The sequence below is a fragment of the Melanotaenia boesemani genome, chromosome 3, assembly GCF_017639745.1.
Source record: "Melanotaenia boesemani isolate fMelBoe1 chromosome 3, fMelBoe1.pri, whole genome shotgun sequence".
In the NCBI taxonomy this organism is placed as follows: Eukaryota; Metazoa; Chordata; class Actinopteri; order Atheriniformes; family Melanotaeniidae; genus Melanotaenia; species Melanotaenia boesemani.
In genome coordinates, this window is record NC_055684.1 from 32287861 (window position 1) to 32432039 (window position 144179).

The 144179-nt window shown below is 40.0% G+C and overlaps 5 protein-coding genes across 11 annotated transcripts; 1 reads left to right on the top strand and 4 right to left on the bottom strand.

Annotated features, from left to right (window-relative positions):
• Positions 1-5094: 5094 nt before the first annotated feature.
• Positions 5095-15209, bottom strand: dyrk3 (dual specificity tyrosine phosphorylation regulated kinase 3). Of its 2 annotated transcripts, none has more exons than XM_041979776.1 (6): positions 15029-15209; positions 12002-12111; positions 8755-8960; positions 8337-8640; positions 7825-8241; positions 5095-7715 (listed from the first exon to the last, which is right to left on the bottom strand). In XM_041979776.1, the coding sequence occupies exons 2-6, from the start codon at positions 12077-12079 to the stop codon at positions 6984-6986; spliced, it is 1737 nt and encodes a 578-aa protein (XP_041835710.1). In that variant the 5' UTR covers positions 12080-12111; positions 15029-15209; the 3' UTR covers positions 5095-6983. The 2 variants fall into 2 exon arrangements, with proteins under 2 accessions (XP_041835710.1, XP_041835709.1); XM_041979775.1 differs by having other exon boundaries at positions 14323-15209.
• rassf5 (Ras association domain family member 5) lies at positions 9937-42387 on the bottom strand. Of its 4 annotated transcripts, XR_006009715.1 has the most exons (7): positions 41469-42387; positions 28310-28437; positions 20057-20170; positions 19466-19796; positions 19271-19386; positions 17534-19121; positions 9937-9949 (listed from the first exon to the last, which is right to left on the bottom strand). XR_006009715.1 is itself a non-coding variant. In XM_041979777.1 (6 exons), exons 1-6 carry the CDS (start codon positions 42283-42285, stop codon positions 18978-18980), a joined length of 1650 nt encoding a protein of 549 aa, XP_041835711.1. In that variant the 5' UTR covers positions 42286-42387; the 3' UTR covers positions 16725-18977. The 4 variants fall into 4 exon arrangements, 3 of the variants coding, with proteins under 3 accessions (XP_041835711.1, XP_041835713.1, XP_041835712.1); XM_041979777.1 differs by lacking the exon at positions 9937-9949 and having other exon boundaries at positions 16725-19121; XM_041979779.1 differs by lacking the exons at positions 9937-9949; positions 41469-42387 and adding an exon at positions 35205-35732 and having other exon boundaries at positions 16725-19121.
• A 1872-nt stretch (positions 42388-44259) lies between these two features.
• On the bottom strand, positions 44260-54780 carry ikbke (inhibitor of nuclear factor kappa B kinase subunit epsilon). Its single transcript, XM_041981288.1, has 21 exons — positions 54468-54780; positions 53991-54081; positions 53634-53771; positions 53336-53465; positions 53075-53256; positions 51337-51497; positions 51138-51248; positions 50800-50979; positions 50129-50325; positions 49788-49846; positions 49570-49661; positions 49354-49455; positions 49063-49120; positions 48662-48774; positions 48506-48582; positions 48097-48136; positions 47888-47989; positions 46460-46556; positions 46139-46227; positions 45520-45591; positions 44260-45435 (listed from the first exon to the last, which is right to left on the bottom strand). Exons 2-21 carry the CDS (start codon positions 54078-54080, stop codon positions 45378-45380), a joined length of 2148 nt encoding a protein of 715 aa, XP_041837222.1. The 5' UTR covers position 54081; positions 54468-54780; the 3' UTR covers positions 44260-45377.
• A 3227-nt stretch (positions 54781-58007) lies between these two features.
• srgap2 (SLIT-ROBO Rho GTPase activating protein 2) lies at positions 58008-110088 on the bottom strand. Of its 3 annotated transcripts, none has more exons than XM_041980127.1 (23): positions 109520-110088; positions 82336-82528; positions 74377-74539; positions 70772-70834; positions 69468-69683; positions 68969-69097; positions 67741-67962; positions 67553-67654; positions 67249-67446; positions 67069-67153; positions 66523-66550; positions 66232-66262; positions 65476-65536; positions 65205-65282; positions 64981-65115; positions 64802-64907; positions 63562-63786; positions 62241-62320; positions 61791-61989; positions 60813-60950; positions 60426-60636; positions 60202-60312; positions 58008-60107 (listed from the first exon to the last, which is right to left on the bottom strand). In XM_041980127.1, exons 1-23 carry the CDS (start codon positions 109584-109586, stop codon positions 59553-59555), a joined length of 3396 nt encoding a protein of 1131 aa, XP_041836061.1. In that variant the 5' UTR covers positions 109587-110088; the 3' UTR covers positions 58008-59552. The 3 variants fall into 3 exon arrangements, with proteins under 3 accessions (XP_041836061.1, XP_041836060.1, XP_041836059.1); XM_041980126.1 differs by lacking the exon at positions 109520-110088 and adding an exon at positions 83375-83395 and having other exon boundaries at positions 61791-61971; XM_041980125.1 differs by lacking the exon at positions 109520-110088 and adding an exon at positions 83375-83395.
• Positions 110089-110934: 846 nt separating this feature from the next.
• fam72a (family with sequence similarity 72 member A) lies at positions 110935-114168 on the top strand. The gene is made up of 4 exons (XM_041981470.1): positions 110935-111526; positions 111738-111815; positions 112384-112508; positions 112650-114168. The coding sequence occupies exons 1-4, from the start codon at positions 111375-111377 to the stop codon at positions 112742-112744; spliced, it is 450 nt and encodes a 149-aa protein (XP_041837404.1). The 5' UTR covers positions 110935-111374; the 3' UTR covers positions 112745-114168.
• The last annotated feature ends 30011 nt before the right edge of the window (positions 114169-144179 follow it).

Consider the following 144179-nt stretch of genomic DNA (forward strand, 5'->3'; position numbering starts at 1 on the left):
AAGCATTAAAAAATACAAGCTGTAATGAGAAATGAAAAGAAAAAAAACAAGTAATCTTGCCTTGTTAAAGAAATTTGCCTTTTTTCTCAGCTTGGTGCTTTTAGAAAATTATGTCATCTTTGAATTCTTTTACTTTACCCAAAGTGGTGGGGTGTTCATACTTTTGCTGTCCCTGCACAGCTTGTTTTCCTATCTTATGCAAAGGGTTTATTGTTGAAAGATACTATTCAAATAAACCTGCTTTGCCTTGCACTGTAGTGGATGGAAGGAAAAACATCGCTGAGCTGTTTCATAATAAATACATCAGTCTTCCTCCTCATTTCTACAGCAGAGCATGACCAGACTGTGGAAAACATCTTCTGAGGAGCTTTTGAGTGGGTGGGTTTACAGATATTGCAAACTGATAGCTTTGATGTGCCCTTAGAGCTTCTTTCCAGAGTGTTGCCATGCAGACCTGCTACCTTAAGGCTATAAGAGAACAGGAAAGCACTATTATAAAAACACAAACTTACACACACACATAGACAGATAAACAGACACACAGTCGGATTAAAATCTCCCAAGACAGAAGGTGAGTCATCCTCTATTCCCATCCCAGCTGTGACCCAGCCGGGTCATGTAAACAAGACAAGGAAACCAAAAATCCAAATACGGGGGCAACACTTGCTGGCAGCAAATATATTAACAGTTGCAACACATAGAGCTAAGATTTCAGCCTGTTTGAAGAAGTTAGAGACCTCAGCAAACTGCCTTCTGCATCAACATGAAAAATATGCCAAGGCTCTTCTACCCTACAGCGTGTGTGGAATGTAGTTTGGTGGGTTGGGTGGGCTAATGTACTTGGAGCTCTACCCCACCTCTACCAACGATCTGCATCTGTTCAGCCTGTATCGACATGTGCTCAGCTTTGCATGTGTGATTTGAACTGGTGTGAGCTCAGCTGTGAGTAAGAACCAGTGGGCTGCTGTCTGCTTTTGAGCATGCAAAGGCATGTGTTGTGTGTTTACAGGGAGAGAGACGAGGGGGGGGGGGGGGGGTTGAACTAATCTGACATTCTCCCTCTGTGTCCAAAGCCTGGTTCGTACCTCAGCTGTCCCAGTGGACCGAAGCCAGACGACACACATAGCTTTGTTGTGTGTCTGCACTCTGTGACCTGCGACTGTGAGTGTGTTTGTGCGTGTGTTTGGCTGCATTGTCCATTCCAACATTAAGCAAAATAAGGCTTGTGTAACTGGAGAAATGAAGTGCAGAGGACGCTGTGTATGAGCACTGCAGAGTGGTGAGTCAGTGTTCTAGTTGAGGTCTTAATCCAGACAACCCAAGTTCCTCTGCTGGATCATTACATAGACATCAAACAAGCCACATAAAGAGATGCTCTTTTCATATTTACTCTATATATAACACACAAATATGTGAACAAACAAAACATAATATAATCACTGCCAGCCCTCAAGGCAATGCTGCAAGGTTGTCCAGACTCACGAGACACATCAGTTATTTTCTCACATCCCTAAATGCAGGTTGAGCAACTCTGCTGTCACAGAAAATTTACAAGGCTGCTGAAAAAACCCCAGAAAACTTCTGGTGACTTTTCTAGATGCTGAAGCTGCAAAACAATGTTTTTATTTTGGTTCGGCTGTACAGATTAGACATTTATGTGGCTTTCTTTGATGATTTAAAGGTAAAAAAGGAGGTTTTTGTTTGAATTATCTTCTAATTTTGGAAGGTTGGAGCATAGTTGTGCTTAATCCCAAATACTAAACTTATACCCATTACTTCAATTATCTTTTTTGTTTAGCTTACCTTAATTAACCTCTGAGTGAAAAAACTGAGCTGCCTTGCACACCGGCTCATGATTCATATTAAATGGAACATTTTGTCACCTGTATTTTCGTAACACCAACCAGAAATTAAAGGGAATGAAGGCACATGTAGACAGACACTGACACATGTTCACCCCTCAAGCCAAACACGAAGCAACAGGCAGGTTAAGATTTCTTAACCTGCGTGGTAATCAGAGACCTGTCATCACTCTGCCCCACCCCACCCCTCCTTCCTGGTCCACAGTCGGGACCAGAGATCCTGCTGTGGCTCCATATGCTCTACAGACTTGGAAGTATCTTGTATAGAGGAGGAAGCATCATGTGATGTGTGCAGCTCATGGAGTTGAAGTCAGTGTGTCAAAGAGGGTGTAGAGACAGAGAAGCTTTGGACCATATGGTCAGAAGGTGACTGGGTTGATGTCTAATGGGATTGGTCTAATCTGTTCTTTACATTGACATAATAAGAAAGAAAAAGATAATTTAGATTAAAATAGCCTACAAGTTGCTTTTGAAGGGAAGTTTGTAGATAAGTCATTTAAAAGGAAGAGCAAAAGTAAAAATGTTATTGTGTAAACAAAACACCTGTTTGAAGGCAGATTAAGAGATCAGGGTAGAGTTGATCTACTTTAAGGTTCAAATCTTGAAAAGCTCGACATAACAGTTATTTTTCAACTCTCATACATTGTCTGCTTGCTTGTTTGTCTTTTTTTTTTTTTTTTTTTTTTTGCCTGACCTCTTATTTAAATAACCACGTTAACGAGAGCACACCGACTTGCTGTTTTGGTAAGACGGGAGCTGCACTCTAGTAGATAAAACAATCATTTGAAAATGATAAAATAATGTCACTCATTTTTTAAAAGACCAACTGGCCTCAAAATGTGTGGGCCAAAACTGGATGATACAAATTTCATCTTGTTTAAATCATGTTGCTCAACCGGTTTCTCCTCCACCTCTACCTGTGCCTTTTTCTTCCCTTCGGGAACCTGCCTGTTAGTGTAAACACTCATGAATCATCAGTGTGGATGATCAGCCTGCTACTATAATCACGGCATCATTTTCCCACTCTTCTTTACAAGACTAAAGAAAAGAATAGGTCATCAATTGAGAAAGCACTGCACTGGATCATTAGAAATGGGTTTCCTGGTCACCACCTGAACACCACCCAAGATCAAGTGGGATGATGAAAGCTGTTTGGAGTCTAAGCTAACTTTATCTCTAGAGTGATTCCACAGAACAGGCACACACACTGAGCCAGGAGTGTCACAAAGGTTGTCTATATTAAATTCAGATTTCCTGGAATGACAACACTGAACACCTGAACTGCTCTCTTTGACTGGAAGTGACACCACTACACACAAGGTGGACTGGTCTCACACATCAAACAGCTGCAGCTTCAGATTGAAATACTCACTTCATCCAACACCCCTGCCCCCTTGGTTCATCTTCATCGTCACCTCAAGACTCCTTTGTAACAGAGGAATAATGTTTGAAAGTTTAGTTATCATTAAAGGTCCTACATTTACAAAACATGTGTATATGTTGAGCTTAAAGAGTTTCAGTTTATTAAAAGTTGAGAACACAACCTGAATTAAACTTACAGGTAATAGTTATTATATATTTACATATTCGTTCATTTATCAGCCACGTGATAGGGATCATTTTCTGAGTTTATGATAATCTGAAGGTGATTGCAGGGAGCTGGGAGGGACCAGGAGCCTCAGTGGCTCAGCTCCAACATTATCACAACAGGGAGAGGCTTGTTCAGTTTTTCCATTAAGCAAAGCAACTTGTTACATATTTCTGGGTTTGTTACACTGCTGAGCTCAACATGATGTTGAGCTAAATGCAACACAAAAACTTGGACTGAGAACATTACAAACCAAGACAACATGTCGAAGAATGCGGTAATGGTCTGAAACTTTTAGACCACCTCTATTAAAGGAGGACTAAAAGGACTTTATGATTCATTCCTTGATGTTTCATAAAGCTGTGTACCTAAAAGGTGAGGCTCAGATCCACTCATGTTTACTCCAAACTATTCTCTAAAGCTGTTTTGTCAACTGGAACCTTGAACATGTGAGTTTATAGTATGCTAGTATGCTGGGGTGCCTTAACCCCTTACGATGCAGACGTGCCGGTCCCGGTACATGACTACTAATCAACAACATTGCAGCCATGTGTGCAAGCCCCTCCGTCATGAATGCCCACAATTTACATCAAATTAAAGCTCAAAATCTCGTCTTTCCGATGATATAAACCATTTTGACACGCAACAACCACAGCGCTAACACTAAAGCCTTTTTTACAGAAAAGCAGAAAGTTTAAATGTTGACTTTCCTTACCTTTGAGAGTTCTCTATAGGTCAAACATCAATATTTCCCATTAAGATTAGTCTCAAAATTTTAGGCGAGGACAAAAAATTTTTTTTTTATGTGTGTTCTAAAGTGTATAACTTTTTATCAGTAATACTTACAGTGATTCTGATTGATGTGGGTGAAACTAGAGAGTGTTACCTTTACAAAGAGCCCAAGCCTGTACTTACAATCCAGAGGGTTCAATAACAGCAGTAATTCTAATTTGGAGAGGTCATATTACAGGCGTTTTTGCCAAAATGACCCCGCTTGATAAGGGGTTAAAGAAGCAAATGATTGTGGAAAAATTTACAGATTTAAACAAGTATAACTAAAGCCAATTAAATTTCCTGAGAAATTATCATGTTTACCTATAAACCAACTGCATTTCAGTATATTTCCAGTAAGTACATAAAAAGCAGACTCATAATAAGAAAAGGCCTGGAAAATTTTTCTCATAATGCTATAAAACAGCTTTATGGTATGAATCAGCATGAGTGACGTGCAACAAGCATTCATTCACCTGTTCTGTTTCATACCTTTCATAGCAGGGAATAACAAGGAAGTGTCTCTGTTACGGGACACTGAGTCATCAGTGTCTCTGTGCTCAGTATGTAACCTCGTCACAGACTGAAATCCAATTCACTTGTTAGTGACTCAGCTGAAACAAAGGCCATGTCGTTTTATGACACAGGCTGCAGGTGTCAAATGGTAAAAAGAATGGTTACTGCAGGTGAGGACACAAATGTGGATAAAAAACTGCCTCACCAGGTCATTCCTTCATTCATCCACCGACAGCCTGGACTACATTTAGGTGTCATTTCTGGGTTGACAGATGGGAATTAGAGAAATATTGTCAGTAATAAAAAAAAACATGGACGTTCCCAATGAAAAATCACCCCCACAGCAGCACATTTTACTCAACAGCCATTTTTATTTAATTTTTTTAGAAAAAGAAACTATCACAACTTCATTTGGTTACTGTACAGTTTCTCTTCTCGTTGTCACTCAGTCTGATAACAGGTTGTGATTTCATGCTGAACACCAAACACCTTCCTAGCTCACACCACTAGTATAACATGACAGTATACGACTTTCTCCTCATCTGGCTTTTGCAGTTTTACATCCTCTTGATATTCTGGAGTAAAAAGCAATAGAAACCACTTCTATAAAAAGAAAGAAGAAAAAAGTTGGAGACAAAGTAGAAATCCCTGACAGTCTCACTTAGAAAATGAGGGACAAGAGAAAGAACTCTTTGTTGTGGTGTGGTCCATATCAACATGCACCTGACGTGTTTTGTGTGCGCGTGTCTGTGTGCGTGCACGCTTTGGACAGCACCATAACTCACTATTTATTTGTGTTAAAGAGGTTCCCTGTCCTACATGAGACAGTGAGAAAAAAAAAAGAGACAGTTGGAAGGGGAGGAGTGAATCTAGGTCAGACAGTGGCACATGCATGCCCCCTCCGCGGAAAATCGTAAATGCAATCTCTTGCTCTCTGGACAGAACGGCATGCGTGTTCGTTCACAGTGAGGGGGGCAGGGGGGCGCTAAATGTAAGTTTGAGGGATGTATCAAGTATGTCTCCCTGAGAAACACTTCATTCTTCAGTACCATTAGAAAAGAAAAAAAAAAATCTGTCACTGGCCTGTCCTCTACATCTCCCCCAGAGGGGAAAAACAAAAGAATCCTGACTCACATTAAACATACCGCTCTTCATGTTCCCCCAAGATACTTCACACCTTGCCATATTCTTCCATTTGGACTACCACTGCCAACAATCACAGCAGCCTATCACAGAAAGGAGCAACGTGACAATTATGCTAACTTTCAAACAACTTTCCTGGCGAACACCCTTGTGTATGTGCATTGACCTGCAACTCTTCTCTCAAATGTTTATCAGTTTATGTGAGCCAGCTTCACATTACAGTGTCTCGTAAACCAGTTGTGAAGTACTGAGTGTGACGGTGACACCTTCGTGGCAAAGTTTGAGTGGTGCTACTGTCCTCCCCAACCCTTTTGTCACTAGCATGGTGAAAACTACAGAAAGGATGAGGAGGGTGGGGAGAGCTGTAAAAAGGCTGTCTCATGCCCTTTTCATGATGTCTCCCAATGTAGCGTCTCGAAGCGATAGCATGTAGCGCCACACGCTAAGCACAGGGGATCAGAAGAGGCGGTTTCTCTAGTTTTTCGCTACACCTGTTTAAAGGCATTTATGTTGTTAGGAACAATGACATCAGTACCCACATCCTTGAACATGATTCTTTTTTTTGCATTCCTCTATTAACTTACTGAACAAATATAATCTTTCTAACTCTAACCTGATAGGAGAAATCTCTGTAGCCCTTTTCAAGTTTGAAACGTATGAAAACGGCAGCATCCTGCGATTGTGAAGTGAGGCAAATGACAGTGCAAGTGTGTTTGAGTGTGCTTTGCTCAAACACGACACTCAAGTGAGATCAAGCACAGGTTAAAAACATTTTCTCATCAACAAAGCTGTCCACTCACACAAAGGAGGTTTTTTTTAAAAAGCATAGTCTAAATCAAACCTTATCAGTAGGCTGTGTGCAGAAATTCCACAGCCACTCGAGGAAATCCTCTGTATAAAAACTTTAATGCTTCTTTTATGATCTCTCTGTGTCTTTAGCTAATATTAAAACCAGAAACTGGGGTGTCGACACCTCTCAGTGGAAAACAAATAAAAGAACAACCAAACAAGTTTTAAAACCACTTTCTCCAGTACTCTGACTCCTCCTGAGGAGTGCATAGGTGGAAAAAGGGAAGAAAGAGAGGAATGTCTCTCTCTCTCCATTATGAGACAAGTTTAGGTAGGACTGTGCGAAGAGGTATGGCCTCCACTGAATCTCCCATCATGTTGCTTCTCAGTTTGTTGCTGGCAGATGTAGTGCCTAAGCCAGGCCCTCCTTTGGCCAGGATGGAGGGAAAGGAGGTGCTGTGGTGCTCGGGAAGTCGTTTCACAGTAGGCCCTGGGCTCTTTTCTGTCCCAGGTAAGGGTTTGGGAAGCCGGCGATACAGCCAGGGGTGTCTGAGGGCCTGGCTGGGGGTGAGGCGGGACAAGGGATCCCAGTCCAAACACTTCTTTATGAAGTCAGTAAACGTGGGGTCCTCGCAGCCCTTGAGAGCAGCGCTCCACTCCTTGCTACCAGGGGGGCCCCTCATCTTGCCGCGGCGTGAACGAGACCCTGTTAGCACGGTGGCCCCGGTTGGCAGGGTGTTGGCTCCGCAGTAGCGAGGGTGGCCCTTGGAGTTGATGAAGTTCTTTGCTCTTTTAGCCTGCTCTAGAACCTTCTGTGGGGGCATGCCCAGCAGCTCCATGACACAAGCCAACTGGTCACCCTCGTCTTCACCGGGAAACAGTGGGTAACCAGTCAGCAGTTCGGCCAATATGCAGCCAAAGCTCCACATGTCGATGGGAAGGCCGTAACGTGAACCAAGAATCACCTCTGGAGCTCGGTAAAAACGAGACTGGATGTAGGTGTACACCCGCTGATGCTCAAAACAGCTGGAGCCAAAGTCAATCACCTAGGAGAGACACAGAGAAGAACAAATAGGAGAAATGAGCATCAAATTTACAAGCTCTGCATAACAGTGTACAATTTCCCACAATGTAAACGTGCCAGCTGTGCGTTACCTTGATGCCGCTGCGGCCCTGCTGTTTGAGTAGGATGTTCTCTGGCTTGAGATCACAGTGAATGATTCTGTGCCTGCTCAGGGCCTCAAGGCACTGCAGGATGGAGTGTGCAAACTTTCTGACCAGCGGCAAACTGAAGCCCTGGAACTTGTTGCGCTTTATAAGCTCATACAAGTTCATGCTCAACAGCTCAAAGGTCATACAGATGTGGTTGCGGAAGGTGAAGTTCTCAAGCATGTGCACAACATTCATAGCGCCGTTACGGTCCTGCTTGCGCAGGTGCTCCAGGATCCGGATTTCCTCCTGCGCCTGCCGGTGGAAACGCTTCTCGTTACGCACCATTTTTAAAGCCAGGTGCTGCTGCAGCTTGTGGTCATATACTTTAGCCACCTGGCCAAAGCTACCCTTACCGATTATCTGAGAAATGAAAGAAAGGAATTTGAGTTACTTAAAGAAAACATTTAGAGATGACACTGCGTCTTCAAGCTCAACAATGACAAACTGTGTCTGACCTTCAGGAACTCGTAGCGGTAAGCCAGGTGGTCATGGGGAACATTAATGTAACCACCCTGCTCGTCATCGTAGCCACAGTTGTTGCTGCCTCCAACAATGCCAGGCCTCTTCTTGGCATTAGGTCCCACAAAGTAGATATCTGGGTAGGAGTGGATCTCTGTCTGTTCCAGGGGGCTAAGCTGGGATCGGTACAGTCTCAGAGCCTGGTCAGGTGTGAGTGGGCCACACAGCTTGGCACTGTTCCCTCCATTCCCAGCTCCATGTGAGCCAGAAGATTCACTGGAGCCTTTACTGGAATCAGTGCTGTGGCAAACAGAAACACAGAGACCAACAAATGATGCAATGCTCTTCTCCATTAAAAAAATAAATAAAAATAGCAACTTAAACTGTAGCAGCTTTATCTTCCGGTTTCTTCACCTGTCAACACTGTGCTCCTTGGACAGGCTGGAGACTGGGGCAGACTTAGTAGGCGTCTGACCCACACTCCCGCCATTTTGAGTGGTTGCCGTGGTAATGGCATTGATCTTTCGGTTATTAGTTGAGTCCTCATACAGGTACTTGACTTTCAGCTGGCCGCCACGCACAGTCACCTGATCCCGCATTACAACTTTGTTAGTGACAACCTGTGATGAAAGATGACACAAAAAAATGGAGAAAATGAGGGACATAAGGAACGTCAGATGGTACTTCCTATATACAAAACATAGTTCACACCACTGCAATGCATTAACAAAGAGAGAACCTCTGTTTTCTGGGTGTATTTAACTTTAGAAGCCTTCAAAGACTATCACAGTTGCCTCAGAAAAGAATAATAAACAAAATATTTTCACTGGCTTGAACTTTTTTAACATTTTACACTGAATAAAACGGTTTATTGACATTAGGGGCCGTCTCGAACTATCACTGTCATACGCACTAATATGGGCTTCAGTAGATTTGTTTGTGGCCCACAACACAGAAACACACACAGATTCACAACTAAATAGTGATTAATCACAGAAAACCAAAGGCACTGTGTACATGAGATGCAGCTTGGGTTTTGTTTGCTACAATCTCAAATGTTTTCTCGAGTCACAAACACTGAGAAACTACTAAAGATGCAGCTTACAGCTGGTAAACTGGCACAACAGGATCTAGATCCAGTTTGGCAGTAAAAGCTAAGAGGTGGCAAACCCACCCCCAACCGAAAACAAACAACACGCTTTAAATACACACCCACTTGGTTCTGTAAAAGCTGTTAGCCATTAGGTATAAGGTAAAAGTAATGCAGTAATGCGTTATCCAGTAAATTCTGATACAGACCTACTTTAGGTGGTTGTGAATATTTTAACTGGACTGAACATATACGTCTGGCTTCCCACAATCTCGCTGTGGCTGGAAATTAACAATTAGATTCTGACAGAGACACGACCATGTTTACTCAAATATTAATGAAAATATAGTCATTATTTTATATCATATATGCCTACAAACTTAAAAATTCAGATATCCACCATTACTCAAGATGAGCTGTGGGGTTATTAGAGTTTAAAGAAAGCTCTAGAGTCTTTCCAGTAAATAGTTTTTGTTTTGGCAACCCGAGGAATTCTTTCTTCCTCGCTCTCTGTCTCTCCTCCTCTTTTCACCAACGGAAAAACCCTCCACAAGATTATGGAGCACGAGGGAAATGACAGTCATTAAAGTTAGATTACATTCTTAAACTATAGATGCAGTGTTGCTACGACATACTGCCATAAACTCATCACTGCCTTCCAAAAGAGTTACACTGAAGAGGTATATAGACTTCCTGGCTTCTTAGAGTGGACCTGTTTGGAAGTGGACATGTTTTTCTTGCAGTTCTGCAGAATTTTAGGCTTCAAAGTCAAGCAGGTCTACGGCAGACGCCACATTAGTTCATAAAGAACAAAACAAGGAACAGCTCTTAAAAAGTAGGTGTTGACACGTTCCCTTGAAAGAGAACTGAGCTGGGAGACTGTTTGTGTTGTAGGTTTGTGCCCTAAAATTAGAGGTGGAATGCAGGCTTGGTTTCTATACGTGTACCCATATAGTCTGAACTTACTACAAGCCTTTCTGCTGACCCAGGCTCCCATGCAGCTGTTGGCCAAAAGTTGCACAGGAAACACAGTGTAAGTCATTGATTCGAGCCTCTTCACTCAAACGAACATGCAAATCCTGACATAAAAATCAAAGCTTTCCAACACATGCCTCATTGTAATGGATTACTGGCTGATAGAGATGTAGGGCTAGAAAACATGTCAAAATATGGCTAAAAGAAACCATGAAAACAGGAAGTGGAAAGGGTGGATCCTCTCAAACACAGGTATTAATGAAGGTGCTGAGAGCTGCGCGTAAATCTGCGTGCTGCAACAGATGGAGAAGAGCTTATCTCTTTGCTGTTGGAGAGACACCTTAGTATGCTTTTCTTCCTCTCTGAAACATAGGTGGGGTTGCACAACACAAATTGTGTTGCAGTCACAAAGCTGGGTCAAATCTTAGTAAGACAGGTTGCAATGTTAAAACAACTAAAGCCTATTGTAGCTTTGAGCATCATTACCACCTCTCCCTCATCAATTTTTCATTGTGAGGAAGAAACTACATGTACCAGCACAATCTAAATATTTAATACAAACTGCTTACATAAAATGGGGTTTACATCACTTTAATAGAGCATGAGGCAGCGCTCTGAGTACTGAATGTGCGAAACTGGGGCGAGTTACTGTCACGTTCAGCAGAGGACAGCACCTCTGTGAGCGTGACAGCAAAATACAAAAGCAAGAAGAGCAGGACTAGAATAGAAAACTAGGACTAACCTCTGTGCAAGCCCACTGATGGAGGATTACACGAGCCAAGGGAAGAGGGGGAGGGGCAGAATGTTTATTGGTGTATTTGTTTGTGGGTCACATTTTCAAGCCCAATAAATCTTTACAATATATCCAACCAGCTCTTTTCCTCTGATGATGTGGAGGGCTGTGTGGACTGTGTGCACATTTTCTGCTGAAGGGGACGTTCAAAGAGAAAAAACCTGGTGGGAAGTTACTCCAGCTGGGCTGCTAGTTATAATTTGTACGTTTTCAATAATCCCTTTTTTTTTTTAAGTGGAACGGGTTAGAATAGAGGCATGCCCAAAGTACGTAACACCCCAATAAGATTATCACGATGGGATCCACAGATTAAGAAAGAGGGTTGATTTACTGAGATTTATCATAACAGCCTGCAGTTGGCTCACCTGTAATTAAATTTGTGGTACATTCAAACAACTTAGGTTTATAAATGTGATAAGCTCTGATGGATCTCTGCCTTTATTGCACCTGAAAATACAAAATGGCTATGTTGCTTTGGCAAACCATGGAAATCTGCCTGATACAGCAATTGTTCCCTTATGCCCCCAGGGCGTCAATCAATATTACTCACATGATTATAGTATGTAAACAGATGTATAAAAGGCGAAAAAACTGTTTCACATGCTGGAGATAAGAGATGAGGTAAAAGATAAGCATCCAAAACAGCACGGAGGAGAAGAAATGTGATGAATATGAACAAGGCTGACCAGGGGATATCTCTCTGAGGAACAGGATGTCTGGAGACAGAGAGAATCTCAGCACAGGAAACAGGGCTTAACTGGCTTTGTGCTTACGTCTGTGTGTGCGTTTGCGTGTATACTTACTGTGTGTTTGGGCATCGGGGGCAGCCCAGATGGACTGTTTGTATCTGCTTCGTCTTTAAGGATGTGGTCTGTCCTCATGTAAGAGTCGTAGAGGCCGTCACCATGGCGTACTACAGGGGGAAAAAAAGGGGGCAATAAACAAGGGCTTATCAGAATTTGCAGCACAGATACACTTGAGGATAAAAAGAGCTAATTAATGATGATGTTTCAGTCATGTCTACTGGAAGAAATGTAATCTTGTCCACAGAGACAGGCGATCTCCTGTTTGCCTAAACCAGACAAAAGCTCACTGACTGGCTCATCAGTCAGCCTCCCACTTCCAATAACTACCTGGGCAGTAAAACAAAAGATTTATAACAGCCTGACAAATCCCTTCAGCTAACCTCAGCAGGACTGCCCCATCCTACTGTCCTCTGGGGACCAGAGTGAATTTTGTCTGCCACATCCTAGCCCACATTTACTGTGAAAAGGCCATTATTACCAGATACACCATTGTATCTATTGTGTCCTATACACTGTATCCAGGGCCAGGGCTTTGACTTGACCAGCTTAGATAGGGCTTAGGGTCCCAGATCGCTAGCGCTGCAAGTGGTATTATTGGCCTAATGGGGGTAACAGATGCCTCAGTGACGACAGCATCTTTCCATCTGTCCATCTGTCCATTCAGGCCAAGTCATTTAAGGCACACACCAGGTGTGCTCGGAGTTTGAGCCAACATAGAGGGATGTATGGGAGAGCTTGTCATTCAATAGTACTGAGTTTCACCCTCACCTCCATGGCATCGAGCCAAACCTCTACAGTAACGCGAGATGATACAGACAAGAGTAGATGGAAGAGCAAAGTGTTTGGGACCTGTGGGCAGAAGCCAGCTACTAAAATGACAAACCTCCATCACCCGGTTGTTTATCCCATCAAACTTACATGCATACATTCTGCTACTTCAGTACAATAAAGGCCAGCGTATAATTTCTTATAGTATGAAACCAAGTTGAATAACTTGGCAGCATAAGCCATTTATAAAGCTATTGTGTTGGGTTAGCGTATTAGCAAAAGCCTTCAGTTTTGGCATGTTTGATGTTCTCTGACTAGTCCCAGAGAGTGCTGTAACTGTGTGCAGGGGCGTCAGAGCCCATGTCCCTTAGTGCTAGCTTGTCAACAGACTGGCTCTGGGACAGATTAGACCTGCTGCTTGGATACAGACGCATTAAACCTGCAGAGCACAGCAACCAGTGGTATTAGGGCTCCATGCACAATATTAGGCAAGCACAGACCCCATTAGCCTTCTGACAACCCCTAATTACTCAGTAGGGGCTCAGCAATTGCTTTGGAGGATCTGCCTTAGTTGCCCAATCAAACATGGTCAGGGCAAAAACACAAAAATCATTAGAGCCAAACTGTCCATGTAACTAAACATATAACTCCACAACAGCTCCACACACTGTGAAAATCCCCCACCCTTTCCACACAGTTAAGTGTGGGGAACAAGGTTCAAGCAAACAGACACACAGCAGATCATGTGTCATAAAACGTGTGAGTGGGAATGTGGTGGGGTATAGGCGCAGCTCACCCCCCCAATAACTTTTTCAGTTATTCACAGAAGCTTCTCTTCACATCCAGTATGAACTATAAGAAACATGTGAGGCTTTAAGATCTTTAACAGTATAATCATTGTGTTATCTTTGAGAGGCCTTAACATCTAATAGTTTCATATCTTCTTTTGCAATTCCTCGGAAATATAATGACAGAAGTACAACTATTTCTAAACACATCCTGGAGCCAAGTGCAATTAATGTCAGATCCAGTGCATATATAAAACAATAACAACCATGATAGATAGTCATGGTGCAAACTCCAAACTAGTTAGTATCACAGCCAATAAAAACAAGACAGTAAACGTTTACAAGGAAGAGATGTAAACAACTCGGCACTTCCTGGACTGTCTTCCCAAAACATTCGCATGCTTTGAGAAAATCACATTAATATCGATTTGTTATGAATGATCCAAGGCAAAAGAAAACGTGTTTACATCCGGCATTTTGTAAAATTATATGATACCAAAGTTAGCTCCATCTTTCTGATTACAGAAAGACACTACGTGACATTTAAACCAAGAGTTGTGGAGAATTTAGTCAATCAAATCAACTTTGAGCACAAGATATGAATATAACTAATGCTACAACATGCACGTAGCAACTCATTTACCGATTAACGTGTGTTCAAAATAAGGAAATAGTAAAAGTCCAGTTGAAATCAACTCAATTTAAACAAAAACAAAGAAAAGACGAACAGAGAAGCAGTGAAAACACTTTAGTTATGGTTACCTGTTGCTATTGGGCCCTCTGGTTTTCTGCTTATTATCATCATGATTGCAATTACTTGGTGATGCCAGCATCCAAAGTTAAAAAACAATCCAGGACTCTTTTTTTGTAATAAAAGTTCAAATCACTTAGCAAACTAAGCTAACAGCATTTAAAACTTTGTTTGAAAAATATTTGCTTTCAAGAGTCCAAATACCTTCGAGTTACTATAATGAACTGACTCGTTTTTTCTCTTCGGGGTAAACTAGCTCTCTTTGTGGCTTTAACAGGGATTCATCCTTGTTTTAATAACCCCCAGAATCGTGTATTTACACACGGTTCTGGCCAACATTAGCCTTTGTAGCAGTCTGAAAAACCTCAACAGTCGGTGGGGGGTCGTTTCCCTCGGCTAGCTAGTCAGCTAGCTCGCGCAGCCACAAAAACACTCGTCCGGACGGGAGCCGCTCCCTCTGCTGAAAGTAGTTTGAGTCCAAATGTTACAGATAGCTTGTCTGACCCGCGTGCCCCTCGCCTTTCTCTGACGGTACAATGAGTCGATCCAGAGCACCATTCCCGTCCCGGTTAGCTGACTTGGTAGTTAGCAAACAGCGATGCAACCACTCGTCGAACACCCAGGAATTGTCCTCCTTCGGGACAGCTTGGGGCTGCTGTGCTCGTCTCCGGTCACGGCTAGCCAGAAAACAGGCTAGCTCGCTAGCTGTTCACAAACCTCATGTTTCCAGCAGAAACAAGCGGAGGATCCTCCTCGCAGGAAGCTTCACCTGAAGTGAGTGCAGTAAATCTGCACTGTGTAAATCCTTCAGAGTGACGAGAGTATCTTATTCGACGGAGCTTTGTGTTGTTGCTAAGGGCGTCTTCAGTGAGCACAGTCAGCAGGCGAACGGAGGGAGGGGAGTGGAGCAGCAAGGCGGCGCTTCGGGAGCTTCCAAACGTGCAGAAGGGCGCCCTCTAGCGCTCAACTAGAGTTCTACACAGGACCAATGCAATATACAGAGAGTTTGTCAACCTAAGTTGGAAAACAAATTCATTATTACATCCTGAGCAAGTTATTAGAGAGAGATAAACTACATGCAAAAAAGTATCAGCAATTCTTTGATTCCAGCTTCTAAAATATGAGTGCTGTTTATGGGCTATAGACTGTTTTACTAAACTGACTTAACATTCTTTGGGATTTTGGTAAGCTTTTGTATGACTGTTTAACTTTTCTATTAATTTAAATAAAACATAAATAAAAGTTTTCATACTAAACAAAAAAAAAAAAAAAAAAAAAAAAGAAGCATATGCCAGTTGTAACCCTCCTCAGGTCCACACATTGCTATTGGTTATTCACTGCATACCCTATGAGGAGAACTGTGGATTGAAACTTGAGAGGGTATGGAGATCTATACAGGGCTAGAAATAGTTGGAGGCAGTGCAGAGGACAGACAGAGTAAGACCGGGTCGGCATGAGAAGGAGAACGGGCTAAATTCAGAAAGTGATACATGCTGGGCAGAGGGTGATGCTAATCTTAGCCCTTTCTCAGAGGTGAAAAGTGGGGTCTGTCTATATTTGCTGCCATAAATATGCATGCTGACACAGTTTTAGGTGGCCCCTCTGGCCAGTAGCCAGCCCTTAAGACCACTTTGGCAATGCTGAGTATTCTTAGATGGTGGCGTATAGAGAGTAGGGTCATAATACCTATGAACTGATGTACTTCTTTGCACTTTCCTCTAAACAGAGCTCAAGGTGTGAGTGTGTGATCAAGCAGCAATTTAATCGCAGCCGGTGAATTTAGACCGGGTGCAAAGCTACCTATAGGTCCTTGTGGGGATTCTGGCTGTATTTGGACCTAAGCCTTGTGACAGACACTGACACCTGTGAGTTTATTGGTCTAACACCATATTCCGAACGCCCTTTGAACACAGAGATCACCTTAAAACAGCCAGATCAGGGAAAGCATTGTGAAATTAAGTGTTGCTGCTTAACTTAAATGCTTTATTCTATCGAACAAATTTAGAACATTTAAATTCTCTCTCTTCCTTTTTCTCTCATTATATATGCATATGTATATGTCACAAACAAGCATCTGCTAGTGAGAAGCTTATATTCAATATGTAAAGATGAAACTTGCAGCTTAAACGAGGTGTCGCCTCCTGCTGGTGATTTGAAAGCATTGCAAGCTGGTTTAAGAGGAAAATGAAATGGACAGCTGCATTTTATTTATTGATTGATTTTGGACTTGGATCATTTCAAAACCAAAAATTCTGCTCACATCAGCGACCCAATAAATTTTGTATAACTCTTCCTTCTTATTGAAGCAAATCAATTAATATATATTTATATTACAAGCAAGAAAATCCTTATTGCACTTTTTTAACAATCCTGCTTTGCTGGAATAAAACAAATAAATGAGAATAATTCAATAAAGGGATTACCATTTTTATTTCATTTTAATATTCTGTACAGATCTACTCATATGTATACACACTTTTTCAAATAAAACAAAATAAACTGGAAACAAAAATTCTCAACATCCTCATCGTGTGAATGGTTGTGAACAGTGAAATAAATAACACACACACACATACATGCACACTCGCATAGATGATTTGTTGGTAACAGACGAGCTTAATGAGAGGAGGGCACACATACATACAGCACCACCCAAGAAACATAGATTTGCACACATGCAAAAGCACCCATACATGTACTCAGGCACCTGTGTGTGCTGAAACACACCGTACGTAGATACACTAGGGCACATGAAACAAAAGGCACTGCCAGCAGGAACAGCTTGGGCTTTGGGTGGTTGTGGTGATAAAAACACAGGTTTGGGTTTACAGAGAAGTGTGTACTTGTGGACAGCAGGCCTCATCTATCAGTATTTTGATTATATAAATGGAGAAACAACGTCTGCAAAGGTTTTGGTTAAATACTTTCACTTCATGATACACATGCACGCATTTTTTTTCTTTTCTCCAAATCTAACCACAACCTAATTCACACTTGAAATGTAACATAACAGTGTATCAGTGCACTAAATGCACGCATTAATACATAATAAGTGAGGCCCAATAAGAGGGAGATGGTAGACATACTCACATACACTCATTTGAACTACTCATGCTATCGTCACTGCCCTGGATGATCTCTCTCTCTCTCTCACACAAACACACACGCACACACACACACACACACACACACACACACACACACACACACACACACACACACACACACACACACACCAATCAGTAGGAATGATACAAAAAATATTAATATTCATAATAACAACAAAGTTAAACCTTGTCACTCTTTTTTCCAGTGTCTACATAATACATATGCATTGCAAACACATCATTGGTACATCATAGCCATTATCATGAATTTTATATATTTCTGTTTCTTTTCTTTTACAGGGGAGGGAGGCGGGAGGATAAAAGAAAACATAAATGCATGCTAAGCCCAAGATTGTATTTTGGGGGGTGCACACAGTGACCTGCATCTATATGTGCAAAACAGAAGCTGGTTTGATTTTTACATACACCACCTTTCATCGAACAAACTTCCAAATGCCTCTAATGTGAGTCTATTCTAATCCTTGCAGTAGAGTTACCCCTCTCAGCTTTGGTGTTAAAGGTCCTCTCACATTCAAATACAACCCAAATACAGTAACTGGTTTGAAATGTATCAGGAAAGGTATGTAGGCTGCCTTTCTCAGCTTTACTTGCAGCTGGAGTTCATGCAAACAGTCAGATTGAGATTTGAGGCAGAAAAAGAGGAATAATGTCACAGTTATCATCCATGGACATGTTAGGATTGAGTATATTAGAGAAGAAGGGAGAGGAAAAATTGCAAACTGGGTGTGAATAAAGATCTTTCTGACAGCATCTTGATCTTGTCAGGCCATTTCACTTCGCATTAAGATAGGCAAAAAATACAGATAAGCATGTGTTAGAATAGGTTGGTGGAAGGTGGAGGGGCCATCGTTCCTCCTTTGGGTTTTATCTTTGCGTAACACATGCTCCCTGAGAAGAATCAGAGAATGGATCTCTTTTTTCTTTTGCCTCCACCCCTTCTTTTTCTATGAAAGGAAACTCAGCCTTCTGCTTCTTGACCCAATATACTTCTCTTAAAAATCCTCAAAGAAAAAAAAACACACCACATGATTGTCCTTCCAGTCCACTTAGATTCAGAAAATTAATCATGCCTTCTCCTTTAATCCTAACTCTATGTGCAGGGCAGATGAGCTGAGACAGACTCATGCATAAGTAACACTTGCAGTAGCAGCAGCAGCAGCAGAAGTAGCAGAAGAGGAGGGAACCTTTAAAAACACCACTGATTCCTATCAGTCCCAAATGAGATCTCAAGTTGGAGTTGCAGTCCACAACTTCCTGTGTGTATCCTTGGCAATGAAAACACAACTGGTCCATGTCTTCTCCTCAGGGAGCAGATGTACATTAGGTACAAGGGGAGCTGTTTAAGTCCTGAGAAAAGATAAGCATCTGTGTGTGACTTGTCTGTGTCTGCATGTTTGTGTGTGTGTGGAGCTCAAAGACTCAAAGTTCAGCTTGGGCTCCACCCTCTGAATAAATCACAGGGTCTTGAGGGGGACTGGTCAGTGTTCAAAGGGTCAGTCTCTCCCTGGGTTGAACACATAAGGTAACAGGTGAGAGGGTCAGGGGTCATGTTTTTGGAGGGCCTGCTGTAGTTTCTGTCGATAAATATCGTATTTTCGTTGCACTGCTTGTACGCGTTCTGCCTCCTCTTTCCCCAGGATGGCGAGGAAGTTTTGAAGCTCGGGGACTGAGAATGCATGCCACTGTGGGATTAAGAGTGAAAAAAAGGAGTATTTTTATTAATTATCCCAGCTATTTCTCATATTTAGTCATTTGGCATTTAAACATGGAAACACAACCACACGTGTGTGTGTGTGTCTGAACATTTGTGTACGTTCTAATGTTTTCTCACCTCAACCTCTCCGGTCTCATTTTCTTTAAGAACAAAGGTGAGCTGCTCTCGGTCGGGTCCTGCAACCAACCTTAGGAGAAGAGGGCGGTCAGACAGAGGGAGCTTCTGGAACAAATCTGCACAAAGACAAAAATGAATGCTTAGACATGTTTCTTGCATTGTAAGCCTTCCAGCACCTTGGTGTCTCGTTCTCACCCTGCCCATCGCGGTGCGTCTGCCTGTACAACGCAAACTTGCGAGGGTTGTCCAACACCATGAACTTTTTCAGCAAGCCCTGAATGACTTCTTGGGTGGTGGTTAGAGAGCTGATATGCAGCTGCTTCACAGAGTCGCATGGTAAGTAGAAGGAGGTTCTCTTTTCGATACGCCCACAGTCTGCTTCGTCCTCTTCTGACGCCGTGCGGCTGCGACTGCCCGTTAGTCTGGACACCCCCTCTGAGCCTGGCTCATCCACAGCAGGGACTGTTACTGGTCGACTGAGCCGCAGATGGACCTTGATGAAACCTGTGTAAGATCCGTCTGCAGCCTGAAGCGCATCAGTGAGAGAGAAAGATAGCAAGAGAAGGGACAGAGAGGTTTGCATGAATATTTGCACAAGGAAAGAAGACCTGGGTCCATAAATGCCAGAATTAAATACCTTCACAAACTGCCAAACTTCAGCTTATTTAATAATTATTAAAAATATTAGATTTTCTTGCACGTCATTCCTTACTGCTTGTATTTGATGTGAAAATTAGGAAGGTGTTAAAGCCACTGATTGCCGATAACTGGCATTTAAAAACTCACCAGTTTCATTCCATTTTCAGAGACCTGAGCGTTGTACTCCTCAATCCTGGTCCGCACTTCTTCCTCTGACAGGTTTTTAGTTCCTCCCTCCTCTTCCTCCTTTGTCTTACTATGCTGAAAGGTGAAATAAAAAAATAGAAAACATCAGCAATGAAGTCATACAAGAGCTTCATCTTAACCAGCAGATGGTGCCACTTAACCCTGTCCTTTCAAAGCTAAACCATCCATTTTTTCTCCTCAACTTTATGAAGAAACCAGGATCAGAAAAGCAAACTTCCATCCTGCACTCCTTCTTATACACTGGACACAGCAACTTGTAGAAATGCCTGATGTCACGCTGTATTTAGTTGAAAATAAAGCTAAAAAGCTTCACACCTATGGCTGAATGTGGTCTCCATGCTCTCCATGTCCTCCATCTTTGCCTTTGCTACTCTGACTGTGACTAACTGGGATGCTCATACACACTAAACCACCTCTTCCTCCCCAGTATTGTTACACATGGAGTGAAGAAATGTTGTGAATGGAGCTAATCCACATTCAGCATCACAGCACAGGAATATTGACAGCATTGCTCTTCTCTCATTCAGTTCTCTGACACAGAGACTGAGAGAGGGGTAAAAAAAACATGAAAGGAGGAAGAGGAGGAGGGGGAGGCAGTGAAAGAAGCAAGTAAGGGGTGAGGAATGATGAAAGAGAGGCTGCTGAGCCAGCCTTAGCAACACAGAGTTTGACTGGGTTATTTTTAGTACAGTGGGATGCATCCTCTCTATCTCACAATAGTTTTGTCCCCCCCTCTCTTCTACAGTTCGTTTGCATTATTTATTTATTTATTTTTTTTTTTTTGTGGAACAGAATGGGATTGCATGAGGAAGAGCAAATTTCTAAAGGGGAGTCCTCAGCTTGTGTGATGAGGTAATTATTTCTTACAGAAGCAAGGTGAATGGGTTCATGTATGTGAACTGAGGCATCTTTCTGGTGACGATCACCACTATACAGGTTTCTGATTGGCAAAGAGAAAAACAGGTAATGACATCATAACAAATTAAATCCACGGCTGATGTTTGGAAATACAGTGTGTGTCCATGAGTGGGTAGGAACAGTGAAAATATGGATGACCAGGCCCTCGATGCAGCTATAAGCCCAACATCATAAGAAATGTTTAAAGAACTACAAAAACAAGGTGATGCTAGGGAAAAAAGAAAAACCTTTCTAGTGTCTCACCAAAATTCCAAACTTGACAAAAACAGAGTTTAATGAGCTATTCTCATGCATCTTAGTCGAATAAAGACTCTGACATTTAATGAAACTCTGCAGGACAAATGAAGCTAGTGTTGTGTAATCCAGAGCCAGGAAAAGAATCTGGAGGGTATGTAGGAGTCAACTAGTTTATCGAATTCCTCCCATTTGAAAGCAACAAAGTGAAAAGAACGTAGCAGGAATTCCTGCGTTTGTATGAGAGTTTCTAAATGTATCAGAGGCAGTGCCATGCCCTCCCTTTTTTGCAAACCAGTGAGAGTTATTTGACAACAATGGAGGGGGACAATGGTGCAGTTTTTGGCCCTGACAGCCCACAAAGTCCTGGCTGGACCAGGTCATGGTGGAACAAATGACCGAGAGGACCCAGCAGAGGGGAGAAATGAGAAGCTAAATGTACAGCACTGACAAAAAAAAACATTAAATTTAGGGGGAAGAATATTTTAAGCGCCTGCTTATGAAGGCAGGAAAATTATAATCTGTCTCATTGTGTCACATATCAGTCTGCTTGCCATGAAATGTAATCTTATCATAAAATGTGTCAAAGCATATTTCATCTTTTTTGTTTTCAAGTCAGCACTTGTTCAGTTGTTCAATAATCAGTTTTGTTGTAATTTTCCTGTTTTTATACATTTAAGACCATCCCTTGATGCATTCATGATGTTCCATCTCTTCACATTTAACAACCACTCAGTGTGAGGAGTGGAGCATCTAACAAGACACCTAATAAGACAGGTGATGCACAAATACTGCAAGTCTGCTCCAAAAGTCCATTTAAAAACTGATCCTCGTGCTTCTGGTTGTACAGTAAATGCATCCACTAGATGTTTTGTCTGGTGGAAACAATTATGTCAGGTGACAGACACACATAAGCCATATCATCCTGTTCATCAACAGATGTCAGGTAGCTTAAATGTGTTAGATGTTTTTGATTATTATGCAAGCATCACACACACATAGACACATATGGCATGCAGATGAACACACAAACACAGGGTGACATGAGTAATTGTTGATGCTCTCAGTCTGATGAGATCAGACAACAGAGGTCATATGATTGCTTGAAATGTCACTGCAAGCACTGAGTATTAAATCATGCTCCAAACATGTCTCTTTCTATAACCTAAACACCTTTTTGGGTCTATAGTGTTTGTAAAAAAAAAAGAAAAAAAGAAGTGGACTGAACTCAACTTTGAATAAAACACACAGATGGCAGTGTGAGTTCAGGCAGCATCTTTAATGGGTCAACTGCTGAAGAGGAGACGCTCAATCGAGAACACGCATGCAGATTCTGTTTCACAGCTGTGAGAAGCCTGTGTGTCATCGCTGTCAGTCCACACGAGCACAAACAAGTGTGCGAGTACACACACTCATAGGCATCTTTCTATCACTTCTGAGAACTTACTCTAACCTTAATGATGCAGATTCAGTAGGTCTCTACTTGGCTCTTGAATAGGATCCACCTTCAAGAAACTAGAACTCAAGAAGGCTGAAAAACCCTTTCAGATGAGGGTAAAATGTCTTCAAGAACCAAGAAAATCTGTCTTTCTGTTCATACACTTAGGATTAGTTGACCGCTAACTGATATCCAACCTTTCTCTAAATTGGCCTGTCTAAATTGTAGTAGATGATTTTTTGTCATAAATAATCTTGATATTTTTTGCCACTATTACAGCAAAGGCTTCATAATTTTATAATTCTCCCAACCCTTATAACAAAGAACAGCTGTGTAATGGAACAATGTCTTTAAAAGGGTGTCAGCTTTATCGAATTGTAAAAAAAAAGCATGTCTGTCGGCCTTACCCAGTTATTTTAAAATAGGTGATAACATTTAAACATCTGTTTACCTGAAACTGTCTGATTTATCTCACAATGACCTGCTTTTTGTTCACATAGGAAATTGCATCATGATTTTCACATATTCTGTAAACAGGTCTATGCAACATACATTAAGCACCCACCCACACATTTCAGCACCAGCAGCGAGCGAGTGTAGCCAACACATGCATGCAAAGATGCATGCTATAGCTGGCAGAGATGCAACTCATTCAGTTGCACTGGAGAGAAAACGGCACATAACCCCTGTTCAACAGAGCTACACGCATGCATGCATTAGCTGGCTAATCTGGAGCAAAAGGCTCAGCTCTGGAAATAATTCATAAAGAAAAGCAGATCTCTCTGCGTATTTCCATACGTGTAAATGCACATGTGCAAGGTTTAAAAACTATGTCTTTCTCTAGGACAGCATACAAGAACTTTGCATACCTCTTTTCCATATTCAAACACAGGGAAGAGCAGAGTGCTTTGCTCTATGAAAATGATGCACTGTAGGGCTACTTTTAGAGCTTCAATTCAATTCCACTTGAGGATGTGAAGCCATATAATATTTCACACAATTTCTTTCTGGCTGAATAGTGATAGAATAATAAGCCTTCATGCCAGCTTCCAGGCTGGCAGGCCAGACAAACTAACCTCAATACCCTTCAGTGTCAGCATGGCAGCCACCCTAACTCTGCATGCTGACAACACAGCTGGTCAATTATTCAGAGATTATACCTTCTCCAAGTCAGACACCAAAGAGAGTACAGGACAAGGACAACAAGAGAAGGCCTGAGCATGTTTTTCATTTGTCCAGCAGGCTATTTAGGCTTCTTAAGCTTCTACTTTTTAATTATTTGTCTTTCCTGTCTTCTGTCGTTCTCTGAGCATTAAACTCATGGAACAAATAAACACACTGCAGAGGGCCAGCAGTGCTGTGTATGCAGTGTTATTGGTTTTTCAACAAATTATGTGTGAAATGACTGAATGCTGAGCAGAGTGAAGCAAAATCATAGGAAGTGTAAAGAGTGCCAACAAAACCATGAGTTGCTATGGTAACTAAAAAAAGTACCAGTAAGTAGTTGCTATCTCCTGCACACATGCATGCGAGTGCGCACGCATGCTCTAATGCAAAAGTATGAGCTTTGTGTCTACAGAAACCTCTCCCACTCATTGTAGAGAGGAAGCCATTATGGAGTCTGTCGTTTAAGGTCATTAACATCTCTGCTGAAACGGAGCAAACAAATTATCTCTGCAGGTTGTGTTTAGGAGTCTGAGATGAGGCCACACAGCAGCAGGCCTTCATTTTCCACAAACTGTCATCCTAAATCTACACTATCACTAAATGAACGGGTTCCCTGAGGCATCAAGCCGGCAGATCTGTGTTACACAACACAGATGTGTGACAGTAACCTCGTCACACACTTATAAGTTCACACGCACACACCTAGAGGCCTGCTACAAAAACAGCACCACTTCCTCTACTGACTTCTGCTTACAAAGTACATTTCTTTCTTATAAATGGCTATTTGTTTTCCACCACTACTGAAACACCTAAAATCTTATAAATTTAAACTTTTTCTAATTTTCTAACGTTCATATCCAGATTCTGTACCTTCGCTGCATGCTTGGGCTTCCGGAAGAACGAGGTCTTGGCAGTGAAGAAAGTGAAATCCTCGCTCTCGTCATCCAGGCTGCAGTACCCGCTGCTCATGCTGTTACTGCTGGTCATGGAGGGGGTCAGTACTGTACTGACAGTCATGGAGAGCTTCAGCAGGAACAGCTTCTTGCACCAGGGCAGCACCGCTTGAGGAAGTGATGAATATTGTCGAAATGAAGCGGCTGAAGTGACACCCAGCCGCAGTCAGAATCCTCACACATCTAACTGGCTCTTACTCATCTAGAAAAAGTCAGCACTCCTCTGCTGTTGTATCCAGGCAGTTCCAAGTCCCACCTGCGAGGGTGAAACAGGTGAACTCAGCTTCAATTCGGCACTTTGGGTGCCACCGGAGAGGGGACCAGGAAATAAGAGAGCGAGCACAGACGTGTCACTTCCTCCTGATGGGTGTGTGTGCGTGAGAATGCTCTGATGCTTGAGTCTCAAACAGGCTGTGAAGTACCTGGTCCTCTTTACAGTGAAACATATAGACTGGCACCTATTCACACACAGTTTGGGACTCCACACGCGCACAGGCTTGCATGGCGGTGTCACAGAGTCAGTTTACAAGTTGGTTTCAAGTTTACTCTGCTCACCTGAGAGCACCTGTTATACCTGCACACAAATAAAGGCATGCATGAAATACCACATCCTGCTTGGATCCTGCTGTGTGTTGCCACGAAGGGACGAATGACAGTTCAGTTCATGTCCTGGTTGCAGAGGCAGCTCAGTTATGCCGGCGTTTATTTGTGTAAGCATCCATCCGAGGCTGGAGTCAAGAGTACGCAGCAGCAGAAGATATCTTGGTTGCAGCAACAACACGCTCTCCTCTTCTGTCCGTTGCTTTGGCAATACCACCGGAGACTGATTCCTCCCACTCACGCTCCTCTCTTTCCCACTCTCCTCCCTGACTGTCTTTCCACTCGTTTTACTCCCTCAGTCTCTTGCAGCCTCTCTTACCCATCTGTGGTTGAGTGTGCTATCAGGCTGAAAGCACCCTCCCCCTTCTACTTTCTCTCTCTCTTTTTCTCTCTCTCCCTTCCTGCAAGCAACTGCACCCTGCAGAGCGCGGCCACTTCCTCTCACACAAGACAAATACAAGAGAGAGGCATGGGTAAACAGAAAGAGAAACACTGATAAGGCAGAGAGCAGAAGCATCAATGCTCTTGAGTTGCATACGTTAAAGCAGCAGAGACAGGAAGTGGCAGAGTGGCTGGGAAAGATGGCTGCTCTGCTCGTATTTGGCTGCAGCACACGACAGTTAATTACGAACCCCACAGCCACCATAAATGCTGCTTTTATGTAGGATCAATCCACAACAGAGGCAAAACTGTCAGCAACAAAACCAGTTAGGGTCAGATAGAGTAATATCCATCTGCAACATAAGAGGTGGGCTTATGTTGCTTAAAATGAGATTAAGAAAATCATGACTGGCTGCCCCCACAGAAGAGGTTACATTGACCTTTAACCTTACACTGACTGCACACTGTAGCAGTGACCCACCTTGTCAAAAAACAGCTAGAGCCCCATAAGTCCTGATATTGATTGCACATATGTGCATCTCTGTCCGCATTCAGTAATATGACTTTACTGTGCTCAGACAGAGTATAGGCTGTTCTATTTGTGAAGGAAGGGCTGTGGTGTGCAGCAACACTGTGTCACCCTTTTATAGGATGTCTGTCAGGTTTGAGTCAGTTCAGGAGTGATTGCTTTCAGCTCTACTTCTCTACTCCTCTATTAGAGTAACCACTATGGGGGGAAGACAGCAAGAAGGGGGTGGGATGCTACAAACACACACACATGCACACATATGAACAGTGAACGGACATTCCTTATGGCTTCAGGTCGATAAGCCCCGTGTGCTGGATGCAAACATGGCTATGGCAGTCTGTATGCTAGGCCGAAGGGGGATCAATTTTTGCTGAGGCATACAATAAGTAACAACAGGAGCGCAAAAACACAACCACACACAGCCACAGCTATAAAGCAGAGCAAAGGGAGAAAGGGGACTGCAGGAAATAAACTGTCATCTTTCCTCTAGTCTGCAGTACAGCTATAGAGCTTTCTATGAACCAAACCACAGTCTGCACAGAGACCAGATTTATTCACTACGTGATATATTGTCTCAAAGACAATATATCCCTTAGATACATATCATAAAGATATCTATCACTTATCTCAAAGACATATTATCAGCACTCACTTAATTCTGACTTAGCAAGTGTTTCAGCTACAGATTTTTCCTTATTAATGTTTTTCCAATCACAGTATTTTGACAACCGCAGTCCATTTGTATATTTGTTTGAATCATTTAGATTAATCTGGTAAAAAAATTAAGCTGAAAGAAATGTTGCTTTACAAAAATCACCACATTGTAGTTGTTCCAATATTCAGTACAAGAATTTGGATCTTCTTCAATAGATTAATGAGCATTATAAACCTTGACTTACATCTTGTAACAGCCTGGTTTGTGCTTGAATACACAACAGGATCTACTGTATGAGTAGAAAAGAGTTTTGATAAAATTGACTTCACTTGCTCTGATTCTTAAATATTTAAGAGCAGCATGAGTGTATGATTGTAACTGTACTTGCTCATGGTCTCTGTGAGCATAGTAATGGCACACTACCAGGGCTCTAATTTAGTTTAATCTGGCTCGGGGCACAGAGAAGCTGCCAACATTTGGCTGCAGGCTTATGTGGTTATCCAGCTTTCTCTTGTATATGATATGTGTATCTTTGTGTGAATGTGTGGACAACATTGCAGTGGTGGTTGCAGCTGGGAAGCCGTTTAAAGTATGAAGACTCACACTTACTAGGTTCTTATGCACAACCATGTAAAGAATGACTGAGGTATTATTTTGTAACTACTGTATCTGTACTGTGCGACCCCATGATTTGAACACAGAAAGATGACTTAAAGCTATGGCTGAAGCCATGAATCGGAAGTTAAACTTAATATTGGAAAATATTCTGTCTTTATTTGTGTTTTTAAGTCTTGACCTTGTTGTGAGAAACCAGAATAAGAGAACAGATTAGGCTAACAGCTTTGCCATGACGGATGTCCCTGTAGAAAACAGTGATTAACCTAATTGGTTTGCCTCCATTTGACAAGACATGAGGAAGTGAGGACATCATGATCCAGCACTGACTGAATAAAACAAACCCATAATGCAGGAGAGAGATGATGGGGAGGCAAAGCAGGATAGTGATGGAGGCTAGAGAGTAGGCATGGAAGTAGGAGGAGAAGAATGCAGGTGGATGTTAATGTGACGTATTTTCTGTCCTGAGAATACTATGAGACCAAAAGCGCGTAAATAAATTAAAAATAAAGATCCAAAAAAGATAGTGTGAGAGTTGATGTTGGTTATGTAAAAGCGTAGGCAATCCAATCCAGTCCTGAGTCATGTACACTTCAGCAGCACACATACTCATTCTCTCACAAAACTGTTTCCTAAAAAAAGCCAGTTCAACACAGTCTTTTCTGAGTTTTACTTCCTCTAAATTAACGTTGTTTATACTTACTTTGTGCAGAGGAGCTGTGGGGGAGCAGTGACTTCTGGGAGATGGGGTTTCTTCTGACTGTCTATCTCTCTGGTTGCAGTCAAGCTGGACACGACTCTCACACTCCAGGTGACAGGTGTAGTTGCAGTCTGATGAGCACAAAGGTCAACAAATAAGTAAGCAGCAGTCATGCAATAATGTCACCAATACTTAATATTGTCTTTTTTGTTGTTTCTTTAAAAAAAAAAAAGTTTTTTGATAATATTGCTTTTGATGAATCACCTGTAACAAAGAAATATAGAAATAAAAGTGGCCAATTTTGATTTTTTTCCTCAGAAAACAAAAAAAGGGCTCCATCTAGTGGCTACAGCCAGACTCACACATACAACTTATGCAAATTATGGAGTATCAGTATACACATCAGTATGTATAAAGTGATTTAACCTAGACACACACAGAAACAAACATAAATAATTTGAGAATATGGGGCAAATATCTCAGAATTTAAAAACCTGTTTTGATTAAGCACCTTAATTTAATGCTTGTTGATCTGAAATTTGACAATTTAACATGTCAAACGGATATTTAAGCTGAAGTATTTTCCATTACAAATACAACAGACTTATGTAATGAACTGATACTATGTTTTAAATAAATATATAAAGTTTTTAAGTACTGTAACAATGCATAAAAAGATTCAAGACCAGTAAGAAGTTTAAAGAGTAGCTGCTCAGCTCTCATTGGCAGTTGAGCCAGAAATAAACAGTACTTCCCCCAAAACTTCCCAAAATAATCCTCAGTTTTTTTTTTTTGCTTTTTTTTTTAACTTTTCCAGCTAGTTCCACATATGTGAGCTGCTGCCTTTTGTGCCTCTCAGATTTTGTTGTGGTCACTGGCTTTTCCACTGAGATACACAGCCTCGGGTATCACTTCTCAGATGGTGACATGATGCACGCTAAAGAAAGGAGATTTCTTCAAAATACATAAACAGAGATGCTGTTTGGTTGAACTTTGAATTAACACAGACAGCTTCTGTATGGTGTATAAAATACACACGATTGACTTTTTTTTTCTTTTTTTTTTAAAGAAAATGTCCTGGTAGGAACATGATGCACCTCTGCTGTACCTAGTGCTGAGTAAATTTTTTCCTGTCCACTGATATTAGTCTTCTAAGAGAGGAGCACCATTGTGCCTCTTATGCTCACATCAGAACTGTCACCATAGTAACAAGCAACTTGATGACCACTGATGAAACAAAAGAGCTTTGCTTATGTAATGTCAGTAGTTGAATGCAATATGTAGAAAGTCTTCTATTAAATTCATACCTCACATTCAAATATATTTGTTTTCAATTTGCTTGTTTTGGGAATTTAATACACTTCAAAAATGTAATTTTTTTTAAGAATAGAGAGTAAAGAAGAAAGGCAGAGCCATGTGAAAGAACGCATGCATCAAGCAAAGAGGGCAGATCATATAAAGAATACTTTACTCAGTGGAGGACAAAATGGTTGGCAGAGAGGGTGAGAAGGAAAGGCAGCACTGCCTCGCTGCCAGGAGGGATGTATCGAGGAAAGGGAAAAGTTCAGATAAGGGATAAGGGCTCATGACAGTTTAGAGGTCAATATAGAGAGACAGAAGAAAGGAAGCACACATGGGAAGGGAAAAGAAACTCCTTTCCTGTCCTACACTTTCGTTGATTTACTCCATCCATCCTCAAAGTGGACCTCAGACTGTCTTTGCCTCTTTGTTTGGTCACATTTACATTTCTCCAAGGTGTGAAATTTGCTGCTTCAAACTTCAGTATCATTGATGTGAGGGCTCAGACTGAAAACAGAGCATCTTTCAAGCGTAGAAACCTTTCTGAGGCTCACACCTACATAAGACAGGACTATTAGCAGGTTGTTTTTTTCCCCATACATTCCAAAGACCAAATATTCACACAAGTGTTGATGTGATTATTCAGCATAGATTCTGCTCTTAGTCGCTACAGTTCAGCTGTTTGATGTGAAATCACACGACTCAAGCTTTTCATTATAGGTCACTTTAGGCGTGTGTGTGTGTGCATGTGTGTGTGTGTGCTTACTGTAGGTGTGGATATGTTTATTAGGTTACTTTCTTGAGATGCAGTACCATGCATGAGTGATTGTAAATGAGCAAGTGGGCAAGTTGATCAAGAGACCGGTGGGGTGGGTCTAAAGGTTACGTGGGCATGCTGACACAGGCAGCATTCAGAGAAAATAAACAGGAATGAAAGAGAAAGTATATCAAGATGGTGTCTGTGATATGGATGGTTTTTTGCACAACTTCTTCTTTCTTTTTTTAGGGGGTTACTGACGGTGGTTAACTGCAAATTCAGACCTCCCCTTCTACAGTTTGTTGGAATCTGCTGGGTTTTCCCTTGTCTGTTCTCTGGAAAGTACATTGTTACAGGCTGTTGAATAGAGATGTCCCTTAGATTAAAATACTCTGAGGCTGATTTCCCCCTGCTGGAGTTTTAGGTAGGGTTGAGTTTAGGCCCACTTACAAGAACTACCTACCACCCTATATCCATATTTTTACAACAGCATTAACTAAAACCTAACTTTAACTCCACATATTTCTGAAAAAAATCGGCACTTATGCAGGGAAATGATCCTTCATGTGGTTCTCCCACTTAAACTGGAAAGTCTGTCAATTACACTTAAAACCACAGCAATTATCCACACTAGGACCTTTTAAAATAAAATTACATGTTAAAGTGATTCTGTATGATAAGACTTGCTCAATACTTTACCCACACAGATTTTGCCCCCCCCCCCTGAAAAAAAGACAAAAAAAAAAAGTAATTTCTTTGGTTATTTCTAGTATTTATCCAATTAAAAAATTTCTAGTTTCTTTTCATGTCTCTGCTCTGAGAGCTGATGGGACATGGCAGGTTGTGCATGGACAAAATGACAAGTCTCAACACATTAGGATTTTTAGAACAAGAGGGACTTCCCTGGTTTCTGCTTTTACAGGAAATACGGAGAAACACGTATTTTAAAGATATTTATTAAATGAGAGCACTTTTAAACTTATCAAGCAAGACTTGTCATTATTTCTCTGTATGAAAGTCCATTTGTTATAAATGTAGGCACTTTCATGTGTCCAAATTAGGTACAGGACACCAAGAGACTGATGAAGTTGTGCCATAACAATCATCACCCTCCTCCTGCACATAAACGTCATGTCTGGAGTCTGTGTGTGTTGTCTCAGCATGAAGGAATACTGGTGTTATGTGACGGTAAACCGGTTCTGGTTGCTTCTCTATTGCAGGAAATGTCTGAACAGACTTCCATCTTTGCATTTTACTTTCCAGTTTAGCTGCTTTCTAAATGACACTGCATAGATTTAGGAGGCAGAGAGAGGGAGAAAGTCACAGCCTTGGGAAACAACGTCAGTGCAGTAAAAGAGAAGGGTGGGGTGGGGGGCATGCAAAGATCTATTTGTGGTGGCTGTGTTAACTTCCACTTCTGTAGAAATCGATGGCATAAGCTACATGGGGAACATGGCAAAGATGGAGCTCTCTGTTCCCCAAACAGGACATTGTTTGTCATTTTATCATTGAAAATCTTCCAAAAATAAAACAAGAAAATTCCAGCTCTTCAGCTTCTTTTACTGTAACCTGATATGTTCCTGTGTGTAACTGGACTTAGATGGGAATTGCAAGATAGGGCATGTGGGTGGTTGTTTTTTCTGTGAGACAGTGGGGGCGTGTGACAGACAGCGGAGGGTAAAGACACAGATTAGCAGTGTCTCTCAGGTCATAGAGGATGTCTGTATGGCAGGAGATAGAGACAGGGATGGAAAGAGGGGGGGTGTATTGTATTTACTCCTTGTCTGGTTGAGGATGGAGGGGATATGGAGTTAGTATTAACACAGTCTCTAATGAACCTAAAGCGAGCGCTGCAGGTCTAAAACGGAGTTAAAAGCAGCTTAGGGGGTCTTTGGGGTCTTTAGCTAGTCTGATCCCATCACAGCTGATTTGGAGCAATTATTCATGTTCTCCTGTGAGTGGATTATATACAAAAACACACCATGCCACGGTTTTCCATCACTCAGCATACATAGGAATTAAAATAATTATGCTGTTTCATTTTCATACATATTGCATCACATCTATCTCTACCCCATCCACAGACACACACATATAGTGTTGGGATAATCACCTCTTGCACTAACTCACCAGACATGACTGAACACATTTAATCCTACAGCTACAAAAAATCTGACCCTCTTAATCTGTGTATATTTGCACAAATAATAATTTTCATAGTCAACGCTGACATCATTCGTCTTACTCATCAGAATCTGTCTTCCTCTCTCTTTCAGCATCTCCATCTGTGCAGCTTATAGATGCTTCCGAAATGAAGCAAGCAAACAAGAACAACTGTGCTGATTCTTTTTAAAATACATACTGCAAAATAGCTGCAAATATATACAGTTGGATGCTCAGATGTTCATCATTACAGAAAAATTTGGTTTTAATTAGACAAAAAAAAAAAGAATAAAAAAGATTTTTGAAAGTTGAAGAGTCAGTTTAATTACCATTATACAACCCATATTGCATGGAAATAAGGATATGTTTTAGCCCCTTTATGCCTCTCAATAATTATTATGTCTGAATATATAAATAATCAAAACATAAAAATAACCATATTTCTCTTAAGTGTAAATTGATCTGATGGTTACAGATTGTGGCTGGGGCAGACTTTGTTTTTAGTATCCCTTAGACCAAGGCTACTCCCTGTTCCCAACACAAGTGACTCAAATGAAATGGATTATTAATTTGAGTGAAGTATGTTGGAGAAGGGAAACATTACAAACCTGCAGGACTGCAGCCCTCATAGAACCAATGTGAGTAGCTTTGCTTTAGATCCTTTCTAGAATATATGATTTGTCATATTCTGAAACTAATTCACTCATAAAGCAAATGTAGTCTAAATTAAATAAAACAATCTAGGGGGTCTTACAGCCTTTATCTGTAATGGGGTATTCTTTGTCCAGCTGTGGTGTCCACTGAAAAGTCTCCATGGCAACTGAGCAAACTCCATCAGGCCATGAGATGTGGCTGAAAGCAGCTAATGAAATCAAGAAAGAAAAGTTTGAGTTATGGTTTTTGTTAAAAAATGAGCCTATAAACAACAGTAAGAAATCAGTCATGGTAAAATGAGCCACACTAAGCTTCACTCATGCAAAACCTTTGAAATGCTCACAGCAGAAGATCATCTTAATGCCCCAAATGGTTTTTAATATGCGTTTGCTTAAGTAAAAAGGGTTACAGTTGTGATTTAGAGCAGCGTTTTCCGGAAAGTTAAAATGACTACATGTAAAATACAGAGACAGCAATAACTGACAAAACTTCATGACAGGTGTCTTTTGACACTGAGAGGAACCTAGCATCTCTAGCATCACCAACACACTATCATTTAGTTTAAACAGTATCACCCCTCCAGTTTGGGAAAATCTTTCAAACAACATGTCCCTCGTGCGTTAATTTAATAGCTAAATCGTCTCTAAGCCCAACGCTGATGAGATCATTGGGATTACTTTCTCACGCTTAAGAGCCTCTGACTTTCCTTACATGCTGAGAAGTGCAAGACGATACCAATGTGTAAAGATAGTGAAGTTCCTCTTTGGTAGGTTTTGTAAACACTCAATTGTCTAGATTTGATGACAAGACCTGTCAAAATGATCCCTTATAGAAATGGAAACACCCTGAACACCCAACCTGTTAACAGTCCTCTACTGTTGCACATTATTCTCCCCAACACCACTCTTTGTATCACTGTCAGCAACAGTATTATCTTTGTAGATGCTACTGCAACATCTGAGGAGAACACCCCTGCAGCTGCTTTCATCCACAGTTGGCAGAAGATAAATATAGTTTAGAGCTCAAGAAATCCAGTTTGGGCCACTTTAATCTTAAAAGGATTAATTAGGTTTCCTTACGGGGAACACCATCTAAAAATAGCTATTATCAGTCCACAGCAGCCTCCACTGGTGAGGCTGTTTCTCCAGTGGCTGCAGAATGACGTCAGTCAGGTGGACCAGGGATCTTTTTGATGAAGTGCTCTCTGAGTCATGTTTGGTCAGGGTCTTATCAAGTTTACACAGGAGAGATCACACGCATACACAGAAAAGGACTGAAGCAGCATTTTTTTTTAAACTCAGCTGTCAGTCTCTCTTTAGGAACAAATGAATCTGCAGCACCAAGCCATTTCTGCTGCCTGCCTCTTTTCAGCCCAGCCACACTTTGTGCTAATGTCACATTATATATTCATCATCCCTGAAAAAAAACCAAAAAAAAAAAAAACCACATTAGCTGGTTATTTGGAGAAACATGGGAAAATCGATGCCATGCAGCCTCCAGCAGGCTCATTCTTAGCTCATATTTCTGCTACATATAAGAAAGTCGATATCTTAATTCACTTGTGTAGAATTTTCTGAACAGATTGTATTTGTGTGAAAGACAACTTTATGAGGCAAGGAAAAACTGCAGCTTCTGCTTCCATCTGACCGGTTTGCCGGACTATTCTCCAATTTACAATCAATCTGCAGCCTCTGTCCTCTCAGCTAATTCACAGTCTTACACACTCCAACAATATGTGCTCTAAAACAAAGGCCAGAGGGATGGATCAGCCAACAGGATAGAGAGAAAAAGACTAACAGGGTTTGAGCGCATTGCTGCTCACAGATAGGCAGACTGATGCACACAATACACAAATATTTTGGCCTCCAGCCGGCCGTTGGGGCCAGCCCAGCTCAACCTGTCTACTCATCATCTTTCTGTTAATCCCCAAAGCACAGAGCTCTCTGTCCACCACCCAAAAACTTACCATTAAAAGCTCATATAAAGTGTTTAAATCAGTTTTCTACTTGTGCACATTCTCCATACCTGAGTTGTTAAGCAGAGATCCGTTAGAGGATGATCGCCGGATGATTCTCAAGCTGTCGCTCCAGGAGCGGGACTTGGGTAGCCTCTTCAGCAGCCGCCCCAATCGCCGAGACACCTGCCCGAAGCAAGCGCTGCCGACTTCACCATCAGACTCACCCCTGACCTCTTCCAGACACAATGACACCTGGCCAAGAAACGTTCTGCCCATCCCTTCAACTGCCCCCGACCCTGCTCCCGTCCCTGTCCCCCCCTTCGCCTCCGCCTGCCCTGGATGGAGAGGTGTTATCTGTGCCATGGAAGGAGCATGGCGGCACCATCCAGCGGGCACCGTGTAGCCTTCGCTGGACCTCCTGTCCTGCCGCCGGCCCCCTCTGTCCCTCTGTGGGCTGCCCCAACGCCAGCCCCCCCACTGCCCCCCTCTGCCATCCCAGCGCAGCCACTCTGCCACCGGTGCCACGCTCCGAATAAACAGCCCCCTCTCCACTCGCTCTGCCACCCCTCCACCTGTTCTCCTCACACACTCCCCAATGCTCCCACCTTTCTACTTTCCTTACACTTTTTGTCCTCTGGTCTGCACCTAAGCTGTCCTCCTCACACCTTGGCGTGGAGACATGAGACCTGAATCCCTGCCGAACGACTTGCTTCTCTCTGGTCCTGCTGTTTCTCTGCTATTGCTGCTCCCTCATCCTCTCTCTGTGTCTACTGCAGCACCCACACGCTCTGCAGCATCAACCAGCCAGCTTAAAGAGACAGACACCCCCAAAAGCAATCAGAGTCTCCGTTTCTCTGGTTCTACCTCTCCTCTTTTTCTAGCAACAGGATTCTTCCTCTTTTCTTCTCTCCTAGTGGTTGACTTTCACTCAGCAGCTGAGGGCATCTTTTCTCACAAGAGCAAACACTCACAGAGCACTGCAGATATGGTTACTGACGCTGCCTCGTTTCTCCCCCTTTTTTGCATCCTTGCTGTAAATCTCCACAGCTTGGTTGAGGGGAAATGAGTCAGCCATTCTCTATTACCCCTCAACAGTGACATTGTGTCAGTGTGAAGTGCACGCATCACCTCAAGACTGTGTATGGGTGTTTGCGTGTGTGGGCTGGGATGACGCGTAGTACCACGGTTATGAATATGCACCGTGAAATGGAGATGAAGGTCTACTGGGAGTTCTTCTCCTGCCCTACTTCCAAAACGGAAGAGTTTGGGGGAACAGGATGTGCTCACCAGTTTCACTCACAGGCGTATGACATAATCACAAGCAATGTCATCTGAAGTAAGTTTTCACTTTGATGTTGTTTTTCTCTTGTCACATTTTTACCAATTGGATGTGATGTAATGTGGCTTTTTTCTCCTTTGAAAACTCCAGACAAGCCTTTTCTTTGCTAACGTGCCCTTAAGAGTGTCTTTCTGCTGTGACCATCTCTGGCTCTGCAGTCCTGCGATCAGTATCCACCAAGGGCAACCTAAATATAGCCTGGCTGCTGTGTTGTGCAGACAGCAGAGCAGAGATGCACAGCAAGGAGCTAAAACATGCAGCCTGTTTTTTCTTAAAAAACAAACAAAAAAACCTTATCCACATGCCCTACATCTCCATATAGCTTCATTGTGGCCACATAGTGGTAAGAGACAGTATAATAGAGCTTTTATGTAAGTGATTTTAACTTAAGACATGAACTTGGAAGGAAAGCTTTGCCTGAAGTCTGTTTCATTCTAGTTTTGTTGCATGTCTGGCTGTGTGGCAGCAGCAATATGCCGGGACATGAAGATTATAAGCCATTTAACACAACCCTCCTCCCACATTTCCTTATTTCATTGTGGACGGCACTTTGATAGGAGAAATGTGAACTGGCTAAGATGTTTTATAAGACAAGACTGGCATTGTGAAAGACAAAGAGAGGAGGTATGATCAGGAGGTGATGGAGTTTAAGAAAATTATAATCATGTTCTCCAAGGAGACATGAAGAGCGTCACAGCGTGTAAAGAAAAGTGGGCAACCATGATGTTTCTGAGATACATGCAGTAGTTCAGGAGAGCTTAATCTTGTTGTCCGACTGTGTTTTGAGGGGCTTTGACCTCCCACACAGAACCTGATGGACACACAGCAAACCAGAGAATAAAGCAATGCAGGAAGGAAAAAACCCACGCATACATGGACACTTTGAACAAACTCTACAAAACATCATTTACAGTTTTAGATATGCATATCTGTTCCACTGCTTGCAAATAGCTAATCAGCCAATCACATGGCAGCAACTCAGTCATGTGTACAACTTGATGAAGTTCAAACTGAGCATCAGAATGAGGAAGAAATGGGATTTAAGTGGCTTTGAACATGGCATAGTTGCTGGGAATGGGCTAGACTGAATACATAAAGGGATTTTCACCCACAACCATCTCTAGGGTTTATAGAGAACAGTCAGAAAAAGAGAAAATATCCAGTGAGCAGGCAGCTGCTGTCTGGACCAAAATGCCTCATTGATGTCAGAGGTCAGAGGAGAATGGGCACACACCAAAACCTTCAATCAGTTGGGCTATAGCAGCAGAAGACAACACTGGGTGCCACTTCTGTCAGCTTTGAACAGGAAACTGAGGCTACAATCCACATGGACTCCCCAGAACTGGACAATAGAAGATGGAAAAGTGTTGCCTGGTCTGAGGAGTCTCCATTTCAGCTCTAAGAATTAGGTGGAAGGCTCAGAATTTGGAGGAAACAACATAAAAGCATGGATCCGTCCTGCCTTGTATTAATGGTTCAGGCTGCTGGGGTAATGGTGTGAGGGACATTTTCTTAGCACACTTTGGGCTCCTTAGTACCAGTTGGCCTAAATGTCACAGCCTGCCTTCTGGGTATTACTGCTGACCATGTCCACCCCTTTATGACCACAGTGTAGCATCTTCTGATGGCTACTTCCAGCAAGATAATGCACCATGTCACAAAGCTCAGATCATCTCAAACTGGTTTCTTGAACATGACAGTGAGTTCACTGTAACTTTGTAAACCAGATCTCAAACTGAACAAATGGGGGTGATTAAAATCTGTTTTACAATATTTTAACACATGTATTCTTAGTAAAAAAAGAAAGAAAAGGGAAAAAAAGCCTCTTATAAAGCTATTACTTGTACAGCCAATCAATTTTCGACCATTTACTGGGGTTTCGTGAGGTCAGTGAGCTACAGTGAGCTACAGTGAGGTGGAGCTACAGTAGAGCCCTTTATGTTTATCCTGGTAACCTTGATTTTTCTTGCAACATTTAATTAATTAAACATGTCTGTGAAACAGCACAGAGCAGATCATTTGTTCCTTTTTTATTTTTTTTAGTGAGGCTTTGTGTTGCTAATTTAACTTTGGCTTCATTGAAGGACATGACTCAGCAAGATTACAGTATTTATGGTGGTACAATCTTGTTTATGAATGCATAAAACTGAGCATAGTTTCAGCATGGGGTGGGGAAGGGGGTCCACAGCTTTTTAGTACTTGCATGAAGTGGGTCCTCAAGGAAAATAGGTTGGAAACCACTGCAATAGAGCACCTTTGGTATGTGGTGGAATGGGAGATTCTCATCATGGATATGCAGCAATTGTGTGATGCTATCATGGTAAAATGGAGCAAAATCTCTGAGGAACACCTTGTTAAGTCTATGCCATGAAAAATTCAGCATTCAGAAAGGTAAGTAATTGTATGGTAACTATGCAAAACTGACATATGAACAAATCCTTCCAGTGCCTTGTTTAAAGCACTGACACTTTAAATACATTAAATCTTCATCTGCTCAGATGTTAAACCCAGGGTTAATGCTGCTCACGTGAGATTAAAATGGCAACCATTTAATAGGGGCACATGTCTCGTTGTTTAGCAGAGATTGAGGAGACAAAACCACCAAATCCAGTCACTTAGAGCTGTGGTGCCACAACAGCATGAGTCCCTGAAAGCATTTAATTAAATATTAATCTGACATCTGACTTTGTCTGTAATCTCAACAACACCGCTCCTGGTATACTGTATAATCCTGGACTGGAGACACTCAGAGCTGGGATTAAGGAGACTGCCAATCTCCTTGTTGACTCCCTACCTTCCTGGACCATTTCTTTTTATTTCTCCAAATTAAAAAAAAAGCTTAACATAGTACAGATTTCTACATCTGCTGCACATTTTACTGTACAGTTTTTATGCTGGTTTTCATTCATATATTATACAGTATATGTCCTGCAAATTCGAAGAGCAGAACACAATATGTTTGGACTTTTTCACATAAAAACATCTGTACAGTAGACTTAAAGCTTATAGATGTAAAACTGCTAGATCTGTTAGACAAGATAAATATATCTTATTATATTATGCTCAGTTACAACCAGGTAGCCCCATATTCCATAAACAGCTGTAAGTCTGTATGCATGTGGAGTGGGAAAGCTGCACTATATACAAGGCTCTAATGTACTCCCAAGATGAGTAATAAATACAAAACATGAGTGGAAAAAAAGCACCAACACAGATGAAAGCAAACAGTGGAGTCAGAGGACTGTGCAACAACAGAGCAGCAGACAAGGAGGCTGGGAGCTGAGGTTAAGACTGACAGATTCCTCAGCAGGGCAAGGCCACAATTGTCCCAAGAGACGCGCTGTATGGCTGTTTCTATAGACTTCGTATGCAACAAATCCAACACAGATTGAGGCAGGGTGATAAATTAAAGAAACGCAGACAGAGCAAAGCAAAGAAACAAAGACGCAGAGTGATGGTTGTTTATGGCTGCAAGTCCTCCTTCTCTCATTCCCTATCATTTGCTGGGTGTATAGCTGAAAGATGAGTATGCATGCACATCTGCTGTTTCTATTTTGGCAGTATTTGGTTGCATTTCTTATTTCCCAAAAATACCTTGAAATGACTAACTTTGCATTGCCTGGTGACCCTCGTGACTGCACCACACTCACCTCTGGAGCTTTGTGGGAGGAGAGCTGAAAGGAGTGCTGATGGCAGCAATGCACAACTAATTAGTTTGATTCATAAAGGGGTGACAGAAGGAAAAACAAAGAAAAGAAAAAGGAAACCTTTTCGTGAACTTCTTGTTGGAAAGCAACTGCATGTGCATGTCTCTCTGGGTATGTGTGTGAATGGTGCTCCAGTAATCTCTGTTCACGCTACACTGAGCTCTTGCTGATAGCACACTAAATCAGACAGCTCTGCAGTGCTGGACAAACTTGTGCGCTTTCCCTCCATTCCTCACCCATGCAGGCTTTTTCCTTGCAAACTGCTCTCTGAGCTTTGTCTCTCCTCATTCCTAACGCCCTATGTCCACTTCACCTACTCCTCGTGCTTTGCTCTCCTCACTCCATTTCCTCTTGTTTTTTGATCCACTGTTTCAGCTTCTTTATCTCTTCTTTACTCACCTTCATTCCTCTCTTCATTTGCTTTATCCCATGCTGCCCTACAGCCGCAGCCTCCCCATCACAGTGTTGCTGACACAATGCCAACTCAGCAGCCTAAGGCGCTCACGAACACACACATTCACACACACAAACACTTACAGCATGTATGCTGCATACTAAGAAGCTAACAGAGGTTCTTCAGGTTGAGCTGAGTGTTTCCTCCAGAAATGTCCCTGTGTGTTATGTGTCAACATGGCTGGTTTAAAGTAACACATGTAAATTCTGCCAGGTCAAACTGGGTTGGCTAAAACTTTCTTGGTCTTGAAACTGAGTGGTTAGCAACATCATTACAATGAACAAATCTCAGTAACCCAGAAAAATATTTAAGCAAACGAAAGCAGATTTTTTCCTCACAGTGGGCCTTGTGGTGAATTTTCTAACTTCATATTCCACTCCATCAAACATATTTCTTAAGCTTCATATTTTCACACTGATAACTGCTGCTCTTTACACATGCCCTCACTATTCCAGCTCTGTGATCTTTCTCTTTCTTTGGTTGCATTTTACAGAAACTTTGGGAGGCAAAGAAGAACAAAACAATGAGCTTTCTGTGGACGGATTTTGTCTGTGTCTGGAGAAAGATGATTGAAAATGTCCTCTTCTATATCATGTTGGCTTACTCACACAGGCTCATGCACCAGTTGTAATGTGGAAGAGTTTGGCACCCTGCTGTGGGTGCCCTTCACACCAATAATCCAATTGTGTACCAGAAACGAGACAAGAGACCTTAAGTGATTGTTTATACCAATTAACGGGGAAAATCTCATTTAAGCTTGTATGAAGCTGAATTTGATGGCTGAACGTAATATTATTGTACATCACAGCTGATTTGCAGTAACTTTACTTACTTTTACATTTGAGGACCTGCGCGGTGATCTGTCGGCTACACGCATCACACCAGTCCTGCTTCATAGGCCTGGTCTCAAAACAGTGTCCTTCGCCCCTCTCGGTCCTCACCCGGGGGTCCATCTCCTGGGTAAAGATGGACCAGGCCTCCCTGCGGTGAGGTTCGGTGCGGGCCAGCTTCACGACTCCAGTCCTGCCCTGCGTAAGCCGCTCCAGCGGCAGACCACCGGTCTCTCCTGGAAGTGAAATCGCGGGGGAGATGCTCTGATGGACGCTGTCTCCATTACGAGAGTTTCGTCTTTGCGTGTCCCGGTGCCGGTACGATCTTTTATGTTTGTTCACAGCCGGTCCGCTTGTATCGACCCGAGACTCCTTTAGCGAGCCCCCCCTCCGACCGCCTGTGTTACGGTTTGAGTCAGAGCTGATGATGCTGCCGGTTGTGATGCGCCCGATTTGGCTTTCTCGTGTCCCGGTGGTGACCCCGTCGCTGCTCTCCTTTCCGTCCTGGTTCGGGCTACGTGGCGCATCAAAGGCGGCCGGGGCCCCGCATCCTTCACAGGGCATCATCCCCCCTCCGACTGCCGTTCCTCCAGTTGGTCCGCGCGCCGAGAGATGACTTCGCGACTCCTCAGTTGTGATAAACACGCACTCTCCGCCGCGTGTCACTGGGCTTCTCACGGGCATCTTGTCATCCCAGGAAGACTTCTTCGGCAGGGTTATTTTATTCTTGCTGCTGGACAATTTGAGGAGCAGGATTTGCTGTTCCGAGTCCAGTCTGTGCGGACCCGGCTGCCGCCCCACCACACTCACAGACGCCATTATCCTGTCCCCTCTAATGCTTGCGTATTTGGTAGTTTAGCGTGTCTACACTAATAGTGTTGTTTTCACTCCGTGCCCTGAATGTAAACTCAGCTCCCGCCTATGACAAATGTGTAGTAGTGACGCAAGGGATCAACAGCTTTAAATGCCGCGAGCGCGCTCCCTTCAGAGCGATGGGAGCGCGCGCTAATCCTCTGCCTTTAAACTACTACAATTTAGAATTAAATGAATAATAAGAACTCTCTTCACGTGACAGCACGAAACTTTCTGATGAGTCAGTTCTGCTTCGACCGGGGACTCACCGTAACTATAGTGATAACTGGGTGAAAACACTACTTGTACAGAAAGTGAAATACAGCCTAAAACAGAAAGCACGACCATAGCTTCTGTCAGAGCTACCTGGATTAAAAAGTGTTACACGCAAATTAAAATAAGTCAATAAATGAATATTGTGGCAATTCGTATGATAACCAGTGTAATCAAAGTTGACTAAAACAGTTTAAAAATGAAATAATGTCACAAAATTTCCACTTAACCAAAAGCCCGTCATATGATTACCAAAACAAAAAAAAAAAACCCACCCACACTGCTCCTACACTGAGGGGAAAGATTTTGGTTTCATTTGCCTCCGAGGAGTCACAACTTGTTTTATGATGTTTTTAAGGTATTTTCAAGAATGTTTTAGTGTTGTATATTTATTTATTTATTTTTACTTAACTGGTTGTCAAAAGGGTGAAAAGTCATGTTGACAAATGTACATAGGCTGCCACATTAAGCAGAAAAGGGCAGTCTGGAAGTTGAGTTTAGTCAGTTCATGTCACTGAACTTAAATAAAATGAAGATAAAAATGGAATGATAGAGCAGTTTATTTGTAGAAGCATACACTTATATTAAAAACGAGAGACCTGTTTACATGCATTATGAAAGGAATTACCCATTTATTAACAACAAACAACGCTTGGGATTTCCCTACAGTGGTTACAGGGTAGATCACACTGGTTAATGTCACTTTGAAATGTCATTTTGTGGTGCTGTCACCAAAGTGCCATCCCCTGCTGTTATGTGACAAAAGAGACACTGATGAGTGCACTTTCCACGATTGTTCCTTTTTTCTCTTTAAATATGAATTCCATTATATTAAAAAACCAGAACAGGAAATCATCACACCTATATACAACTCCAGATCCAAAAGACTTGGGATACTGTGTAAAGTGTAAATAAAAGCAGAATGAAATGATTTGCAAATCTCATAAAACCGTATTTTATTCCCAACAGAACAAAAACATGTCAAATGTTAAAACTTTTATGATTTAATGGAAAATATCAGCTTATTATTTTTTTTAATCAAAATTTTAATCTTAAAAAAAGCTGGAACATGGTGATGTTTACTATTGTGTAGCATCCTTGCTTCTTTTAACAGCTGTCTGCAAACATCTGTAAAATGCTGAAGTTTGAAGAGAGGACTGTTGTTCCATTCTGGTCTGATGTAGTATCATAGGGATCCTTGATGCATTTTGCATTTCATTGCACCAGTTCAGCACCTGGACGGTTCTCTTGTGAAGCCGTGCTGTTGTGATGGATGCAGTATGTGGTTTAGCATTGCCTTGCAAGGCCTTCCTTGAAAGATTTGTTTTCTGGATGGAATCAGATGCTGCTCTGAAACCTTTAGGGACTTTTCAACATTGATGGAGCCTTCATTGGTGTGGAAGCTGCCCACACCATAAGCACTAATGCAAGCCCTAAGTCCAGTAACATGCTGGCTTTTCAACTGTTCACTGATAAGATGGCTGATCCCTCTATTCTTCTGTTCATAGATCCTGAATTTGTGAACTGCATGGTGAACTCTTCACAAACAGCTCCAGTTTAATCAAATGATAGCTTATTTTTTCCCAGTTTTAAGATCCAGGATATGCTCCATGGAGCACACTGGTAGAATAGTAAAGATGAATCTGGTTTTAATGTAAGATGTCAGAATGCAGACCTAGAGATCCATTTATTTGCCCCAAAATTATTACAGCACCCAGTACCTGACTCATTCCTAAAGATTTCTGACCTTAAAAAATGTGTCCCAGAGTTAAAGTATACAGCAAAGTAAAAAAAAACAAAACATTCAAACATAACAAATAAAATGCATTATTTCTTGTGTCATGAAATACATCAAATACATGCAGTTATAAAATACATGTGTTAAGCCAGCAAATCAAAACCTTACTTATAGGAACGGCTCATTTTAATTTGGAATTAAACATGTGCATTTACATTAAATGTTCAGAACTGCATCAAATTTGATCAAATTAAATCAAATTGTTTTGTGTAAAAATTGTACCGTCCCTGATTCAATCATTACCTGTGTATTCAGATATATAGTTACTAGACACTGGTCTGACTCTGCATTAACACGTCATTCTCTTAACTGTAGCAGCATCACTCTGTCAGGATATATCATCTTTTATCTTGGCTTGAACATTGTTGGTACAGATCAGAGAAACTGAGATGGCAGGAAAATCTGCTGCACACTTATGATAACAAACAGGGACCTTGAATGATCAAGATTGTAGGAATGTGACATAACAGACTTCTCATGTTCTACGTACATATCGTATCCAAACAAAACAAAAACAGGCTAAAAACTGGGATACTATTACAGATTTAAATGCACTCTCTGAGGTGGTTTGGTTAAATATGGATTCCTCTGCAGGACAAACAGGAAACAACCAAAGAAAGGAGAGCAGCTGATTGTGCATTCAACGTGCTTCATCTTCTATGGCAGCCTATTAAAAATACAATAACACTAAAGGCATTAATGAGATTTGTATTGAACTGCTGTACTCAGCTAACAAACGCACACACACACACACACAAACACTGACTAAAAATCCATCCGTGGCCTATCCCACATGTTAATGTGCATCATATCTTTCAATTGAGCTTCACATTTTATTGATTGTCTGCTTCCTCTTTTCATAACACACTGGAAGCATTTCTTGAAAGGTTTAACACATTTCTCATCAGTGGCTCTAAAAACGAGATAAATGTCAGAGAAAGACTGTGTGTGAATTTCTGGGGTAAGTTCCAAAGATGGTGTGTTTTTGTCAGAGTGTGGAGGGTCTGGCTGGACCCAGGTCTGCTGCAGAGTTCACTGCTCCCAAACTGTAGGACCAGAGACACACAGTTAACATTGTGCTGCAGAAGAGTATACACAAAAAAGATTTATGTGCAGGAAGATCAGCTAACCTCTCAATGATGCTGTTGTTACACTGCAGTTCTCTCACCAAAAGCTCCATTTCATCCCTCAAGTGGTGCATCCTACAGCAAAGCAAAATTTATTATCAGGGCAACTGTTAAAATGTTAGACATATATAGAAGTTTGAACATGTATACTTATAGAATTGCACTGACGTCCATTTGTCACTTATTTTCTTTGGTTTTTAATACTAACTGAGGTGATGCTTTGATGTCTTTTAAGGTTTTTATAATTTTATAATTTCTTGAGTGTTGATGTTTTGTCGCCAATGTTTTTGTGTATTTAGTATTTCTAGATATTTGTTTTTAAATGATTTGTTCTTGTTTTATTGTTCCGCACTTTGGTCATCGTTGTGTTAAATTGCTCTATAAATAAAATGGATTGGACTGGATTTATTGTGGAGAACCCTAACTTTAGACATATCCAGCTTTAGCCCAACCTCAGATCACACTTTACTCCAACCCTAACAGCATCAGTATAACAGGACTTTTTAGAACAGAGGTCCTTAGGACCAACAATCTGTCTCTAAAAGTAAAAAAAAAAAAAAAAAAGACACATGATGACACAATGAGGTAAGAAAAAAAAAAAAGAAATAGTATAAACACACACCTGGAAACCATCTGGTCCTTGTCCCTGGGTGCGAGTCCTGGCTGCACTGTTCTATTGGTTTGCAGACTATAAAGCATTCTGTCCATAGCCTGAGGGGGGACAGATGAGACATTACATCTTCACTGAGGTGGCTGACGTCATTATAATGACTCAGAAATCTATCATGCAAGATAAAAAAATCCAAAAACAGGCACAGCACACATAAAAAGTCAGACTGCTTGTTTACTAATATGGTACACAGATTAAGGCTTGACCTTCCCACAGACCTTTCCACGCCTGAGGATCAAATGTGAAAAAAACACATTGAAAAATGATGTTTACCTTCATCTGGTGCTGCTCGTTCATTTCCAGGTCTGCCAACAAGCCTGTGGAGGAAGAACTGAAGTCCAGTAGGCGGGTATGCATCTCCAGCATAACACTGCAAATAAAAGTAGAAGCACAGTTAAGTCAGTCACAACCTGCCATCCCCTAAAACAAGAGAACATAAATGGGTTTGGCAAAAATTAAAATGAGATTCTTTTATTTTCAGTGTGTTGTGTGACAATACAAAGACACACATTGGGACTTGGTGGACTTTGACAACAAACAGCTATTGATTAAAAATGTTAATTCCACTGACTGGATGATGATGTTCTACCATTCGTTAACCTGTAAAACGTGTAGGAGTTTTATGATTCGCTGTGTCCTTTTTTTGTTATGAACCAACCAGATCCCTCAGGTCATCAGGGTAAAATCTACTTTCTGTTCCTACAGTCAGAACTAAACATGGAGAGGCGGTATTTAGCTTTTACGCTCCTCACGTGGAACAAATTCCCAGAAAACTGCAGTTCTGCTGAAACTCTCAGCAGTTTTAAATTAGGGTTAAAAACTTTATTTGCTTTTTCTTTTTTACATTACTGGCCTATTTTACTTTAGTTTTTTGTCTTTAGGTTCTTTTATTTCTTCTTAATGCTTCCTCTGCACCTGCTGTAAAGCCTTGAAATGTGCTATACAAATAAACTTGCCTTGCCTAATGTTTGAGCAGAAATATACGAGTACATCTACATAAACAGTAACATCCAAAAATTGTCCTGATTGTCTGACCGATACAAAATACAATAAACCAAATTTTATGTTTATGTGCTGTATTTTACACGTTCATTTTGACTTGTGCGATCAACATGCAACAGTAAACTGACAGCACTGAATGTATTTAAAGCTTTAAATTAATTAAAATAATATAGGAATATCAGGAAGAAAATATATTTACACTTTTCCCTTCTTTTATGCACCTTATTCATCCTTTCTTCCTTCCTCTTTTTACTCACTTAGCACTTCTTTTTATAAAGGATTTTCTTTGAATTCTAATTGTAATTTCTTTTATGGCCAGCTGTGGTTTTCTAGACCAGGGGTCCTCAACTGCGATCTTCAAGGCCCACTGTCCTGCAGACTTTCGATGTTCCCCTGCTTCAACCCACTGGACTCAAATTAATGGCTCAATAGCAGACTTGTGCAGAGAAACATCTAATTCCTGCAGGATAATGGGCTTTGAGGACCAGGGTTGGGGATCTATAAGATCCACACCGTGTTTTTGTACTATTTTAATAAATAAATATTAAGGTGTGGAGGATTAATAATGCATTGATAAATTATCAACCATGACCTACTTGCCTATCCTAGTCTGTTGTCTTACCTTTAGCATGGTTGGGAAAATTGTGATGGTGTAAAGTTTACAAAGTTTTAAAGTAAAATTCAAGCGCCTGCTCTGACCTGCTCCACGTCCTCGTTGAGGCCACGAGCTCTTTATATCTCTGCATGCTTTCCTCCCTGAAGAGGGATTTCACTCTCTTAATGTGGGATGACAGGTGGATTCTAGGAAGGGAGAGTGACACGCAGATTACACAAGAGCTCTGATGCTTCACATGCTGGAACACCTGCTGTGTGGACAAATTAATCCATAAACAAAGGTGGCAACTCACTTCTCAAATTTGTGGATCTGCTCATCATTATATGCCAATTCTGTGATTAAAAATAGGAAAGGAACTGAATAAATAAAGCTTTACAAAACAAAAGTTAACACAGTAAATATACAGTTAAGCACAGATCTGTTTGGTGACACAAGTTTTGTTATTTTAGCTATTTAACAAAACATATTTGTAGTTAAATAATGAACATTTGCTCAAAGTGAAAACAACACTAATTTGAGGGTATTTACTCCAAAGTTATTAAAGTAGTTCAGGACTAACAGCTCTGGAATGGAAATAGCCTCAAATTAAAGCTGAGAGTCTGCACTTAAACTGGATCTGCAACATTAAGCTAAAATAACAAAAGCTGCATGAAAATCCAAACTGTTTGGGTTCGATTGCTTAGTAAGAGAGGTTTACTTACTGCCAGTCAGTCGGTCTTTTCGATAATGTTGATGAATGGCCATTATCTTCTGCAGCAGCATTTCCATCTTCTGACAGCTGTGGGGGGAAAATAGAGGTCAATGTGTAAAAAAGCAAAAACCTTTTGTTGATTTAAAGACCTGTCCTCCCAGCGTACCTCTTGTCACTGGCCAGAGTCTCTGCTAGCTTGGATTGCTCTATCTGCAGGTGATCCAGCCGGTTCAGAAACTCCTGGATTCCAGCAGTGTAAACAGGCAGGATCTCATGGAGCTGGAAGGACAGCAGCCACAGTTTCTCACACATGATATATCAACAAATTACAAGTCTCCAGTAGGACTTCTAATTCACACTTCTGCATTCTGGATTAGTTAACATTCACAGTATTCAAAACTGAGCACATTTAAATAAACCAAAAACCAATACGCCCAAACATTAGCTGTTTCTCATGATATTACAATGTTCCCTTCAAAACAATTACTTCTGCTTTTAACACATTTTTAAAAAGAAGTATTGAGAAACTCCAGCGAGAGATTAGTCTGGCCTCTTGATGGCACTCACCTGTTGCAGCTTCTGACTGTTATCAAATGAGCCTTGGTTTTCAGAGGCGTAAGAGGCTCTGAGAAGCATATAAAAAGGAGAGAGAGGAAAAAGAAAGGGATGAAGGCTAAAAAAAACAGCAATATTAATAGTGTTAAGGCTCGATGAATGATTAAGGTGGAAACTCAACGAGTAAATACAGATCAAATGTGACTCATTATGCTCATTAAACAAATTTTGGCATAATGTAATTTCTACACATCAAATATGTATAATTAAAAAAAAAAAGAAAAAATGTCCACATAAACTTACAGTTTATGAATCTTATGTTGTGCATTGAAGCAGGACCGTAGTCTAATGGTGATCACCGTAATACTGTGCATGGCTTCTCTACAATCACTACGCAACTTCATCCTGAAGAACAAGAAGGGCATAAATGAAGGAGGCATAGAAGAGGGGCCGTCACAAAATTCACAGCGTAATGTGAGAAGTATGTAAGTTTTTTGTTTAAGTATGCATTTGTCTCACATGTATCCGTAGTATCCCTGCAGTAGCAACTCTCGGTGTGTGTGAAGCAACTGCACAATCCTCAGATACTGGTGAACCACTCCTACTATTGTCTACAGGTAAAAGAGGCTCGTTAAAGATCCCACAGGATAAGTGAAGTTTCTGATACTTCCAGATCACATAAAAATTTGCCTAACTTTCAGCATTGGTGGGACAGAAAAGAAGCGGAGCAGCATTACCTTGGAGAAACTGTAATCAGCCACAACTTCAAATTTGGATGGAATGACGGGAGTCTCGGCTAGGCAGAAAAAATAAAGTCCCAAACTAATCAGACACATTAAAGCAATAATAATTAAACATTAAAGCATCATTTCAAATACGGCTGCTTGAATGCCTAACCAACCTCCATCACACATTCATTTTCTGAGTATCATCAATCTATATCTTGGATGGACATGCTAATAAAAAAATTTAAAAATCTACTAGAAATGGTTCACATTCAAACTTTCATATATCCAAAAAGAAATGGGGGGGAAAAAAAATCTAATTTTAAAATTCACCAGTTTATTTGTTTTCTTACGTTCTCTGACAGGCAGACTGGTGTTGGGTTCTGGTGCGTAGCTGAGCAGAATTAAAGGTTGAGAGACTGAAGTACTTGGCAGGTTGACCACCTTCATGCTGCCCTCGAGAGGCAGTTCATGACCCAGATACATCAGGTGTTGGTGCTGTAGCCCAATGCCAGTCTGAGATGCCACCTCCTCAAAGAACATTGTAACTCTGTAAGAGATGAGCAATGATTTCAGCTTTTTGTGGACATTTGAAGCATGGTTTTTTTCCATTCTGATAAAATTTTAAGATTTTCTGCCATTCTGTAACTGTAGTAAAAACTGTAAAGATTACTTCAAGTCTTTGTCAGACATGGTAACTTTGGAGATTTTATCAATATATACACACAATAAATGTTGGCATTTTTTACTTTATTTGACAGAAATACAAGGAGAAAACGAGGGAAATTAAAGGCAAAGGCCAAAATACCACCAGGGCTACAGACAACTCCAACTATTGGGATCCTTCTCAAATTAGAAAAGAGCAGGTTTTTATCTATGGTCAGAAATCTAATCTGTAACGAATATAAGCATCACTACTCTAAAATCTTGCAGGTAGATGGAATAAGCCACACTGTTGTTGCAGTCTGTCTCATCTGCAAGATGTACTGTATACACAGTAGATGATAGGCCAGTGCAGACGTACGTGTTGTAGTGATGCACGTAAACGCAGTGAGCCATCGCCTGTTGCAGAGAAAAGAGGTGAACTGGCTGCCGCTGCAATAAATCTGTGGTGGCTTTGAAGAACTGGTCAAAGGCCCAACACCTGTCCTGGTCGGCCTCCATTATACCTGCAAGTACAGGAACCAGCAGCACTCTCAGACCCCTGCAACCAGAGAGACAGAGCCACAAAGAGGAAGAAAGAAAGCAACAGCAGGGGACAGAAAAGACAAGAAATAGATGGATAGAAGGAAAGTTTATGACTTGCTTTTATTTAATAATTACAGGGATACACGCTTAGATGTGTTTTATTAGATGACACACTGAGAGAGTTGGCAGCTGTGAGGTAGGTGGTAACTCCACTCTATAGGTCCACTTTCCACCCGCTGTATGCCTGCTATTGCTCCCATTGGTTTCTCTGTGGTTATCTTGTACCTGCACAGAAAAACAGATTAAAAGGAGGCCTCGTTTTAGACCTTGAAAGAGAAAAATACTGTAAGAAGTGTATAAAATGTTTTCTTACATGGTGGGTTTGTTCTTGCGAGGCCCTTCGTACGGTGTGAAGGGAAGACTCCCAGTGGCAGCGTGGTATAAGGTCACACCGATACTCCACAAATCAACGCTCACGCCGTAGGATTTCTGATGAGGCTTACGCAGCACTGCACGTTCATACATGTCTGGATGCTACACACAAACACACTCACAGTAAGAGGAGAATAAAACAAGCAGGTCTATGGGGATCAAACAACTATAATGATTTATTATGGAAGTGGCATTTATTGTTTTAAATGCTGCAACATTCATATGCAGTCACATAAGTTAAAGGTTCTTTGTATTTACTCATTTGACCAGTAGAGGACCATTCAGTCTTTGATCATTTTCTGGGTTGTGTTGCTTTGAATTGCTGTGAAAGCTGACCTTGACAAGCCAGTTTTTATTATATCAGACAGGACAGCCATACAGTGGTGGGACTCTTAACAAAACATCACTTACAATAAAGAGATTTAGATCAGAGTAAAGCGTGTACGGTATTATCAGAGGAAGGAAAAGTCAAATGATTTGGTAGGGGAAAAGGGTGCACATACACAACTCAATCAGAAGAAGTATGAGTGAAATTGTGATTTTCTCATTAAACATTCATCGTAATGACAGTGAAGGCAATGCTGTGAAGCTTTTCTTAAAGACTAAAACAAAGAGTTATCAGTGGGAGTTAGTTTAATGTAAATGTGACAGGATGTCTTAAGACTGGCAGTAACGACAGCAAAATAGAGTCAAATCTTTCAAACACAGCTACAAAAATATGGAAGAGTGCCCAAAAAATGAAAATGGAAAGCAGTGATTTGGAAAAAAAAAATAATAATAATAATTCAAACTTGGACACAAAATTCTGACAGATTTGTTATAAAAAAACAACAAAAATGTGAGATGAGTTTTGAGTTTTAAAGTTTGAAGCCAGCAACATGGTGGTACTGGGACAAAAAAAGATTTGAAAATATGCTTTAAGCTCCCAAAAAGGCAGATTCATATTTTAGGAATAAAGATGGAGAAGGGTTCACCACTCTGTGGAGAGACTGAAAGGGTTTAACTTTTTACTTATTTAGTTATTTTCCTTAAACTCTGAGTGAAAATTAGCCCTGGACTGTAATTCGGTGTGTTTACAATAATATTTTATTAAATGTTCAATAACTCACATTGTCCCATTTAAATAAATACATTGAACTGAACTGACGTAATAATGCCTTTTTGACTTTGGAAATGTCACTATCTTCAGGAGGTATTTACGAGGTTTAAAGAACCCGGATAAATCTCTCTTTTAATGGCATCAACATTTTGGGGGTGAGGGTTGTAGCTCTTGCTGGCACCTCTTATGTTGTTTACTATTTTCATTTAATTATCTGTTAGCTCAAATCTGTTTTCTGATGATGCATCAAAACTTTGGGTTTCAGCAAACTAATAGAAGATCCAGGGAATTCTATCAGGGCATCAGGGGAATTCTATTATTTAATTTCTTATCTGAAACATTTTACATTTAAAGATTGTGACACTTTTTAACAGTTTAGTAAAAAAAAACACCTTTTTGCATTTATTGTAATAAACTGTAGTACATTTTTACTACATACTATAAGTATTACATTGCTTAAAAAATTTTAAAGCTCTGGTATTACGTTTAATTCAGTAAGACAAGTAATTTAACTTGTATTCTCAGACAGGGCGAATACTGTACAGTTTATTTAACTTGATTTAAAATAAGGTTCTCTTACCAGATACTCTTCAGTTCCATAAATAGACACAAACTTCTCATCGTCATCCAGCTCTCTCGCTGCTCCAAAGTCTGTGAGCTTGTAAACTGATTTACCGTCCTCTCCAACCTGCCGTATGATGTTACCTGGCTTAATGTCTCGATGCACCACCCCATATTCTCGCAGGTGATTCATACCCTGCACTGCATAGAGCATAAGGTCATGGCAAACGGTATACAGGGAGGCGCACAAACTATAGAATAATTAACATTATACACCAACCTATACACTGCAATACAGTGAGGAACTCCGTTTCAGGCAGGCCATAAGCATTTTCTGGGTCCTCAAGCAGGTTGAGCAGACTCCCCCCCGAACAAAACTCCATCACAAGAACTTTCTGCCTAGAGGGCAGCTGTGAGGAAAGAGACAAGGCAGTAAGCTACACTTCTTTTCCAAAATAATGAGATCCTAGAATCGATGTGTAAAGTGACTGTGAATGTAAATACATCACTAATATCTATTTTCATGTCTTTCACAAGTGTCTTTGTATGAGTGTTTGTTCCTTTGATGGCTGCTTTACCTCCTCCACAGCAAAAAGCCTGACAATATTGCTGTGGTTGAGCTTCCTGAGCATCTCGAACTCTCTCATTTGGACATCATGGGGACGGCTGTAGCTCAAAATGTTAAACACTTTGACAGCTACCAGTTCACCTGACCTCTGTAAAACAAAAAAACCCATGCCATATATGTTTAATGCGTCAAAGCATCATGTAAGAACGTCAGCAACATCCCACATCACAGCAAACCACAGGCTCCTTTTATCTAAGCTTTCACATCTGAGCCAAAAAAGTAGGCCAAAAGAAATGATGACAGAAATGATGTGGGTGAGTTTTTCTGATTGTTAGTTGAGATGACAAACCATCCTCAGTGAGGCTACCTTGTTGCGTGCTTTGTAGACACTGGCAGTAGCACCTTGACCAAGGACATCATGTAAAGACCACAGGTAGCTTGCTGTACTGGCTGTCATGCTGGATGGAAGAAGCAGGAGGAAGAATACAGAGAAAAACTAATGTCAAACACCTAATTAATTAAAATGAATCGCATACTAAAATATAAAAAGTACAACCAATTGTAAAAAAATTAATTAAATAATTAAAATAAAAATAAAATAACAATAAATTGTGATAGAAGTGATCGCATTGGGTTCCTTTCTTGTTATTGGACTATTAACTAGCTGGCTAATATTGGTCTTCAATAAAACACACAAAAAAAAGTATGTTAAAACTACCAAGTTAGCTAAGTATGTGAACAAGCACAATTTAATTACTTAGTTTATACTTAGCTAGAAAGTCAGTAAAAAATTAACAGGTTTGTTCAACTAAATTAAACACAGTTTGCTGTAATGTTAGCTTACCTGAAGATGGCTAGGCAGATAACAGTGATGTTTATTTAAGGCTTCTGTCGTTATACCCCGGTTTAACTCGTTTCAGTCAAACCTTAAACTGGTGTGTTTATGGCTACTCAAAGTTGTCTGGAAAGAAAAATGCGCCTACGTTTAACAATTTCTTTGTAGTTAAAAATAAATCCATGTCTGATATATGGCTGCTTTCCGAACAGGCGACATATAGAGCTGGCCTGTTGTTTAATTAATCTCGGTTTTTCGAGCGTCGTTTCGTGGACCTAAACATTTTAATAGCTTCCTGAAAACCAGCAGCCTCTGCTAGTGGTGTGAAGTGTTGGCTTACAATGGGCGGAGTTATCTCTTTACGGAAATACTCAGGAAGTTCCGACCATAAACTCATCACGGGATTTTCTGCATTCACACGGCCACGGTAAATGTTAACATGCATTTTGCATGTTTGTGTGTGTGTGTCAGTCATTTTTCTGTGTTCGTCCATGATTGACTTGCAACCTGTCCAGGGTCTATCCTGCCTCATGCCACAAGACAGCTAGAAAAGGTTCCACCTCCTTTGTTATATTAAACAGGATGAGGCAGGTACAGAAAATTGATTATGCAACTACAAATCAGAAAAAGCTGAGTTGGATGATGTGAATACACCCAAAATATGAAACTTAATGTTGCATTAAAAAATGCAGTAATTCTTAGATTTACTTTGACATTTGTTTATTTGCAGATTGTAAGAACCCCAAACCCAATAATCTTTTTCTGACATACTGCCTTTCATTTGATATTATGCATATATTTTTACTTTTCATACTTTTAACTCATTCCAGAGGCAGGACAGGGCAACTCTTACCACTCTAAAATTGCCATTCCTTCTCACTACACTTCTATAGCATTCTAGCTTTTAGGACATCTGAGAATTTCAAGTGCTATTTTCTCTCATTCTTCCTGCAAACACATGTTCAGGTGTGCATCAGTACAGGGTCATCATTGTCACATTTTGCATTTTTAAAATTTTGGACAGGACCAATGGCAGGCCAGTTCAGTTCCAGCACTCTCTGCTTTCTCAGTCATACCTTGAAGTGTACAGAATGTAGTTTTCTATTGTATTGCTGAAACATGCATGGATGGCCCACATAAAATGTTGTCTTGAAGACAACATGTTACTTTCACATTTCAAAGAACGTTTCTGCACGACTTATACCATCACAAAAGTGTAAAAGAGTTTTGCCAAAGACCCCATTTCATCGTCAAAGCATGGCTTCTGGACTTGGTGCCGAAAAGAGTGTGGAGGATCTTTCTGCTTTTCATTTGCTCCAAACATGATCCTAAAAACTGATTGGCCTAATCACAAAACACCTTTTCACAATGTGATGATCCGTCCTAGATACCTCTGACCTCTGACACCACCTCTGGACAAGGTCGACATAAGGCTTCTTTTTGTAAGTAGACATTTTACTTTTACGTGAATGTAACTGTATTGCAGCGTTTTGTATAACTGTTTCCCGTTGTTAATGTTAATTAACAATTAATATTAGTTTTTCATGCAGTGCTGTCTGAGGCTTCAAAGATCACAAATGTCCAGCTCAGACTTGTGCCTTTTAGGCATGCACATTCATCCAGATTGCTTGATTGTGTCATTGATATTATACACTTTAGAGGAAGAAACATGTAAATGCCTTCAAATCTTTCTTTGAGGAACACTATGTGTGTTGTTCCTGTGTTTTTATATTTTATTGGTTTGTGTAAAGCACTTTAGAGGCTTTGGCTGTATAAATGAGTTACATAAATACAATTGACGTTATTTTTTATCTTGATTTTCAATTGTGCTCATTCTAAGCCGTCTGCTGGTAGTTTCTGCCACTCCACCCTATTTGTCCTTCATTCAAAGGTACAAACTTCATTAAAACTTCATGCTCAAACTTCAAGTGGAAACTCTGGCTCAGTTTTAATTTCCTTGTGAATTACTGCTAACTGAAACCACGTCCCTCATGTGGCAGTTTAATGATTAACTTGCTGTAAATTTGGCCAGACAGGAACACTTAAGGCTGATGCATATGCATAAATTGGCATTACACACAAGAATGCAGGAACTTGTAGAATAGTCATTTTTTGGTGGGTTTTTACATTTTTTAGGCAAAGATGATCAGATCCATTTTTCTCAGGCTCATTTCCTGTAAATTATCTCAGTTTATCTGCTGACCTACATACTGTGAATCAACATGAGAAACTTACTTCCTAGGTCTCCTGTGATACAGTGGATAAAACAAATACTTAATCTTCATACTGTATGCGTAAAAGCAAACAGAAACCCCTAACATTTTAATAACATTAGTCTGGTCTAAAGTATTGTCAGCATCAGACTGAAGACACTATATTTTGTGTCATGGTAGTAAACTGAAGCACACACACATACACACAACAAAAAAATACACTATATAAAGTCTATCTAAAGTTCTAAACTTTTTTTTTTCTTTTTTTAATGCAGCAGAACTCTGTTTGGTTTGAGGTTTTAATTTAGTCCACACACTCTAAGGCAGTTTCAACATTTGAAATAAGCCTTTGATTTGCACTTTACCTTCATCTTTGTCATGTTCAATATGGCCATTTAAAATGTAATAAGGTGACTTAATTAAATTATGTATAGTATAATAAAGGACAAAGGTCTTTATAGCAAGCCATGTTTATTAAAAAACAGATCTACTACAAGAACTACACATAGAATTATATAAGGCCTATTTGATTAAACTACTATTGCTATTACTGTACAATACTGTACCAAAAAAGTGTACCTCTGTAATGTACAACATTGTATATACAAAGTACATCTGAACACAGGATTCTCCAGTAATACAGAGACAACTATAAATAGATTTGACATTACAGTCTTTTTTTTTAAGTTCTGCTGTTCGCAAATTGACACTAAAATGCATATTTAACAATATTTAACTCCAACATATCATCCCCACACAGTTAGTCCACATGCAAGCCAAGTTGTTCAAGTGCACAATGATTGACTTGAGATTAAAAAAAGGTCACAGCTCTTTATGACACTACAGCTGGGACATACACACACCAACCACCCACATGCACACCTGTATGTGTGAGCTAATGTTTCTGCATCACAAACGTACACGAGCACACACGGTCCCCCTCCAGTTGTCACGATGAGGTAAGAGCAACACAAATACACCAGGTATCCACAAAGAGAGATAAAAGAACAACTTTACAATTCATTACAGGAATGCAGAATGTACTGTATATTTTTGAAAAAGGTAGAGAAGAGAAAATGTGATCAGACATGGCTGTATAGTGAATTCATTACTTTTTCAAGAAGATAAAAAAAAAAAAGTTTACTCTGACCAGGATGTGTCCATTTATTGAAATAGTTTGCATAATTCCTCACATATTCTGTAATTCTAGATATATTTTATGATCTTTCTCCTCAAACAGATGATCTGTTACTGGTGTTGCCACAGCAACAAATGAAGACAACATTTCAGGTGTCCCTGCTGGCATTTAATTCTATGTGTACAGTGCATGTCTTTCTTTTTCCTTTTTTCTTTCCTGGACATGAGAGAATAGTTTTTTTGTGTGTCTCCAGACAGTCGCGGTGAAGTGGCATCCATTTACGAGGCACAGGCAGGTTAGGTGATGCGCATACATACTCTATCCATGCATGTGCTCAAACATGCAAAGAGACAGATGCACATTTTAAACTGATTTAAACAGATTCTGGGCATTAACTGTAAAATAACTGAACATAAAAACAAAAGTTTGCTTAAGAACGCAGTAGATGAGGTGGTTGGTTGTGCTTTTATCTACACACACAGGAGGAGCCTCAGCTGCATGCTTCCAGTTATCATGATTACTAGATATACACATATAGTATTAGAATAATCAAACCCTTTTTACTGTTAATTATAAAGCAAATAGTTTAAAAGGAGCTAACTGTAACTGTGTTTGAAGTTATTTTATAGCTGGTATTACAGACACAAGCTGATGAAATCAGCCAGCTTGCCATTGCAGTTGCTGTGCATGGCCCCAGCATGCAAGGAAAACCTGAAAGGCGTTTTAGCTGCCACAAAACACCACCACAGACACATTTGGAGAAAATGTGCATGTGTGTGTACAGTCCAACATGACATATAAAAATGCTGGGTTTCAGTGGTCCCCTACACACATTGCCGAGCTTCAGGAGAGAAGCAGCATAATGCTACAAACTACCAGCGTTCACTGTTTTTATTGCTATATATGGAATTAGAAATAATGTTGGCCATGTTGGGTATATGATATGCTCCTCCTGTGCCACTACTAATAAACAGCAATAAAAAAGGAAAATAAATTCACAAACATATCAAACACTGAAGGAAGAAATAAAGCTCTTGATCACACAACTTACACTGATATTTGGCCCAGTTTTCCTTCCTTTCATCATCACAGAAATCCACCCATAACTGCAATCTACCACATCTGAAGCAGCAAATCAGTGTTTCATTTCTACAAAGCAAGATCACAGCTGTTCACAGTCTATTCTCAGAAATCAAATGCTCCTATCCATTTTGCAAGTTGTAGGGTTATTGAAAAAAAGAAAAACCCTGTCATGTCTGCTATACATAAACCAACCATTGCTTATTGTTCCTCACGGTGATCTGTGCGTGAAAGCAAGTAACACTCTTGCACACCCACTCACACGCAATTTCATACATCACAAGCTAATAATTGTAAGTTCCATTTGCTGCAGATCTGTGCCCACCCTGAGTCTTGCTCCCTTCTCAAAGATGTTAAAATCCAGCCACTTTTGTAATCTCTGTGATGGCAAGAACAAGATGTGCTTCTACAAGGTCTTTGCCCAGTGGTGGCCAACCTGTAGTAAAGCAGAGCAGCCAGGAGAGGGCAGACTCTTGACACTAGAAAGAGAATGATGGCATCTTAAGAACTTGTCTGGACACCAAGGCATGAATGCTACATGTGAGTAGTGGGTTAGGAATCCTATGTGAAACTAATTAAGTGCTTTTGGCACCTTTTAGAAGAGCTGTAAGAACCTATGAGTTTATTAGAATAAATTTCATGGTTCAGATTCAGGGAATCAGATTAAGCTGGGCAGGATTTGTCATTAGACTGAGGCGGCGGTGGGGGAGGAGGGGTGTGACTGAGCGAGTGTGTGTGGCTTGCAGGTGGAGGGGGAGGAGGCGTAGGAGGAACAGTGGAGGTTGGGGAGCCCATTGCTGGGCTGCCACTCCCTCCACTCTTTGGGAACACCACTGGCTTGGGTCTTGTTGCTGGGGGGCGCAGCTCTCTGAAGGAAGGTACAGACGAGGAGAGAGAAGATGAGGACATAGAGGGGGACGTGGCAGAGGGCAGTGGGCTCCGGGGTTGGCTCCTGGCGGGGCGGAAAGAGGAGGGTACATCACTGGCTGAGGAGGAGCTGCGTTGAAGGGGATGGCCGTGTGATGAGCTCCCCTCGTTGTCCCGCAATAGACGGGAGTGGAGCGGACTGGAAGGCTCTGAAGCTCCCCCACCACCGCCGCCACCCATGCTTTTCAGCTGCTCCAGTGTGTCCAGGACCACATCGGGGGTGTGTGTATGTTTGGAAGTGCTCTGTCTTTCCAACTTACTGAGCTCACTCAGAGTAGAGTCTTGCATGTCCTGCAACATGCATAAGGTAAATATAAATACATCCACACAGACACATGAAAATACAGTTGTACTGAGTGCTGTAATAGTGAAATGAGAGCAATACCTGTGAGCTGTGCTCCACCTGGGCTATAACCTCTGGGTCCAGAGGTCTGTGGTTGCTGAAGCTCTTGGAGCGCCCTGCGGGAGTTGCCTTCCGTAACTGTGGACTCTCCACCTAAATGTTAAAAATGACCTCAGTTAATGCTTCTAAATGCAAAAACAAGCCATTCAGTTATATGAGCCTGCTGCTGATAAAAAAAAAAAGAAAAAATGCCACTGTTGCAGTACCTTTGTCTTGAGCGAGGAGTGGCGAGTGACTGAGTTGAGGATGCTGTGCGCACTGACTGGCCGTTTTTCTCCATTGTCTTTTATCAAAGCCCCACCAACAGGAAGAGAAGCTGTTCTCACCCCTCCTCCACCACTGGCTCCTGGGCTTGAACTGTCACTCTCTGAGCGGAACGTTCTCCGGATGTTTCCAGGCTCAGGCCGTTTCCTCAACCTAAACGAGACAAAATGATTCAGTTACATTTTCCCATCATTCAACATGTTGCTTTGCTTCATTTTAGAGCCTCAGTCGGTTAAACAGCTAAAATCAAACTGAAAAGTGCAGAGATCAATGTTGTAAACTGGATATTAAAATTTCAGCTGAAACACATTGATATGATATATACAGACTTGTTCAGGTTTGCCAGATAGATGTCAGCCACGTGAGCTCCAGTGGGAGAGGCGGCACTGCCTCTAGTGGACACCCGCTCTTCCAGCAGGTCCCTGCTGTCAACATCAGGCTTTGGACTTCCTCGTCCCACATCAGTCCTGAAACATGCCAGAATTATATATATATATATATATATATGGATATAGTATTTTTAATTCATTATTGTTTTAATTGTCCATTTTTTATTTTGGAAGTCTAACCAGGGACAGGGGTTGCAACTTAGCCTTGGCTAGAAATCTGGATACATGGCATTTACTTTACATGATTTTATGAAGCATATGAAGCAATGTTTTTATGCTTTTTTCCCTGTTTTAATAAACATGTAAATAAATACAAAAAAGTATAATACAGTTAAAATAATAAAAAAGGAAAAAAATCTTACTTACTTTTGCATCACTTTAATTTCTTAGTAATTACTGGTCAGACTGTAAATTTCTGTCCAAACAGGGTAATCAGATTTTTTTAACCTAATTTTTACATCTATCCATCCATTTTTTATACTGCTTAGTCCAATTCGGGGTCACAGGAAATTTTTACATCTATGATGGCTGTTATAGAGTTTTAGTTAATCATGGATAATGATGTGTATGTCTTTCATATACAGACAATACCTTTCTAACAATCCCAGAAGCAAGGTGCAAATATTCTCATATATTCAAACAAACCACACTGATAGCTCAGGTTAAGCTGAGAAGGAAAATAATATGGCTTAACATGCAGATCTGCTTCCTTAGCAACGGGGATTTCCAGATCTCTGTTAACTTTTGGTCAGACTTGTCATACTGTGTTTGACATCTTTCCTGTTTCTGTTTTGACAAAGCACTTCTGTCCTGTGAGTAAAATAATAAGTAAATAAATAAAACCTAAGTAAACAAACACTATCTGTTCTTCCAGTAAAAAAAGGATTTTTACTCCATTGAAACTGGAATAAATCTTACGTGTCTTGAACAACAATGTACTGGTGCGGCACCAGTCCATCCACTCCGTTGTGTCTTCCCTCCCACCAGTCGTCAGAGGCTCGCTGGTACAAAAGGAGAGAGGCGCCCTTTTTGAATGACAGCTCCCGACTGGTCCGGCCAGTGTAGTCAAACCGAGCGATGGCTTCAATTGGTTCAGATTCTGAAACAGCCAATGAGCCTGAGGTTCAGAGATCAGCAAATGGAGAAGGGAAGTGACACAAGCGGGGTGCGGTGGCAAATGGCAGAAAAGAGAGGTAGAAGAGAGAGGAAGTCAGATTAGTGCATAGCAGATTAGTGCTGTTGCATCTGGTTAAAAATAACTCCAATAAGAAAAAAAGGTTCATTAAAAGGTTACTAAGAGCAGGATGTGAGCTGTAATCAGGTTGAGATTTCATGAACTAGGAACAGAGGAAACTGTGTATTACGCACCGTCTTCACTATTGTGGCTGCCAGGGACAGTGTCAGGCCCCACCTCCTCCACAGGGGGCGGCTCACAGAGCGGACTGTCCCTGCAGTGCAGTCAGACACAGGACATTTAGAGGATATGAAAGTCTCAGACTGGATCAAATGTTAATGACTAACAGCCTGAGCTCATAGTCTTCTTCCCAGAGAGTATTCACCACATATGTTCATTACTGCTTTGCAAACACTCTATGAAATAACATTTTTAATCAAAAGTCATTCTCTAAAGGAACAGCCTTAATTGACCACTCTTTTCTGGCATTTCTTTTGCTGGAGAAAATGGCAGTACAGATAAAACAAATAAATAAAATAAAAAAAGTTTGTTCTCTTTTCCACTCCCATTTTTCTGCTAACATTATTACATTCATTATTAGATTTCTTTCAAGACACCACCCATTCTGGAAACACCAAATCCTCATTGTTTAATTAGTTTATCTGCTGGTGTAAATTAAGGTAGATTTTAATTTTTAAATGAGATTTTTCTTTTATTTTATGCATCTGTAGAAACCAGACGCATGAAACAAAATATGAGATGTTGATCCTTTAGCTTTTAATGTGAACTGTTGACCTTGCGGTGGAAAAACATTGGAGCAAAGGTATTCATTTACAACAAAAAGGATTAAACCTATTAAATTGTTTTATTTTCTGCTCGTATATTCATCTTGAAACTGAGAAACAAGATTCTAGTTATTTTTTTTCCCAAAGAACCTTTAAGTTCTTAAACAATTCTTGGGTTTTAAAAAGGCTTTTTCAATAGGCGCTTTAGTTTCAGATGGGTTAAATATCTATTGTGTGCAGTTTTGTGAATTTCCAAAGTCCATGAAAAAACTCCTCAGTTTAACAAAGCCAAAGTATTGCTTACTAGTGGAATAATATCTTGTGTCTAAATTTTCTACAGCACAGAATTAAAGCTGCAGCTTCAGTCTAAACAGCTGCACTGAATGGCAGTAATCGTAATTAGTGCCATGGCTTGCCATTACAATAAAATTGAAAGTTAGCCATTATGTGTGTTATGGTGTGTGCATGCTGTGCCCTTGTGGGCTGATGTGGTCAGGCGGTGCTTTAATCTCCTGTGTGATTGAGAGTAAGCTGATCTGCATGGCCCTCTGGCCCTGAGTGGAGCAAACAAACTGAGTACCCTCCCAACATTGTTCCCTGACTGTCACTGAAACCTGGCCTCCGTATAGTTAATGCCTCCTATCGCTTAACCCCCTGTACCATGAATAAGAACATTCCTTGCCCTCTTCACTCTTAATGACTTGTCACTTTTTGGTCTTTATTCCCTCACCCAAAGTCATCTTCTGCTCCAGGGATGGTGTATATGGGGCCCTGCAGGTCCTGCTGCCCAGGAAAGATGGTGTCATGGTGGATGATGATAGTTTTAATGAGTTCGTTGACATGAGCCTGGCAGGAGACCTGGTCATGGCCCTCAGGGACAGACATCAGGGTGGGGCCGAAACAGATGGCCAAATTATAGGGGTCCATCATGTTTTCCTCGCTGTACTGAGACAGGCTGAGTGGAAGGCAAAGCAGAGTCATTTAAGGACATTATCTCATCCCTCTCACTTAAACATAAAATACACAAAGACGATTGTACATACAAACAATCACGACATGTCATTTATAGCCTGAATCATCCTGGTAATTATGAGAAAGGTGCGGATGTATCCAGTATCTGCATAGGAAGCTGCAATAACAGTAAACACCACCCAGGCCTGTGGTAATAGAGATACTCTGATGGTGTGTGTGTGTTTCAGGGAGTAAAAAGCAGCAGAAGCACTGGGCTGATTGTAAATCCCTCAAGTAAATGTGGGAGCTCCATTGTCTCCACATGAGCTGTCTAGGACCACTTGGTTTACCCAGAAGTCTCAAATGTCAACTTTCCCCCTCTACTCCTCTTTGCAGGAGGGTTTTGTCTTGGTTTCAATGACTGATCAGACAACATGGAATGCTTGACTCAGTATGCATGTATGTATGTATGTATGTGTGTGTGTGTGTGTGCATGCATCTGTCTAAACATTATAATGTGCATGCAAACAAAATAATTTTCTAACTACTTTGTTATTTGTATTATTATAAGATTAGCGTTACTTTTTTTGTAGAGTTTGTCTTTAGTTAAGAGCTGGGTTTGTTGCTGATGTGAAGCTACTGAGTTTACTGAGAAACTGTAAACAATATCGGACTATAAAAACAAACTTGGAAGGGGAAATTAAATAATTTCTCCAACAGGAAAGATTCCAGTTTTTTTTAAGTATTTCAATAATTTGCTATTTGAACTTTGCTTGTACATTCAACCTCTCACAAAGGTTAAAGGATGTTTAGAAGTGGTGTGAGAAGGTCGCATCTAGTGTTTGTGTTCAGATGGAAAACTGGACTTCAAGAGTGGATCCTTAGCTACTTTAATTTGAAACACCAGATCCGACCGCTGTACACACAGATCAGATCAATGATTTAAAGGCTTTATCATAGAGCATAAATGTAGATCTTCTGTCTGAAGTTGTTGATGTTCTTGATAACCTGCTACTTACTGGTTGAGGAAGGCAAACAGGTATCTCATGATGATGAGTGTTTTACTAGGAAGGGTTTGCAGAACTTTCTTAATGTGGACTGCCCGCTCCTGGAGGCTTTCCATAGCTGGAAAACAACACAGCTGTGAAGCCATAGATATTACTCAGACAATCAAGTGCAGGCAGACATGAGGACTTACAGACACAGGATATGAGGTCATGAAAGACTTCTTTAGGAAAAAGACCATGCTCCAGTCCTCTGAAGTACAGCTTCAGTACACCAGCAATAGAGTCCATGTCATGGTCATTCTGGTCCCCTGCCAGAGGGTCCTCGCCTATTGAAGAAGGGTGAGAATAGATCATAAAGCATCAGATACACACATTATTTAAAAAAAAAAAGTTTTCTGCTGGATCAGAGTTTTACCTCTCTCAAAGGCATTCTTGATATCATTGACCTCCACCTGAGAGCCTGACACTCTGAAGATGCCCTCATGCTGCAGTCCTATACAGAAACAAACGTGTTAAAACCATGAGTCTTTAAACACTGTCGGTCTGGATGGTTTTAGTTTAAAAGTTCTGGTAAAATTTCCTGTTCAAAACAACCCACAACCAATTGCACTTGACTAAAAACCCTACCAATCAGCGCAGTGAAAAGCCAATGCTAAACCTATCACTTCGCTGGAGAATTTACTCACCATGGCGACTGATGAAGCGGATGCAGCTCTCAACCATCAGAGGAATGGCTTCACCTGAGTCCTGTTGGGGGGAGAAATGACTCCTGTTTAGTTGAAGCATTAAAATTAAATTGGGGGGGGGGGGAATGGTGGGAGCAATTGAGCACTTCTCTTTTCTCATACATGCCTGCACATGCACTTGCATCGGTGCACACATTTAAGAGAAACGGTATCAGGCATGAAGAAGGGAAGGTGGGTGCAGTACCCAGTTGTTGCTAGGAGACGACACCTTTTCCTTTTTCCTTTGTTTGTTTGGGGTTTTCATAAATCTCTTAGGTTAGGATATTCAACATGTGTTAAAAATATAATATATATATGTACCCCATATTCATATCTACATAACCATGGTTTTATATGCTAAATCTAGAATTTGAAATTTAGGAAAATAAATTAATTTCTTTTCAAGTGAGAGTTGATGAGATATCCACAAGGGGGAGCTACAAATATGATATTCCCCAATGAAGAATTTAGCTTTAGATCATTAAATGCTGATTCAACTGCAGAAAAAAAAAAACATATTCTTGGCTCAGATTTATCCGAGTTACAGGATAACAAACTACATATTTTCAGCATCTAGATGCAAATACATGATATGGGGGGAAAATATTTTGACATGTGGTCTGAGTTAAAACCAAAGCTGCAGTGGATTCGAATGAGAAGCAAGAAGCCACTCAGAAACACACACACACACAAACACACACACGCTCAGCTAATTACCTGCTTCCGTACTGTTGAGTTTCTCCTTCCACTACACAGAGAAAAAAAAGGGTAAAGAAAGAACAGCACTCTGTCATTATGTCTCCAGAGAAAGTCTATTTATATTCGCAACTCTGGTAATGCTCTATTTGTACACACAGACACATATACACATGTGTTATGTGAGTATCTATAAACATTGAAGAGGAAAATAATACCCCCTGCTGCCAAGTAATCAAGTTTTAACACTGTGATGGTATATGTAGGCATATGAGTGTGTGTGAGCATATTTCCTTCCCTCACCACACCTACCTGGCAAGGCAACAGTCAGTTTTCTGACCTAAAGGAGGGAGAGACAGGAAGAAGAGGAGGAGCGTGAGAGGGAAGAAGTTTATGACAGAAGAGAGACACAGGAATAGGCTGTTAGAGGAGCAACAGGACACATGAGGAAGCAGCTTCAGATGGAACAGGGAAACAAACTTCCCACTTATGCTGTACACAAGTAATATAAATATGCTTTTCCTGCAAGGTTGTGGAAACACTGACACATCTGACCAACAGGAACACACAACCCATATGCACATGCTTAAGGCTACAGCTGCATGCACATATGGTCAGTGTCACTCTGACCTACCACTTGACTTGCACACAGCTTGTGATTATTAGATAAACTAAACTCATTGTGCTTCACTGAAAGGACTCTTAATGTGTCCCTCTGCACTACTCATATCTCTGATTTGCTCCAGGCATCATATTTTTTCCTGAATCTGTCTTCCTGGGGGGTAGGGATGGGGGATCCTACTGCACTAACACAGATGGAAACAAAGACAATATCCAAAAGGTATGAAGGACACTCACTCTCTCCCAGGGCCTTCTCGATGAGGTCATGCTCAGCCTCCAGCTTGGTGATCAGGCTCCTGCCTTCCAGAAACTCCTTCAGCTTCTACGAAATATCCAGACATATGAGCTAGAGTCAGAATTTAACATTCTGAGGTTTGATCCCACTAATGTTCCTGAAAAATTCTAGCTGGTACTGACTGTGAAGTAAAACTGCTCCGTCTCCTGCTGATTGGCCCGTCGCTTGGCCAGGCTGGGTTTGCTCAGATATGACTCACTAAAAGTGGACTTGACTGACTCCATGCTGTTGCTGTGATGGAAGCACTCGGAGACATCGTAGTCCTCCACCGTCACCATGTCTTGAATGGTAGAAAGAGTGGCCTCCATAGTTTTCTTCACCTAATGATGACAGGCAAGGAGAAAATAAGATATGAAATAAAAAAAAATGATGTAATAAGGTGCAAGATGAAACCATTAATTGCACAATCAAAGCAGAAAAATGCACCTCATCATTCTCAATCTTAAGAGTGGAGAGGCGCGACTGCAGCGTCTGACACCTCTGGAGCAGCTCAACTTCCAGCGGCTGCTGTGCACACATTACTCCCATCTACAATGCAGATAATAGCAATCAACTATAACATAGCTTTTTAGAAATTGACTATTTTTTAACGCAAACACAGAAGTAAAATTTACCATATCACCCATGTGGGACTGAAAGTCAAAGCGAGCTGGTGGACAGAAGACATTGTTGTAAGTCTCCATCAGTTTCTGTTTGTCCCCATTGGGCTCCAGACTCTCTGCTGCTCCATCCAGTGTCTCCAGGCCAGTGTGTTTGGATGTTTCTACATTCTGCTCTGCAGATAAGTAGGTCCTCAGGGCGCGGTGCAGGCTGGCATGGTAGCCCAGGTCACAGCACTGTCACGCAAGCATGGACATATGGAAGTAAACACAGTTTGAAATTAACAGCAAGAATTACCATTGAGTGGAGCTGAAACTAACTAACTTATAGCTTTATGATGTGTAACTTTGGCTTAAATGACAGGGGCTGACAAGAAACAAAATTCTGAGTAGAAACCAAGTAGGATCCAAATCCCAGACATGCTCTACTGGATTCAGTTCTACTGACTGTTGATGCCGTTGATTTCTACCAATGTGTTCATCAACCCGTAGAAAAGCAGTTTACATGTTCAAATATCCTTTGGCAAAAAACTTAATACCACATTTACCTCCAATGTGTTCCTCACTCATCAGTCTCTCTGTGACTGAAAATGATCCATGTTTCATTAGGCTTGTTTAAAAATCTGTAAAATTGTAATTGTTAGGTCTGCAATTTTGAACATGCAGCATAAATGAACAAAAAGCCAAAATCACTAGGTTAGCTCTCCCGGCATGGAGGAAACACTATGTGATTACTGCTTTCTTTTATTGGTTATATCCTTTACAAGCTACATGGTAGAATTGTGTCCAGTAGCTGCAAGAGTGATCACCAGCCAAATGGTTAAAAAATAACTTATTCTGTTGAAAAAAATATTTCAAAGTGCTAAAAATCTGATCTCTATACACTACTACCTAATTAAATATAATTGTGTCAAGACTTGTTCAGCAGTACAGCAGGCAGTGAAGTGTTTCCATCAAAGAGAAAACTGACTCCTCTCTTGCTACAAAGATGTCTAGCCGAAGGCTGTATATATGTACAGCTACAACAAACTGTGTGAAGGCTTGGTCAGGAAAAGGACAGAAGGATAGAGGATGACCACTTTCCTGTCTTCATTAGAAACACTGAAGCTAATTTGAAGAGACTGGCCCAGAGGCAACTACAGACTTTACTATAAGGACACTGGATACACACAGAGCTCCCAGAGTCCACAAATACACAAATACTAGCTTGTATCACAGAATAACACAGCAAGCTTATACTCACATCAATGATGTCGGAGAGGTCATGGATGTAATATTTGAAAACGCAGCTGTTGGTGGCTTCAAGCGCTAGCAGGTACTCGTTCCTGGCCTTGATGGCCTTCAGCTTGTTCTCTGTGTACTTAGCTTGTCTCTGATAGGAGGGGGAGAGAGATAGCAGAAAGAGAAAGAAGTACAGATGAAAAAAAGAGAAAAGTAAAGAAATCAGGCAAAGAGGAAAACAGAATGGTGATGACAGAGAGGGGGAGGGATGAGAGAAGGATAATAGGTGTTAAAGTGAAATGCCTCAGTATTGATTTGGGGTGATAAGAGGTGGGAAACCGTGTTGCTGTGACAGGCTCCAGCTGCAGCCGACAAGGTTAGCAATAAGCCAGTCTTGCTCTCATAAATCATTCATGAAACACACACACACACAAGTCTGTGTGACAACAGGTGAAGCACTCAGAAGCAGCCTTCTTCTCTCTGCTTGATGCCTGCAGTCTCCCCTCCCCCACCCGACTCACCTTCTCCTTCATCTTCTCTATTTTTTTGACACTGGAGCGTCGAGCTGGCTTCTCATCGATTTTGATGCTGGCCAGTGTGTCAGGGGAGCGCGGTGTCTGGCGGTCTTCCTGTCGACCGGAGCGTCCCATCTGCTTCTCCTCCTGCTTCTCCGCCTCCTTCAGCTTGGACTCTGCATTGATGCTGTCAGTGTTGTACATGTGGTACGTCTTCATCACCTGTGAACAAGGTTTGAGATTTTGTCGATGAACATGACTGTGTGTTTTCCCCGAGTGCCTCCTCTTTCACTTTTGGCTCTTGATATCAAACAGCACCATATACGGAGGAAAGAGTCATATGAGCAGCCTCTGCTATCCAACACTACAGTGCTCAGAGAGTAGAACATCAAGAGTTAAATGAAGGAAATTTGCATGTTTGTGCAGTGTCAGCTTTATTCCAGTGCCCATCACCACCAGAGCAGTCATTACACTCCTCTGCTCAGACCCTCCAATAACACTGCATACACACTGCTCCGTCTAGCGAGCATCACTCAAACCAGATCTATTTCTATATCTTACTATAGACTATAATTATACATGAGACTTGCTTTTATGGGTCTAGCTGACCTGAAGCAATTATAAAAGCTTGCTCTAGTTATAAAAAAAAAAAAAAAAAAAAGCCACAAATGCAAACAGTGTAACGCAGTCTGATTGACTCAGTCCTTTTGGCAGCACCATGGGCATATGGAACCAGACGCTATGATGCCTGTGACAATGTAAAAAGGATCAAAACAAGGGTGGGGTTTTTATTGGTTATGTTTAACATGATCACCATTTAGCCTTAAAGAATTAGCTAATCAGACCTGCAGAACTGAGGCTGACATCATTCATTTTGTAGGCATTTTGGTCGTAAACCAAAGTTTCAGACAATTTAAAATTTTTATCTGATGATGGTGCAAATTAAAAACTTGAGGATCCCTGAAAGAGTCCTAAGGTTTCAAGAAATGAGCAAGTAAATGCAAACCATTTTTCTAAAAAAAATCTGTTTTCTGCTTGCGCTAAAATTCATTGTAACCATGTTGCTGATTTGTCATGTTTTAATGTTGTTGAAAAACTTTTATCTGGTCAGCTGACATCAAGTCTTGACTTGAACCTTTTATTCTCAAATGAAGGTTAAATAAAGCAGTTTTCAGTCCAATAACACCTATGAGGAACATTTTGCTAGCCCGAAAAAAAGCTCCCAACTTGTTCTCCACAGAACATAAACACACAATTATGATCTCACATGCTGTATTATTAGTGTAATGGCAGGTGGGGGTTTTGCTTACCGTGTAAAGCTCATTAAGAACTTTCATCATGTCCTCCTGCAGCTGTACTCCAACCTCTTTGCTCTGACAAGAGAGAGAAAATAAGTCTAATGTTAATAAACAGCCCTAACCATTAAATTTAACACCATAACTTACAGTTCCAGAGTCCACCTACCTGGTCACCTCAGTGTTAGCTTATCAAATCTATATCCACTCAGACATGTAATCAACCATTCCCCCGTCAGGAATCTAGACAAGATTACCTCCTTGAGCAGAAGTGGAGAACTGTCTAATCCAGATAAACGAGCAAAGCAGTAATGGGCCTGATGGATGTGCAGGGAGGCTACAGATACTAATCTCTGCTTGATAGCAGAAATGACAAGAAAACAATAAAGCCAAAGGAAAAAAGATCAAGATAATGAAACTAAAAAAGATTTTAAAAAGAGACAAGCTACTGAAGAGGGAGAGCAACACAGGCACAACCATTCTCCAGACATCACTGCCAGAAGCCACTAGTGACTATGACAGCAGGCCAGTGATCAGTAGATTCCACACATACAAATATACACTCACAAACAAACACATGCATTCATAGCCCTTATCAAACTTTTGCATAAATATGTCGGGACTGTCCCAAACTAGTAAAAGGACACCATTCAAAGTTGGTTGTAATACTTATGCAAAGACAGCAACTAAAGAGAGGTCAGGTCATTTTTATTTATATAGTTCAAACATCACATACTTGCTTCAAGGGTTTTACAGAATAAATACCATATGACAGCATCTATACTAAGGCCATCAGATAAGGAAAATACCAATCAAGCCTCTTTCAGTAACAGACAGATATGCAATAGATATGATGCAAACAGAGAAGAAGAACACAGACAATGTATAGCTTGAACTATCGGAATAGTAAACTGAGGTACGCTGTAGTTAAGACTCAGATGTCTGTGAAAACTCAGATATTTCGCATTACACCTGGAGACTATCCCACTTTGAACTTTGTATGGAAACAATAAGCACATTCAAATCTGATGAACGGAAAGGCCAGTGATAAAAAAATGAAGAAAAACAAATGGGGTTTAAATTTTCAGCTTTTAGATGAAATTAAAACAGAATTGTTAGAAAATCTCTGAAGAGTTTAGTGGCAACACAATAAATCTGTAAAAACCAAACCTTACAATAATCAATTCAGAGTTAATCAAATGTGGATATGTTAAGTGCAGGAAAAAAGGCAGAAAGACTTAGTTGAATGAGCAGAAGTTCTTAAAAAAAAGCAGGGGGCCAACAACAGAGCCTCGAGGTCCTCCAAATTGTTTAAGAGGCAGTGTTTGTTATATTCTTAAATAGAGAACCACCTCAACAAGTAGACTTCAAATTCAGCGTTGTAGCCCCGAGAAGGATCCACATATCCATATTTTGACCAAAGTCATACCGGATCAAGCTACAGTTCATGAGACACAATCTGTAAATCTGTCAATACAGGAAATGTTTCTGTGTATGTTGGGTTGCAGAACATAGATAAATAAGAAGCTCACTTTTTAAAATCTTAGTTTTCCAAAAAAAAATGTTGATGATGGGAGAAATGATATAAGCTGCTTGTGAAGTAGGCAGAACAGTCCATGCCACAAGACATAAAGCTCTCAGTTACTTGTGTTAATGAGCATGCACGAACAACCATTTGGCACCAAAAACGAAGAGCTTAAGAGCTATGAGGCTCTGGCCCTCAAAAAAGCTGTGTAAGATCATCAATACGCTGCTAAATCTTCACATAGAATATAATAAAAATTTGAGCACAATAATAGACCAAAAACTGGCAGGTAAATAGGGATGAAGACAGAAAAAAGCAAAGAAAGTGGCAAAAATTTGAAAAGGAAGGCAGAATGTGAGCAAAAGCAGATTTTGGAAGTCCATTTTGAGCATCGGTTGTCAAGAGGAGGGTACAAAAGGAAGGGGACATACTGAACAATTGCAGATGAAGTGGTAAGACAAAATAGAAGCATCAGAGAACAGAAAGGTCAATAACAAAGTGAGAGGGACTGCAGGGACTGCAGGGATACTTGGGAGATTTAAGGAAGCACATCAGACAAGATATGTAACAGGATAACTAAGGCTGTCTGCACACACTGTTTAAAGTGCTCATATTAGGTAACAGCGACCAGACCACAGCCAATCAAAAAACAATCAGGCTTGGCTGAGCCCTACCATTTATCAAAGGTGGTTGGTAACCTTTGGGCCTCTCATTTTGCATGTGGTTGCGTTGTCCAGCTCAACAAGACCGCAACATAAACTAGCAACCTGCATGCTTCATTAGCCCTGATAAGTGAGGTCTAGGTTGAGATAATGTGTTCATTAATACAGTTTGATTCAGCAGTACTGCCAAACTGACAGACATATTTTTTAAACAAACCCCAAATGCACGAGCAGTATCATTCTGCAACACTTCCATCCATGCTGGATGAAAGTGTTTGAGATAAATGTGCTGACTTTTTCTAAAACCGGCTGTGCTGTATGACATAGCCCCTGGCTTTACTGGTATTCATGCTGCTGACTGAAAATGTTATAAATGGACTAATTATACACTTAATTAGCCATCAGAGCATCCTCTGAGTGTATGTGCACAGCCGGTTTACAAGATAAAAGCAAACCTTCTGCTAAACAGTGTTAAAACCTAAAAATGGAAAGTCATGTTTTGTAGTGGTGTGTCAGACAGACAGTAGGATGGGGGTGGAGATTTGTGTGCACTCTCTCTGCCAGGGATCAGACTGAAAATGTAGTTCAAAGACAACAAGGTTGGAAATCAGCCGCCTTTGCTATGACATTCTATTCACACAAGGCTTCACTTGAACATCTACACAGATACACGGTTATCTTACACCTGTGAGGGCACTGATGACATTCCTTTCTTACAGTACACCCAAACCCTCTTTGCTTTGATCTTTACATTCATCTGAACTCTTAATATTCTAACTTAAAATAAATTCCAATTTTAAATATACACCAAAAGTCTATGTGTCCATCCTTTGCAATGATCATCAAAAATGACCACATCCTGCAGCACTGTTCAGACTGTGAGAATCATACAAAATAAATACTCCATCTATGAGATAAACAACTATCTCAGAGGGGAGGAGTGTGCCTTGGTATTTGATACATTATTACTAACCCCCTACATGATCTCTATCCAGTCTTTTTTTTGTTCTTCCTCCACATTTCCTCCTTCTCATCTCTTTCATCTCTCAAATTGGGAATGCAAAGCTCAGCTGAGACAATAATGAGGCGTCTGTATGAACAACAGACGGCGTAAACTGATCAGGATAAAGGTTCAGCTGACGAGCCATCAGTCAATAAATCAGCTGCGACAGAAAACAGATGCTGGGGAGATGGATGGACATGGCAAAAATATGACACAGATGCAACATCTCTGGCTCCTTCCTTCTGTTTTTTGTTTGAAGCAGAGGAGGAGCCTCAACCTACCAGCTATAACCTTTTAAAAACACCCCTTCACACATGAAACGGGGTCCAACACTTAGACAACGGTAAACTCCACAAAAGGATGGAATCCACTTCAATTAGGAAAACCAACCAGAGTGAAGCTCTGGTGTGTCTGTGTGTGTGTGTGTTACCTTTTTGAAAAGACGTCCCGAGTCCTCGCTGATCTGTGCAAACCGGGGTATGATGTTGTTGAGGTAGAGGTCGGACAGGGTGGCGTGGTCGCGGCTCTCCCGCTTCACCTGAAGTAGCAACAAGTTCCAGCAGTTCACTGGAGATAAAAGGCTCTGCTCCTTCCTGCACACACACACAGACAGACAGACAGATGGCCTTACAATGTATTTTGGGATTTTGGATGATTTGCCTTAAACCTTATATCCTGCCAAATTACAAACACACATACACACACACCGACAGATATAAAAACACTCCCTCAATACTGTTATTTGCAAAAAAAATTAAATGTATGAAGAACTCCTAGACAAATTTCAGCACAAACCAGACAACCTCTTTTTCTCTCTCTCTCTCTCTCACACACACACACACACACGCCCCCCCCCCCCCCACACACACCAACAGAGGGACTGTAAGCCAGCCCAAACAAGGGATTCAGCCAGGGTACAAAACCCAGCGGGAAGATGTAAGGCTCCCTAAAAGCACAGCTGTTGTTGAAAGAAATGAGAAAGAGGATAAAAAGACAAAAAAACAAACCAAAAAAAAAAGTAAGATATGATCTAAAAACAGCAGTAATTTAATTAACAGTGTCATACTTAAATACAATTGAAAGTGGTTTTGTTTCAAGTGGTCATAAATCCAGTGCAAAAATGTCAGGCTGTTAAATGCCACGCTGATACAACACACTCCGCTCTTACAGGGTGTAAACACAGTGTGTTTGACTGTGGTGTGCGAGTGTGTGTGTGTGTTTGAGTACAGTATGAGTTATGGATGATCCATGGATGATCTAGTGGGTAAAATGGATTATAAGTGAGTGTAAGTGGATGAAAGAAGACCTTTGTGTTGTTAAGAGCAGCTTTAGCTGGATAGAGAGAGCAAAGAGCTGCAGGGCATTTACATCACACACACGCAAACACACACAGATGGGGGTCAGGGAAAGTAGAGCAGTGACCCAAGCATACACAATGTCAAACAGACAGAGAAAGTCTTTGATTTGTCTGAGGGGTATAGAGTAGGGGGTGGGCCCTGTGGAGGGGAATGTGTGTGTTTGAGGGAGGAATGGATAGTGATGTGATAGGCTGGTACTGGCTGTCACAGGTCAAATGACTAATTACTAATAACAAAGCTTAAATAAAGAAGAAAAATAAATCCACCTACTCACATTATTACAAATCCAAGATACTGAAACTCTCCATGTGATGTGCAGTAAAAGCACTGGTCATGTGGATATGTGTGTGTGTCTCACTTTCTCTTCCAACTTCCTTCAGCTGTCTCTTTTTCTGACATGCATGTGTTTAGTGGTTGCTCAATACAAAGAAGAAGCTCCAGTTCCTCTCTTTCAAGCAGTTTTTCCATACAGCATGTCACCCCCACCCCACAACTGATGATCGGGGTCATGCCACTGGGTAAAATATCACCTAAAACTTTCTCTGACCTTCAGCTATCGCATGGTAAACAGTGAAATATCACTGAGTGTCCAAAGGTCACATTACGGAAATGCAGCTTCATGTCACTACACAGACCATTTCCTAGGGCAGTGGTTCCCAACCTATTTTCCATGAGGACCCCCTTTATGCAACTACCAGAAAGCTGTGGACTTCATTTAAATCACACTGGCTCTGAACAGTCAAAGTCTCAGGGACACCCTGTTCTCTTTGGGGGACCCAAAGGGAGTCCAAGTGAAAAAAAATCTCCTTCAATGTTGTCTCCTAAACACTTTTCCTTATGTCATCATATGGAAGGATCATAGGGGCAATTTATAAAGACTTAAAGGCAAATGCACAGTTAAGATAACTGAACACATTAGCTATATGTGATGCCGTGAGTTTATATTGTTTTTATAAATGTAAAACCTTGGCAATGAAGTAGTTTCATAGTATATCACCTCATTCCCAAGGTAGGTTTGAAAAGTTAAACGGTTCCCAGTCCAAACCTCAGCTGGGACCTTTCTATGTAGAGTTTACGTATTCTCCTCATGGGTTCTCTCCATGTATTCTTACAGCCAAAAACAAAATAAAAAACATGCATGTTAGGTTAATTGTTGTTTCTGAATTCTCCCCATTAGTGAGTGTGAATGGGTGTTTGTGTCTGTTGGACTGGTTACCTGTCCAGGGTGTACCCTGCCTCTTGCCTGGTAGACAAACAAACAAATGAAAAAAAAAAAACCCCGAATTGCATCCTTGGTTTAAAATTATTTTAATTATTTTTCACCCCATTATAATTTTTGTTGTAATAATGTGTATAAGCTGTTTACTTAGGTTCTTGTCTCGGTCTGAAATGGTAAACAAAGCAGGTGTGTTCATGTATTTGAATCCATGAGTCGACTGGAAAGAGGTTGATTTTAAAATAGTTTTCACAAATCAGAAGCTGGATCCTACAGAACATGTCTCACTAAAGTTTCCATCTTCTGGCCAACAAGGGAACGATGTTGGTCAGAAGAAAGTTTTACGAGCCCCTGTATCCCTGATTGAAGTTCACAAATATTGCTAATATTCCAATTAAAACAAGAACATAAAAAAATCCAAACGGAAAACGTGTGGCAACGACTTTAACTTACTAAATCTGACACCAACCTAATATTAACATAAGGTGGGCTTTGAATGTGTTTTCAACTTGTGAGGGCTTCTTCATGTGACCAATCTGTCATCCACAAAGCACACACACACACACACACACACACACACACACACACACACACACACACACAATATGGTTTAACCATATAACCCCATGAACCACTGCTGTGTACAGTCTGCCAAATAGCTTACATACCAGGGGTCTCCATGGAATCAACATACTCACAATCCTCACACCCCACATTGCTTGGAGCACCATCAACGCCTGCTCATGCAGAGAATCAACCACAGCCACTCCTCTCTCTCTCTCTCACACACACACACACACACGTACACACCTAAATAAAAAACACACACAAACATACACAAGCATAACCGGAAAATAGCTGAAATTCCAGCGTGGCACCCGGACTGAGCAGCAGCAGATGCAAGAAGTGTGTTTAACACACAGATGTTGGAGGAAGACAGAAGCAAAAAGAATAGAAGAGCTAAAAAACAGACAAAAAGCAAAGTTTAAACATTTCTCAGCTACAGATATTTATTTAGTTTCTTTTGCCCTTCCCTTTTCTGCACTTTTAGTTCCCTCCTCCAAAATACATCACAGTGAAACACAACATGCTCCGCAACTGTCTCAATATTGATTTGAGCTGGAGGGTGTGTGCATGTGGGTGCGTTTGTTGAGGGTATGTCCGCATAGCCCTTGGTTGGGATTGAGTTTCATTTAGAAGACCTATTGATCCCTTCTAGTCTGCGCCTGTGTGTGCGAGGGAGTGTGAATGTGGGTTTAACCCCAGTAGAGAGATAAATGTTTCTGGATGGGTGTGTGATACTTCAGAAAATAACAGTGCTAGGAAAAACAGGAAGGTGGATGCGGAGTAGGTCATGGTTAATGGGAAGTAAAATGAAAAGAAACAGAACAGGGAAAAGCCACGTTAAAAGTTTGGGTAATTTTGGAAGTACCAGTCTTTTAAAAAGTTTCTTCTGTTGTAATGAGCACCCAAAACACTAATAATACCTCTAAAAGGGAAATTAAATTGCACTTATTGAGGCATAAAATACTGTTTCGTGAAAGGAACTAAGCCTTAGTTCAGAGAAGCTAATGTGGTTCTACAGAGTTCAGAGGCTATGCTGAGAAAAACGGTGCATGAAGTTATGCTGCTTTGGTTTCTACAGCTGAAGCTGCTACATTCAAATTTGTGGAGGACCGTAAATGCCTAAATAGAAAATGATTACAGAAATATATTTTAAAAAATGTCTCCTGCATTATTTTAATGCCGGTATTTACCTCTGTATTATTTTCCTTACATTTTCTTTTCCACAAAATAAGAAAATGATAAAAGAAAGAAAATGTAAAAGAATATTAATACAGAAATAAATATAGGCAAAATAAATGAAAAAATAAAACATTTAAAAAAACCAAATAAAAAAATAAAACAGAAAATTACATAGAAATTAAATAAATAGGAGTATAAATACTAAATTAAATCACTTGAAAATGACAACAGAAATATACATTATGTAATATTTTATAGATTTCTTAATGGAAAAGAATTATCTTTAATTTTTTTGTTTAATGTATTGGCATATCAATTTGTTTATTGAGCCATTTTCATATATCTGTATTTATTTTTGATTTTGACAGTTTTAGTCCTCCATACAAACCACACAATGATTTTGAAAACTTAGCATTTACTGATGATGCACAGCTGTCCCATAATCATGACACACACAATGCAGCTATTTGTGTCTCTAGGGATTGTTCAATGATGGATTTATGACACTATGGTAATGATTACAGGGTTGTAACCCCTTTAAATCAGCATCCTTGATTAATAGCTATATACACATTTCCATCCAAGGGGTTTTGCCAATTGCCTCAAGCTCACACTGTAGGCAACTAGAGAAATATATCAGTTTGCTTAAATGCATTTTTGAGTTCCTTGTATTTGAGTATTTTGAGCTTTTGCAACTCCAATAGGTTGCAAATATTGTACGTTTTCCATCACTACACTCATTTACCAGTTACTTGTAAGGATTATAGAACAATATATTACAATGTCAAAGATTGAACCAGCAGTTTCCATATTTCCTGGCTTCCATCATCCTACAGAAAGGATTCTGTTATTTGGGTCGTATTTCATTTGTCTGTCAGTTGTTAACAGCTCCAACAAATAGTAACTTTTTTTTTCTCTATCTAAAGATGTTTTCATTTAAATAAGGTTTTCATGATCCAACAGCTCTAAAAATAAATAAATAAAATTAAAGATCAGAGACAAAAAAAGAAAAAAGAAAGAAACTTTCCCTTTTCTTCACCTCCCATTTATCAGCTCACAGCCTGTTATATTTATCTGGCATTGCTCTAAATAAGATTTTATATAAAAGTAGTTTAAACTAGTTCCATCTCCAGCAGATACACTTAGGGCTGGTATATACTTGCTGTGAATGCAAGTGTACACGTCAACATTCTGCTACGTTTATGTATATACGTGCTGCAAAGAACGAAAGCATGGCATGGCCAAAACACTCAATACTGGAGGATACGGCAAGGTGGAGTACACAGCACTTGGACTTTGAAAAAGTGAAAAGGTCAATCTACCAGTCACATTGTATGTCCAGGGCATCAACCCCCAAAACGCACGAGTGTTTGTCACTGTGCAACGGGGACGAAAAATCATACAGATGCCAGTAGTTGTGGACAAAGTCAGAGGGATGGTCTTCAAAATTGTCTGCCATTGTGTTTACTTCGGACCCTCTGTATTCATGCTCTTGTTCACGACTGCCTCCAGGGTTCAAGTCAATATTGCAACTCACGCATGCAACATGTTACCTTGCTTGCGTCAACGCAAGCGACTCACGTGCCAAACGAACGCTAGGAAAGCGTGGCAGCCACGTGGACGTGTCATGAACAGCATGTATATCCCAGCCCTTAAACACTGCTGACACACTTACGCTTGAAAGATAAAGCTCTAATGATGACTTATATTACTCTTGTAGGCCTTTTAAGTGCTGTACTCATTCTAAAATGGACGCATGGAAAAATAATTTTTTTCTGTACTCAAAAGTATACTGCATATTTCCACACTAGAGATCATATCTGAAAAGACTGTTACACCAACTTAAAGGAGAAAAAGTATGTTGTCATTTGGATGACCCAAACTGCAGTGTGTGGGTGACATGGGTCCTTATGTATGCTAAATGTTTATTTGCATTTTATTTTCAGAAATGCAATAGCCAATAAAATTGCAAGTCCATGTTTACGTGTGGTAGCGTTACCTCAGTCTGTTGTGTATGCCAGTATGAGCCCTCATACTAGGTACTTCTGCTAGAAGATGCTTCAACAGATATTATTATCCAACACAGTTTTAATTAGGCTTGCAGTTGCAAAAATACATGCTATCAGTCAAAATCTCCACCTACCTAAATCCAACTCCTCTATGCAGGGCTTTGAATAAAAGGGTTGAATTCTTTGGTGTTTTATCTCTGTGGTACTGTGACCAAAGCATTGCACCAGCATTGAAACACTTTTATAAAAAGAGCATAATATGTCTCCCTAAAATTGGATTTTTGATGAGGCTCTTTCAATAAGGATCTTTAATAATAATAATGTATTTACACATAAATGTATTAAAGGATCTAAATTCTTCTATTACTGCTCTGAAATATATGAAGGTATTTATCCTCTGCAAGGGTGGATTTCAGTAAATATTTAAGCACAAAATAAAAAAAAGGAAAAGTGAGCTGCACAGAAGCACAATTATTTGACTAAAAAGTGACCTCTGCCTCCGTTAATCTGCAGCAGCTCTGCTGAATTTGTGTCTGTGTGTGGTTTATGATTAGCTAGCATTTCAGTGAATCCTTCCCAACAGAGAAACAAACCGCTCTCACTCGAGAAAAACAGCCAAATATATCAAACTGCTAAAGTCACAGAGTTCCAGACTGTATCAATCCTTTATCAGTGATGGAGTATAAGAGGAACACAGACAAGTAGGGCAGGGAAAGAGAGAAAGACCATCTTTGGGGGAGAGTATTCCCGTTTGGTTAAGGACACACTCACAGCAAGACACTACGAAATAGTCAGAGCACAAAATCACCACCTGGCCATTTCTGGCATAACTTACAGATCCTCGCTCTCACACACACCCAAAAGCTCACAGGGGTTCATAGAAAATGGAAAGGAGGCTAATAATGAAACGTACAGTCTATTAGTGGAACGATTTTGCAATGGACCAAACTGGGAAGAGGTTGGTGATTTATGTTAGTATTTTCCAGACTAATTATTACATCTGTCACTTCTTTCTCCGCCATCTTTTTGTTTCATTTCCTTGCCTTTGGCCTATACTTCTCTTTTTATTCAGGAAGGAAGTCACCAGTCTGACACACTGCTAAATTCAGAAACTAGCTACTTTTCATTGTGATTAGTTTAAAATGGAGGGACATCAACTTTTTCTGACTAAAGAACTATATGCACTAGGCCTGTCAAATGATTAAAATTTTTAATCAGATTAATCACAGCTTTAAATTAATGAATCATGATTAATCACAGCTTACCTGAAATTTGCCCATTTTTACTGTATTGTATCAACAGAAAGAGACAATGCTACAAATATTTAATGATAACTGACCTTCTCTTGGGTAAACATTAAATGTCCATTGGTCAGTAAATGCAGCATGTAATGCACTTCTATGTTGTTCTAAATCATCTCTGCCATGTTCTAGATCATAATTCAGAATTCATATATCATCATCTAATCAACTGTCTCCATGGTGATAATTTCTGTCATAAAACCACCAGATGTGATGACTGAAGTTAAACAGCCAACATTGAAGAAGAAACTCTGATAAAACGGATGACCTGGCTAAAAACATGTTTTTCTTTTTATCACTGAAGTGTGAGTGTTTGTGCAGCAGTGATAAAAGCCCGACGGCAGCATCACGCAAAGTAAACACATGTTTTACAAGCTTTTCTGTCTTTTTTACATTAGATCAGCCCTTTAGTAATAATCACTTCAATATTTCATAAAATCTAGACCTAAAAAAAGGTCTAATTTGTGCCCCCCTTTTCCTGGCCTATGCTGCTGCTTGGCCCCCGATCAGAACTTTTCTAGACCCGCCCCTGCTTAGTTGAAGCATAAATCCTTTCCACAGCTACATCCTGTCGTCAGCTACTGTGTTAGAAAAGATCCTGCCAAAAACAATACTTTTGGGGTAAATACATGCCGGTGTGAACCACAAACTGCTAGTTACCTCCTTCCTTAACGTTTTATTTTGACAGCCCTAATATGCACATATTATTCCAAGTTGTAACCTGCTGCTCAGTTACAACTTGAGAAATCTATTACATACTTCAATAGATGGTCCTTGGTGCTGCGTGTCTTTGTGAGGAACCTCTCGGCCAGCTTCTCCAGGTTACGGCTGTAGTCCATCTCAATTTCTGACTTCTTTCTGAAGAAGTCCTGCAGGTCCTGAAGCAGCTGCACCCTCAGCTCACACTGCTGATCCAGACACTTGAGCTGCTCCACCAGCTGGGCACGGATCTCTGCCAGGATTTCAAGAAGAAGTGTACAGAGTTCACATTTTTGTCATCCTTTTTACAATCCAGGTGAAGTTATAACATAGCAACAACTGATAGCCTAATAATAATGTTTGTTTCTGCCATTTCTAACATCAAAAGCCTCTTTTCTCTATAACTATGTTAAATTATTTCTACCACCATAGATTAACAGGCATTTATTACTGCTCGCAATACAGAGCTGTTATTAAGACAAGGGCATCAGACATGAAAGTGTTCAGCCTTTTGTTCTTTGTAGCTGATGCACAAGACAGAATACACTGCTGAAACACCTGGAGCCTGGAGTCTTGTGTGAAATCCATTCCCCTCCCACCAGTTCGTAAAGTGCAGACTGTTGAGCATGTGTGTGTCATCATATTTACAGGCAAGTGTGCATTTGTGTGTGTGTGAGATCAGATTTCATCTTTCACACACAGACATCTCCAGAGGCAGCCATTTATCCTGGCTTATCACTTTTCATTTTCCTCCTGCATCTTTCCCTCGCCCTCCTCCTTGCTGCTCTCCAGTCTGGCCTCAAATTAATAGAGTGCACTCAGTGCAGGCACACTCTGTAACCACATTCAATCACTGGTTACAAAAACATCCTCTGGAGAGCCAGAAGCCCAGCAACACATGAATATACATGTACACGTTTATGGACATACACACAAAAATGGTGATAAGCTGAATCAGTGCTGACAGCTGACAGATTAATGTCATGCTCTCATAGCTGCATGTCAATGCTGAGTAGCATGCATCCTTTCATGAGTAAGGAAAGAATTCACACTGAAAACTTTGAGCCGTATGATGGCTCGTCTATCATAGCGCTCCTACCTTTGCAACGCTGGCTGTACAGAAATCGGACGGCTTTGCCCTCCATCCTGGCTACAGTGCAGTATGGATTCCCTTTACTCACACTCATATGTAGACACACAAACAAGCACAGCCGGGCAGAGAGTCAGCCACCCGTCAGACTGACAGTGATGCTGCCTTTGTGTTTAACAGCTGAGAGTGCAGTTTCTCATTACCACAAAGAGAAGTAGGATATCTAAATGTGTCTGTGACCACTCTGCTCCTCCCACTTCTCTCTCTCGCTCCCTCATAGACTCATACCTAAACATTGTGCCACTTGCCAGCGGCTGTCATTCTTTGTTGATTACAAGGCCAGAATGGCGGCGCTTTGTGGCATTGTGGCACCAAAGCACAACAAATCCGTGCTCACAGTCTGCGTCTGTGCTAATGACCTGGTGTGAATATTTGCTTTGACAACATGTGTTATTGTCTCATAGTCTGTTTATGTGCGTGTTTGAGTGTAATTTGCTCATTGCACTGTGTTGTCAATGATGGAGAGTGAGTCAGAGTCCTGCCTCCTCAAGCTTTGACACAGAACCTTGAGATGGTGGCCTTGTAATTAGCCCATTCAAGACAACAACAACACAATGCATGCACAACACCACTAATGAACACAGGCTCTCCCAGCCATGAGGAGTGCAAGTTGGTAACAGAAAGCATACAGCCATCGTGGTGGAGACAGCTGCAAGGGTGGAGGATATATAAAAGAAAAAAAAAGCTTGAGTAGCCACATGTGATCCTAATGTTTAGAAAGCAGGCGTAATGGAGGAAACATTAATTTAATAGGGAGGGCATGCCCTGAGCTCCAGATCCCATCTTGAGACCCTCACATTCACATTAAGACAAAGAGTGGGTTTGATGACAAGCTCCATTTAAAAAAAAAAAAAAAAATGGATGGTTAACCCCGAGCTCTCCACAATAGACCTTATTAGTATTGGCTGTTAAACTAAAGGACCTTTGGGAATGTTAAACAGAAAAAATACTGTTTCCATCTTTATTCGTAAATATGCTCTTGTTATCAAGAAAGGAAACTATATAAAAATCAGTTTGGTTGTGTCTTTCTATAATGGTTATCATCTTAATCAGGCACACAGTGGGATGTGAAGTGGAATGTGATGCATCCACCCCCTCCAGACAGCTCAGTCACATTTTCCAGGCAGATGAGAGCAGGTCTTGTAATCTGGCTCTGGGATTCTACTTACCGATGCTCTCCTTTCCATTTCTCCTTCCTCCCTCCAAATCTCTCTGTGAGAAGTGCTATAGGCTGTCTGGCTCTGCATGAGTCTTGTCCTTAAGACTTTTCAACCGGGAGCAATGTAGCAAAGGAAGATGTTTGTTAACTTAAAAAGCAGCTAAATTTCCCATTATAAATACAAACACCTATAAATTACAGATATAATTTCTTTAAAGAATTACAGCTATATGTTGGTGTGCTTTTTTTTTTTTTTTTTTGTCTGTAATCTGCAAGAAGGGGCTAAGGGACATCAACACATTAATATAACAGTAAGCATGCAAACTAGCATGACATAAACTTGCCCCTTCAAATCATCCATTATTGATTTGTTTTCTAACCCTGACAAGAAGATGAAAGCAGCGTTATGACTGATGGGGACAGAATGGCGTCACTGCCAAGGATGACGCCGGCTGTTCATTTTGGAATGGGCTCAGACTGACGGAAGACTTAGCTATGCTGCTGCATATAAAGATGCGAATGGAGGGCTCAGAAGGAAATGACACCAGAAAAAGGAAATAAATATGCAAGGAAAGTCAACACTCACAAGACAATCATCTCTTACTGGCAAGCAAAACGTGAGAACTAAAAATAGATTTCCTGCAGCATAACCTTTTGTTGCTTAGTTCAGTTTAGCAGCAAACTCACCCTCAGATTCAGGCTTTTCCTTTTTTTTCTAGAGCTGACAGGAGTGATTGTTGTCTGGATGCTGCTCTTTTCTGGCCTACATACACTGCTCTGAGGACTACTCATACCTGAAGATATTTATCCATACACACAGATGCAGCAATGTGACAGAGTTCAAAATGTCACTCTGAGCTGTTTTGACAGCAACTATCCAGCCAGCCCCTGGAAGCCCCACCCCAGGTACATCCTCCTTTATTATTGTATTTTTATTGCACAGACACGCAAGCAAACACACACCTACATAGGAAACAAGTGTTTGCAAGTAGATGCAATAAGTGTTCGAGACAAGGCTTGAACTGGGAATGCAGCACACCCCCAACATCCCTGTTGGTTTAAATAACAGTTCAGAATACATTCAGTCATTCCATATTACAGCCATCTCTGTATGTTTGGGTATATAAAATCCCCACTTTTTTCCCCCCATGGACAACATTACATGACTCATAGCTTAAGTATAATAATGTAATAGTAATAGTATAGCAATAATGCTAATCCCAGGATTGGTTTCTTTGGAAAACATCCAGGAACTTTACTCCAACTATGTTGTTTGATGTTGGATAAAACTGACAGAAAAATTTTCCTCCTTGAGGAACTCACTTTTAGAATTGAGGTAGACTTTATAATCCAGCAAATAAAGGGCTGTGTTCTCCTAAAACTACCACTATAATTAATTCTGTGTCAACTACAGCTAAAGTTTAATTCTGCTACTGAAGAAAAAATGCTTTTGTTTGTTTTCCTTGTTGCAGAGTGCAAGTGTTTTATAACCTGTGCTAACATAGCAGCGATGCTGCAGGTACCAAGATCTTAACACGTGCATATAATCAACAAAAAACAATTTTTTTACACTGAGATTTTTCTCTTTGCCAACACTTGGTGCAAGTGTCCACGAAATGTGCCAGATTATCACAACACATCACACAAGTAATCTACGATAACCAATCAGGAGATGAAGCTACTGCAGGTCTAATATCACCCATTGTTTTCGCTCTTTCTTGTGGTTTTGTGTGTGAGCACGCGCACACGCCATGTTTCTGCAGTAAGGCCTGGTCTTTGTTGCTCCGGGGGCTGATACTGCAGTACAGACTATGGAGGGGTGGAAAAGAGGAGGGGTGGGAATGGTTTTGAGTTGTACCACTGTGAGCTCATACTATTGTCCTCAGAAGAATGAAAGAAGCAGAAAAGAAAAGGAGAAAGAAGCACAAAGTAGTAGAAAGGGTGAGTAAGAGTACGGGCAATGCGTCAATGTGAATAATATGTCCATTCATCCCTGTACACACAGGAAGAGAGGACAGAGAGACAGGAAGTCAGTCGGACCAGTTCATTGCCAGCAGGGAGCACATGGAAGGCTTGTGGGATTGGGGGTCCATATTAAAACAACTACAGGAAACATACGTATGTGTGTGTGAGTAATACAGAATGAAGCAGGATGGGGGGTTGGACTGAGGTGTGCATTTCTCCATATGAAAGGCTCAGAAGAAAAACAGGCAGCAGTGGAGTTCACCATTTTAACCCTCTGAATCTGAAATCAGGCAAGAAAGGAAGAGAAAAGACTAAAAGGAGAGAACCTGGGCCAAGGGTCTACAGGTTGAAGGCTGGCAAAGGCACGTGTGGGATGGGGTAGAAACATCAGGTTGCAGGTAGTGTTTCCTAATAAGATTATTCAGCAGGGTGGAATCTATTAGTTCCATATATATACATTCTCACACACACACACGCGCACACACACACATGCACACTCAAAGTAAGCAAGTGAAGGAGGGGAGTGGAGGAAAAGCTAGAATTACAGTACAGTAAGTGTTGGAGGGAAAACTATTGCAGGAATGGAAAGATTCCAACCAAAGTCTTTTCCTTGGATCTGGACGTTTCCTCTAAAAACAAACACACACACACACACACACACACACACATTAAAACTTATACTGGCATTTCCTTTCTCACCCAGAGCCTTAGGAAAAGCAGTGTCGTCTCATGGATGCAAGTTAACAAGTTTAGTGACTTGTAGACATGGAAAACCTTGCTGAAGCCAAACCACTGCAAATGTGCTGTGCAACAGAGAGGAGACAAAGACATGCAGCGAGACACAGAGAAAGCTACTCTTTAGCTAGGACTGGCTATGATTAAGTGACAGAAAGGAGATTTCAGAAGATAAAAGCTATTGATGTTTTTCATGTACTTCAGAAATTTCCCTTTCAACCCAACTTCTTAATGGAGAGTTTAATGGAGAGTTAAAGGGTGCTTTTAGGACAGAAATGAAGCAACAATTACACAAGCAAACATTCAGCATGAAGCAATTAAAGTGCTGAAAAAAATGGATCATGAAATAAGCAAGGCAATGATATTGGCTTCAGTTAATATGCCCTTTCATCGTTAGTAAACTCATTGAAAATTAACAAAGATTGAATAAAAAAGAAAATAAGACACTTTTAAAGAATAATTTGAAGCAGAGCTTTTGCAATATACAGTGATTGGCAATGATCCTAACATAAATAAATGAAATGCTGATATCTGTACCTGTTACGTAGTTGTCGATACCCTAAAATGTGCTGCCATTTATCATGCAATGTGGGGAAGAAAGAAAAAAGGTAGCAGCAAATGGCTAACTAGCTACCTATATAGCCACTGCTATGTGTTTACCACCATAGAAAATGTTGAAAAACAGAAAAAACAAACACAAAATAAAATAGAGACTGTTCTCGATTTGGAAAATCTTCAAAAAAATATTGCAGTCCAAGTGAGGACTATACTATTTATTTTTGCACCATGACACTTACTTCTGCATCAGACAGTTGCTTTTTGGCACGTCTGTGTGGAAGCACAGCCCACGGTCTGTTCCACAATAGTCTGGGTTGCAACATGGACCATGTTACTCATGTTACTCAACCATAGATATACATATATATATATATATATATATGTGTGTGTGTGTGTGTGTGTATGTGCATTCTTAGTAAATGTGCTTACTTTTAAGAGTCATAATACTTATTAGAGAAGCATTAATTTTATTGTATTAGGCAACCCTCAGGGAAAAAGGAAATGACCCCGCTCTCAAGGCCCAGATAAACTAAAGTATGAGGATTAACCATTAAATTTGGGTATTTCAGCTATCACAAGTGACAAAGCTAAAATAAAAGAATAGATTTTGCCATGCAAGAGTACACACACCCAGTATATCCCCAGAGTGGGAACCTTCAGTAGCTTATCGAGAAGAAGGCTGGGTTGGCAGAATGTGAAAAGGAGGTGACAAGTAGAGAGAGGGGGACTTGATGTGGGGGTTAATACTCAGTGGGGGTAAATTCCTCTGCACAACTTTACACCTCTCTGATTAGTTTGGGAATTCTTTAACCCTTTACTAAACTGCAAGATGCTTCAAGCTTAACAACACAGCAAGTGAAGAGGTAGATCAATATCAGAAGTTTGTCTTGACAGTTTTTTGATAATCGATCTGTTGGCCAGTGTCTGAACCACGTGGGTTCTAGTCAGGCTTCCCTGCACATCATGAGCAGAGAGCAGAGGTCAGGGGTTAGGAGTCTTAAAGGAACCAATTGGGGGTCAATCTTCTATGTCAACCAATGGGTACAAAACATAAAAAAAAAAAAAGTCACAGCTTTGAAAAAAATCAACTTGTTTTTAAGTGCTCCCGCAGCCAATTTTCAAACATCATTACTCCTTATTAAACTTCTATGACAAACCTTTTTCCCTTTCCTGACACCAGCAGCCCTTATCAGTTATTGCGTGCTTTAATTCCTCTCGAGTGGTGGCAGAGGGGTTGCAGGGTTAGAGACTGGGGGCTGGGGTTTCCATGCATAATGAAAAACACTGCTTATCAAAAGTTAACAAGCTCGGAGTCCTCACCCATTTTTACAGCCCCTGCCTGCTCTACTAACCCAGTCTAGCAAAGACATTGGGGGAGGGGTTTCTCACTGTTGTGGAAACTGGAAGTAGGTGGTTTTCAATATATGAAACTGGAGTTGTAACTAATGCTTGTTGTTAGCTTTATTTTAATTTATTTCTTGGCAGTGATTATTTAGCTGCCTGTAAAATGTCTCCTTACTATGAAGAAATGACAATATGCACAAGTTAAATTCTCCAAACTGCTTGTTTTATTTGCTGTAATAGCAAATTACATTTAGGATGTGGGAACAAACATATTTCACCAGTTACATGTATAAATTGTATGATCATTTTCATTCCCATTTAGACCATCCCCTAATTTGACAAACTGACAGCTAATTTGTTGACCATTTCAACATTAAATTAATGACACGTTACCTAAAATTTTATAACACCACAGGAATTGTGATCACTCATTGTGAACAGGATGGATTAATAGTCTCCAGGCTAACTTGTGTGTGCATGTGTGTGGTTCATCCTCGAGGGTACTATCCACCTGGCGTCACCTCCATTTCCCGTCTCTGCTGGACTCAGCCATCTGGGCTTCAGTCTGTTCCAACAGGCTTCATCTTCATCTTTTTCTCTGTATCATTTGCTCTGCAGCTCTGTTATACACACACAAATACACTCACACAGGGTTTGCTGCAAGGATTCAAACTATGACTGTAGAGTGATCCGTGCCATCTGTCTGAGGAGGTATGGATAGGTATCAGACAACCCCCCCCACATTATGCCATCCTGGGCCATCAGGAGAGGCAATATTAAGCTGAGCTGTCCTGCTCTGTGACTGTGTGTCTGCACTGTGTCCAGTATTTCAGAATGGCCAGTCCATAACAACCCCCTTAATCAGCTTAACAGCCAGTCAGGGGATTTGACTAATCCACAACACAAGCATGCGAAGAAGCCCACTGAGTATGTGTGTATGTCTGTCTCTCTGACAGTGTGTGTGTAGTTACATTAAATCAACCTCTACAGTCTCGGACAGCGCTCTTTCTAAGGACTGAGCATCAGAAGAATTATCCAGGACTACACTCAAATAGTTGGATGGGGTGGGCGTATTTCATGCACAGACTCATCACTGGGTGGGTAAAGTTTCTTTCCCATCTTCTATTAGCAGATTAACACTTGACTTTCTGAGAAATAATTTGTACTTTTAGATAAAGCAGTCATCAATCATGCAGTCATCCTGTGTTTTTTTTTCTTTCAGTCCTCTGGGAGCATGGGGGATGCGTTGGCATGTGCACATGTGAATAAAGGAAGTCCAGAGGGATGTTTTTGGTCATTTCAAACCCAACACAGAACCAAAATCAGAGGGGGTTAAAAACAGATGAACAATAAACGTGTACGTGACAGGTATATACATCTTTGCAAACCAAAACTCTTATCACAACATTCCAAGAAACATCAGTGGTATGCTGAAAATGGCTGTAGGAAAATGGTAGATATGGAAAAAAAAAGATAGAGTGAGAGGAGAGGATGAGCAGCGACACAAGTAAAAAGCCGGTATCTGCTGATGGCTGCTGATCTTTATCTGGGTGCCAGTGGAAGGCAGTGAGGCCAGGGGATGAGAGCAAAGGGACATGTTCCATCAAACAAAGAGTAAGGGCCAGAACAGCAGTCAATAGCACGAGATGCTATCAGTAGATCCACCTTGAAGTCACATGGTCGCCATCCTCAGCTGCAACTTTCTCAGACCAAGGGGGAGGGGGATCTAGAGGGGATGTGTACAAGATATATAGACGCAGTGGAAGGAGCCCAAAGTCCACAATGATGAAACTCACTTTAATGCAATCTTTGTGAGTCTGTAAAAATTTGCAGCTATGAGTTTAGCTCCTGACAACAGATACTTCAAATATCTTGTGCTTCCATTTTCAACCCCCCAATTTCACCTTTTTTTCCAACCAACTGATCCAAAAGGTATAACTCATTCTTGTGCTGACTGTGTGGAAGTGTGCATGTGGATGTGTTTGTACACTACAGAAAAGTGGCCTTGCACCGCATGACTGCTGCAGAAGCACCAGCTGAGCCTGAGGTTTCCTGCAATGACAGGTTGGCCCATGAAATATGGTGACCATTTCAACCAGGCAGCAGTCTGTCACAATAACCCTTGCAGAATAGCCAGACCTATCTCCACAGCCCAGTGTCAGCAGTGAAGAATGGTGTGCCTGCATCCTTTGTCATTTATGGTATAGGAGAGAGAGAGGGGGGGGGGGGGAGACACTAACCCTACACTTGTGTATATATCTTTAAAACAATCACAATTCTCTGAGGGCTCAATAAGCCCAGGATGCATCTCTGTTGTTGTTTGGTAGAAAGTAGACTGCAAGCATTGTAGACACATGTATAGAGTTTATTTACAACAATTCATCATCAAATTTTTTTTTTAATTCTCAGTAGCAAGAAGAGATTTTGAAGATGCTAGCAAACAGTAAAAGCAGAGACAGCAGAATGCAGGTCACCATGACAATCTTATACCAATAGTTGATTTCTGTGGAGTCCAACTGTAGCTGCAGACACTTCGGCTTCTGCACATGAGGAGAGATTACAATATATTCATAATAACATCAGAGCCTCACCCTATCTGCCTCTCATTTCCTGGGGAATGCACACTTGCTCTATAAACAGTTCTTAAAAAAAAACATGAGCATGACTTAAGTGCCTTCTTTAGTTTCTTCAGTTTTCTATCCTATAGCTAGCTGAATTTCCTTCTCACTTGCATTCTCACCTGCTCACACATCCACTAGGACATTTGTCTGAGAGTGCTGCAGGGACAATGAGGTAGAACAGAAAGAGAAACTGGGCCAAGCTGCATGACGAGGCTCCCACCTCAACAGAGCAAACTGCTGCAACAGAGATTTCAACTGAGAAGAAGCCTCCTTGTGCTCCACACTTTCTGTAGTTCTCTCTGTGGTATTCTTCTGTCTTTAACTGGTTTTACATTTAGCTGCTTTCATCCTAACAAAGTAACTGCTCTCATGAGGCCAACCACGAAGAGCAGCAAGTAGGGAAACTTCTTTTTTAAATATTTCTTATTAAACAATTAATAGATAACAGTTGTCATTTTTCCATATTAAGATCACAATCAGTTAGCTAGAATTGTATTTCTTCAAGAACTCCTTATCAAACTTAGAAGCAATAAAAAAGCATAAATATAACAAACTGTTCATTTTTAGATGACTGCTGGCATGTGAAGGCATAATGAGATGTGTGCAGCATCAAGTGGTTTGCATTACCCAATCATCAGCAGCTTACAACACAGACTTTTATAGACAGCCAATAAATTCACTTGTTCTGCTGGTTTAGTTTGTGGATAATTTTATACTGTAGGCTACTCTCTCACCGTTACTTCATTTTAAAAATACCAAAACATCGCTGATGACGAAAACCAGTGCATGTTGTAGAAGGGAAATGAGAAGTCGGGTCACAGTTCAGCTCACCACACTCTTAGGGTAAAGTCCATTTCTATTCTGACTTCTCCATTAACGCTTAGCTCTTTCATGTATATTTTTGTGCTTCTGGAAATAATAAGAAAGGCAGGAAATGAGATTATCGAAAAATAATTCATTTACAACAGGCTCAATGTGAGAGTGAAATGGATTACCCTAATTACTGTAAGCTAGTTGGACAAACTCAGGGCATGTTCATTTTGTTTTAATACGTTTTGTATTAGATAACATCCCAGCACAACACATGTATCTCAACATATGGTTTGATAATAAAGTAATTACTTATCTGAATTTCTGAGCATTAAAAGATGTTCAGAGAGGCTAATCCTTTATGTTGATACAGCAGATGGGTGTGTGGAGAAGAGTTTAGATTTAGAGCACTACAGTGGTTTCTAACAAGGATAAATTGGAGCACAGCAACGATGAGTAGAAAGTGCTTATAAAACTGAAAGAAAGAGGAAAAAAATGTTCAAGAACAGGAACTTAGAGACTTAGCAGTCAGTACTATAAAAAGGTACTTTTCACACCTCCTTACAGGCTGGTATTCTGTGGCAGACCATCTAGTAAAATGACAGGACAAGGTACAACAGGCAGACGAGAGGCTGTTTCTCTGTCTAATAACACAGGTAGAGGTGTTTAAACTTGACAAATTCTCACACAAATCTACGCAGCTTATTTAAACAAGATGTGTGAGGTTTTGTTTAGATTCAGAGGGAGGCTGCAAGCTTCCACAGAACACTGATGTAAGCCCGAGGCAAATCTTCACGGTAAAGAAAAGAAGAAAAAAAAAAAGCGATCAACATGACTGTCACCTCCCAGAACTCTTAGAGATAAAATATAAGAGAGGGATGTCTTTATAAACCACTTCAGGGTAAGAAAGGCTTACCTGAGGTCAGCCTGAGAACGCCCTGATGCACCATGAACACACACTCAAACACATACACACTGTTGTTTTGCTTTTACACACCTACTTGTCTACTTAAAAAACATGACGTATCTCCGATATGATAGTCCGTCTCAGCTCAAACATTACCATCTAATGGGACATAACAAGCATCTTTGCAGTCTTATGGTCACCACAGTGAGCTGACGACAGACGCGCAGCGATCTTCCTGTCGCAGCCTGATTCACACCAGGACAGACCGCATGCTTCAGGCTGGGCCAGCTGGACAAACTCTGCTCTGGTGCGATCCCTGTGTGGACTGTTTTAAAGACATATACTGCTTTGGGGCATTGTCTTAACTTTGACAAATATCTACTTTGCGTAACTCCAACAAGAAAGAAGAGAAACATGTTTAATTTGTGATTCATTCCTAGAGCTATATATTCCCACCTAAAGAAGTCTAACCTGCTGAGCTGTGTTTGACATCTGATAAGCTTTCTAACTCATGGAAGCATAATTCAAACTGGATTCTGTGATTCATATTTCATCTGTTAACCAGCACCTGTAATAACATGTTCACACCCACACAGACTTAACACAAAATGCTGCAGTTAGTTTGAACACAAACTTATTGGTTAAGAGTGAACTTCCAACTCAGAAAGCCTACATTTGGATCTCAGTGAAAGAGAAAGCTTCTGTTGGAATGTGTGAGAGAGCCACTGAATGAAAAGCTGATGAGCCTCAGCTTTGATATCCTTGAGGAGGACAGACAAAGATGACTATTAATCTTTGGAAATGCCAGATTATTAGGATGATTTCATCAGAACATCGAAGACCTGAAATTTTCTAAACATTAATCTAAGGAGTTGTATGTGAGAAAACAAATACACTGGCTAAATATTTGCTATTGTGCCAGTTCCCTCAGATGGCCTTCCTCCACAGAACGGTGGCTGGATGTACCTATTCACATATGTAATTGGAGCATAAATGGGCCTTTATCTAACATCCTCAAGCTACAAAGAAAGATACTTTTTTCAATACATCCTGTCTCCCGTAAACTTTATCCAGGTGTCGTTACAGAGTATTTCCTGTTGGAAGAGCGATTCCCATTCCTTTTGTTCTCTGCCTATGAGAAAGAGTCCAGTAGTCTATGTTCTGTGTCTAAGTTCTAGTCGTTATCTCAGGTTTTCTGACCTTTGACACAACAAGAGCCTACTGTTTGGTCAGTGAGCTTCAAATACATGCTAGAAAACAAAGCTATCTGTATTGGGGAATGGACAGCCCTGATACCAAGAGAATACGCCTCTCCAAGGGCTAGACTAGGACAAGGGGTTGAGGACTCTGCATAAAGTGTTTACTCAATTTAGTGTGTGATGTTACGTGTGTTTCTTAGGCAGAGGACATGCTGGAATCAGGGCAACACAATAGAGCACTGCAGTGTGGGTGGCCACACCCTTTCCTCCTTACTCCCCTCCATAGCCTCCTCTGCGGCCCCTCAAAAACCAAAGATTTAAAAAGAAAGGGGAGGAGTTGGGAAAAAAAACGGGAATTTACACACCAGAAATGGAAAAAAAAGAAAACCACATGGGAGGGAGAAGAAAAAATAGATACTGATACTAATAAAGGAAAGGAAAAGTATGAGGCTTGCTGGAAACTTGAGTAGGAGAGGAGAGATAGAAGTCAGCAGTCTTAATGAAGGGGTAAAGGAAACATAATGGGGGTACAGCAATGATCTCCGAGAATAAAAAGAAAGGAAAACAGAGTAAAAGAGAGAAGAGGCGGTGCTGTGTGTAGCATTGTACTCTGCTATGTGTAGCTAAATTATTGATGCTGCCTTTGAGTTTAAGGGTGAGAAGAGGGAGTACTTTCACACACTGTAATCTCTGGATGATAACACGAGTGCTCACATACACTGAGCTGTCAGGAAAATATACAGTGACAGTCCCTTGTGACAGCAGACTTGAGAGTTGTGAGCAAATCCCCAGAGTGGCTGGCAGGGAAAAGTTAAGAATCACAGCAGACCAGGTACCCTCACACAGACTGATGATCCGAAGTCAGGTACAAGGTACACAAACAAATAAGATGGTCATTCGTCATAATTGTTACCCAATTATTCTCTTAAGTCTGAAAGGCTAGAAAGAAATGTCTTCTTGCTATCCCTTATCCTTTCTCAGCTTGTGTTGTTTCATTCTCCCTGCCTGGTTATCTGTCTTATCCGCAGAGGAAGCCTGTTTGATCTAGAAGAGTCCTGCTGTTCTGACTCTCTCGCTCCCAGACATCAAGCGTGCACTCTTCTCTCACTCACTAAAGAGGAGTACTCCCTTTCTCACTACTTCACAGAAAAAGAGTCACAGATTCTCCCTCCCGTGCTTGTTAGGAATCAGAGACATTCTGCTTCTTGCACCAGAAACAACAAAATTATTCATGAATTCAAAATGGCCTCGATGCAGCAGAAGCTGTGCTGAGGACAGCTGTGCTGTGTGCATATGGACCATGTAGAATGTAAGCTATGTCAGCGATGTATTTCATTCAGAGCACAGTGGCCATCATTGTCATCTCCAGCAAAGCAGGACACAATGGAGAGGGATACAGCCAGGGACCTGACTCACACATACTGTAAGCCTTCCTGGCTGTTTTCAGTGACAAAAGGAGCTGAAAACAATGGGCGGTAAGTGTCAACGTGCTGTGTGGTGATACAACTGCTGTTTTTCTGCTCAAAACATCATCGTCAGTTTACTTTACTAGATTTCAGTTTGAGTGTTTTCTTCTTCATTTTTAAAAAAAAGTCCAAAATGCACAGTTTAAAAAACATCTGTCCACAGAAAGTGAAGCACTGGAAAAAAAAAAAACAGGCCCAACAGGCACCTTCCTCTTTTTCTTCTTTGTGTTTTATGGCAGATTGCAATACTAGCTCTATAAATACTGCCACTTACAGTCCTGTAATGTGTAAACAGAACAAATCCTAAGCTTTTCAAAGATTTGTTTTCAGTGATGTAAAACTGCTGCAACATGTGGATGAAAGACCCTGAAAGAGCCAAGTTTTTTAAAAAGTATTTGTTTACACATAAAAAAAAGGCCATAAGCCATTAGCTTTAGAAATCTTTCAGTTACAGCTAATGGCTTATGGCCTTTTTTTACTTTTACTTACTGAACTGTCTGGAGAACAGTTACTTTCAGTATTCAGCTTAGTTTCCAAACAGAAGAGGAGTGGGCGTAAAAAAAAAGAAAAAAAGAAAAAGAACTAAAATTCATATGTAAGAATTATCTTTCATATAAAAACAAAATTGGCCTTAAAAAAGGGCATCGTTTTTTAAAAACTTTATCAGCTTGTTAATTAGCATATCTTGCATTTACCAGCATTATTCCCTGCAAGTTCCATCTTCTCTCTCCTTAGTCCATCTTATTCAAGTAGATTTGTCTGTTTTCAGCCAAGCAAAACAGAATATAATAATGAGGCAAATATGGCAGAAGGCTGAGGTGACAGAAGACAATCAGTGTAGTCGGTTTGTGTTTACATACAAACAGACTGTATTGGTCAAAAACAGATTCCAGTTAAGTACTGAAGATTCACAGAAAACCACAGGTGCACATACTGGACTTGATGCATAAAACCAAGAGAAATGTGCTTTCACAAAATGGATGAGGACATAAAATTATAAGCTGAGTAACATGATATCAGAAAATATTATTAATTGTCTTCATTAGTCTCTTTCATTAAAACTAAATTATGCTATCATCTAACATGCTAAAGATGTGTTTGATGCCCCATGGACTGAAATAACCATCAGTTCTACATGAACTCCAGAATCTACTTCATTAAAATACACTTTACCATATGGTGTTAACTTCACCAGTACTCAGGCGTGTTATCTTTAAAATGGTGCTATTCAATAATGTCTGCTATTTTTCATCAGGACATAAAATAAACGCACAAAGCAAATGGGACCACAATAATTCCTAATGATTTATAATCGTGCTGGAGCGCTTTGGAATCCGCCATTCCAGACTGGGAAACTCTCCACCACATTCCTCAGAGGGAACACCATCAGCACATGACAAGAGCCCCACTCACACTCAGTCACTTAGCCTTCTGCCTCCCACTGCAACCTTTTACACACAGACAAAGCCTGTGTGTATGTGCATATGTGTCATAGGCAGCAACCTTTAACACGCAATGCTGCCCTCACACTGAAAGAAATGACAGCAAAAAGGAGAAAGAGAGAGAAGGTTCAGTGAAAAACAGATGAAAAAAAAGGGTGACGGGGTCAGGAGAACATGTCCATGTCAAATAGCTATGCCACAAATGTGATGAAGTGATTGATGGGAGGGATCTTTGTGCTAAAGCACATCCCCCTCTTGATGCTTTATTCCTCTCTTTGTTAAACTCTCCATTAGCCTGACACTTGGGACATGTCTTTGCTCATTTGAAAGAGGAACCTCTTGGTTTCAACTTTCATCCCAGCACAGTTCCAGGCAGAAGCCTACTTCCTTCTTCCTTCCCTTAGATATAAAGTAGCATACAGTGTACCACCACCAGCTACTTTCAAACCCCTGTCCTGCATGGGCCACTGAACAACAGGAATTAGTATGTGTGTGTGCATGTACGAGGGTTGGGATGTTCACATTTCCACCCTGTTTGAAGCACATGGACTGAGTCGGAATGTTTAGGGGGAGGAGGACAACGGAGGGAGAGTCAGGGGATGGGCGACGGCAGTAATCTGAGAGGGGTATCCCACAGTGCAGGCAGGCACATGGTCTTTACACACTACTGTGGGCTCAGTGCACAAGGAGAGGAAACTGACAGAAAAGATTTCCCTATCAATCACAGGCCTGAACAGAGGAATACAATAGCCCCTAGTAGGGGTTGCCATACCAAAATTTAACTACTAACAAAGCACCACCGATGACCATAATTACATTTGACATTGCTATAACAATATGTCCAATATTCCCAATAGAGCATATACCCATTTTTAAACTTCAGCTCAACCAACTGAAGATTTGTTTAAGTATAAAAATGTCACGGTACACAACTTTTTAAAGAAATTTGCATTAGTAATGAATTAATGCTGATGGATTGTGATTCATTAAAGGATTTTCTATACTTTCTTCAGCCATTTTGCTCACTTTAGATACTATTGTCTTGGGAGACACGAACACCATTTCATACTGCCATTGTTTTCCACTGTTAATCATTTGTGGCTGAATAATTGCAGCTTTAATGCCTGAGTGTGTGCAGCTGATTGTCTGGGACAGGGTTAGAGCATATGATGGAATATTTGTGCCTCCTTCAAACCTACATGCTTAAACCACCACCAGAAGAAAAAGCAGCATTCCATTGCACATTATCACACAAACCTGACATTACAAAAAAAATATGCGTTAAAATAAAAGAATAAATTCAACTGCTAAACTTCAGTTAAACTGAACACAAATTCTTTAAAAATATCAGAATTTTTTTACATGAATTTCATCTTTCTAATTTACACATCTTGTATTTATAACAAACCAAAAAACCTGGAAATAGTTTAAATTAGCAAATTGTGACTTCAACAGTAGGTGATCTGAATCAAATGCCGGTAATGGGAGTAAAATGTGGTGTGGTTAAAGTCAACTTTTACGCCTACCTTTGCAGAGCAGCTACTGACTGATGCTCAATCGTCTTTGAGAAACAAATGAATGACTGATATTTGTATGAAGGCTCAGAAACAGCTAACCCACTTTTCAAAACTTTAAAATGTTTTGCTTTTGTAATTAATGGAAATACCTTTCAGTATATAACTTTATTTAGCATTATATATTTATGATTACAATGAAATATTGAAGGGGACTATTTTGTTCTTCAGGAATTGACGAGTGGGACAGCTAATTCCTGGAAATATATATTTTACAGATAGCTCTATATAAAAAAAGCACCTTTCATGCATTAAAACACTTATTATACAAGTGCTTCCACAAAAAAGTCTGAATTTTCATGGGCATGACCACTCAGATCCACAGAATAAACATGCCACACAGATGTCAAACCTCAGTTCTTGGAGGCTGCTGTCCTGCAGGTTTTTGATGTTTCCTTGCTTGAACACACCTGATTCAAATTAATGGGTCATTAACAGGCTTGTGCAGAAGTTAATAATCTTTTGAAGAGGTCCTTTTAATCGGAAACAGGTGTGTCGAGGCAGGGGTCTATGTAAATCCTGCAGGATAGCGGCCTTTGAGGACCAGAAATTGACATCTCTGCAACTCCAGTACAATGTCAACACAAACGGAACATCTGCAGCCAGACAGTTATGATTTACTGTACAGCTTTTGTACAAGTGTATCTCCAGTATCTAAGCTTTGAAGACATCATAAATACCACCAAAGTTGGATGAGTGATTGCGTAATCTGTATTACCACAACAAAGATTTACTCCATGTTCCCTGTGTTTGTACACAAGTTCAGTACATGTCGCACAGCCCGAGGACACACTTTAAAATGCAAAAGTGAAGAGCATATATAAACATGCTCATATCACCGCTCCACCATCAACCCCCCTGGCCATGCTCAGGGAGAGCCACATGGAAACAGTCATGAGACAGGTTCCTGCAGTGAGTTAAATGTCAGACCTCAGGTAGGAGAGGATGTCTCAAGTTTCTGACAGCTCAAGCACATAGTGTGCTGCAGGTAACGCACAATTTCATGGTGGGTTCATCCACACCAGGTATTGGACCATGCAACAATGGTATGTTGGTTCAACATAATACATAAATGCATTTAGGAATTTAAAGAAAAATTAACTATAATGCATGCTACCACACTTTCCAATATGGAGTGCTATGAGGTCCTCTGAACCTGCACATTATGTGGACCATCTGTTTTACACTTGGATACTTTCACTTTCTGAATGTTAAAAAAACTGAAAAAAATTTAAATTAAAATAACACTTCAAGGCCCAGTTCAATGCTATCCCTGATCCTTACCATTTTCATAAAAAAAAGTTCCAACCAGTGTTATCAACATATAGTTCAGTAAATATGTTCAAGTGAACATATTACACATTTATAACAAAATAGTTTAAGCCAACACAGACTTCACCAACAACTAAATGTGTTTGCAGTTGATCATAAATACCAAAACTGATCCAGCAGCATTCCTAAGATTAAAGATGTCTTTGTTTTCTCAGATTTGCTGCAGATCTCAAGAGATGTCTGCAGTCCACACAAGAAGGATGGCAATAACCTGTTTATGTAAAAGGAGCCAACTAATGACATATGTGGCTCTAGGGTGTCTTATTTAGTAGAGGGAATATGTGTGTTGAAAAATGCCAAATAATCAAAATGTAAGTAACAAAGAAATTGCGCTGAATCAAGGACAAACAAATCCAAACGGCACCCAGTCACTTTTCCAACCTAGGTTCAGTGTATGCTTTTAAAGGAGTTTAAAAACAGTAATCGTGGCTGTAGATTAAGCTCATATCACTTTCTGAGAATAATACAGTATGTTTTCCTTTCTTTTTTCATCTAGCCAGTTATTTTTCTTTGTGTCTACACAGCAACGCCTCCTCTAATTAGCTGTTCCAAACAGATAAGCAAAACATCTGAGGTGATATTTGATCTTCACATCTACTTCCTGATCCTGCATAACTGGCTAGCTCAGACAATGTAACCGTCAGCTACAGTCAGATGTTAGCAATGCACACACCCAAACACCTGTTGCACCATGCCACTATGCTGTTCACACTGGTGTGTGAAGATTTTGCATCTGATTCAAGTGTGGAGTGATGAGATATTAAGGATTAAAGGTGTGAAGATGGGCTGACACTCTGTTTTTATTCAGAGTGGAAGGGAGTGATATTTTTCCCAATAATTACACTGTGGCTATGGGATACACGTGTGTTGACCGTGGTAAAGAAAACTGCAGTGCTTCCACATAAATGAGGATTTAAAGTATAGGTAGTACTTAGCACTTTAAATCAGCCTTGATAATCCTTCAAGAAATTCTGGAGGAAACTGGGAGAAGTCTAAACTAGAGCAGCTCAGATGTTGGGAAAAACTAAAATAGAACTGGTACATACACATAGCAACAAGGGGGAAGAACACTGTGTTCTTACACTGGTTTGTATAAAAGAAAAGAGAAAGCAGGAGGCTGTGAGTGTGTGTCTAAGTGATGCAGATTTAGCTCAGAAGAGTTGATGAATGGCTTAATTAAAACAGCATTAGGAGAGGTGTGAACCTGAATAGACTCCCAGTCTGCTGTGACCACTGTGTTTCAACGCAGAAAAACTTGTCACAAAACAGTAATTCTCTCCTCGGTGTTGGCACATCCTGTCTACCCTCTGCTGACCTATTTACAGAGCTTAAAATGCAGCCCTTGGCCTTAATAAATGTCTATCATTAAATAATAATGATAGGCCATATTATTTTCAGGAAACAATGACAGCAATTCAGATTTTCCTTTCCTCATATAGCATTTTGTCTCGTTTCACACACTTACCAGCCAGGGGGAGATGAGGAAAGAAGAGCAGTGACCCCACAGAGAAAGAAAGCAATGAAAGAAAGAATGAACTGAGGATGTGGATGAGACCAAATAAGAAAAAATAGAATCCAATGTAAGAAAGAGCAGGAAAAAATTAAAAGAACAAGGACTGAAGGTTCAAAATGCAACCAAAGGGTGTGATTGTGTATAGTGCTAACCTGATTAGTCAGAACCCTACAGGGGGAGGCAAATCTACATGATTCTTTCTCATTTCCCTCCACTCCTCACAAACCCAGAAAAAATGGGGGCAATTCAGTAACCCTAGCAACCAATTGGGCCTACGTGCTGAGAGAAGCTGCTGATGAAGGGGGAAAGAGATGGGAAGAGACGGAGATAAGACAAAACGTACAGTCTACACATATGCGTACTGAAATCAGCTGATGGTATGTAGAGTCTGAGTTGGGTTTCTTCTCACCTTTGTACGTCTATTTAGACCTCCTCTAGCATGTTTCCCCAGATCCCTCCTCCTCTTTCCACTCTTTTTCCACTCCTTGGTTAGAGTCCTTGCTATTTCTCTTCTAGCACTCTGGCTAGTATGAGGGCTGTTCAAACACAACCTGTTTCCTTTAACACCCCTTGGGAGTATTATCCAACCTTTCTGCTGTTGTGTTTTCTCTCCCTTCTTTCTCTCTGCTCCTCTCATATTTATTTACAGCTGGGCATATGTTCTATTGATTGTTTTACAGAAGATATGACCATGTTTTGTCTCAGTCCTGCTTGGCTTTAGATTGAGTTCTGTGTTTTTAAAGATGCTCTTACCAACATATACACACGAGCACACACACACACACACACATCCTCTCCCTAAAGATGTTGTAAATAAGTGTCCGGTAGAGAGATTTCTACATATAAGCATGAAATGTGTCACATTGTCCTTAATCAAAAAGTGATAATTAGAGATGGATAGGTGGCAGCTTTGGGTGGGGGTAGTGTGATAGTGTGGAGCAGCAGCTTCTGCATGGAATGGCCTGCCTGCAGTACTCCTAAACACTTGTGGGATCAGCTTCGGCATTTTGTTCATGCTAGAGTGACCAAGATAACCACACTGGCTGACTTACAACAAACGTTGGATGAAGAATGGGATGACATCCCACAGCAGTGTGTGACCATGCTAGTGACCAGGAAGGAGAGAAGGTCCCAGGCTGTTGTAACTATGTATGGTTCTTCTGCATGCTACGGAGACTCCTGTTTCTTAAATAGTTAAATTGCCAACATGTCTTGTTTCTTCAGACCTCAAAAATCCAGTCCAATAAAAAACATTAAATAAGAGTCAATTAGTAGAATAAAGTGTGAAAAGTTGTGGAAAGTTTTCCATGGGTGCAACCTACATACTGTTATGGCCAATAACTGTTATTTTATTAACCAATAATCTTTTTTTTTAAAGTTTAAATTAACTATTTGATGTTTGATTTTGTACAACTTCTGTACAAAATAAATGTTAACGTTAGCTGCGTTAGCTTGCTGCCAAGTGAACCTCTGGATGGGGATTTTTCAGATGACATATCAAATTGGTGGTGGCGCAGCATCCTTCTCGTATTACTTCAACTATGCAAGTATATTGCATTCTGCTTTTCAAGGATCTACTATCAACACCGTGAAAAACAACCACACCGCTGACATTGCTTCTCCACTTCAGCTAAACGCCCCACAATGTTGTGCTGCATCACTATCACTGTCACATGCCCAAATAAATATCACATGGCCAAACCCCCCTCCTCCTCCTAACACACATACACAAACAGCTGGAAAACAGCCAGGAATAAATATTGGTTGTTAATATTGGCCCAGTTTTACTTACCAAACTGATGCCAATATGTTAAAAAATAACTAACATAACACGCTGATATTGATATTGACGCCAATATATGGTTTAAGATTCATTGCCAAGCAGCATAGTTCCAACAAACAAATAATTGATTTATAATCAATATAATCTATCAAAAATATTATATAAATATATATACTCAAATAAAATGAGGGACGTGATTTTAGCCATATTGATCACAGCACCACAAATACAAACAAAGGCATGCAGAAACGTCTCCACTACAACACTGTTCATCTTCATCATCTCACAAAGATCAACTGTCTTCATGGAATGTGACAAATGACATTATGCAAAAACCCAACAGCAGGTAAAACAAAGTCTGCCAGGCTGCAGGGGTGCGTGTTTGTGTGCGACTTTCGTGTCATGAGTTTCAAAATGCTACTGCAAGTGGCGACTCATTAACTGTTTCTACAAAGCGGGCTCCCGTGGGTGCACCTAAACACACTTGTTCTACATCAAAGTCTGAGCACCTGAAAAGAAAAAAAAAAAAAGGAGGGGAGATTTCAACCAATCCCAACTGTCTACAGTGCAGTAGGCTTGAGGGTGGCAGCCAAAGTGTAAGGATAAGCCAACCAGGGCAGACAAAACATCTGTTGCCCAATAGTAGCATCTGAAACATCTGGCACCCATGTACAGCAGTTATCCAGCTGATGAACTTTGACCTTACCCACTTGGCTTTTCTTCTTTGCATGTTTATTTTTTTCTTCACTTGTGACAGAAATAAGCTGTTAGCTTTTCAATTTGATAGCAGCTGTATGTCTGCACTAGTTCATCTACATAACATGAAGATAGATGTATAGATGGATTAGATATCTCAATCAAACTGCTATAATGCTGTTTTCAGTCGCTGACCTGAAAAGCCCAGCTCTGTTTATGTGTGTTTGTGGTGGCTAACTCAGCACTTATAGACTGAGTACATTTAGAATTGCATGTTTTCTCTCAGGTGCTGCAGTAAATTGGGATACTGAACAGTGACGAATAAGAAGCAAGCAGGCAAAAGGAACAGAAAATCAATGAGTGTTTTCAGCTAAGTTGTGTCTGATGCTGACACAGCACAAAGCGACTCTAACTGAGCGCACACAAGCAAAACTCAAAGGATGGTGAGACACCTGGTTTGGAACACACTCAAACATAGTTACCTTGTGTGGATGTGTGTTATGTGGGAAGCAGTTGATTCCTTTGACCAAACAACGCTGTAGACCTAAACAGGAAGCTTCACACACTCCTGTATGATCCATGTGTGTTCCAGTTTCACACAAACATCCTTCCTAAGTGATTATTTTGAGCTCCGTCAGCATTTTCATTCAGCACATAGCACAGCTCTATCATCCAGGACCCTGCTGGCTTACTGCACCAATATTCACACACACACACACACACACACACTTGTACAATGAGTTGTGTGATTGGCTTGTGGATGACAATTGTACTACTAAATAGCCTACACTGGTTCCTTAATTGATAAGCATCTCACAAACACAGCTGATGAAGTCAGTGTTTAAGTAACAACAATGTGTACAGTTTCACTTCCTTGTTATTTCTTTCTGCCTTTTGCCATTTAATGTACTACAGTTAATAACTAAACAGAATATTTCACATTATCTCTGCTCCATGTGTTCAAAAAAACAAAATAAACAAAAATAAATAAAATCAGTGGACTCTGCACTTACAATTAAAAAAGACTGGCCAAGCCCTGAGCCTCACTGAAAACAAAGACTCAGATCCACAATCCTGTGCAGTGTCACCACTTTTCCTATTGTGCATGAGTGAAAGCAACCATTTAACCTAAATCATATGTTTCTCTGGCTGCCTTGTAAACATGGAGCTTAGTAATGTACACGTAGGCAGGCACATTTTCACTTTACAAAGGCACTCATCTCTCATCAGGAATACAGATCAACATCATATCTGTGCAGCCGAATGAATCTGGAAAGTCCTAGCAGTCTACAGCCTTTTTGGAAAATCTGTCTGTGCACACTACTTGTTGGTGTCTGACATAGAAGTCAATGGTTAATCAGCACATTGCCAGACAGAATGGCCATTCACAGACTTTCTGCATTTCCCAAAGTTACTTAATCAGTGCACATTGTCAGAGGCAACACAGGCAACCACTTTTGAACAATTGCAGACAAGTAAAACTTAAGCAGATGCTGAAGTGCTGAACCAGAAAAATAAAACATCCATTGGACATTTTTAAATACTCACCGCTTCCTAGTTTTCTACTAAAAAGGTTCCCAAGGCTTGAATTAAAGCACTAAAATAATGTGGGAAGTTTGCTGAGTGGAAAAAGTGATAGCCATTAGACCAGAGAGCTTTTAGAAAGACTCCATATTACTTTGTAGCATTTGCCCAAATGTATATCTGATGACTTTAACCATCCTTTCTCTACCTGTCAGCAGGGCCTGGTTGAGGGTTATTTTTTCACTATCAGTATCAATAAGTACATCTAAACTCCAATGTGTGCCGTCAGTCACTAGTAAGGCTGCTCTAAAAAGTTGCTGCAGGACCAATGTGTCTACTGGATAAAGAAATTTTAAAATGGAAAACAAGAGCAGTCCACTAGCCACTTATGTCTATAATTTGAGTATTTAACATGGCATTAGGGACATAGCTTCATTCTGTACAACCAATTTGACTAAAGTTGAAACACTCAACTTAATTCTGCAAGTTCACGCAGCTAACTCAGGCTAAGGCACCAAAACTCACTAATAAGAGAAGAGAGAAGATTCTGGGACAGTGAAAAGATGACGAGTATTACAGAAAGCGTGAGTGTATTTATCGATCTTTTGGCGTCATGGTGTGCCCTCTGCTCTGAACTCTCTCTGAACACATCCAACGCAGTGCTGTACAAAATGTTAGCCACCAGCTAGGTACTTTATTTAATGTTATTGTTATTGGTTATATCTACTATTGACTATAGGGACAAAAAAATTAAATCTTGATATCCTTCCACAGAATGCCTTTAATTAAGATCATACCACTTTACTTGTAAAGCACTTTAAAAACAACAATAAATGCTGATCAAAGTGATGCTCAGTAAAAAAAAAAAAAAAAAAAAAAAAAAAAAAAGATAATGACAGCAATAAAAGTAATAAAAGAGTCCAAGAAAAAATAAGACACTGGGATAAATAGTAAAATAATCATTTTAAGGATGTGAAATGAAGTATTGCATCAGCAATGCAATCAGAATACCAGATCAGCATTTTGCCTGTGTGAACAGACCGAGAAAAGATGTGCATACTTAAACATGAGTGTGCATCAAAAAAGCAAAGCACTGCTCCTCAGCAGGTGAGACCACAATCTCCATTGATATCCCAATAATATTTGCAGTTTATTTTTCTTCATAAAACACAAAGATGAGAATCAAACGAACACAGAGGCATCATGGAACATAACTGTTCATATTAAGTTAAATTTAATGGGTTTTCACATCTTTGTATTGGTATAAATGTTGTTTAGATGGCACAGTCAAGTTCCATCAACTTTTTTAGTATTTTGATGTTTTAGGAGAGGATGATGGGACTTCAGAGAAGTGTTGAATCTGACAGATAAATTACAATAAGACTTTTATAGAAGTCTTTTAAATACTCTGAACAAATACATCCATCGGGTGCTTGATTTACACCATGAGGCCTTTCAGTGTGAATATGTATGTGTTTGTGCATCTACCTATACTGCTGCAGAGTTCTATGAATGTTATTCATGGAGGATTTACATTTTTTTCTCCCGTGATGCTGCAGTGTATGACTGCAACATGCAGTCTATTCTTGCTAATTATAGCAAAGAGATGCAGGTATGTACGAGCCCTCCTTAGCTAGCTGGAATGAAAATCAAGAGTAGATTTTTTAACTTGAAAAAGAAAAATGATGTTCATCTTCCTTTTGCATTGCTGTTTCATGCCCTCCATTATAGAACCTCAAACAGCAGTGGACAGGATTATGGGAATTTTTTTCTCCTGGAGAAGCAGCCTGTTGGGAATGTTACTCCAGACATGCATCATCTGCAGGAACCTCTATATGGAACAAACACACCTAAAACAACAATGTGGATACACAGGTTTACACTTCTAGCAATGAACCAGAAAATGAAGATGGTATGTGGAAAAATGCACGGAGAGAAGAGGCAGCAGCACAATATAGCTGTTCACTGGGGAGCAGTGGAGTAACTGACAGAAGAAATCAATGCAGAGGGTCGATGGACAAACATTAAGTCCACAGTTTGACAAACATGGCAGACAGCCCTCACAATGCAGTACCGATAGAGAGCCTTCACACAGGCTGCCAAGCATAAATGGTAGTCTAAAAGGAGACAGAGACAACAACACTAATGTCACTGTGGTGAAAACCATAGGAGTTTTCAAATAGGCATGTAAACAAGCAGAGGAGCTTAATAGGAGGTGGGATGACAGTGAAATAAGTTTAGTTACCTTGGTTTACCTGAAACTGACAGGAATTCTAAGAAAAAAACTGGGCGAATTAGGGGAACATATCAAATTCTAATGCTTCCCTAAAGAGGAAGAAAGGTTTGATGTGTAAAAAATATAGACCTTAGATCCCAAAGAAACTAAAAGACATGCAATTTTGAAAATATTATAACAGGGAAGCGGGTCCAGATATTTGTTGAGGCTAGTCTACTAAACAGTAGAAAAATAGAAAAATACATGAATATCTCCTAAATGAAAGTGTGAAGAGGTAGTGATGAGGCAAGAAGTGGCCCATCTTATCAAGTAATCTGGCTCTGCAGTAGCACTGCAAACATGCAGTTCACTTGGAGGATAATATTCTCAACCTTCCTCCTCTTCATCCCTCTCCCCTTTCATGGTCTCTGCTTTTTAGCCCTCTTCTGTAGCTAAATGTATGAACCAGATTACCACACAGATCTGATAAGCATTCAGGTCACTAACAAATAATGAATCCACTATACCTGCCTGGAGACAGAAAAATCCACTCACACCAATCAGTCAGCAAACAGTTAACATCTGAACGCCCCTATCTAACAATTACAATCTGCTCCCCCCACTCGGGTTGGTCTCCTTTGCCCTTGCGGCCCCCTATGAAGTCAGATCAATGAGCAAGCCTTTATACAAATTGATCATTTAATTGCAATCTGCGTTTCACACTTGAACGAGCGACAGCGCAAACGAGCAGCATAGACAGGAGACTGAAAGGGAAAGAAAACGCCCTGCCTTGCTCAGTGTCGAAACCCCAGCCTCCCGGGTAGTCTACACATCACCTTCAACCGAAGCTTTCGTTTCTTTCTTTTTTAAAGACTACTGAGACCACATTTGGACAACACTGCTAATTTATTTTGCGCGGTTTTTTTTTCTCCTGCTTTTGTTAGCCATCTATGCGCTGCGCGCTTCAAGACATGATGGTGTCTTTATCCATGATTGTCATTATTTAAATATAAGTGACCACATTAATGACAATTAACCTCCATAAATGGTTGGTGTAATACAAAGGCAAACCTAAGCCTTACTACTGAGAGGAGAGGTGAGGTGAGGCTGAAGGAAAGAAGGAAGGGGGAAAATGCAATCACCTACATCTAGGAAAACACACACTACACAGTATGGAAGCGCAGATTTAAGGCTCTATCGCCTCCACGGGCGCTGTATTTTAACATCTGAATGCCATTTTAAAAGTTTTACCTTTAACTTGAGTTTCATATTCGGCCACGATTTCCTTGTCTTTTCGGAATTTCGCTGGAGACGTCATGGCTAAGTTTGGAGATCCAACCAGTCGTCCTCGTTGTGAAGTCAGTTTTCTCTCAGCTGTTTAATAAATCAGTCGTGGATTTAAAAAAAAAAGGAGGAATGCCACCCTGGAACTGGCTTTGAAGATAAAATGAGAGCCCAGATGAGAGATTGCAGCTCCTCGGCGAGCCCGTGGATCTGTATTGTCTCCCTGGCTCAGCTCACTCAGGGCGCATTGTGAGTTTGGCGCTGCTGCTGCTGTATCCGCCTCACACACTCCTCATAACCGGTTACGGAGCAAACAACTTCAGTTGAAAGGAGAGTCATTCCCTTAAAAAAATTAAAAGAAAAAAAAAAACAAAACAAAACAAATAAACAAAACCCCAGCACAACTTGTGAGTCAGCCCTTCCTAAAAGTTATTTTGTGTTACGGAAAAAAGAAAGCCTCCGAGAGTCTACTTCTCTTTGCTGCCCGACCGTCAGTCTAAACTAATCTGCTCTCTTCTTCCCCCTCCTGAAGTGAGATAGAGGAAACCAAGTGGTGATGGAGTGGATGGAGGCAGCCCCCAGTGCGCAGGACAGGCATTGATGCATGCATAGTGTTCATTTGATTAACCTGGAAACACCAAGTATATGTTATCAAAATGTCGTGTGTATTATATGACCACGTCATTTAATTTAAAAAAGAAATAAAACGACAAGGAATGTATCACCAAAGGAAAAAATGTTATAAATATTCATTCCACACTTTGTACGTTACGTTTTGTACGGCAGCCTCATAGAATTGTGGTAGTAATCAAAACTGGTTAAAATAAGGCAACTTTACATGGAGTAAAGTTATAACCGACGACTGGACAAACAAAAGTTTATACTAAACTCAACTCAAATGAAATAGCTAGCTTAACAAATTAGCACCAAAAAAATCGAGCTTGAACTGCTATCTAATGTTAGTTTGCCGTTTTTATCCGTTTATGAATTAATAAACGAACAAAATACTTTATTATAGGACTTAAAAGGTTAATTCCAAAGGGAAATTGTAGTGTCGTAGTTTTTATATTTGGGCGGATAAACCGTTTTTCGACAATCGAAAGGGTAAACAGATATAAGGAAAGAAAATAGCTTATTTTAATGTACATTTAAAATACAAAATTTTCTAAATACCATAATAGAAACTTTTTTACCAATAGCCCCGCCTTGGGAAACAACTTCCTACAATACGATTGGTGAAAATTGATTTAAATGACGTCCAACTGCACCAATAGCTCTTTTGGACGATGGCGTCTCGCTCAAATTTCTAACCAATAAAATGCAGCATTTGCCAGAAAGTGTCCAATGGCTTCAATTACTACAGAGCACTGTATCCAATCAGAAACAGGTGTAGGGTCTTTTAAAGATAGTGTCAGGAAGTGCCTTTTAATACCAGGAAGTTGTAAACAAAGCTGACAGCTATTTAGTTAGCTGTTAACCGCACACATATAGATGCTCTGTAAAACGGGCTAGTTATTAATCGATGTCGTGTATTTTACATTAATATAGCCCGCCAGGTTTCATGTAGACATTACATCGCGGATTATCGGAGTGTCTGTTCCACGAGCTAACCTTAACTACCTTCCGTTTTACCGCTAGGAGAAAGCTAACGTTTGCACAAGGACGTTAGAGCTGTTGCTTGTAAAGTTAACTTAAATCCATAGTAATTTAACCGAACTGAACGGATAGAGCGCAACATAAATATCTGTTTATTGTTTTGAGGTTCATTTCCTGCCTGTGGGCAGAAAAACCGAGAGAGTTCGTCCATTTGAGCTACACCGACATGTCTACATCCAACGCCAATTTTAAGAACAAGTGCGTTACCCAGGTGAACTGCATCTTTTGCGAGAGTCTGCTATGCACGAGAGGCATGAAAGCAGTGCTGCTTGCAGACACCGAAGTTGAGCTGTTTTCGACTGATATACCTCCAAATAGGTAGGTGCTAATTATGTTTGCGGTGCTGGCCTTTCTTTATGTTTGTTGTTTCCATGCAGAACAGACTGAACTTGACAAAAACTATTGACTTTGTTGGAAAAAAGTGAAGAAATAGCTATGATTAGTCTGTTTGTTGAATAAAGTTGTGATTAAAGTAAGTTGCATCCTTTTATGCCTGTGTTTGTTTCTCTTTGAACGCACCCTTCCCAAGAACTGTTGACTTTGTGGCCAGCTGCTACTCTACTGAAAGCTGCAAATGCAAACTGAGAGACATCGCATGTTTGAAGTGGTAGGTAAACCTCAGTACCTTGCAGGGTTTACTTAAACAAGGCCACATCAGTATGTGAAATGTTAGTGAAATGGTAAGCTGCTGTCAGCAATTCAAACACATCCACTACTTTACTTTTTGATAACAGTTGCAGATTACAATTATTTTCTCTGTACAGTTGCATGACACTTGTTTTATTCAGTACAAATTATTTAATGTTATTTAAGCTAATTCTCCTGTTAAGACTAAACTGGTAAGTATTTGATGTTCCACCTGAAAATAGAGGAAAATGTTATTAAAAAATGTTGCTGAGCAATTTTCCCTCAGAATCACTCAGCTAATTGCTTCAGTGCTTCTGTCATTTGGCATTTATTTCAGCTTATTACTTGGAGCAGACCCTGGTGCTACAGTAGGGAATTTTAGAGCCTCTTTTGTATTCCCAGGCCTTTGTTGTTGTTTTACACAGGGTAAAAACAAACATCTGTTAGATAATAGATAACCACTAGTTGAGTTAGCACTTTTCCAAAGTACCCCCACTGAAATGCTGACTCGGTTTTTCTTCTTTATTCTCTCCCCCTCCCACCTCCAGCGGCAATGTTGTGGGTTATCACGTGGTAGCCCCCTGTAAACCCTGCTTGCTCTCCTGTAACAACGGCCATTTCTGGATGTTCAATAGTGACGCTGTATCTACTCTCAATAGACTTGATGCGACAGGTCAGTGTACTTAAAGATTTTTTTTTGTTTGGTCTTTCTTTATTTCTTTCTTTCTTTCTCTCTCTCTCTAATAAAAACACACCTGTGCAGTTCTAACCTGGTGTGTTTTTGCTCATAAGTCTTCTTCAAATATGTCCACAGGTCTGAATCTGCTCCTCTGGGGAGATCTTCCTGAACTGGATGACAGCGATAATGAAGAATCAGAAAGCCCATCAGAGGAGGAGTGTATTAGGTAGAGAGGGAAACGGACAGTGTAAGAGCACCTGGAGGCTGATTTTCAAGTGGTGGAGCTAAAAAAAAAGTATACAAACCATGGTGGGATGTGACAGAAAAGAGAAGCATTGAAGAGTAATTTAGCACTGCAACTCATAAGACAGATAAGCTTTGTTTTACTCCTTTGGGTGGGCTGAAACGTGGCTAGAGGAAACTGCACGTCTGGCTATACCCCAACAGTGACATCACAGCAGGTGTTTTACCTTTAACAAATGATGCACAACACCTGCTGTGACATCGGTGATGGGGTGTGGCCATGAACCAGATATGCCCCAAAGTTTTTGTTTTGCAGTCAAGTGTTGAATTACCCTTTAATTTGTGGTCAAGCCTTTGCCCCCTTACTGCTCACTGTTAAAGCACAGACACACACACATTCACAAATACTTTTTTCACTCCTTTTCGCTCTTCTGTGAATTTCCATGGACTAATATACAACATGTAGCTTGAACTAACTGAGAATGACAACTAGGTTGTTTAATCTAGTGCAGTTTGCTTTCCTGAGCTTATATTTTTGATCAGCCTCATGACAACTGAGGGTGTAATATGATGAGTCAGTGGAACTGACTTGTGAAAGCTATGCTTGTTTATGTTAAATCAGATTTTTTTTCTTTGAGGAGATGAACACAGTATGCCATCTTTTGTTAATGGCAGTTACTGTATAATCTATACATAGAAAATAAGAAAAACTCCTGTCATCTATTATGTCTTAAAGGCTTATAATCTCGCTGTGTGGCTGGGTGATGAATGAAACCTTGAGTGCATTTTAAATCTCATTAGAGAAATGGCACAATTATTGAATGACGTACAAGAACCTCGCTTTTTAAAAAGCATATTTAAGGTACCTTACAATTTTGGCATTCTATCAGTGCTAAATGTTGATGCTAATACACTGTTTGTTACACTTCTAATTGCAGCATTACTCCCACCAGAATCAGACCATAGCAGTTTCTCATACTAACATACTAATATAGGAAAGGGATTTTGCTTTTGCACAAGACTAAAAAAAACCTCTGAGTTGTAAGAGGAGTTATCGTCCAGACGTGATAACATTTTTATTTTTATTTTTTAAGGGAAAATACAAAAATCCCCAGAGTGATATAGGATAGCTAGAATCGGAGCTAACAGAGGCCAACTTTTGTCACAACCTTTCAATCTTTCCATGAGGATTATTAAGATAAATAATGAAAACATGGCCTTAAATAGATGTCATGGTCTATGCGGTTTTTCTGTTGCACCACTGTTCTATGTAGCAGCATACCTGTAGCACATGAGAAGAAAAAGATAACCCCAAAGAATTGTGGAACATATCAGTATTTAGCTTATAGGCTGACTTAAAAGGATAGTTCTTGAATTTGTCGTCACCTTATAGAATAACATTTCATACTTTGAAAGAATCCATTTTGATGTCTAAGACGGTACAAACACCAGACTGTAAAGCTCATAACCCAAAATATTTTAGCTTTACAGATGTGTTTGCTGACAGTGAGCTACCAATAAACTGTAAACTCTGCTGTATGTAACTAACCAGGTTAAAAATCCTCCAGATGCAACTCAAATATGTACTTTTTTTTGGAAGTGTGATTTTTGAGCTCTTGCCGTTTCACTTCTGTGGCCCACTTATACTATTATCCTGTATAGTAACGCTCTTTCTGTGAGTAAATGAAATTTACCTGTATTGTTGAGAGAGCAAATATTGAATGTCAAACTTCTTTCCCTGAAGGCAGAGGATAAAAGGAGGAGCTTTTTGCCATGTTAATCGGTCTCCATGTTTATCTGTGCCGCAGTGCTCAGTTATGGAAAACCGTTAACAAAGGAGGAAGCCTTTTATTATTTTTACAAAGTTATAACTGACAGTGTGTTCACTTTCACACCAAACACTGTGTGTGTGGATTGGAAATGGTTCACCAACAAGGTATTTATTAAATTCAACAACCAAATTGTATAACCACAGTTTTTTTTTTGTTTGTTTTTTTAACAAACTGGTTTACAAATGCTTTAGCCTGTATTGTGCTGTAGTAAGTATGGTTTTGTTAATATATTTAATTTTTTGTGTATTGCTTTATTTTGTACCTTTTTAAAAATTGGATGTGTACAATTTTACCTCAAAAAGGTATCACGCGTGATCTTCCTCTGGCTAGGACAATGATAATGATATGAAAATTGATAAGACTATTTAAATGGCTGTTTCTGATGTGAATGACTTTGATTAACACGCCCTGCTGAAAATATATATTTTGGAATTGCACTGAAACTGCATTGGTAGTTTAAAATAATGTTTTGTTGTTTTGTATGCCTGTTAAATTAATAAACTTTTTCTTTTTTCAAAATATCTTAAAAGCTCTGAACTTTATTTATGTATTATTGTTACCTAATTTGGATCCTAAAATTAGGAAGAATTATTCTGGAAGTTTTAATCTATCAATTCCTCATATTTTTGGCTTTTTTATTTATTTTTTTTTTTTTTACAACTCTACTAAATAAGCTGGGGTACACAAGACCATGTTCTGTGTAAAAATGGCAGCTTAAAATGATTTCTTTCTACTTGTTTCGGCTCATCCAGCTGAAAGATTTGCAGAAGATTATTGATGAATTTGTCAAATGCAGTTTTCTTTTGAGGCATGAAACACCAGTTTATTTAGGAAGCTTTCTTAATTTGTGCAGCACATCACACTCAATCGTTTTGCTTTTATTTGGAAAGGAAAACAAGTAATCCTAACACGTGGAAAAAGTGAAGAAGAATTTGTTCTTAGAATGGCATGCAATAGATGTTATTCAGTGGTGAAATATAAAAAATCAAACATTAAAAGTGAAACTCAATATGTAAATCATTATGTTAAGCTGAGGATAAAAAATAAATAAAGGGAATACATAATAAAAACCAAGTAACTCAAAGTATTTCCAAAGTCTGGGATATCAGTCTGTCCAGTTAGGAAGTAATACTGGTTGTGAATCAGTTTCACCTGCTGTTGTACAAAAACAACAGGTGGAAATTGGAGGCAATTAGCAAGCAACCTTCATGAAGTATTGGTTCTGCAGGTGGTGGCCACAGACCGTTTCCCCATCTTCATCCTTTCCGGCTGATTTTTGGTCATGTTTACATTTTGCCAGTGTCCTCACTGGAGGCAACCGAGATCGTGTTTGCAACCCACAGAAGCTGCTCGGGTACTTCAGCTCATCCAGGATGGCACATCAATGTGCGCTGTGGCAAGAAGGTTTGCTGTGTCTCCCAGCACATTGTCAAGAGCATGGAGGAGATACTAGGAGACAGGCCAGTATACCAGGAGAAGTGGAGGGAGCCAAAGGAGCACAACAACCCAAGCAGCAAGACCCCTATTTGCTCCTTTGTGGAAGGAGGTACAGGAAGAATATTAGCGGAGCCCTACACAATTACCTCCAACAGGCCATTAATATGCATGTTTCTGCATAGGAAATAGAGTCCATGAGGGTGGTGTGAGGTCCTGGGCCTATGCTCACAGTCCAACACTGTGTTGCCTGATTAGCATTTCCTAGTTAACACCAAGATTGGCAGACTGGCCATTGGCGCGCTGTGCTTTTCACAGATGAGAGCAGGTTCACATTGAGCACATGTGACAGACAAGAGTCTGGAGATGCAGTGGAGAACATTCAGCTGCCTGCAACATTCTCCAGCATGGCTGTTTTGGTAGCGAGTCAGTGATGGTCTGGGGAGACATATCCTTGGATCCTCCATGTGCTAGCCAGAGATGCCCTGACTGCCATTAGGTACCAGGATAAGATCCTCAGATCTACTGTCAGACCACATGCAGCTGCAGTTGGACCTGGGTTCCTTCTGATGCAGGACAATGCTCTGCCTCGTGGCTGGAGCATGTCAGCAGTTTCTGCATGACGAAAACACTGATGCTACGGACTGGTCTGCCCGTTCACCAGACACGAATCCAACCGAGCGTCTCCGGCACATCATGTTTTGTTCCACCCACCGTGAGCCACGTCACACCATAGAGTGTCCAGGGGTTAACTGATGCCCTGATCCAGGTTTGGGAGGAGATCCCTCTGGACAACATCCATTGTCTCATCAGGAGCACCCCCAGACATTGCAGGGAGTGCAAACAAGCACATAGAGGCCACACACACCACTGAACCTTATTTTGAATTGTCTTGATAAATTTCCATGGAAGTTGGGCAGCCTGTGATCTGATCTTTCCACTTTTATTTCGAGTATGATTCTGAAGCCAGACCTTTATGGGTTAACAATTTTGATTCCCATTGACCATCCTTGTTATTTTATTCTCACCATATTCTAATATGTAATGAAGAAAGGTTTTTAAGTGGAATATTTAATTTATTAAGATCTAAGATGTATTTAGGTGTTCCCTTTTATTGTTTTAATGTATATGTTGCCATTCAATAAATCATAACATTTACTGGCAAGATTACTCTGAAGAGACTGGCCCTGTCAGTAAATATCCACAAGCTCTCTTACAGTTTACACTATTTAGAGTACTTTTGTTCAGGATATTCACATAATCTTTTGTAGATGTACTGAGTAAGATTAAAGAGAGGCGGAGCTGGATGGTCAAACCAGAGAGGATGTGCCTTATTTACAAAAAGAATATTTAAAACTAAAAGAAGTAGAGAGCCATTTTTGAGAGGAAAAAAAAAGTAATTTATCCTCTGTGTTCAGTACTATATGATCCTAAGTTATCTACATTATGTTCCTATCTCTTCAGACTGATTGTAAACCAGCATGCAGCATGAAAGCTTGCTCTTCTTTTGAACTGATCCATTTGCAGTTTTGGAATTTGTTCTTGCATGCCTCCATGTGAAACATTCCCTGCTGCTGTTGGGACATGACAAGGGTAACTAAGGGAGTGCAAAAAAAAAAAAAAAGAAAGAAAAAAACAAACAACCAAACAAAAAAAAAAAAAAAAAAAACAGACTCATGTGGGTTATACGGTTTTTGTTGCATTTCCACTCATTTCAAATGATGCACACATAACAATGGTTTTTAATTTATTTAGCATAATTTTGCTTTCAGCCCATCCATCTGCTTGTTTTATGTTTTAGTTGACATAATTATAACATACAGTTAATAACAATATCAAAGTATTTTGTCTGCTTCTTCAACAGCAGACCTGAAAATCTCTACTGATGAATCGAGTTTGGCTTTTTGAGTTGTGGCTTTGCCAGCATTGCAGCTTACACATTGTTCCAATTTCATGTCCTTGTAGGCCAGTGTGGAGCCAGCCTGGAGATGGAGCCGTGATTGATGTTGTTCATTATACCTGCTTCTCCTGCAATAACATGACTGTTGTGATGAAACGTCTTCCTTTCAAATACTTAGTGCCTCGGGGAAAAGCAAAACAAAGAAAGCATGTTTAACAAAAAACACCTGGAATTATTGTATCATTTAAAGACAAAAACATAATTTTACCTTTAAAAAGTAATTATTTTGAAAGACTTCATAAGTAAAAATAAAATCAGCCTTACATAACAATAAATTTACACCAAAACATCTGTGATAAATGCCTTTTTTGTGCCACACAAGTGTTTCAATACTATCTGATTAGATTTCTTGTCAGATTGATGTTGAGTTAACCTTTTTCTATGATAGACCTGGAAAAGTGAGACAAGTGCTGTTGTATGAATGAGGACTGCATTCAGCATAAAGCAAGTTCGGCTATGGTGGATGCTCTATAACTAACCAACATGCACAGATGCAGAGGTGGAATGCAGTCCTAGTTCAAGTCAAAATGCCTGCAGTGAAAAAGCCCATAGTGTTATGACTGAATTACATTACCTGACGAAAACTTAATGTACATAGAATAAAGATAAATGTGTGTATATATACAGATGAAACAGAACTAACGGGGTTATGAAGAAGGTATCCATCAACCACTGTCAGACATAAGAGAAATATTCTGTGTAGCTGTAATTTTGATGTGCAGAGCTTGTAGCTACACTACCTGGGGCCAGTTGTTGATTACAATTTCATACCTGCAGAGTTCAGTTGTAATAAAGCAGCCATCCCCAATGTCTGTCCTCCAGGACCAGGGTAATGCAGGTTTTAGAAGTTTTCCTGCTGCAACACACCTGATTCTGACTCAGATTTGTACAAAGCTTGATCTGCACAAATCTGCTAGTTACCCATCAGTATGAGTCAGGTGTGTTCCAGCAGGGAAACTTCTAAAACCTGCAGGACATCAGCCCTGGAGGACCAGGATTGGGGATCCCTGCAGGAAAGGCTAGTAAAGCAGATACAACACGCTTTGGTAGAAGACCTCAGGTAAAGCACTGTGGCGCACTCTGCTGGATCACAGCTGGAATGACAAGTGGGAAAAATCTGCAGTACCGATCCAGTCGGAGGTGTTTTTTTCTGAGTAAATGAAAATGTAAGAAAAAACAAAAAACACAAATAAAGTTTGTATAAAAAATAAAAAAAAGCAAAACTAGATATGTTAATGTATTTTTGTGAATTTCACAGCCATGTTTACACTCAATACGTTACATTAATTTTTTTCAGATTTAGAAAATTATCAGTGCAAATACACTTAATATGCAGTCAAGCCCGTTCATTAAAAGAAAATAAATAGAAGATAGAATAATAAAACACACCCAAACCATAATTATACCACTGACACAATGTGCAAATGGTGTGCACATTAGAGCACCACCCACTTGTCATACCTAAAACACCATCAAACAATAACAATAAAAATGAAAGTCATTTTTAAAAATTGCTCTCAGCATTCAGTGGCTTGATAGCTGAATGAATAAAGGAGTCTGCGTATCTATTTGTTACTGAGAGGGCCCATAATATCGTCAACCAGAGGGCACGAGGGAGAATTTTCTCTCTAGTACACGGTCAGGCTGGCTACTAATGATCTTTTCTCCCAAAGAGAACTCAGGTCTTTCTGTTTGGCTCCAATAATCTTAGAGCAGACCTTACCAACACCATGTAATTTATCTTTTTTTCTTTAACAGACAACCTCTTGAAGTAGCATAAAAGGAGAAAATTAACAAACTCTTAATGAAGCAGTGATATAAGTTACAAAAAATGTTCTTGCAGACACCAAATGTATTGAAACTACGTAGCAGATGGACTCTTTGGTGACCCCCCCCGCTTAACAATACAGTTTTGTTCTACTCAAAATTTAGCTGTGAATCAAAAACTGTCCTCAAGCTCTTGTAGTTCTGTTCTATTTGAATGTCCTCACCATGAATCCTGCTAGCTTTGTTTTCCTCATATTTCAATGTCTTTTTAGTCTTCACAAAAACTACTCACAAATAGTTTAAAGTGACTACTTTTTCTGCAAAAGACTACTTTTCAGTTTATTATTTCTTTTTCATTCATTTATTTATTTTGACATCATTTTAAGTTATGCCCTGACCTAAACGTATCAGCAAGTTCAAAAGACGTACACCTCAGTAAAATCCTACGTTATTAAAATTTAAATGAATCATAATAGTCTTTATTGAACAGTATCTGTGTTTTCATGTGAAGAATATACTTAGCAAATTTGACCTTTGTGATGCCAGTAAAATACAGAAACACAATCTAACATGCAAAGCTTAGGTTCAAAAATGACAAATGCACGTTCTGCATGTTTATCAAGTGATCTAAACTGGGATTTCATTTAATTTTTGTTTGCTGCTAGAATGAAAAGACCTTTGCTTACTATTGAAATATGGTTTACACTTTTAAAAGTTTATGTGACTGAGTGGCTTCTAAACTACCTACCACAAACACTTTACTATCCTGAAAACAATTCTGAAAACGTTTTTCCTCTTTTTTTTTAAAGATCAGTGTCTCTTTATCAAAACAAAACAAAACAAAACAAAACAAAACAAAACAAAACAAAACAAAACAAAACAAAACAAAACAAAACAAAAAAACAAACAAGAAAACCAACTGCTCTGTTTTTATTGGACACTAGATGGTGCTGCTGCACCACAAATTTAATCTGTTTCAATACAGCTTGACCAGAGTTGCAGTGTTCACAACCAAATAAACATAGTAGAATAAAGATGGCTAAATATCACTTTGATTTAAAAGGTTATTATTTCTACTTCTTGCATTATCTGTATTTTATTTCTAGAACTCCAAAGGAGAAAAATTTTCCCCCAAATTTACCATCTTTGGAGACAAATTACAAGTGACTTAAATGAAAAGTCATCAGCCTTTGAATGCTAATAATGATGAGTTGAAGGGTATGCACTAAAATACTTGGGTCAATATAAAAATCCACATCCCAGCCGATTTTATATAAGGACACTTACCAATTTTAAAGACTGAACTATTATCCATTTAACATAAACCAAATATTTTCCCATTTAGATTTCTCCCAACAAAATGTCATCATCGTGCTTTCTACGACGGATGAGGAGGTTGCCATCAAATTAGCGGTCACCTTGAGCATCAGAGAGAGCAGAATATTTTAAAAGAAATATAAGGAGGATCATAAAAGCTCTGCAGTCTGTCATGGTCATCTCCTGATAATAGACCTAAAGGCTACAATAAGGCCAGGCTTTGCTTGATTATGCATATTAATGACACCTCAAGAATTCTCCACAAAAATCTCCTTTCAGTGGGTGAAGAGGGCAAATGGCAATAAATGCCTGAATTTATTCACTTTAGAAATAATTCCTTTAATCAGTGGAGGAAACTTTCATGAGACTGGTAGGCCAGGCTGCTTGAATTCTTAAATAATTTAACTAAATCAATTTTATATGTAATATGATCACTTACCCACTAAAATAACTTCTCCTTTAGGAATGGTTGAGGCCATAAGCTTGAGAACACTTGTGTTATAATTAAGGAATAAGAAAAAACAATTGCTTTTCCATGTTTAGTCTGGGGAAAAGTAACTGCAGGTGGCATACACAACAGTGCAGGTTTTCGACAACTGGGCTGCCTACTGGCCCAGCGTTATACTCCGAGGCTAACTGATCTGGGATTTTGTTGAAGAGCTCGAGATAACACAAAGAAAACTTCAAACAGCCTTCTTATTGTGCTCTATTCTTCTGGGCAAGCTGATTACAGTTAAGGATAAAAGTTGTTCCTATACAGTAAACTAATGCGGAAAATCAGAGAGCGCTAATTAAGTCATGGGGGATCTGAGGCGGTCGGCTTGGTTGTGTTCCCCAACACCCAGACCATGGGGGTTTAGTGGAAACTTCACAGCCCAACAGCAGTCAGCATCAAAGGTGTTTATTGTCAGCTGAATGTCCGGTAGAGGCATGAACCACCAGATCTTCAGAGCCACCTGGGAAAAAAGAGCTGAAACTATACAGCCTCTTCGCTTGTTTTCTTCGTGCCTTCTCTCCATCTCACTGCTTCTGGCAGATATTGCAAATTTGCATCAAATACCATTAAAAAAAAAAAAAAAAAAAATCAATAAAATTACCAATTTTTTTTATTCTTTTATTTCCTTCGTTGCAAAGAAAATGTGGCAGTTTAGATTAATTCTCCATGCAAAATGTAACAAATTGTGTGCAGGTGACCCTGACTTTCAGGTCAGTGTCAGCATTCTTTGTCTGATCTTCACATTTATTTTCGATAGATTGGATTTTACGCTGTTTAAGCAGAGACGCTGCATGCTCTGAAGCTGCCCACGACTTCAGTAGACACTGCATAAACTAGACAGTTGGATTTGTGTTTGTCTACATTTCAATGAGCCGAAGATTCTATATAATGTGTGTGTTAGTAATATATATTTTTATTCTTTTTGTCTTTGCATGAAATAAAGAAAAGCCTACATAAGTAACAGTTGATGTGTGATTCCTTTTTATGCTGCTGGATTTGTAATTTGTCCTTGTGGTAGCTGTACTTCTTTGTGTTTTCACATTTTTTACATGCATCATTCTTATTTTTTTTTTTGTATTTTCCATACATGCTTTTTATTTTTATTTTTATCTTTATTTTAGTTTGTATATATTTTTAATTAACAAGAAACTGAAAAAAATCACCTCACACCCCATTGAACTTAGTTTTTATATGACCAGTACTGTTTATATTTATGAACATACGTTTAATTGAGTTATCTATGTATTCAGGCCTTTGTTTTGCATCTTAAAACATAATACAAATGAAAAAAGCTGTTTCTGGAGGAATTTAAAAAATCCCATGGGAAATTTAAGCAAAATGTTATGTTATTGTTTGTTTAATTATTGTAGCAATGTATATAGATTTAGTTACTGTGCTGTAGTTTATGCACACACACGAACACATGATCCACACACAGATGCATGTATCCTTTACCTGTTTTCTGATCATTACGAGCGCCTGTCCCACTGCCTGTTGCCAACTGCAAATCACAAGTTAGTAGCCCAAGAGTTAAAACGGTGCTCAGCTCATTCAGTCCACTGTGCGTGTGTTTTTGTGTTTGTGTGTGTGTTGGGGGGAGGGGTGGAGAGTCTGGTAGAAAACCTTTAATCCGGGTGCTGTCAGGCCCAAACCCGGCTTGACGTCCCATTGATGTGGAACAGAACAAAACACAGGGCCCCTTCCTAAGCTCCCACTGGTTTGCACACACAAACATATGCACACACACACACACACACACACACACACACACACACACACACACACACACACACACACACACACACGCTGGTCCTCCTCTAAAGCCCCCAGCTTGGGCCCCCACTCTGAAACTGGGAAGGGCATTCCATAGCCTAAGCACATGCGCGTGTATACCCAAACTCACACACTCACACACACACATGCATGCATGAAAGAACACAATATTAACACCTTGAGTGCTGTGGTGCAGTTTGCAAGTGGATACATATTCATTTCCAGATGTAAATGTGTGTGTGTGTGTGTGGAAGGAGGGGTTGTTAGATTGTCTTAGCACCATTCTATTTCTTATAGAGACCATAGTGCACACAAATGCACACAGACATATCAAATGTTTGTGAGATGCTGGGATACAGTTAACAGACTCCAGATGCTCCTGTGCGTCTTGGCAGTGATGAAAGTGTGTATCCGTGGTGACAACAAACAGTTATTATTGTCCTGCTGTTTGGACAGCTCCCATCTCGGAGCATCTCTGTTTACTATTATCTTAAAGTAAAAGGAACAGACAGAAGGAGACAGAGAACAGAGACAGAGAAAGTGAGAGGCAGATGCATCGCTGAGCGGATGCAAAAGGAGATTTATATTAGAAGAAACCTATCATAGGTAATGGTCTGGAACTACAGAGGACATTAATGTGTACTTGGCTGTTTTTCCTCTAAGTGGCCAGTAGGTGGGGATGTGCACAGCAGACAATCATGATGTGTCCTACAACTTTGGCCCATTGTTGGTCAGTGTTGACCATTACGGTTCATCAGTTCACTTTCAGTCTAGACCTGAGGTGGTCCTGAAGGGTTAGATTTTTCTTACCTATGCGGACATAAGTGAGTCTCAACCTACTGTGTGTAAAAGACAAATTCCCACCTGTTATGCATACCCCAACACACCTACATGGTCAGTTCATTCCCACCCCTTCCCTCCTCCAGGACTAAACTTGCCTTTGGTTTCAGCTGTTAAAATTACTCACCTCGGTGCTAAAATTCTGCCGCTTCCATTTTGGAATGTCAAAACTCCAAGTGAGACGTTTGTTTGGGCTGGGCTACAGTCCAGAGAGGCATGAGCAGCCCCAACCAAAATGTTTTTATTGACGGGTGAAAGCAGTCAGACCGACAGCAACGATTGGCTGTAATTGGTCGGCAAGTCAGTGGTGTGTTTGAAATACCCTATGTAAAGTAGAAGCCTTTAAGAGCACAGACACACACATGGACACACACACACACACACACATGCCCACCCCTGTTTTCCCCCTCCAGTCGCCTTAAGAGAAGCCAGATGGGCCACGGGGAAGCAATCACCTCTCTATTTGTCTTGGTGCTGATCAGGTTAGTGAAGTGTTCTCAGGCCTGGCCAGGAATTGACACACTGCTGCTTGTTGTCCCTGCTGCTCTCTGCACTGCACTGCATGATTCGAGCCAACTGGTCTGGTCAGGCTGCTGTTGGGAAGCCAAAACAGCAGCATTGTGGGAAATGCTTTGTCATCAGCAAAGGAGCACCAAAGGTAACTGGACATGTGGGATAAGACTGGTTGCAAGTGAACACCACATTTCCACATAGTGCAGCACAAAGAGTTAAGTAGCTGATGGTTAATGTATAAATATGAAGGTCAACGAGGAAGCTGGTAGCTAACATCTTTCATCTGTTGATATGGACACCACCAGTTAGCACTGGGTCAGTGGATGGGAGGTGTTTAGGCAGCAGCATGTGTGGAAAACATTCCACCCATTGAATACACAGATGGTTTGATTTAGAGCAATGAAATGAGCACCAGACACATAGCAGTGACAGTGAATGAAAGCCTCAGTGATGCACATACATACACACATATGCATACATGTAGCGCTGACTGCCCGGGTTAATAGAGTGACGGAATCCAGAAGGAATTTAGTCAAGGTCTTAGGGAGTGAACTATTAGGTAGACCCTCAATCGCCCTGAAGAAAGTCCAAGATCCTTATGTTTTTTTTTCACACTGTAATGCATCTGCAGCCTCTTAACAAGGGCACTGTGTATACAAGGATGAAAGAACTTGGCAAAGAGGAATTGAAGGAGAGACAGTAAAATTAAAAAGATAAAGACCTAAAAGCAGAAATATGGCAGGGTGAGTCACACTGGGTCTGGACAAAGCCATCAGGGAGACTTCTTGGCAGTGAAATCTGATCCCACCAAGACTTGCACACCTTCTGATTGGCTGGCCCACCCATGAACCCTGACCCTTGACTTTGTCTGGAGCTTGTGACCTTGAATGAAGTCCACACAGAATGTTGCATCTCTTCTCAGACTCTCCACTATTCTGTCTTCCCCTCTGGCTTTTCCTCTCTGGTCATTTGTCTCAAGCAACAGCGGGCTGGTGGGGAGGAGATGGAGAGCAGAAATGTCAGCGAGACATTAAACAGAGTGCGTCTGTGTGTGCTCTCAAAGTCCAACCAGTCTGATTTCCCTCTCCTTTGTCCCTACCCCCTCTTCCTCCCCCTCACATCTCCTCCGTGTACATGTCTCCACAGAGCAATAAATTCATCCTTTTCTCTCCAAATCTCCAAATCTCTTTGTCTTTGTTGCTTCATCAACACCCTTATCACTTCTTCTGCTGATCCATTCGGCCTCCCTTTGCCCACCTGTGGTTCAGGTGTCGGGATTGGCATAGCCAGTAATTCAAACACTTCTATTTCATTATTGTTCTGCAAAATGCCGTGACTTTAAAAAAATATGCAAACAAGATATGGTACTACCATATCTTGTTTGCATTTGGTAGAAGTTACATGTTATTTCTGTAGCTTTGAATACAACAAGCAAATTAACATGCATGAATAAAGCTTTGTACAATCAAGCCAAGTCTTTGTTTGACCACTTTTTATTTAATGTCAAAACAGTGCATAATTAGCAGTGAATTAAAGCAACTTCCTTTCATTTTATTGCATAAGATTCCATTGAGAATCGCTGTAAAGGAATAGTACATGCATTTTCTTTGGCTTTGTAAGGGCAGATGGCTGATCATAACTTAACATGAACTCCTGGACTACATTGTCTTTTGGCTGCAACTGGTTTTGTTCCATCAAGTTCCAAAATAATGAAAATAATCTGTGGTGTGACCCCTTATGTGTTGTTTTTTTCTTTTAACTGCTAACCCTCTCATTCATGATAAAAAATCCTCTCATCTGTTGTTTTCTGCCAGTGATATGTCACATGATCAAAGTGTGTTAAATTTTGTTTTTATAAGTGTTAGGATTTTATGTGCCATGTTCCTGTTGCATTTTCTGTTTGGCTAATTTGCTTGACGCTACCCAATGCAGCCTCCATCAAAGAACATGCAAGCTTAAAACTTGCACTGGAAGATGCAGCATAGAGCCAAACTGCTTCTTGGGTGCTTCTGAATTCACCTCAGCATATCTGATGGAATCACAAGCATTGGTCATGGTGGGTGAAATCAAGCCAGGTGACTGTGTTGCTGGAATGCAACACAGCCAAGTTTGGTGGAATTAAGAGTCAAGACCGAAGCCAAGTCTAAGTTAATGGTGATTGGTTCCTGATTAGTCGTCGGGTTAATTACCAATTTCGTAGTTTTCCCAAAAATTACATACATGTAACTGTGAAAGTTGGCTTCATTGTATAGCTGGTTTACATTCTTTGTATGTACTTGTGACAAGGGGACAGATCTAGAGGTGTCCTAGACTAGAGGTGTCCAAAGTCGGTCCACAAAGGCCTTTGTCCTGCAGGTTTTAGATGTTTCCTGCTGCAGCACAGCTGAATCAGACTGATGGGTCAACATGCTTGGGCAGAACTTGATAACAAGGTGTTGAGGAGAGCCCTTTAATTTGAATCAGGTGTGCTAGATCAGGGAGACGTCGACAACCTGCAGGATTCCAGCACTCGAGGACCGGAGCTCGACATGCTTGTCCTAGACTTCTGCCATACTCCCATTTCATATTACTTTTTCTTTCTTTTTGTTTTGTAATTTGTTCACTTTTTTGAATAAAGATGCTTCAGCGTTTTAGCAACGTACATTTAATGGTAGCTTCATGACAAATGTTGGACCTGTCATTGAACACTTATGTCATCTGGATCAATCAAATAACTAATATCTCCTTTCATGACTGGAGAGTATCTTTCCTTATGCTGGTGCTACAAGAGGCCTTTAAAACTATTATTAGGACTATGGTCATCCTCTTCTCCTTTGCGTTGCAGACCAATTAAAGGACAGATGCTGCATCCTATACTTGTATGATAAGGAAGTTCTTCAAGTGTACAAAAATCAAAAGCCCCATTTCCACCAAGAGGCCTGGCTCAGGATGGGACAGTTTGGTAAGGTATGGTATGGTAAACCCTGATTTCACAGCCATCTGTACCCTTACCTGGTAGGCAGGGTATAAGCCAAACAGCCATATATAAATCGGCTATGTAATAGTGTCAAATCATAGCGACATGACACCGTCCTTGAATTATAATGAACGTGACACAGAAACAGAGGAAGAAAATTGTGGACAGCCAACAGTTTGTGGTGTGTGGCTTTGGAGATTAGTTTTCTACTCTTAAAGTTCAACAATTAAGTTTGAGATAGATTTTATATCCTAATAACATACACTTTTCCCTAGATACACAGATCCACACTACCAATTGTGCAAAAATTGCAAACGCTCATGGGAAATTCATATTCAGCAGGAATTCAACCTTTTGTCATTGCAACCCTATAAATTCAAGTTATGTACTTTACTGCCTGTGTTGTTTACATGTAAACAATGTTGTTGGGATGTTCAGTTCTGTTTAAATGTTGAAATTAGCACAATGAGTGTGGTGGACAGGACAGGGAAAGACACCCACCACCACTAACACTAACATATATGTTTCACTGGGGGTAGAAATAATGATAAGTATGAACTAATAAAGTGATATTGGAAAAAACTCAAGCATGTCTTTAATTTGGTTAACTATCCTCTTATTTTTCAGCGTGGTATCGTTCCATGAATATAACAAGGCATGTCCTTGGAAGTATAGAATTAATAATTTCGGATCAACAACAATGTCAATGGATCAATGTACCGGTAATATGCTGGACATTTTACTTAGAGTGTAGAAATCGGATTTTCTCTGTTGGTTTGGATCTTCAGCTTGCTAGGAACTTGTCATCCATACAATTAACAAACTGATTCTTTTAAGATTTGTTACATGTATTTGTGTTAAGAAAGGTCGACAACATCATCATGGTCACAAGAGTAATATAATTTGTCATCTGCAAGAAAAATAATCAGATTTCTCAGAATTGGTTTGGTATGAATTAATCTTAAAACATATAAAAAAAAATCTAGACTAACTTATTTTTTCACTGTTAAAAAACCAAAATCTTTCTTTTGTTCTGTCTAAACCAATTCAAGTTTATTTCTGTTTTATTTTTGCATGTTTACATACTGTACTGTTTACATGTACATGTACAGTCTCTCCTCTCCTCACACCTGTGGACACACACCTACATGAAGGTCGGGTGCACACAGAAGGTTTTCTGTGCCGTCCCAGTCCAGATCATGGCAGCAGAGTGCAGCGCAGCACAGCTGAGGGGTGTTTATTTTATTGAATGTTTATTTCGCTCTGTAAAACATGCCACTCAGGGACCTCGTGGAGCGATGCACTCAAACCCCTTTCTCGCTCTCTCTTCTCTGCCGCTGCCAGTGTAAACAGTGTGTATGTTGAGAGTGTTTCCTTCACTAGTCTGTGTAGATGTGTAATCCATCCAGTCAGACATTGTAAACAACATCTCTACATGTTTATAAATACTGCCCAACCACTCTAATGAATTTATGGTAATGCCTTGTTCTACTGCTTCTGCTGAGTGTTTGAGTGTGTGTCTGTGCAGATGAATATGTGTGTAAGGTGTGAGTGTAGGTGGATTACTGTGCTGCCACAGACTTCTGCACAGATTTTACTGGTTTCTGATGTTTCTGGAGGGGCTTTTATTTCCTGTTGCACGGCCTGGTTAAAAGCTTAAAACCTGTGACAGGATCAAGCGATGTGTGGCTGTTATGAACCAGTGTGCCACAGTACAAAGTCCATTAGCAACCAGCTCTGTTTTATTCCATTTATCGCACTTCAACACACCACAGCAAGAACTGATCTTTTAATAATGAAGTAGACAACTTAAGAGTTTTGCAGAAGTTCCACTTATTTTGACTTTGATGACTTTTTAAACACATATGGACTGCTTACATCATCAGAAATGTGTGTGAATTATTAAATTTGCCATTAATTTGTTGGAGTCTTATTTCGCTGCATTTCCATGTTTGTTTAAAAAGAAAGAGAGGGGAAAAAGCAAATGGGAACATACACAGGGAACAAACTGAAGTGTTAGTGAGCAAGAAAGCTACACGTAGGACAAATGACAATTTAAATAAAAATATTCCTGATCAGTTCAGCGATAAGTGTAATCAAACTTAACCAAAATACCATCCTTGTGGCTTGTCTTTCACTGTATGATGCATTCTGCTACCTCGTATTTTTAACTGCAAAGTCACTTTGCAGGTGTAATACCAACAGAGTTGTCCCAGACTAATCAAAATCTTGGCTTATCAATATAAAAAAAGCAACCTTAGGACACATTTATGAGTCTGGGAGACTGATTGGCTGGAAATGCTTAGAAATGTCACATATTTATTTTGTTTGTTTTCAAACTGTGCTTTACTTTACTCAAGCCTGCCAGAACTGCCTGGATAACGTCACGCAGTTACAAAAACCACTCATTTGAGGGCAGTATTGCCTGAAGTTACCACTGAGCAACAAGACAAAAACAGGAGGAAGAGGAAAACCCGACTCATCGATTGGCTAGGGCCCATAATGGAACTTCCTTTCCAGCTGGCTTATTCACCGCAAGTAAACATTAGAGTTATATACATACATACATTTTTACTTTGGTGTTCAAACCTAATATGGTTTTCACAAACAACTGTCCAGTACGAACAGTATCAGCATGTTGCTCTGTACATAAGACGAATGCGATCTACGTCACCACCTCTCTTTGATTGTCATACAAATGAAATGAGACAGCAAAGTGAGCGTTCACACTATTCCGAATAAACTGCACTTTCTGTGGAAGCAGTGGACCAAATCGTTCAAAGACAATTTTATTGCCGTATCTTCCGGGCTATAAGTCACATTATTTTTCATAGTTTGGCTGGTCCTGCGACTTATAGTCAGGTAAGAGAGGGCACTCTTGGCTTGTGTTAACCATAGTGTATGCTGCTTCTGTAACACTAAAAAAAAGAACTAAAACATCAACTTAAAGACAAATGAGAAAGTCTGAATACAAACAAAGAAGAAAATTCTATTCTTCAGATTAAAAACTGCAGGTAGTAAAATACGCAGCCGAAAACAGTATTCAAGCATCAGTTGATGGAGTTGTTCAGAAACCACACAGAAGATAAAGAATTCAATGAATTCAGTGATGTGGAATGAGATCGGGAGCTTGGTGAACTTTCTTACCAGTAACTTCCTTTTTGGAGTCGCTGGCTTGTTATGTTAACTTAGCCTATCTAGCCTCCCAGGTATGTTCTTTATGCTATTATGAAGCTGAATGTGTTCATGGTTTCTGCTACATAAATGATTGTCACGTACCGTCATGGTGAAATAAAACCACCATGCTTTCAGAATTATGATTTTGTTTTCAGATGTTAGAAATGTAAATTATATTGTATGAATGGATCCATATGTACATAAAGTCTCTATTTGCACACATTTACAGACCATAATAAGAGTGTAAAATTGTACTCAGGAAATGTGACACTGCTCCGCAAATAACTGAATTTTGAAAAAATTTGACAGTGATGGTGAAGAGATGACAGAATGGAATAAAGCTTGTCACATACTCCAAGAGAAGCAAGAGCTTTGTTCTTCTCTGTGCCTTTTTGAACAACTGACCTGGTAATTGTATATTTAACGTGAAACTTCATCAGGGGCAGAGCAGGGTTGTGTATGTGGCAGTGCCTGTCTTTAAATGCCAAATGTGATGTAAACATTTTCGTACTTTCTCAACACTTCAATCAGCTGTTATAGAACTGTAATAAGAAGACTAGTTCTCCCTTTCAGTTTAAAAAATTCCTGGATGAAATTCCTGGTGTTATATTAACATACTGGACACATTCAGCCTGTTGTTCCATGTGCTATTGTGTACTTGAATAACTTTTCTTTCCAGATGAAATGTTTTTTCTTGGTCTTGGATTTTGTAAAATAAATTTAAAACGAAATGTGACTTTTAGTCCATTGCAACTTATATATGTTTTTTCCTCTTCATAACACATTTTATGACTGATGTGACTTAAATTCCGGATCAACTTAGTCTGGAAAATATGGTAAATGGAAAGCTTTGCCAGCCCTTTTTGTTTTCTAAATTCAGAGGAAAGGTAAAAAAATAAATAAATAAAAATATATATAAATAGTCTCCTGCATACATCCCCAACTTCTCATTCTTCTTTACAACTGATTTTGTTCATTTCAGCACACAGGGTGCTCCATTAGTGTTATGTAAGTTATATGTTATGCATGGGTAACTGCTGCATAATGCCAGTTATTCCTCTGTGGTGGCAAGTGACACATCAGTGTTACCGGTAGGTGCAGGAAAATGTCATTCTAGTGTCGTGGTGGTATCAACAGTTAACGGATGGGTGTGAATTGACCTACTGCACTTGGTGCTGTGGACCAGTGTTTTCCATATTCTGTCACGAGATTCAGTTGGACATATATTGACACAATATAAGTCAATCAGTCACAATACACAAAAATCAAGTTAAAAAGCACATTTACAAACCAACTAGATAGAGTGCAGCGATGCCAAATGCACCTGGTTTTATTTGTGCTGAAATAGTTCTATGATACAGTCTTTATTTGTACTCAAATATAATGCAATTTTTTTATGGTTAGAAGTGGGTTACTATTCTTTCTTTCTTTCTTTCTTTCTTTCTTTCTTCTTTCTTTCTTTCTTTCTTTCTTTCTTTCTTTCTTTCTTTCTTTCTTTCTTTCTTTCTTTCTTTCTTTCTTTCAAGTATTTCGCTTTGACAGTCACCTGCAGACACAGACTGCTAACTTTATTAGGTCTGTCTCTCAGATAAATTAATTTCAAGTAATCACATCTTTTACTGATCCTGTGGGTACAGTTTGAACATTTTAATCTTGATGACACATTTCCCAATTTTCACAAAGACTGACCCATATTTTAAATAAGCCAGAAAGGAGATCAACTTCAAAGCTAACCTAGCTTAAGTCACACACTATGAAAATTCATGTTTTAGTAAAAGTATCAAATCAAACGCATATACAACCCCAATCTCTTTTCCATGCTGCAGGTTACACCCTGGACATGTTGCCAGTCAACTGCAGATTTAAAAAGCATTTAGTGTTTTTCCCCTCTAAATTCAGAATGCAAATGAGTATATACAGTTAATTTTTCTGTCTTACACATTTTTTAACACTTAGCCTTACAAAATTACAAGTGAAAGACCTTTCCACAGAGCTCATCTTAATAATAGACGGAAATGCACTTTAATTTTTAAAGTGTAAATAAATAAATAAATAAATAAAACACACTGTTAAATCCATCTTTATTATTAATGCTATTATTATTATCATTATTATTATTATGTGTCAACAAGAACATGGCCACTGCTTTTCTTTCTCAAGGCCAGGAAGCAGAGATGCCAGTACTGCAGCTAAAAGAGACAAGGTATAAACAAAACTTTGGACAGTGGGTAATTTCTGCCCTGTAAAATACAATATTGCTTTTAACAGAATACAGTTAGTGAATATATATTTACCTTGATGTTTTTTAAAGCATGTGTTGTTTGTTTTTCTCTTTTCTATTTGATTGTCAAAATGAATGAAAAGCTATTAAGAACGAATAAAATGGAAAAACCACATCTCGTGTCATTTCGGTCATCTCTACCTCCAAAGCACCTCGGAAGGCTACATTCGCTGCCTCCAAGGCAAGTTCTTATTAAAATAGACAAGATAACATTTTCTTGGCCACCATATTAACATCACACTGGCAATAGAATATTAATAAAAACATGTTACATGAAAAGAATACAATTTACCTGGTAAAATATTGATTATAAATGCAGCTGCACGTGCCTGTTCTCAAGTTAAGGCTGGGGAACTTTCATGACTTCACTTTTCAAGTCATATCAACAATTTGTTATTTAAAATTGTGTATGTACGTGTGACATTATTTTAGCAAAGGCCATTCGCTCCCCACCTTTCTGCTGCAGCACAGGTGAAAGAACTTGAGTTAATCAGTTAATCTAAATAAGATGATCATTGTTTGTCCTGAAGGTGAACACAAAATTTTACAAAGCGTTACTTTAAATTTAAACAGATTTCTTTCTTGTACAACCTCATGTACTTAAAAATACTCAGGTTTATCAAGTAAATTTAAATTTTACAAACTCAAGTTTCAAAAACTAATTTTTTAGAGGCAAGTTTGACTTTATTTTATTTTAGCAAAGCCAACTTGTAAGATTTTACAGTGTAGATAAAGGTAGAATATATAATCTCCAAATCCTTAAAATACCACAGTAGATCTATAGTTAATTTGATTTAATGCAAGGATAACAAATATTTTTAAAAAGTGAAGTTTTAATTTTGATTTGATTTGAAGCAGCATGTTTCCAAATTTCAGGAGAGAGGATTATTTATCACTGTGATGCGTGAACTGCTCTTTTAAAAAGCTTTTTAAGTGACTAAAGGAATATAATAGGGAGGTCATCATGTTGAGTTGATGTAATCAGCCAACATACAATCATTTTGGTTCTCCAGTGGTTGTCATTGGTTAAAAATGGCTTTTGGGCTATCCTAATGCAGAAGAAGCATCACATAGTAGATATATTCATTATCACAGACAGAAGAATCATAATAAAGATGAACAACGGTCATTCTTTAAAGCTAATCCAACGTGCGTCTGCAGTGTTATGAACAGAAAGATACTCAGAAAAACAGGTGTTTGCTCTTCTGTGGCACCTGCAGTGTGTTGCATGTGTTTTGTTGATTTGATTACTTTGCATACATGTTATGCACACATGTGTCAGAATGTAGAAGTGAGTGTGTGTGTATCCGTTCCTCTCAGACTAAGCCATCATGACTCCCCCCTCATCAGACCTGACAGGTGTTATTACATTGAAATGAGAGCAGTGATGTATGCATCTGTAATGTGGACCTGTCCTCTTCTGCTTGATGGAACCTGACGCTTCTCATTATTGTGACATGTTTGAGGAAAGAACAAAGTACCAACACCTCGCCTGAAGTGTGGCTCATGAAGCATCGTGAAGCCTTATCTCATGAGGACATTGATGGAAAGTGGGACATCATATTTTGATATTCTTTCAAAATGCTAACAAATCTAATGTCAGTTTCACTTAGTGCAGATGAAAAAAGTTTTGTGGCACTTTTGGCCCAGGATGTTATACTTAAGTGTGTATAATGTGTAGTATTTAGAAAAATAATTATCAGCGTTGTGTCAAAAACATAAATTATTTATATTATTAAATAGCTTTTAAATTTGTGATATGAAAATGAAAATAAATCACTGTCCTTATTTTTCATTAATTCCAAACAGATTTCTAAGAGTACATATAACATATTTAACAAGGATCTGAGTTGATTTTTTGCCATTTAAACTTGTATGTTAGAATTGTGAGGTACTTAATATAACAGGATAGTTAGCACAACTTTTTATAGTAGTACAGTTACATTATTTAATTGTGTTGAACCATCAAAATAAAGTTAAGTGTATTCAACAGAAGTGCAATGTAATCATATTGTTACCCCCAGCTGGGGTTAAATTTAGAAAGGAAAAAGACAAAGCAAACTAGATTCGTTAGAATAAAACTTTACATTGTAAAACAACAGGAAATGCTCTATTCAAATATCTATACCTTCTGTCGCTCAATGTATTTAGAAATTTGGCATAAAATACATTATTTTTCACAATAACATCTCATGTGAAAGTAATTTTGGGAAGTTCCTTTCAAGGAATTCCTCATCTTTTCTTTTTCCTTGCAGTTTCCTTTCTAAAGGTAATTTTTATTATTGTTGTTTTTTTGTCATTACATATTGTACACACTTGCAGTTAGAGAATTGGTACGCTGTATTATATCGTGAACCTCTGTTAACAGTGAAAGATAGTTAATTCACATCTAATAAGGTCCCCCCTCTTTCATAAATCTCACCCAGTTCTCTGTTGAAACAGGTGAGACAGCCGTGAACAGCACATTGAAACAGTGCTGATTAAACACTGGCATTTCATTGACCAAAACTGAACCATAATACAATGTTGATTTAATGACATATTTTCAACATTTATCCTTTTTAAAACCAGGAACCAGATCTCTGGAGCCAGAGATGTATTGGAGCAAACCTCTAGTGGTAGTGAGGCAAGGCAAGTGCCTTTGTATCACATATTTAATGTACAACACAACTCAAAGTCCTTTACATAAAACATTAAAAGCATTATAGCAAGGTGCAAAAAAAACATTAAAATAGACTAAAAAAAGATCTCAGACAGACTTCAGGGTACCTGGTGATTTGTTTCAGATATTAGGAGCATAAAAACTTAAAGCTGATTTTCCTTTTTAAGTTTTAAGGCTCAGGATGGACAGCAAACAGCAAAGATGCTATAACCACTGTTTTAACTTAGCATGCTACCACTGTAACAAACACATCTTCATTGTTTTTCCCTGCACCTTAAAAGACAGCTTTTAAGTCAGTCCACGTGTTAGTTCACACAGTCACTGAATTCTAACCTCCAATCCTCTCTTGTATTATTTGTTTGTCTGTGATAAAGCTTTGATTACGCTATGGTGCTCTTCCATCCAGTGGAGTGACTGCTGTACCGCAGAGACACAAGAACTGGCTTTGCTTGCTATGGCACAGTGATCACACACAAAGCGCAGTGATAAAATGAAGACAAAGATAATAGCATTGTTTGTAACATCAAAAGAAGGCAGAAAGGGAGAAAAAAACAAAAAGAACATACTAATGTAGTCTCAAGAAAGCAGTGCTCATTTTCATTTGTTGCTAAACTTCACCTTATTACCATTTTATTCATTGTAAATGTTTTTTTATTTATCAGGTTTGATTTCAGCTGCTTCTTTTAAATAGCTTACAAGTATCAGATCAACAGTGACCAATGTATTTGTCATTGCAGTCACTCTCTTGTCAGTGAACATCTTTACACTCTTCTATGTCATGTCCAACTCATCTAAAAGCAGGGTTTGAATTACTGGGGAGCTAAGGGAAGCTCGGCTCCCCTGAAATGCAGATGAAAGGGGAGCTCTAAAAACAGTCCACTTGAAGTTATGTTTGATTTTATTTTCCATGAGGTTCCACATATTTCTTAAATCAAAAGAATATCATTAATTGTCATCAATGTGTGTTTATTTTTTAATATGTTAAATTTTCTGAGTTATTCAGATGATCTGTTCTGTTCATTTCATCACCGTGGCGAGCAGTGTTGTTTGTTTGTTGTGTGCTGTGAGCCGTCCAAACAGCAACCACTTTGTTTTTTATTTTTGTGGTTGTTAAAAGAACTTAATGAATCAGCTGCATACATTTGAAGCAGAATGTGTTTTTAAAGGTAAAGCCCCATTTATGCTCCCTTTACATTCTTAAATATGTACATTTATTTCAAACGCCACTGCTCATCTACTTCCATGTGTCCTTTACGTTGGGATAGTCGTTACATAATACATCCACCAGAGTTCCAAGTTAATTTCTGAGTTTTTACATCAGTTTTGTGGCCCATTTATGCTTGATGCAGAAGACAGATAAGCAGATGGACAGACACTCTGGTCCATCTGTTATTTTGTCTGTTTTTGGAGGCCTTGGAGATCTGTTGCTCGATGCTGCGAACTGAGAAATACCACCGCAAACTGCAGGGGTAGTGTTGAGACGTATAGCTGACATAAGACCAGTTAAAGGACCAAACCAGAAAAGAAGAGGAGGAAGAGGAAGAAAAAGAATGTGTGGACAACAACTGTAGAGATGGTGGAAGCTTAAAAAAAAGGCTGTTTGAGTGTGTTGGGCTGTTGCAAACAACTTTATAGCGGTGCATTACCACCACCAACTGGTGTCTGAACCAAGCGACAACCTCGGCCAGTAGAATGTGAAGCCTATGCTGAAGTGCAAAAAGTTTTAGTTCACCCCTCATCCGCAAGGGGCTGGCTCCAAAACAAAAAGAGTCACTTTACAGCAGAAATAAACATTTTTAACACCTGGTACAAAGAACATTTTAGGATTAATAGGTCAAGTTTACCTTCATGACAACTGTGAGGGGGGTTATTTTTGTCTAACTCATCAATATTTAATCTTGAAATTCAGCATAATTAGGGGCATGTTCTTTTGATTATCAATATCTGCGAAAAGAAAGGAGAGTGCAGCATAACCACGGTTTTTAGCTGGCTAACAGGGTGCCTCAGCTTTAGCCCGCCTACCTCCGTTAGCTGGTTAGCTATTGTTAGCTTGGTTAGCGCTTAGCTACAGGCAGCTTGGAGTTTGATGGGTGTCAATCATCCACCCCCACCTTCACAGTCTCCCTCTCAGCTCCACCTCTTTGCCCATATTTGGATTTTCCGGGAATGACAACACACGTGATGCTGCCAAGATGGCGACAGTGGGAACCGCCCAATGAGCTTCAATTCAGCTCTTAACCTGCGGGTGATGACACAGAGGCTTCGTTCATCTTTTATATACAGTCTACGGCAGGGATCTCCAACTCCGGTCCTCGTGATCTACTGTCCTGCAGGTTTTAGATTCTACCCTGATGGAACACACCTGACTCAAATCACTGGGTCATTAACAGGCTTGCGCAGAGTTGTGTTGTAGTAGGAGACATCTAAAACCTGCAGGACAGTAGCTCACAAGGACCAGAGTTGGAGACCCCTGGTCTACAGTCTAAACCTGAAGTCAAAATGCGAAAGTGAACTGTGAACTCAGCACTACTGGGTTAATTGACTTAAAATCCACAGCAATCTAAAAGACACATGGAAGTATAAGGGCGGCGATGTATGACAACGTTTGAAATGGATGTACATATTTACGTAAATAAGGGAGCATAAATGGACCTTTAGACAATAAGAAACATGGTGACAGTTAACAAGATCATAATAATGTAAATTCTCAGAAAGAGGAATAAAAATAAATATTGTAGTCTATGTGGCCATTAAATACGTTGCAGTTTTTCTTCCACTTTATTCCTTTTACTGGTTGCATTTCAGCTATAATGGACAACACTGCCCCCATGGTTTCCTGTGGTACTACTCCATCTGCTGCATCTGGCGACGCATCTGCAAGCTCTCTGAACACTGACCAAATTATGCACACAAAGGTGCATTGCACGCCCGAAAATAAGGCTCCCCCCAACAAAGCCTTTTTGATTTTTTGCCTACTCCACTCATTCACTTAATGAAAAACAAAACATGTCATGCCATGTGGCTGATGTTTTAGCTGAAATTTTTTTCTTACTGTCTGAAATTAAGAGCAACAACACATCAACTGAACCAAGCCCCTGATGGAAAAACAAGTTTTATTCTTGCGGTCTCTGCAAAAAGTAAAGTTAAATTAAACCTCTATTAATTTATGTTTATGTATCAACCGTTCTACATGTTTTTACATTGTCCATAATAATTTCCTTTTTATTTTGTAATTTCCATTGTAGTAGTAATAAATATTTTTCATTTCATTCCATTCAGTTTACTGTTGTTCATAGAGACCTTCAAAGCTAATCATGTACTTATCACTGACTGCAAATGTATTCTTATTGTTTTACTTCTTTTTTTCAACAAATGGAAAAATGGCATTAATGCTTTGCATCCAAACAAGCATAACTTATGTCTAAAACTCATCAAGCCTTAATTAAACACAAGCAAAAACTCATTGATATAACACATATCTATTGTTTTCAGAAATGGAAGTGTGTTTTTTGTGAAGTTTATTTAACCATTAGAATACTGAATTTGTTATCAGTGTCACACTTTTACAAATTATGAGAAGAGTAAATTACAATTAGTGCAACTTTGATTAGATGTAATTTGACAGACGTGAATTATGATTAAATAATAGCAGCACCCTAAATAAACACCTCAAGCAACACTTTGACTATTATTGTTATATTGTGTTTAGGTTGTCAGACTGATAATTCATTGTGATTGTGAGCATGTTGCAGTGTCCTTTAGAGATAGCATCAAAGAATAGCATGAAAGGACAGCCCAAGTGTACTAGTGAATGAAGTATACACATTTTATTAGCCGACATTCCTTTATCTGTGGAAGTGAAAGGCTCTATTCACTTGGCTGGGCTTATGCAGTGCACGAAAAGGCAGACAGTCCCATGTGTGCTGGCTGAGTTTGTCTATGCTCGCTCCAACAATTGAGGAGGACAAAGGTGAACCAACTGATTTGTTGCAGTCACTAAAATAATAGAGCAATTTCTTTCCTTAATGCTCACAGTGTGCTGTTGACTCACACACACTCCGCCATACACACACTCAGGTGGCCAGGTCTGCTGAGAGCAGGTTGTTCACTCAAATTGTCCTCAAACAATGAAGCGCCAAACAGATCACATCAATCTCTCTCAAGAGAAATATTAGTTTCCTCCACCTTCCTCCCCCCACCTACACAAGCTGTAGGAGGACTAGGTTGTGCATGGAGGGGGGGGCTTCTCAGTTTGTCTCAAATTTACCCAGTGTCCCCTGCAAGGCATACACATGTGGTGAAAACAGTGAGATTCCACTGCCGTGAACATACCGCCGGGACATAAAACAACCTCTAACTGGCAACTCACTGCACATCAATTACACCTTTATTTGTTGGCTGGAGCTCCAATAAAAGAGGTCCTTTTCACAACAGCTTATAAAGCGATTTCACAGGGAAAATGACGCGATTACTTATATTTGTATACAGGTTATACAGTGCCATACCATTTTTTTTCTAAAGCATTTAAAAACAACATAACAGCTGACCAAAGTGCTTTACAATAAATGTAAAAAAACAGAAAAAGCATAAAAGCATACACATGCTGTAGTAGCATCATACTGAAATTCGTACTTTGACCCTGCGTTGGACTGATGGATTGTCCGAGGCAAATCCTGCTGCTTGCCTAGTAGCAACTGGGATGGGCTTCAGGCCCCTGCGACCCTGCGCTGGAATGAGCAGGTGTAGAAAATGGATGGATGAACTTCCATTTTTTAATACCATATTAAAACTAGGATGAGAAAATTGTTTAGAAAAGCTGAAAAAGAAAAGGTTTACCTAATAAAGTTTAAAGACAGTCATGCTTCTATAACTTTTTTTCTCATCCTCCCTCCATGTCTGTAGCTCTCAGGAAGGGAACGCTCCCTTCATGAGTTCTGGCTGTTTTAATATCTGTCATCTTCATCCTGTGCTCCATTCCTCTGCTTCCTCCTCACTTATTTTGGCTTTCTGTTTCCTCCTGTCTTCATATTTCACCCCTTTGTTTGACTCCTCTGTCCTCATCTCCGTTCACTCTATCAGTCCTCGTCAGTAAGCAGTGGTGGACAGGGTTGTGAGTGTGTGCGTGTGTGTGTAGTTTCAAAGCGGATGATGAGGTCTGTACCACTCAGTGGGTTGTCGTAGCATTCTTCATTTCACTCTACGCTTTTTGTCAGACCTACCCAGGTTTCTTGACACACCATATAAACACACTGATTACAGCTAGAGATGTGTGAGCATTTGTGTGGAAATGTTTATTCGCATATGTGTGTGTGAGAGACCGATCCTCAGTTTGTGCACCTGTGTTGAAGTTTTAAGTCTGCAGCAATATCTTTCAGCAAGCCATTTGTTCCATTATGTTTGTTAAGGACACAATTTCAGCTTAATTTACCAGAATGTTTGACTAACTTTGAGAATGCCTGAATACAAGTTTAACACATTCTGATTGGGAATAAGATAAATACATAAAGAAACATAAACTTTTCAGCCGTCTCTGTCGAATCAGATGCTTTTCTTTGCTCTTTGCAAAGGATTTTTATTATCCCCCTGGTACAATATTCAATATAAACACTTTCAGGTTGTATTCAAGGCCATGTTTATGTGAGACCATCTGATCAACAACACTTGAAGGTCCTGTTTTACAGAAAAGACTTAAAGAGAGTATATCGAGAAGCAGAAAAGAATAAGAAAGTCTCTTTACAACTTACAACAATCATTGACCATGAGCTCTCTGTATGTCTATTGTATATTTATATTACCTGATTTTTTTCTATGGGAGTTGAGTAAAGTCCAGGTGAAGTTCAATTGATTTTGTTGGGTGGGGTTTGATCTCCAGCTTCACAGTCAAAATGTTCAAGGGGAAGTAACTGAATCCCACACTCTAAAACTCATTCATTTTATTAGCTTGCGTTGCACAATGACAGTTTTGTTGGAGAGTTTAAGACATAACTGGCACATTCACCTCCAGATGCATCTTCTTTATAAATCTTCCTCATAACACAGATGCTGCATACAAGCCAGAGGCTCCCTGCATGCCAGAAAAAAAGAGAAAACCCCAAAACCAACCCAAAAGCTTTAGAGTATATTCCTTTTGCTTTGAAGGCAAGTGCAGCACTTGTCAAATCTGGCCTGGAAAGGCCTTGGTGTGTTCTTCACTTTAATCCTTTCTGAAGATTTTCTTGTTTTGGTTTTATATTTGTCTTTCCAACAGTTTTATAATTTTGTCTGAATGAACTATGAGGAAAATTAAAAGAGTTAACACTTTATATGTGTGCTACAATTCAAAGTAACATCCACTGGAATGTTAGGATCCCGTTTTTAGCAGAATGTGCCATTTGTTGTACAAAGTATCGTTCTTTTTTGCTCTGCCTGCTGGTGGTTTTAATCCTTTGATGCCTAACGTATCATATTTGACACATTTCCGATTGGATCATTTTATGGTAAAACTTTACTTAAAACCCTGTTGCATATGATCTGATACTTGTGTTTTGTGTTTTTGCACTGCTACAATTCTGATGTATCACAAGATAATAAATGGTACATAAATGCAAAGTATTTTCATTTATTGATTTTTCTAAAACATTTAATTAAAAGGTCAGATAAAAAGTTAACTTTTTGTCCAGTATTTCTTTGGTCAGGAATTAAAGTGTGTTAAAGAATGCTGTGACTGTTTGGTGTACATGGATGTGGACAACGTGATACCTCCTTACGTAGTCTCTCCTTAAAACAGGTATCTAGTTCTATCAGGTGTGGACACAGTGAATACTTCTCAGTGGATTCAGGCCACACCATCACAAGCTTAAGACTAAGGATCCACATTAACTGTTCACACTAACACTCATTCCTAAGGAGAATGAGTGAACTTAACATGCATGTCTTTGGATGGTGGGAGGAAGCCAGAGGCCACTAACCACCACAACACCATGCAGCCCACACATAGCTGCTATGCTATGAAATGGTTAAATTCGTTGACATTCTTTTATTCTGCATATCTGAAGCAACTGTTGCACTCCCACTGAAATTCAGTGTTCTTCTAACTGTAAAACCTCAAAGGCCAAGGTGAACACTAATCCTCTAAGCCTTGTTAGTGAAGGCTGTTGCACATTGTTTGTGTGCAGCAGAGATGTGTCTCTAGCTTCCAAAGCTCACCTATTCTCATTTTGCTATTTGCTTTTATGTATCAAGTACATTATTTTGTTATTATTATTAACCAAAAAGCAAGGCTCTCGCTCTCTCTCAACCCAGGAGTGTGGAAATTGAATATTGCATTTAAAAGTCAATTTTCACGATGGGATTACGCAAATCAGCCTCTGCCTGTTCACCCTTTTGCTTCCATTCATCTCTCATTCATCCTCCACCTTGATGCATCTCTTCATTTGCTGTGGTTTACTCTATTCATTTAAAGACGTCCTTTTTTCACACTCAACAGCCAGGCTCATGTTTTTCCATTTTGTATTGTTACGTTCCCCCTGGCCCTGTGTGTGTGTGTGTGCACATATATAAATATACTGTCCATATCCTTTTAACTATGAAAAAAAAACAACCCTAAAAGCAATTACTTTTCTAAAATGTAATGCTTTTGGTCAATGCAATTTCACGATTAGAGGAGGGAGTTATTTATTTATCTTTCTATCTTTTCATTTATATATATCACCTTGAAAAAGGGGGGTTGATAAAACTGCTTTGAATTTAAGAGTTGGGTGAACAAAGGAACACATTCTTATCCCACAGTGCCACATCACCCACAATCAGCATGTCTGTCGCTCAACATACAGTAGATAAAAACATACTCTGATAAAAGATTCTGTGAATAACTGGCTTTAAAGTAAGATAAATAAATAAATAAGTAACTAAATGATGAATTCATGGATGTTATAGAGTGAAAACACGTAAGACTCTTGAAATAACTAAAAAATTTAGTTATAATTAGTAACTAAATAATAGGCAATAATAATTGTGTCAGAAAAATATGATATGCAGAAATGTACATACATGTTTTTCATTTTAAAATTAAGGTTACATATTAAAAATGCAAGAAAATTAACTATGTGAGCTGTGTGATATGATATGAACGAAAGTTAGGTCTCATTATTTGCAATCAGTTTAAAATAGGATTTCATATAGTTAAAAAAACAAACCAAACAACCCCCCCCAAAAAACAAACAAACTAACACACAAACAAACAAACAAACAACAGCAACAACAACAAAAAAAAACAACAACAGTCTAAAGATTGCACATTTAATTAGCTTTTACCCCCATTTCTCACTAGGAGGGAAGATGGGTAACTTGGAGAAAACCCACATATGCTCAGGAAAATAATGCAAACTCCACTCAGATTTTAACCCAGAACCTTCTTGGCAGAACCGTCTTGGTGT

Bases quoted from the DNA above. Each gene is read 5' to 3' on its own strand.
- ikbke (XM_041981288.1), bottom strand. From the start codon at position 54,080: ATGACAGCCAGTACAGCAAGCTACCTGTGGTCTTTACATGATGTCCTT. The intron at 51,249-51,336 runs GTAAGAAAACAT...TTTTCTGTGCAG, and splicing joins CGCAAGAACAAACCCACCAT to GTACAAGATAACCACAGAGA. The intron at 46,557-47,887 runs GTCAGAGCAGGC...TTTTATTTGCAG, and splicing joins TCAACGAGGACGTGGAGCAG to TGTTATGCTGGAGATGCATA.
- fam72a (XM_041981470.1), top strand. From the start codon at position 111,375: ATGTCTACATCCAACGCCAATTTTAAGAACAAGTGCGTTACCCAGGTG. The intron at 111,527-111,737 runs GTAGGTGCTAAT...ACCCTTCCCAAG, and splicing joins ACTGATATACCTCCAAATAG to AACTGTTGACTTTGTGGCCA. The intron at 111,816-112,383 runs GTAGGTAAACCT...TCCCACCTCCAG, and splicing joins GACATCGCATGTTTGAAGTG to CGGCAATGTTGTGGGTTATC.
- rassf5 (XM_041979777.1), bottom strand. From the start codon at position 42,285: ATGGCGTCTGTGAGTGTGGTGGGGCGGCAGCCGGGTCCGCACAGACTG. The intron at 20,171-28,309 runs GTAAGTATAAAC...TTCACCTTTCAG, and splicing joins CCACAGCTCCTCTGCACAAA to CATAGTAAGACAAAGGAGGA. The intron at 19,387-19,465 runs GTGAGAACGAGA...GTCTTTGTGCAG, and splicing joins GACGCACCGCGATGGGCAGG to ATTTGTTCCAGAAGCTCCCT.
- dyrk3 (XM_041979775.1), bottom strand. From the start codon at position 14,365: ATGATGATAATAAGCAGAAAACCAGAGGGCCCAATAGCAACAG. The intron at 8,961-12,001 runs GTAAGTATACAC...CTTTCATCACAG, and splicing joins CCCCGATGCCCAAACACACA to GTTGTCACTAACAAAGTTGT. The intron at 7,716-7,824 runs GTAACGCACAGC...TGTCTCTCCTAG, and splicing joins AGGGCCGCAGCGGCATCAAG to GTGATTGACTTTGGCTCCAG.
- srgap2 (XM_041980127.1), bottom strand. From the start codon at position 109,586: ATGACGTCTCCAGCGAAATTCCGAAAAGACAAGGAAATCGTGGCCGAA. The intron at 69,684-70,771 runs GTAAGCAAAACC...CCTTGTTCACAG, and splicing joins TTCTTAATGAGCTTTACACG to GTGATGAAGACGTACCACAT. The intron at 60,313-60,425 runs GTACTGCAACAG...TTTAACATTTAG, and splicing joins ACTCCTCGCTCAAGACAAAG to GTGGAGAGTCCACAGTTACG.